Source organism: Orcinus orca, chromosome 5 (genome assembly GCF_937001465.1).
Source record: "Orcinus orca chromosome 5, mOrcOrc1.1, whole genome shotgun sequence".
Classification (NCBI taxonomy): Eukaryota; Metazoa; Chordata; class Mammalia; order Artiodactyla; family Delphinidae; genus Orcinus; species Orcinus orca.
This window is the reverse complement of record NC_064563.1, coordinates 50,943,564-51,078,455: the sequence shown is the minus strand read 5'-3', so window position 1 is coordinate 51,078,455 and position 134,892 is coordinate 50,943,564. Positions and strand designations below refer to the sequence as shown.

General features: G+C 37.4%; 2 protein-coding genes across 5 annotated transcripts; one reads left to right on the top strand and one right to left on the bottom strand.

Moving 5' to 3' along the window:
* Window positions 1-13,616: 13,616 nt before the first annotated feature.
* Window positions 13,617-82,312, bottom strand: SERPINI1 (serpin family I member 1). Of its 3 annotated transcripts, none has more exons than XM_049710628.1 (9): window positions 81,790-82,312; window positions 41,385-41,652; window positions 39,752-39,982; window positions 37,236-37,430; window positions 35,328-35,532; window positions 28,936-29,033; window positions 15,772-15,858; window positions 14,300-14,389; window positions 13,617-13,941 (listed from the first exon to the last, which is right to left on the bottom strand). In XM_049710628.1, exons 2-9 carry the CDS (start codon window positions 41,632-41,634, stop codon window positions 13,865-13,867), a joined length of 1,233 nt encoding a protein of 410 aa, XP_049566585.1. In that variant the 5' UTR covers window positions 41,635-41,652; window positions 81,790-82,312; the 3' UTR covers window positions 13,617-13,864. The 3 variants fall into 3 exon arrangements, with proteins under 3 accessions (XP_049566585.1, XP_049566584.1, XP_049566586.1); XM_049710627.1 differs by having other exon boundaries at window positions 81,779-82,310; XM_049710629.1 differs by lacking the exon at window positions 81,790-82,312 and adding an exon at window positions 42,644-42,738.
* An 89-nt stretch (window positions 82,313-82,401) lies between these two features.
* On the top strand, window positions 82,402-121,763 carry PDCD10 (programmed cell death 10). Of its 2 annotated transcripts, none has more exons than XM_004270581.3 (8): window positions 82,402-82,790; window positions 98,706-98,916; window positions 106,222-106,275; window positions 111,031-111,148; window positions 112,321-112,447; window positions 117,787-117,865; window positions 118,168-118,250; window positions 121,276-121,763. In XM_004270581.3, the coding sequence occupies exons 2-8, from the start codon at window positions 98,821-98,823 to the stop codon at window positions 121,355-121,357; spliced, it is 639 nt and encodes a 212-aa protein (XP_004270629.1). In that variant the 5' UTR covers window positions 82,402-82,790; window positions 98,706-98,820; the 3' UTR covers window positions 121,358-121,763. The 2 variants fall into 2 exon arrangements, with proteins under 2 accessions (XP_004270629.1, XP_033285477.1); XM_033429586.2 differs by lacking the exon at window positions 82,402-82,790 and adding an exon at window positions 83,176-83,332.
* The last annotated feature ends 13,129 nt before the right edge of the window (window positions 121,764-134,892 follow it).

The following is a 134,892-nucleotide window of genomic DNA, read 5'->3' as shown; positions in this document are numbered from 1 at the left end:
GGAAGTGTTCCTTGCAACAGAAGAGGGGGAAAGCTAATAACAAATGCTATTTTTAAAAAATGCTTTAATAGGCTCCTGTTTAGACAATATTTTTTAAATATATTATATTGCATATAATAAAATGCAGAAATCTAAAGTTTGCACGGCTTAATTAATTTTGACAGATACCCACCCTGAGCTTCCCTCTCTCACACACCTCACACAGGATTGTAACTGCCTTAGTACATGTCTGTCTCTCCCCCCACCTCTTTCTCTAAGAGTGTAAGCTCTCTGAGGATAGGGGCTGAACCAAGCTCTCTGGCTTCCCTGTGACCTCACAGAGCCTGCTGGTTCTCAGTCAGTAATGAATAAATTTAAAAATGAATAACTATTCATTAATAGGATCTCCTATTTTCCTGCCTGACTTCTTTTCCTGGTGGCTGAGACCTGGGAGGAAATGATGGGGGTAAGGATTGTTAATACCTGTAGCAGCCTCAGCCTGAGCATGTGGGAGGGCAATCTATCAATCAGGTCTCTTCTTAAGTGCAGTTTAAAGTTCCTGAGAGAGAGAATCAGGCAAAAGATGCAGTGTCCTGAGGATGACTGGTCCGAGAAGCAAAGACCTGTTTCAAGTATGTGGTTCTTGGAGTCAGAAGCAGAGAGGTGGTATAAATCCTATCAATATCTATTAGTTGACACAGTAGGCCTGTGCAAGGGAGCTGCATAAGGTGCCAGCACTTGAAAATCCTTCCTGAAAATAATGTCCTGCATTATTCAACAGTTTCTAATGAAAGCGACCTCACAAAGATCGAGCATTAATGTAAAATAAATGTGTCTTGATGATTGCAGACCACCTTGTATCTGGGATGAGTATATTACATAGTGTATTATTTTGATAAAACGTCAAGGACGAGAAAAACGGAAAAAAGGTGAAAAGGTATACAGCATGCATATGAGAATAAATCAGTTATATGTATGCTTAGAAAAGTCACAGTAGACTAACTGCTATAATAAACAAACAAACTCAAATGTAGTGGCTTAACTCTACAAGTTTTGGTTTTTGCTCGTGCACAGGTCAAATGAGTCTTCCTGGTCCCTTGGCTCTTCTGGACATCTCTTCTACAAGTGGCAGCTCAGGGAACCAGACTCCTTCCCTCTTGGAGTTCTTCCAGCTCTTAGGGCCTGAGCCCTCTGAGAGATATTCCACAGCCAGTCAGCAGATGAAGGGAGAGAAAGTGGTGAAATGACGTACATAATTGCTCACATACCTTTGGCCAGAATTTAGTTACTTAGCTGCACACCACTGCAAGGCAAGCTGGAATCTGCTGTTCCCAGGATAAAAAAGGAACGAGTGGTGAAAAGTTAGCCATTTTTTTGCCAAAGGACTAGTCCTGTCTTTTGCCTTCTATGAACTGTTAGGTTTGGGGTTTTGAGGTGCCTTTTGAGCACCTTCAGTCCACGCCCCTCTACCCCTGGCCTCTGGCAGCCACCAATCTGTTCTCTGTTTCTGTGAGTTCAATCTTCTCAGATTCCACGTGTAAGTGAGATCATGCAGAATCTTACTTAGCATAATGCCGTCAAGGTCCATCCATGTTATAGCAAACAGCAGGATTGCCTGCTTTTTTTATGGCTGAATAATATTTCATTGTATGTATACATCATCTTTTCTTTTTTTTTTTTTTTTTAACATCTTTATTGGGGTATAATTGCTTTACAATGGTGTGTTAGTTTCTGCTTTATAACAAAGTGAATCAGTCATACATAAACATATGTTCCCATATGTCTTCCCTGTTGCGTCTCCCTCCCTCCCACCCTCCCCATCCCACCCCTCCAGGCTGTCACAAAGCACCGAGCCAATATCCCTGTGCCATGCGGCTGCTTCCCACTAGCTATCTACCTTACTGCGTTTGTTAGTGTGTATATGCCCATGACTCTCTCTCGCCCTGTCACAGCTCACCCGTCCCCCTCCCCATAACCTCAAGTCCGTTCTCTAAGAGGTCTGCGTCTTTATTCCTGCTTTACCCCTAGGTTCTTCATGACATTTTTTTCTTAAATTCCATATATATGTGTTAGCATACGGTATTTGTCTTTTTCTTTCTGACTTACTTCACTCTGTATGACAGACTCTAGGTCTATCCACCTCATTACAAATAGCTCAATTTCATTTCTTTTTATGGCTGAGTAATATTCCATTGTATATATGTGCCACATCTTCTTTATCCATTCATCCGATGACGGGCACTTAGGTTGTTTCCATCTCCGGGCTATTGTAAATAGAGCTGCAATGAACATTTTGGTACATGACTCTTTTTGAATTTTGGTTTTCTCAGGGTATATGCCCAGTAGTGGGATTGCTGGGTCATATGGTAGTTCTATTTGTAGTTTTTTAAGGAACCTCCATACTGTTCTCCATAGTGGCTGAACCAATTCACATTCCCACCAGCAGTGCAAGAGTGTTCCCTTTTCTCCACACCCTCTCCAGCATTTATTGTTTCTAGATTTTTTGATGATGGCCATTCTGACTGGTGTGAGATGATATCTCATTGTAGTTTTGATTTGCATTTCTTTAATGATTAATGATGTTGAGCATTCTTTCATGTGTTTGTTGGCAGTCTGTATATCTTCTTTGGAGAAATGTCTATTTAGGTCTTCTGCCCATTTTTGGATTGGGTTGTTTGTTTTCTTGTTATTGAGCTGCATGAGCTGCTTGTAAATTTTGGAGATTAATCCTTTGTCGGTTGCTTCATTTGCAAATATTTTCTCCCATTCTGAGGGTTGTCTTTTGGTCTTGTTTATGGTTTCCTTTGCTGTGCAAAAGCTTTGAAGTTTCATTAGGTCCCATTTGTTTATTTTTCTTTTTATTTCCATTACTCTAGGAGGTGGGTCAGAAAGGATCTTGCTTTGATTTATGTCATAGAGTGTTCTGCCTATGTTTTCCTCTAAGAGTTTGATAGTTTCTGGCCTTACATTTAGGTCTTTAATCCATTTTGAGCTTATTTTTGTGTATGGTGTTAGGGAGTGATCTAATCTCATACTTTTACATGTACCTGTCCAGTTTTCCCAGCACCACTTATTGAAGAGGCTGTCCTTTCTCCATTGTACATTACTGCCACCTTTATCAAAGATAAGGTGTCCATATGTGCATGGGTTTATCTCTGGGCTTTCTATCCTGTTCCATCATCTTTTCTTTATCCACTCATCCATGGGTACTTTATCCATGGGTACTTAGGTTATTTCCATGTTTCAGCTATGGTAAATAATGCTGCAATGAATATGGGGGTGCAGATATCTCTTTGAGACAGTAATTTCATTTCTTTTGAAAGTATACCCAGAAGTGGAATTGCTATATCATACAGTAGTTCTAATTTTAAATTTTTGAGGAACCTCTATACTGTTTTCCATAGTGGCAGCACAGGTTTACATTCCTACCAACAATGCACACGTGTTCCCCTTTCTCTACATCCTTGCCAGTACTTGTTACTGCTTGTCTTTTTGATGACAGCCATTCTAAAAGGTTTTGATTTGCATTTCCTTGATGATTAGTAATGTTAAGCACTTTTTAATTTACCTGTTGGCTATCTGAATGTCTTCTCTGAAAAAATATCTATTCGTTTCCTCTGCTTATTTTATAATCATATTGTTTGGATTTTTTTTTTCTGTTATTGAGGATTTTTGTTTTGATAATTGTTGTAAAATTTTTAAAAATCTAATTCTCTGAGGAAAATATCTTCTGTTTGACAGTAACTGACATTCTTACTTTAAGAGGAAGCCACAGCAGGAACCTAGGTCAGACCAAAGAAGATGGTTAGGGTTGCAGGGTGGGTATGGGAATGTCTCGGACCTAGTTTAGGCGGCCAGTACTTGAGTTTATTCCCCAAAGAGCAAAGAAGCCGGTCAAAGATGCAAACACTACCAGATGTGAGTGGGTGGGCACAGTACTCCATTCCTACCTTAGAAAGGTTACCCAGGAATTGGTGGTCCTGGTGATGTTTTTGGAGAGAGATCTCCCCAAAGTTGGAAGACCATGAGGACTGTGAACTTGTTCTTGTCTACTTCCAGCCAGGTCATTGCCCAGGATCAGCTTATATGTCTGTCCATGGCTAGAAATCTACCACGTAGGAACTCTGTCACCTTGTAATGATGTAAAACCTCTGGCCACAGAAATTCTTTCTGTGCCAGCACTGGAGTAATCTCTGTTCCCTGAGTCTGAATGTCAAGGCCAAGGAGTTTGCCATGTATGCCTGGGCTGGGACTTCCCACAGGTAGGCTTAGCTGTGGCTATCACAGAGGAGAAGCTGTTTTCCTAACTCCGGAGACTAGGTTTGGGGATCAAAACATGCTTTACTAATGGGGACAGAACTTCTAGCTGACAAGATAAACTCATAGGATTTGCTGTATCTCTAGTCTCCATTAAAGTATTGTAATTTTTTTTCACCTTTTCCTTTTTCACAGACCAGGAGGTCAATAGACAAGCACTTCTTTGTTGCAGTAAGTTATGTGCTGAAGCAAATAAGTGTGGGATTCAATATGATTATGCAGCCACATGAGCATTACTTCAGAGAACATCTCTTTAGAAATGTTTTCTATCTCCAAGTAAACAATTTCTTATATTTCATTGACATTAACAATGAAATGGTTGGTTTGATGAGTTAAGTAAATTTTTCAAACCAAAAAGAAAACTGAAATCATGCATTTTGGCAGGTTTTCTTTCAGTTTAGAGGGAAATAAATCTGCATATCTAGTGAAAAAAACAGTCATCTGAAGGGCTTTGTTACCTCCTGTTTGAAATTTATATAGTCTGGACCTCTTTACCCCCGCTTCCTGGTGAACTCACCTTTCCATCTATGCCCAGCTGCACCCGGTATGAGCTTCTATCCTAACCTCATCTGCTTAAACAGTTGCTTCCTTCAACTGGGTTTCGAGCTTTAAGAGTCTGTTGGCTCTGTGTCTGATTCATCTTTGTAGCTCTTTGTAGCATGATTAACTAGTAATTAAGTGAATAAATATGGAAAAAATTTCAGTAAAAGCAAAAGTGATGACCAAAGTTGCAGGTGGCGAAGGCTTTCATATAACTAGCTACAGGGATTTGCTTTTTAAAGTTTTAAATAGAAGTATAGTTATGTATAAAATTATATTACCAGTAGTTTCAGGTGTACAACGGGATTTGCTTTTTAAAATGTTTTCAATGAGACATTCCTTTTTAAAAAGGGACAACTTTTTTTTAAAAAAAGCCTCTAAATCCATGTATGCAAAACAATCAGTCCCTTGTAACTACAGCCTAAAATTTCTGAATATAATATTATTTTACATGTTCAAAACATTAAAAGAACTTTCTTTAATAAATCACAGGTTGTCCTCTCTACCAGTAATGGTAAAAGTGATCTTGAAAGAACCAACTAAACTCACTTTTCCCCATGAGTTTTTCATTGTAGTTGAAACCGAGGTTCATACATTCCCTTTTAATCTGTGTGCTTTGACTATAGGATGTGAATCAGAAGGAGATTTTCAACTGGAAGTTAACAAGAATGAGTAGTTCACTTATAATTTTTGTTTTGAGTATATTACCAGGAAAGATTTTTTTTCCTTTTTTTTTTAATGGCCCACGCTGTGTTTGTTTGTTGTTTTTTTTGTTTTTGCGGTACGCGGGCCCCTCACCGTTGTGGCCTCTCCCGTTGCGGAGCACAGGCTCCGGATGCGCAGGCTCAGTGGCCATGGCTCACGGGCCCAGCCACTCCTCGGCATGTGGGATCTTCCCGGACCGGGGCACGAACCCGTGTCCCCTGCATTGGCAGGCGGACTCTCAACCACTGCGCCACCTGGGAAGCCCCACGCTGTGTTTTTCTCACAATTTTATGTCCATTCTGGCTGGCAGTGGAGTCTTCCATAAACATCAAAGGCATCATAGAACTGGTATAAAGAGCTTTTATTGCATCTTTAACCTGGAGTTTTTATTTCCAATGAGTCCAAAGTATTATCCTACTTGAAATCTGAATCAGAAATAGACTAGATAGGGCTTCCCTGGTGGCGCAGTGGTTGAGAGTCCGCCTGCCTATGCGGGGGACACGGGTTCGTGCCCCGGTCCAGGAAGATCCCATATGCCACGGAGCGGCTGGGCCCGTGAGCCATGGCCGCTGAGCCTGTGCGTCTGGAGCCTGTGTTCCGCAACGGGAGAGGCCACAACAGTGAGAGACCCGCGTACAACAACAACAACAACAAAAATAGGATAGATAGAATTGTGCCATAAAAATGAAGATGATTTTATTTAAGAAGAATGAAAGATTCTTACTCTATTCTATGTAAGTTGTCATTGAATGCCAGAGGCTCATTCCAGGGTGTACTTTTTATAGTTATGTTTAGATTCGAAAAGATAGACAGTAAAGCTACCAACTGCTTTGTGCCTATTGTGAGAGTTTTTTTCTCACCTAACTTCTTTAAATGTTGAAATAAAAGCAGTTACTACACTTATCAGTTTATGAGGATTACAGTGACATCTTGTGGCATGTTATTTTCCCTTTTAAAACTTGCCCAGGTAAAAGCTAACACTTTAGTTCTTGCTAAAGAATTTTAGCTTTATTAATGTAAGAGATATTAATTAAAAAACTCAGAAACTACTATTTGAAGTAGAAGCCAAATGAACAAAATGCATTCCACCTTATTTGGTTCAAGTAAATATTTCTGAATAATTTCAATTAGAAAAATATTTTCTTTCAGAAATACCAAGATCTAGCATTCATTTAAAATTTTCTTCCATTGACATCATTATGACATAGGAAACGCCCTAGAAATCAATCCATGTAAAGACAATGAAATTAAAAATTAAAAGTCTGTTGCTAAGGAAGTATTGTGTGATTATAGCTTCTATAGCTTATGAATTGTTAAGACCAGCTAATTATAAACAATCTTATTGGAGGAAAGATTTTTATTGGAAGAAAAAAAATTTTCAGGACAAAATTAAACCTCTGGCATTTAATCTGATAATTATCAGCCTCCTCATGGATTGCCTCTAATTAGCATGTACAGTATGTAAGGCGAGAATGTTAAGCTACATTAAGAGATGTAATTTTTTTAAAAAAAAGATAAACTAGATTTAATATCCCCACCCTCCCACTCTGCCCTCCTTACATGCATTCTGGTCATTAACAGTCACTTCTATGTGATGGATGTCAGAAAAATTCTTCTTTCAGATGTTTTTTAATGACCAAGTTCAGTCTGCTTCAGATACTGTGGAGTCATTTTGCTGAAAATAATTACCATTTGCAAGTAGCTTGTGAATATTTGCTGTTCTACTCCCTTTTTCCTTTCCTCTCTCACACACTCTCCCCTCCCCTCTTTTTGAATTTGAACCTCTAAATAACCCTTCTGAGAGCCAATGAAAGCAATCTCCCTGGGAATTTATACGTGACAACATTTCCACTCGCTATGTACTTTAAAAAATGTGATTCCTTCACAAGTCTTGCTGTGAATAATATGCTAGTTCATCCAATTCAAGACATCAGTTGTAGGACACTCCTTTGTTTTACGTACAGCTTAGAAAGAAAAAAATCACTTTCAGTAAAACTGTGACATGTTAAACAGAATGTTTATTTCAAACTCATTTGAAACATTAAGTATATCTTCCATTTAGACTTATTTAAATACATTTTATTGTAGATCATACCTATGTATATATTAAAAAGAAAATATAAGCAAAGTAAAATGTTTCTAAAATACAGAGTCCGGCTCCAAGTCACTCTCTGTGCAGTGATTGATGTCCACGTTTGCCCACACCATTATCCTCTACAGCACTAAGAGCACTGGTGACACAGTCATGCCCGTAGTGCAACTTCTGTCTCTAGGACTTTCTTCTAAGCTATTGATAAGTATTCCACGAGTTTTGAAACTGGCACTTTATCTGACAGAAAAATCAGTGAAAGGTTTTCAGATGATAACCAGGATTCACAATGCTTCTTCAAATAGCCATTACGATTCTTTCTCAAATGGTTTGTGGACTGAGAAGCCAAGAGATTACAGTCAGACAGCCGTCATGCAACAAGATTACCGTGTGCGCGGGCAAGGCCGTCTAAGTCTTGGTTGTTACCTTCACCAGCAACTGTAAGACACCATTGATCACTCCATTCTCTTAATGTTAAAATGTGAAAAATTATGTGCCTTAGAAGAGCTGAAATATGGTAATGTTAATGCTAATTGCTAGCCTTTCATGACTGACTGCTATGTGTCAAGTACTTATTATATTCCTCATACACATTATATCATTTAATCCTCAGATAATCCTATGAAGTAGGTGTTACTATTTGAATATACAGATGAAAATTAAACAACCTTGTTCCAAGGACAAACATCTAGTAAGTGGCAGATCTGGTGTTTAAACTTGGTTCTCTCTCATGCGCACAGCCCATGTTTTTCCATAGGTACCTGGTTATAAATATTTAAGCAGAAAATACTTGAAGGGAGGTGACTCAATCATATAGAAAAATATGATCTCTCCATCAGCAATTTTCCTTGAATAACAGATAAAGAGCAATTGCGTGAACAAGTGTCAGATTTATATATTTGTGAATTATCACAAAATTTTCAGAAAAGGGGAGAGATGAAACACTGTCTCCTATTTGAAAAAGAGAAAAAACTGCTGTATCAGCTAGTAGCTGGCATGACTGCTGAAAAAACGTTTTCTGGAACATGCCGTATGTCACAAATAACCATGTAATTTTCCCCCAAATAGACCAAAAAACTCTGCAATTTTCAAAGAGAGGAAAAGTGTGTCTATACTCAATACATAATAAAGGGTGAATTTGGACAAAGGACAGTACGTGTTTTATTTGCATTGGTTTTGTTTTATTTTATTAAACACCTTTTTCACAAATCCATGCATCTTTGTCTCATCAAAATCAGAAGCCAATATATATATAATGCACCTTTAGCTTTTAGCTTATTAATGTTAAACTATCTTCTATAAGTAAACGGATTATTTTGTGGAAATATCTCTTCCAGTTTTCATAACGCACAGTGTTTTTCATTAGCTATTTTTATGTGCATGTAGAGGCTTCAGACTCCCTCAAGAATAACTTAGTTGGCAGACATGAAACAAAGCAGCTAAGTTTCATATTCTCTAGGTTTGCTCTCTTAGAAGAAAACATAGGGGAAAATATCCTGATACTGGTCTTGGCAATAATTTTTTGGATATGACACCAATTTTTTGGATATGACACAAAAGCAAAAGCAACAAGTGGTATTACATCAAACTAAAAAGCTTCTGTAAAGCAAAGGTAACTATCAACAAAATGAAAAGGAAACCTACAAAATGAGAGAAAATATTTGCAAACCGTATATATGACAAGGAGTTGATATCTAAAATATATATCCAAAGGAAAAGAAATCAGTATCTTGAAAAGATATCTGTAACTCCCGCGTTTATTGCAGCATTATTCATAATAGGCATAAAACAACCTAAGTGTCCACTGATGTATGAATGGATAAAGAAATGTAATATATGCATTCCTGTGTAACATATGTATATATACAAATACACACAAATGTATACACACACACAAAGGAATATTATTCAGCCATAAAAAGATGGAAATCCTGCCATTTGCAACAACAGGGATGACTCTGAAGGATACCATGCTAAGTGAAATAAGGCAGACAAAGACAAATGCTGTATGAACTCACCCATAATGCAGAATCTAAAAATAAAGTAAAATAAAATAAAATAGTAGAATACATAGAAACAGAATAGAATGGTGGTTGCCAGGGCTGAGGGGGTTATTTATAATAACAGAGATAAACTCAGAAGGCCTTGTGCTATGTGAAATAAGCCAGACAAAGGATAACAAATACTGTATGGTATCAGTTGTATGCGAAACCAAAAAAAATAAAATAGACTCGTAGAAACAGAGAGGAGAATGGTGTTTCTAGATGCTGGTGGGTGGGAGAAATAGGGAGATATTGATCAAAGGGTACAAACTTTCAGTTATAAGATGAATAAGTTCTGGAGATCTAACGTACAGAATGGTGACTATAGTTAAGAATACTGTATCGCATGCTTGAAATTTGCTAAGACAGTACATCTTAAGCATTCTCACCACACACACACACACACACACACACACAAACACACACAGAGGTAACTGTGTGAGGTGATAGATGTGTTAATCAACTTGATTGTGGTAATCATTTCACAATGTATACATATATCAAATCATTGCATTGTAAATTTTAAATATATATAACTTTATTTGTCAGTTATACCTCAGTGAAGCTGAAAAATTATTTAAAATAAAAGCAGATGTATAACTGTTGTTGATTTCCCCCCCCAAAATATAAGAAAAATAGGAAAGTTTTCATAAGCTGGCTGTGCACATTGTGTGTGTGTGCGTGTGTGTGCATGTGTGTATCTGTGCTAACATACATTTTAAAGGAAATGGAACTGAACTATACTTTTTCATTTTTCTCCTCAAAAAATTAAAAATATAACTACCATATGATCCAGTAATTCTACTCTTAGGTATATATCTGAAGAAAATGAAAACACTAATTTGAAAAGATATATGCACTGCGGTATTCATAGCAGCATTATTTATAATAGCCAAGATATGAAAGCAATCTAAATGCCTATCGATAGATGAATGGATAAAGATGTAGTATATGTATATGTATGGAATATTACTCAGCCATAAAAAAGAATGAAATTTTGCCATTTGCAACAATGTGGATGGACCTAGAGGGTATTCTGCTAAGTGAAATAAGAGAAACAAATACTGTATGTTATCACTTGTATGCTGAATCTAAAAAATAAAACAAACAAATGAATATAACGAAAATGTAACAAACTTACAGATATAGAGAACAAACTAGTGGTTACCGATGGGGAGAGGAAAGAGGGCAGGGGCAAGGTAGCGTAAGGGAGCTAAGAGGTACAAACTACTATGTACAAAATAAATAAACCACAGGGGTATATTGTACAGCAGTGGGAATATAGCCAATATTTTATAATAACTTTAAATGGAGTATAATCTATAAAAATTTTGAATTCCTATGTTGTATACCTGAAACTAATATAATATTGTAAATCAACTATACCTCAATTTAAGAAAAAGAAACTAAAAAAAAAAGATTTACTTTTTCAATAGAAAGGAAATTATTGAAGAAATTATAAACAAAATCAAACAATAGGAAAAACTTGGTACTATCAAGTATTCTATTTTTAAGCACTCCACAAACATGCTAATAACAGGGCAGAATCCATTTTCATTTAAGGGACATCTAAATTGTATTGAAATATTTTATGGTAAACATTCTGAATGGTAGAGTTTAATCTTATGTCAGCTAACACAAATTGCATTTTGGGCTTTATAAAAGCCACACACTTGTCTAATAATGTTCACTCTTCCTTATAGGTAACTCATTTAGTTGACTGATGGCTATACAGGTATAGCAATATATGTAATGCTTAAGAAGTAGTGATGGGCTTCCCTGGTGGCGCAGTGGTTGAGAGTCCGCCTGCCGATGCAGGGGACACGGGTTCGTGCCCCGGTCCGGGAAGATCCCACATGCCGCGGAGCGGCTGGGCCCGTGAGCCATGGCCGCTGAGCCTGTGTGTCCGGAGCCTGTGCTCCGCAACAGGAGAGGACACAACAGTGAGAGGCCCGCATACCGCAAAAAAAAAAAAAAAAAAAAAAAAAAGAAGTAGTGATATGGTAATAAAGAACATCACAAACTCAGAATATCAATACAGAATCAACATTAGTTAGCCCAACCTGTGTACATTATAAATGAAAACAAGAACACTGGTCTCCAATAACCTCAGCTTTATGAATATGTCTTCTGAATATACAAGCAGTAAAAGATTCAGTGATAAGTATTGTGTCCTTGGATACTCATAAATTCTTTCATGGGCATTGCCTATAAATGTCTTTATATTTTTAAAAACTGTATTTCAAGTATTCTAATATGCAGAGGAAGTCTGCATTTTTCCATGTGTAACAGAAAAAAAAACTTTAGGGTGAAACCATTTTTTTCTTTTTGTATAAATTCATAGCACTCTTAATGTAAACTACAACCCCAACTCCTGAATCTCTCCAAGTTGCATGAAAATTATACAGTTTTTCTGTTTCCATAAGTAAAAATATCAAACATGTAAACCTATGTTAAGTGGAGCTTTGCTACCAACCTGAATCCGTGGGTCAGCAGCCATGGCATCAGCTGGGAACTTGTTAGAAATATAAAATCTCTGGTCCCACTGCAGATCTACTAAATGAGAATTTGCATTTTTAATAAGATCCCCAAGTGATTCCATTACACATAAATTTGAGAAGCACTAATTTAGGATACTTCATTGATTGACCTAATTTTCTATAAATTAATCATATTTAAACAACTAGTGTATAAGTGTTCCACCTGTATCCTTTATTTTAGCAATATTCAAGATTTAGTGTATAACAAAATCACCAAAGGAACTTGTTTAAAATGCAAATTTTCAAGTTTTTTCTCCAAGCTTAGAATTCAGTATGTCAAGGGTCAGGCCTGGTTGCTTCAAACCACAACTCTCCTGAACAGAATTAAAGTTAATAATAATATCAATTCTTCTTAACAGCTCCAAACCATAGCAAAATACCTAACACACAAGAGAGTCACATACAAACTGTTTCTGTTAAATTTTGAAACGTTTCAAACTTTTTAAGAAATCATTAATCATAGAATCAAAAATTTGGCAATAAATGGACCTGGTTCCATTCATGGAACATGACAAGACCATTCTTTTTTTTTCTTCCCCCCAAAGGAATGCCATTATTTCAACCACAGGATAACAAAATAATTTACTGGAGAACTTAAGAAATTGACACTGTCCCCATTGGAATCGACTACTCTTATACTAGAAAATAAGACCAAAATATTATGCAAAGGACTTATTACAACTCTCAAGAGGTCTCAAACACAAATGCATCCTGGAGCCATCAGGTAACCAATGGGGAAACAAGGAATGTGTTATTCCAGTTACAGACATTCAAGTTCAAAACATGAAAACCTCTTGCACAGAACAAACAAAAACATCCCTGTGGGCAGCACTCAGCCTATGATCTGCTACTTTCTAGTATCTGTACTCACAGAGTTTTTCTAGTTAACTCTCCGGTGACATACCAGAGGGCATATTTTTATCATTAATTTGCTCATTTGGCTTATTGGGGGACTTTTGGGAACTATGTTACAGTTCAGATTTTACTTGCCACAGCAAAACATGGTGATATATCAGGCTCATAGTCTACATCACCCTTATAAAGCCAATGATCTTTAAAGACAAAGTCAGTAAGCTATAGCTATAATCTATGGGTTGGCATAGCCCTATTTTTTTCTAACAAGTTTTGTGATGGAGCCACACAGAAGATGTTCAGTGTGCAGGTTTTTATATTACACTATACACTGTCTTCAGAGAAACAGCAGTTAGAATTTTTGCAGAGTGCCTGTCTTCACCTCACTTGTTGTTGCTTGTTATGTATAAGTGTATGATGCTAATTTACTTTGGTGCTTTGTTTCTGCATGATTATAAAAGACTTAAGATGTCCAGAAACATCATTGTTTCCAAATTTCACCTAGAGGTATCTTTATACTACAACTTCTAAAATGAAAAACAGAGCTGTTCACACGTTCACTATGTACTTTTATTTTAAATTCTAGCACAACAAACACAATGACATGAGAGGATCATTACCTCAATAATACGGATAACATTCCTTGACAAGTTGGCTTATAATTTACATACATTGCTTTTATCGGGAGCTATTTTAAGTATTATCTTAAGATATATTGTAAAACACAAGTCTCAAATATATACCAGTTGCAAACATAATGTGCTTAGTTACTATTTTCCTTATTATTTAAATAAAATGATTTAAAGTTCCTCAAAATCATGCCCACTGGTGTTCATGGTTTCAGGATGCATGACTCGTCCCATGAATAGGATTGTACCTGCATTGGGTTGGGAATGAACAAAAGAGGAGTTGAACAAAAGATATTTATTTTCCTTCTTGCTTACAATTAGCAATGTTCTAATTGTACGTTATAAATGAAAGCAAGAACACTGGTCTCCAATAACCTCAGATTTATGAATAAACTATAAGTTTTCTGAATATACAAGCAGTAAAAGATTCAGTGATAACTATTGTGTCCTTGGATACTCATAAATTCTAAAGATAAAAATGTAAGTAAATTATTTTCATTTAAAAAATCATTTGAACACATCTGATAAATAATGCGGAAAATGTTTTCAATTAAAAAAATGATTTCTTTTTGGCTTATTAAAGTTCTGTTCTCATAACAGACTTACCTGTTCTCCTGTTCCTAATAAGAAAGAAAAATGGATGGTCGACAATAACTTGAGGATACAGCACAGCCATCCTGCTAATTGCAATCATTCCTGTAACGCAGAGAGAAAGTAATTACATGTCTGTGGATGTGCGGGGACTAATGAGTAATTTCTCCAAACTATCTATGTTTAATGCAAAGGTAATGATTTACACGAAACAAGATTTTAAAGACTTAGAGAAAAATTGTAAATGTGTTAACATTTCTACTTGATCTTAAAAAAAATCAAATACACACACACACACAGTTCCCTCCCTATAGAACAATTTATTTTGCATGTTACAAATTTTTATTCTCAGATAAATACTTACAGCTTTACTAAAATGACCTTTGAGTCAAGGAAAGGGGAAAAAAAAACACCGCAAACAAGCAAAAATCAGTTTCTTTATATTCTCAAATCATTATTTCTTTTACATGAAATGGGGATTTTTACATAGCAAGTCACCAGGCTTCTAGCAAGTGGCCAGAACAGCAATGATTAAAGAGAAAATACAGCAGGGAGAGATGCAGTGGTGTTTCCTACAGCTGGGAAATTGAATTCCCTTGAGATCCTTATTGTGGGATAATCATTTTATACTTTCTGCAGGGTGATTTGTTGTCAGGAAAAGGCCAAGATTAAATTATGTAAGATTTTAAGCTTTCTCGGTGCCTGAGACTACTGTTTCTATTTCCTCCCGAAAACACCATTTTAACTGATGAGATCCTTTTAATGGACAAATGTATGCAGAAGTTAAAAAGAATTTGCGCAAATATGATATGTTGCATTTTACCGGAGAAGGGAAAAATCCTGCCAAAATTTCATGACGGCTGTTGAACATGATATTGAAACAAATCCAAAGAAACAAATGAAAAAAAAAAAGAAAAATCCTTCTTGCTTAACTAAGGAAGTCAGAACATTCAAAATAACCAAGGACATTTACCATTTTGCTTTGGACACGTAATTTAGGTAAATTTAAAAAGAATTTTATTTAAAATTATTATTTTATTATTAACTTAAAATTATGTATTGCATGCTATCATGCACTTTTGTTTGTACATGTGCTTTTTAAAAACTCAAAGCTCTTCACTGACAAAATTAAGAACTAACTTCCAAAAATAATTAAGTAGAAAGAAAAATGATTAACTGGGCAGCAGGGAAATATTTAAAATATTTAAACAGGCAGCACAGCAGGAAAATCTATTCTGCAGAGCTGACAATCTTCTCCTGCCTCTCATTAGAGATGGGAGTTACTCTGTATGGGGCACTGAAATGAGTGCATGCTTCATATCCTATTTGGAAAATTCTAGCAGGTTCATCATTAGCTTGACTTCTAAGTTAGAGCAGGGTCAGTTTTTTGGCTTAGTTCTAAATGATCCCCATTCCCCACCCAAGATTGCTTTAAAAATACAAATCTCAAAAAAGTGAGAAGATTTTGGAAAACAATAATTTGGCACCTGAAGCAGCAGCAGCTTCTGAGCCTTCTTCATTAACCTCTATGAAGGACTTGTGAATTGCTTTAGAAAGGAAAATCTCTTTGTTATCTGCAAAAAAAAAGAGATAACAGAAGCATTTTTTCGGTATCAGAGAAAGGGAAGCACTTTTTCTTTCTTTAGTTAAACAGATTTGAGAAATATAAGTGATATAAGATACTGATATAAAACATAAGAGATAATGTTGTAAGATTACATTCATGATTTGAAAGAACCATTGAAGATGTATTTTCTGTTTTGTCCTTATTTTATATTCTCTTGTTGATTTTCTCCTTCATTTTTATTGGTAATTTTCCCATCGTTTATTTCTTATATTGCCAGGAAAAGCAGAAACGTGGCTCTGTTTTTAATAGCAACCTCAAATTAGTTCATAACTCAGGATAAAACTTCTTACATGTTTCTCCCTAACTTGAAATTTCAAAACATAAAATGAAAACAGAAATCCACATATAACCAGAATAAAAAGTTTTTAAAAATCTAATCTCTAATTACTGTGATAATAGAAATATCCTTGGCAAAGGAAAACAAAATTGACTTCTAGGTTGTAGAAACAGGAATATATTAAAAAGCTATTTCCCATTCCAATTAATTGGTTTATCTGAGGATTCAAAAACATGCTTTATCCTAAAGTCAGAGGAAATAACACATTTTTAATATTAGGAGGACTGTCTTTCCCTTTGAATTGTTTTTCTAGTTATGCTTACTTTTAAATTAATGGCTGTTATAGGCTGAATTTGTTCTCTAAAATTCATATGTGGAAGCGCTCACCCCCAAGGTTTCAGAATGTGACTGCATTTGGAGATAGTCTTAAATTTAAATGAGTCATTCGGGTGGGCCCTAATCCAGTATGACTGGTTTCTTTACAAGAAGAGGAAACTTAGACACAGACAGGTACAGAGGGAAGACCATGCATGATGGTTAATTTTATGTGTCAGCTTGGCTTGGCCACAGTGCCCAGATAACTGGTCAAACATTATTCTGGATGTTTCTGCAAAGATGTTTTCTCGATGAGATTAACATTAAAGTTGGTGGACTTTGAGTAAAGCAGATTACTCTCATCATGTGGGTGGGCCTCATCCAATCAGATGAAGATTTTAATAGAACAAAGACTAGCTTCCTCTGAGCGAGAAGGAATTTTGCCAGCCTTCAGACTCCTCCCTGTGTCTCTGGCCTGCTGACCTACCCTGCAGATTTTATATTTCCGGTAGTCTACACAATTGTGCAAGCTAATTCCTTAAAATAAATCTCTTAATCTCTCTCTCTCTCTCTCTCTCCATATATATAGACACGCAAATGCATATATCCATCTCTCTCCATATATATATATGTACATCCATTCATCCTGTTGGTTCTGTTTATCTGTAAAACCCTGACTAATACAACATGGGAAGACATGGGGAGAAAATGGCAATCTGTAAACCAAGAAGAGAGGTCTCATAAGAAATCCACCCTGAAGACAGCTTAATCTTGGACTTCCAGCCTCCAGAACTGTGACAAAATAAATGTCTGTTATTTAAGCCACTCAGTCTGTGGTGCCTTGTTACAGCAGCCCTAGCAAAGCATACAGTACAATAGCCTTCAGTCTTGGGTTTCCTACTTTTCCCCAAGATTAAAACAAAACAAACAGAAGATACTTCAATATATATAAAAAGGAAAATAGCACAAGAAGCAAGATAAAGGATTACTCAAGTTTGTACCGTTTTTTTTTTTTTCTAATCCCAGGAGGTCTACTTCAAATTTAAGATAAATAACTTTGTTGCTCATGCCCAGCCCTATTTAGTAAAAGCACAATTGACTTCCCACTAAACTACTTAGTAATACTTTCAAAGACACATGATTATCTGATACCGATAGAAAACGATGTTCAACAACATTTTTGGTACACCTGTTGCAAAGCACCTGCTTATTTTGAATAAGCCCCAAGACAAACTGGTGGCATCTCTGAATATATTTTAATAGGGATACTCCTTCCTCAGCTCATATTCAGCATTAAGATAGAAGCACTGCATTATGAAATTGTCCATCTCACAGATTATGATATTTTCTTCTAGAATGCATTTGATAACCAGAAGAAAAATTAAAAGCAATAAAGTTTTACATCAAACAATTAAGTATAATTAGCTTTCTCAAATCCAGATGACTAGGTTTTTTTAGCAAATGAAAAGAAAAAATATCAATTGCATTAAGTAACTAGTCAAACTGATTTAGTAGGCAAAACAAACACTAAATTCCAAGACAGTAAAACGTAACTATTTAGTAGTTAACAGATGCTATATTATTTTCAGATTCTGCTGCCCATTTTCATCAGTCTGCCAGTTAAGGTAGAGTCATGCATCAATGGCCCTAAATGCGAAAGTGACAGCACCCAGTTCCTAAAGGATAAGGAGTGTCCACATTGCCAGGTAAGCCCTGTTCAGAAATTTGAGGGGAGGAACTTCCCTGGTGGTGCAGTGGTTAAGAATCCGCCTGCCAACGCAGGAGACACGGATTCAATCCCTGGTCCAGGAAGATCCTACATGCCGCAGAGCAACTAAGCCCGTGAACCACAACTCCTGAGCCCGCGTGCCACAACTACTGAAGCCCGCACAGCTAGAGCCCATGCTCCGCAACAAGAGAAGCCACCGCAATGAGAAGCCCGCGTGCAGCAACAAAGACCCAGTGCAGCCAAAAATAAATAAATTTATTAAAAAAAAAAGAAAAAGAAATTTGAGGGGAGTTTTCAATAACACCGAATGATATTTCAGACACATTAATTTGCACAAAGGAAACTGCCTCCAATATCCCCTGAGCCTGATTTGCTGACTGTACTAAGCACCTTCAAAGAAGGAATCTCCTCCCTTCAACCCTGGCGTCTGCCCCAAGTATACCCTCCTCTAGACCCCAAACCTCTCATGTGCTCTCATTTACCTCCACAGAACGGTTTTGAGGGGAGGGATGCTGCAAGACATCATGGCAGAAAGATCAAGAAAGCAAGAATGCCGAGGGTTCTTCCCAGAGAGCTAGTTATTTAAAAGATAATGAAATGGACAAACCTATAATGAGATTCACAAAGAAGAAAGAGAAATTACCCAAGTAAACAATATTAAGACAAAAAAGTAGAACATACCTAAAGATAACAGAAGAGAATTTTTAAAAATCACAAAAAATACTATATAATTTTCTGCAGATAATGTTAACTTTAAAGGGTATACTTTATTTACTACGCATTGTATCTATTTATAATACACAATTTGGTAAATTTTGATAGATGTATATATCTATGACCCCACCTCTACAAATAAGATAAAGAATATTTCCAACTCTCCCCACAAGTTTCTTATGCTTCTTTATGCAGATAACTTTGAAATAGAAGATTTGCCATCAACTACAACTTTATAAAAATATTTAAATTATAAAGTTGAATCAAGGAAAAAAATAGAATGAATAGTCCAGTAACCATTAAAGTAGTTGAATCAGTAGACAGAATCTTCCCCTATCCTCAAAATTAAAGACTCCACGCCTAGATGGTTTTCTAGGGAACTTTAACCAAACCTTCTAGCAACAGAATTTTCTGAGATAAAACTATTCCAGACTCTAGAAAGAGAGTAAAAGCAATCTAAGTCACCTCTGGGTCATCTTACTTGCTATTAAAATTTAAAAAGGACTGTCTAAGAAAAGAAAATCATAGACCAAACTCACCTATTAATATGGAGGTAAAAGTTCTTCGAAATCAGAAAATTAAACCCAGCAACACATACAAACAACTTTTTTAAATGAGTTTCTGGGGATGTCAGTGTATCATGACACATTAAAACTACTCTAACTGCCTCCTGTTCACATTAAAGCTTCCTCTGGGATGATCATCAAATACAAACCAATTCATGCTACTCCCCTACTTAAAACCCTTTATCACCTCTCCTGCTAGCTCTACCTCCCATCTCCCCCTCAGTATATAACACACCTGCTCAGTATGTAATATGAGGGCCTCCGTGAGGTTGCCTCTGCCTCTTCCAAATAGCATTCTTCACTCTACACACTGTGCTCCAGATTATTTGAATGGCAATGGCCTGATCATACCACACTTTATCACTTCTGTGTCTTTGCTTCCCCAGAAACTCACTGAACCCTTGTACAGTGAGACACCTAATCTACTTTTAAGGCTCAGCTTCAAACCCTACCAGGACTTTTCTGCTCTCTCCCGATTCCCACCCTACGACTAAAGTAGAACTGACCACTCTTTCCCACTGAACCCACGATCTAATTCTATTTAAGCCTTCATAATATATCATATTCACATTGCTATCTCTCTCTTCCTGGACTGTCCACTTCCTTCAGGCAAGGATTGTGTCCTTCCCCTAGTGCCCCTGGCTTCTGGCATTTAGGGAGCTTAATGAATGAACTAACCTAAGTAGAGGGAGTTTGCTGGTAACGTGTAATTTTCCAGTAGTTAACCCAACATTTAGTAACTGTTGAATGAAAGGTGTTAGTTATTTCATATTGTAAGACTTTGGGTGTTGTCACTCTGTGGGCACCACGACCACAATTCTGTTCACAATTATGGCTATAAAGTTTATTCTTGTAATAAATAAAATATGTGACACTAACTAAGTAGATGGTCTAGGAAAATTGATGGAAAACAGCCCCAGAGAGAGAAAGAATACAAAGACCACACACACACTAGAAAACTTAAAAATCTAATTGAGTAGAAGAGCAAAGGGAATGGGATCTAACAGACCACTGTCATCATATATATTTCAAAGACAGCAAAATAAAGATTGAATCCAATGTTCCAACTCCTGGGGGTGACTAACTGCTACACCAAGGACAGCAAATGTCTCCAGTTGTAAACAAGACTTCACAACACTTAACCTTCAGCAAAACACCACCCCTTTGGATGTACAAGTAGGAGAAAATGTAACAAGTAAGAAATCACATCATGAACACTGAGGGAACAAAAGAAAATGAAACTTTTTTCTCTAGGCACAAACTTCAAGCTGTCACATTAAAATAAAATATAAGCTGAAAGTAGTTTAAGCAAGAATGCGTCTGCTGCCACATCTTAGAAGGAGATCAGATCATACAGGAATACAGGCGAGTTCATAGCTTCTATGTTTGGCCTCCAGTATTGCTCATTCTTGTGTAATTATATGTCAATCAAGGCCATCTTTCCTGCCTTGCACTTATTCCCTGAGGGCCTGGACCCTCCTGTCCTATTTATCTCCTCTCCCTATCCCTAGTTCCTTGCACACTTCCAGCCACCAAGTACGCACTCAGGTATTCAAGGAATCATAATATGAGGGGAGTTAAAGAGATTTACACTGATGAGTTTGTCTTATTTGTTAGAGAAAAGTTAACTATTCTCTAAAAATGGAAATAAATAAATCAATGGCAAACAGAACTACCAAAAAAAACACCCACACACTGGTCCCAAGCAGTCTTCTTCTTCTGGCCACAGCAGACATTGCCGCCAAATAACTGGTCCTACTTTTCTCCAGGCAGCATGGAGCAAGGCTTTTCACGATGGATAAGATGGAAACAGTGCCAGCAAACCCTAGGTTCCCCAGAGAAGAGCTGGGCAGTAATTCAAGCTCTTCTGAAAAAAGCAAGGCCAAATACTTAGGCATTCATTCAGTCACTGAGCAAATATTTATCAAGTACCCTGCTCGTATGAGGTATCGTGCAGGGCACCAAAGGCTCTAAGTACCTGTGATTGACATAACGCTGGCCAGATGGCCATCATGCAAGAGTATGCCACTACTTCCTTTGTGGCACTGTTCCTAATCAGCCAGTTTTAATGGATTTCTGCATCACCAAGGACATGCTTAAAATAACAGAATGAACGGAGTTCCATAACAGAACCCTAGGATACCAAAAATGTCTCTGTCTCTGTACTTTAGTTGCTAAAATACTTTTAGCTTTGGCCCCACCCATGAACTTTCGAAAGGTTTTTAGAATTTGAGCTCCTTCAAGGTAGGAATAGTGTTTGCTTATTTGTTTCTCTGCATAGATTTTGTTATAGACCAGCAAATATTCATTCATTTATTCACTCATTCGTTTATTCATGTACTGAGCACCTCCTACGTGCCTGACATTGTTGATGCCCTGGGTATACTATGGTGAGCTAAATAGTTCCTTCCGAATGGGGGAGAGAAGACATTAAATAACAAGGACAATAAAAAAGCAAATCAGGGCTTCCCTGGTGGCGCAATGGTTGAGAGTCCGCCTGCCGATGCAGGGAACGCGGGTTCGTGCCCCGGTCCGGGAAGATCCCACATGCCGCGAAGCGGCTGGGCCCGTGAGCCGTGGCAGCTGAGCCTGCGCGTCCGGAGCCTGTGCTCCGCAACGGGAGAGGCCACAACAGTGAGAGGCCCGCGTACCGCAAAAAAAAAAAAACAAATCAATAAATGACCACAGTTTCAGGGTATGGTAAGTATAAGAAATAATATAAAATGATGGGTTGGCTGGTGACTAGGGAAGGGAAGAGGAGCTACTTGACATTGGATGTTAGGAAAGGCTTGTCTGAGAAGGTTAATCTGAGCTGAGACCTAAAGAATACAGAGGAGCCAGTCCCAGGCAAACTGGCGGGAAAGGCTGGTGCAGAGGCAGATACAAGCCAGGTGTGTTCAAGGACCCAGAAAAAGCCTGTGTGGCTGGAGCATGGGGATTGAGGAGGGCCAGAGGCTTGAGAGAAGCCCCCAACTTGGAGCAAGGCAGAGCCCAGCACCATCTTCTCAGGGCACACACCCACCCAGCATCTATCCTGCTCCCCACACCATGCTGGGCTCTGAGGACAGAAAGATGTCCATGACACAGTCCAGGCTTCTGAGGGGCTCCAAGCTCAGTGACAGGTATAAGAACAAACAATCCAAGGAAAAAGTAGAACTTGTGAGAGCACTTTGCACCATCAGAATCCAGATAAGGGAAAGTAAACCATCTAGGAAGGGCAGGACGTCAGGGGAAGCTTCTCAGGGATGCTGACATTTGGACTGGTTCTTGAAGAATAAGTGGAAGAGTGAAAGTCAGAGAAGGGGACAAGGGCATTCCAAACAGAGAATTATATCTGCAAAGTGAGAGAAGCAGCGGTGAGGACCTGAAGGTCCAACTGAAGCTGGGGCTAGAAGGAGGAGGGGAGTGGCGGGGGATGTGCTTGATTTTAAGAGTTTGGACCATGATGCTAGAGAGCCCGGGCTTTGGCCACAAGTAACAGGACATGACGGCTTTGATTTTAGAAGATATGGGTGGCAGCAGCTGAAAAGCGTGAATTGGATGAGCAATCAGCTGGGGGCAAGAAGATCAACTGTGTCAGCTGTTGCAACAGTCCAAGCAAGAAAGTGGGGTAGAACTGGAATTACGGTGCTGGAAGAGAAAGACAGCTCTCTGACTTACAGGTAGAAGGAGAAAGAGAACAAACAAGGGCAGGATGTAAGAGTCAGTCCAGCATAAATCTAAGCGCTCGAGTCTGACCTGAATATGGCTTTTGCTGTGTCTTCTTAATTCCTTTATTTCATTGGCTCCTTTATTAAAGCTCATACTTCGTGCTGAAGGATTTAGTACTCTCTCTTTCCCCGTACACCTTCCAAGAGGATTATCTATTAATCCAAATGCTGATGGTCCTTCATTTCCCTTACAAAAATAGCCCTACTCTATAACAGGATCTTCGCTGCAACTAGATGAGCATTTTAAATAGAGCCTGAGAAGAAAATGATTCTCAGCACTCTCTAGATTCCATGTTTATCGCATGAGTCTTTACTATGTTTTATGTTCATGGAATTTAGCGTCAAAAGCAATGGACATCAAAGTGAGGTGAAAAAATAAACACAATAAATACAGAGCATCTCATTTGTTCATTCAGGGAGTACGAAGCAGAAAGCACGGTGCTGGGTGCTTCTTAAACACACATAAGGATCAATTATGTGGAAGTTTAAATTCTGGTGGGAGATATCCAATGCATAAATAATGATAATATGAAATTAAATGTGGTATGTGGCATAAGAAAAATAATAGAATATTGTAGTATTTAAAAAGGAGTGATTACTTCTCGTTGGTGTAATCATGGTGGCTTAATAAAGTTGGAGATATTTGACCTGAGGCTCAGTTCAAAAGGTATTTCAGGTGGGAGAAATTTCATAAAGATGAGGGCTGGGGGGATGTGAGGTGCAGAGCGAATGTTCAGTTTGGCTGGAGCACACGCTGTGTGTAAGGAATCAGCCAGAGATGAGGCTGGACGGAGCTGAGGTCTGAACGCCCTGCCGAGCGGTGGACGGTGCACAGCAGACCGAAGGGAGGCTCTGAACAGGAGCTGGAATGATCAGAGAGTGAGTTTTAAGGTGATTAATCTTGGCAGTGGTAGATAAGACAGATTAGATGGTAGAGAGATTGGAAACCGTTTAGGAGGCTATTGAAATAGTCTAGGGCAGCAGTAATGAGAGTCTGAAATGAAAGTAGATGCCATGGAACAGAAAATGAAAGCATGGATTCAAGAGGTCTTAGCAAAAGACTCTCAAGTCATTCCGTTTTTCAGAAGCAAGAGAATGTCATGTAGGGTATTTTTGGTCCACTGCTGAATCACATTAACTATTTTTAAAGAAAGATAAAAATCTCATTACATGATTTTAGAATGTAGTAGTGTCCCAATAGTACTGAATTGGTTTCTGGGTACTTTCGAGTTTTCAAATTCTACTAATAATGTTATTTTTAAAAGATTTCCCCAGTTTTTACATAAGGCTTTTAATTAAAGAAGGAATACATACACAAGGTAAATTTCCAAACAGTACACAGTGGTCTATGAAACGAAACCCCTTGTCTCATCTAAGAGCCTCTGTCCAGTATTCTCGAGGCAACCACTTCTATCATTTTCTAAGATGTTGTTCAAAAATGTTCTACGCATTTAGAAGCTTAAATACATACTTATGAGGGGGGTGATCTAAGATGGTGGTGTACAAAGATCCTGAGCTCACTCCTCCCACAGACACACCAAATCTAAAGCTACATATGGAACGAGTGTTGAAAAAGAACTAATAATTAGCTGACCAACTGGAGGCACCACAAAGGATAAAAGGGCCTCATGGTAGGAGGTGCAGAGGGTCAGTCCCACCAAAAACTCCATGCCCCTGTGCAGAGACCTCCAACAGGGAGGGGTCTCATAGGTCCAGAGCTACACCCTGAGGAGCAAGGTATTTGTGCCCCACGTTGGGCACCCCAGCCCTAGGGACCTGCACTGGGGATACGAGGTCCCCAAAACATCTGGCTTTGGAAACCTAAGGGCTTATGTCCAGGGCACCCAGGGCGGTGTAGAGACCTGAGATACTCCTTTGAAAGGACTTGCACACTGTCTCACTCATCCCAGGACCCAGTACAAAGGCAGCAGTTAGAGAAGTGCCTGGACCATATGTGAAGGAGGTTCATTTGCTAATCTTAAAGCATCTGCTGGAGGGGCAGGGACAAGTTGGGACTTTCTTTGGGGACAGAGGCATGGGTGAGCGCCGTTTTTGCACTCTCCCTATACCTTGCTAGTGCAGGTGGGCACACACAAGCATAGCCTTGCTATAGCCTTGGGTTTGCCCCATTCCCAGCGCTCTTGCTCTCCCTCGCTAGAGGCAAGGGTGTGCCCTTCCCCCAATGCTCTTCACCTGCATCGCTAAAGCTGGGGGCGAGCACAGTCCACACAGGGGGCGCCCCTTGATTGTCTGGCCCTGGTGGCCAGAGGGGCTTGCATTTCTCGGCCCCAAAGGACTGTGACAATCAGAGAAACAGTTCTGTGCAGGCTCTCACCCCCCGAGGCACCACACAGACAGCAGACTAAAACCATCCCCAGTCTGTCTGTGAAAAAGGTCCATTTCCTTGTCTTGGAGCTGCAACCCGAGGGACAGGCTACAGGTTTGTTACACATCTAGGGGCTACAGAGGAGCTCGCAGGGAACGTAGGCAGGGAGATGCCATCCTTCAGCCTTCCCTTGGCCTCGCCACAACTTACTGGTACCTCCCCAGAGTTTATTCATTCATGTGAAACCCTGATTTTTGCAAACTGTCACGCAGGAACATGTTCAGGTCTGGTCTGGAAGTCAGCAGGGTTTATAATTGTGGACCCACAGGACTGCATGGATTTGCATACTTTAAAAGCTGCTGCCTGAAGATCTGGCTTCTAATCAGCCTAAAACCAGGTGCTGACTGAGATCCGTCTTATTGGAACACTGCTGGGTCGTCAGACACTGTCCACACCTGGGATTTATCAAGTATTAACCAGGCTACTTAGACAATCACAAGGGTTCAGGAGTCAACCAAGAGCTGGGGAAAGGTTGAACAATAAGGTTCATCTCCTACACGTGGTCATTTCATCAAGACTGGGAGAGGCACCTGTTTCGCTTAATTCATAGAAACAAACACAGAGAGTCAAGCAGAATGAGGAAGCAGAGGAGTGTATTCCAAATGAAAGAACAAGACAAAACCCCAGAAAAAGACCCATTAAAATGGAGATACAGAGAATAGATTGGTGGTTACCAGAGGAGAAGGTTACCAGAGGAAGGGGGTGGGCAAAATTGGTGAAGTAGGTCAATTGTACAGTGACAGACGGTAACTAGACTTAACAGTGGTGATCACTTTGTAGTGCATACAAATAGCAAATTGTGTTGTACACCTGAAACTTATGTAATGTTAGCTACCAATTTTACCTCAATATGAAAATAGAAAGAAGAAAAATACATATAGTCTCTTCCTCCATCTTTTGACCCAATGTGCTCCCTCCCATTCTCCCCTTTGATTTTTTTTCCTTTCTGCTTCCGTAATGCTTTCTCTAGTACAGAGTTTCTCAACTCATTGCTATAGAAATTTTGGGCTGGATAATTCTTTGTCATGGAAGCGGTCTTGTGCAGTGTAGATCACAGGGATGTAGAAGCATCCCTGGCCTCCACCCAGTAGATGGCAGTAGCTCTCCCTAATTGTGACAACCAAAAAGGTCTCCAGCTATTGTCAAATGTTCCCTGAAGGGCAATATTGTCCTGGTTAAGAACCACTACTGCAATAATACATTTCGCTCACTCTTCCTTTTATTAAATCCAGCTGTTTATGTCTTTCTCTCCAGGAGTCTATGTGCTTCTTCAGAACAGGTAGGATATCTTAATTATTTCTTCATTTTTATGACCTAGTACTTTTCTCACACTATCTGCCTCACAAAGAGTTGTTAAATGAAAGGAATAGACATGGCATTGAATAGAATTAATCTGTATATCCTAAACACCATGAAAATTCTCACTAAAGTAGAAAGTAATAACCAAATACATGCTAATAATTTTCCTGGGTACTTGTGGGGTTACTGAGTGTCATAAACACTTTAATCATCAAGGTTTACATGTAATTTGGAGAGGCAAAGAAGTATACATGTGAACAGGACACCAATCATGTAAGGCAGAGCATACGGTGCCCCAAAATAATGCAGGGAATAAAGGCTATTGAATTTAGAGGAAGCAGAGAGGAAAGTTTTACAGCTGTGTCACTAGAAAGTTCTTGAATGAATGATTCATAAAGTAATGTATGTATTTGTGTATATGTGTGTGTGTGTGAGTGAAAGAGAGAGAGAAAGAGAATGAAGGCCGTATCGGTTGAGGTAGCTGGCATGCCGGGACTTCTAAGACTGTGGCAAAACAAGAAATTTAAGAATCAAAGAATTCCCACTGAAAACTTGAGAAGCTGGTTTTAGATCAGTTATCCTGAAGACCTGAACTGGGTAGTGTTTGAGGATGACCAGGTACTGGGAATGCAGCTGTGAGCAAGATGCTGAGAAGGATTCATTTCTGATGAAGGTTTGATCAAAGAGCAAAGACTTTCCGCTATAGACTCTATGAACTCTGAAAGAGCCTAGTGTGATTTCAAATCTGCACTCATATGTACATTTATGCCCTATTGTCTCTGTACATAGTAAAGACAATTAAATATTACCTTATAAACCTTCCAGATATGTCAAAAAAGTTGACCTACACTGACCACAATAATTGATTTGCCACTGCAGTGATACTCCTTCAGGACTGAAAAGCAGTAAATATTCTATGTGTGTGAGATAACTGCCTAAATGTTTGGGTGACACACTGAGGAATCTCTAATCAAACTGAAAACAGAGCCATGGTAAGAAAGCAAAATATCATTATTTAGTTGGAATTTGGCCAATATAGCATTCGTTGAATTCCTAAGGAAAGGAGCATAAGAATTTTAAATTATCCTGTGCTTGAACCACAAATATATATATATTTCTGCCTCAAGTACAATGTACCCATTACCCTTTGAATGTCCATTTATTCTACCTTCATGGCTCACATCCAAGCTCCTAGGGCTCTGAACTCTTGTTTTATCTTGATATCAGTCTGTCTTTATCTCATCAGAAAACATACTGTTTTATTTCCCATGTTCTATAGAAATGATGAAAATTATCATTAGCTAAGCTAACTAAATCTTACACTCACAGGTACCTTAATTCAATACATGTCTTGGGATTAGCTGCTTTAAAAATATTTCCAAAAGGATTGTACATTTCTAAGTACTTTAATGTTCCTAATATGTTAAGATTTTTATCCTGACCAAATTAGGGCATCTGAATCAAATAATTTAACTGGTTGTTTTCCCTTGGGATATTTTAAATAAATTACTCAACACCCGATATGTCAAGTATATTTTGAAGCTAATTCTTCAAAACCACTGTTCTTTATTGAAGACTTAAGATAATATTTACATCATCTCACAGGTGTTCTTTTTAGAAGCATCTAGTTCTCACAGCAGGCACTCATTTATCCTCTCTTCCTTCTTTCTTTCCCATATGATTTATTATAGCTGGACATATTGAGATATTCAATCAATACATTTATTGATTATCTGCTCTACAAGGCATTCTGTCAGATGTGATGGGGAATTCAAAGATGCATAAGACAGGTCTTCTGGAGAATATACTCTGCTATCAAAGATAGACATGGAGCAGAATAATACAAACAATGTTGTGACTGTATTTATAGTTTCGCTTGTAGAAGTTAAATATATTTCTTATATTTATCTGGCAACTGATAACTATATTTTACCTCAGAACTCCTTAATAAATAGAGGTTTCACCACCATCATTTTAAAAAAACTTTATGGAATAACATTTTTTTTTAAATTGGTGTTTATTTCCTACCAGACAAGGCTGTCAAATTTGCATTTTTGATGAAAACTTCAGTTATTCCAAGAGCCTTCAGAACATGTTTTAAATCAATTTCCTGTTCCACTGTGAACCTGGAGAACACAGAGGGGAAAAAGTATTTAGTTACAGCCTTTAAAAAGTATTTAGTTACCCTGCTACCTGGGACAGGAATAAAATGTTAGATATGTTGATTTTTAAAAGTCTGTTTTATAGAGGGTAAATTATACTAAAACTGGATTTTGACTGTAAGTAGTATTTGATTGTTATTGTAAAAAAGGGGAGCATTGAAAAGAATAACATAACAGAATAGTATTAAATTATTAAGTAGGAAGCCAGATTGGTCTTAATATGGAATCTCTCCCAATGAGATTGTATCAAACCAATGAATTGTATCACCCATCTTTCCAGTGAAAGATATGGACCGAGCATGGCTGTATTAACAAGTGCAGTTTTTAAAAGCAAAGGCTTTTATTACTTTTTTATAAAAAGTGAAAAACTGGTTAGAACTAAATATTTCCTTTTTTAAAAGATGTTGCCTCCTAATCAATACAGATCATAAATATAAGTTTTTAGGCAATGGGCTGTGTCCTTAAAAAAGCTAAGTCTGTAATAGTCACTAAACATTACTTTAGCATCATTTCTGATGTCTGGTTTTAAGAAGAATGAAAAGAGAATGATTGCTATAAACAAGACTCAGACACCAAGAGGAATAATCAGGGGAAAACCAACAGATGAGTAGAAGTATAACAAACATATTAGACTAAGTACTAAATTTTATCTATTTTAAAATAGATACTATTTAAGTACTATTTAAAAATAAGTACTATTTTTATCTTACACTTTAACTTGCACCTAACATTGTTTATTTTGTTTTCCACAAAAAGCGGATATTAACTGTGAAAGCAGAAAAGGGGGATGAGTAGGGAAATACATTGGAGAATATATTCAGTGACTTGAATGAATTCTTAAAGTGTTTTCTCTGTGTGCTTTGTTATTTATTTGTTTGTTTATTGGTCACATATGTAGCTTACTATATAATAGGAACTGTTCCAACAATATAAAACAGATTAATTTAACAAAAACAGATTAATTTAAATATCACTACAGCTCTTTGAGGTAGGTATTATTGTCCTCAGTTAATATTTGAAGAAACTGAGCAGCAGAGAGATGGAATAACTTGACCGAGTTCATACAGCTAGTAAGTGGCGGAGTTGAGATGTGGATCCAGGTAGTAGTATATATATCCTGATCTACCTAAAATAAGAAAGTGAAGGAAGATTTCAGTAAGGGTTCTTTTTACTTCTTAAAAGCAGCTTGGTTTGTTTCACACTTTTTAGGCTGTTTAGGTGACAATGCTATTTTAGCTAGATTGAATTTGGGCAAGTTCTCTAATTTCTGAACCTTGGTTTTGGCATATGGAAAATGGCAATAATAATGCCTACTTCACAGTATTGTTGAGGGGATTAAATAAGTTTTCTAAACATCTTAGGATGATGCTGGCTTGTAGGAGGCATGCAGTAAAGGGCAGATATGTTAAGAGTACTTACCATATTGCAGTTATGTGTAACATTCACATTATTATCAATGTTAAGGTGTTGAATATTTGCATTTTAGTAGTGGTGGAGTAATTTGATTAAATAGGTATACTAATCTCTGCTACTTTAACTGTAAATTTGTCAGATCTAGTGTTTTTTTCATTTTAATATTTGTAGTATCTGGCATAAGACCACATACGTAGGGTGAAGTGAAATAAAATCTAGGTGTCCACGAGAGTGTTTGTTTAAAGTTGAAGACAAGATGTAAACAATTTCCACTTATCCATTCCTTGTCTTTGTTCCTTATCAAACTATTAAAAAATAGCTATTATCCATATACTCTCTCTTTCCTCTTTATATAGACTAATATTAATATAAATAATCATTATCATCTCCCATATACTGAGTGTTTACTATGTCCCAGGCACTATGCAAATCCTTTTATGTCTAGTATCTCATTTAATCATCCCTGTGATAATCTCACACAATCCTATGAGACAGGTATCGTTACCTCTATTCCACAGAAGAACAAACTGAAGTTCAGTAAAGCTAAACAACTTCCCTAATCACACAGCTAGTAGGTGGCAGAATAAAGATATGAACTGAGATCTTTCTGACTGCGAAGTCCTCCCACCCTTAATCACTATAATGCCAACAATGGCTTATTTAAAAACAAACAAACTACAGGAAGATTTTACATTTCACCCACTGATTTTAAAAATAAAAAGCCACAATGCTACTTTTTTAAAACCAAAAGTCATGGCTGTTTTTGTAAAGGCATTTGATGTAATCTTGTATTTGCAATTTTCTATCTGAATAAATTAAAGAGGTATGCGGAGGGCAGAAGCATCGGAGACTAAGCAGGGACAGTGTGGAGCAAGTGTTAGAAAAGAACAAATATATATTACACATAAGGAGATTTATAAAAATGTGTAAGAATTAATCAAATTCTTTGAAGAAAAACCTAATAAAAGCACTCATGATAAAAAATAAAATCAGATGGCTTATGCACTGGTTTTCTTTAACAGACATGAAACTGAAGTGCTTTATTAGTAGACAGTCACTTCAAAATAGCAGGATTGTTTCTGGTTACAAAATAGAGAACACTTATCCTTTGATTTCTAGTACTCTGATCACAAATGAAAAACCTAAGACTACAAAGGTAAGAGTGGAAAGATACTACAGCCAGGTACATCTGCATTCCAAGTATTAGAGATTTCATTTTTATTTTATCAATAGAAAGATCTTTTTATACCTAAGCTGTATCAGTAAGACTGAAAAGTAAGAATATACAATGAAGAGGGTAATTTCATTAGAACCAAGTTTAAAAAAATCCTACTTAGGGAAAAGTATATAAAAAGATTGATTAACAAAAGATAAATACTAGGACTTAAAAATAAACAAAAATAGTAATATTAGATAATAATTATATGATGCTTACTTTATGGCAGGCATCATTCTAAAGTGCTTTTTAGATATTTTACATATATTATATATATATATATATATATATATATATATAAAATATATACTTTTACATATTAGCCAAACTATTTTTTCTACCGTGGATAAATTGGAAGAATATTTGGCAATCTCATTTAAATCTTAGAGATGTATGACTATGCATAAATCTTGTGGTATTTCACTGGATTTGGTGATATCACATAGAAATAGCAATCTTACCCTCTTCTGAATAGATTCTTGTATTTTGGATAAAAATACAATTTCAATTCAGCATCTGATTCCTGTAGGATTTACTGTTCAGGGGAAAAAATATTAATACAAAAGTAATTGCCTTTCCCCCCTCCCCCTCCCCCCAAGTACCCTATGCCTCTTAAGGGAAAGTATTTTAAAGCAACTTGTATAAAATCTGGTATAATAGAAAGTAAAAGTACCTGTGAAGTAGGACAAGAATGTGGTCAAATTCAGAAATGCACAGTTGCATTTTTAGAGTAATGTCTCCATGTGAAAACACTATACAAACCCTTTAAGACAGACACTTGAGTAAAGCTGGAGCACAACTATTAGAAAACTTTTACCTTTGCTAAAATTGAGTCACATAAATCACTTCCTTCACTGAACATTTGGTGGGTCCTAATGCTGTAAAATGGAGGGGTGGATAGTTCCCATTGATTATTACCAACACATTGGTATTTGGAAACACTCAATCTCTTAAAAAGGGACACCAAATTTATCTTATCTAGCTACTTAGCCTCCCACTCTATGCATTAGCCATGCAGAAGGAGAATTCATGGAACTCCTGGAGAAATGGATACATGGTAATTAACCATGCCTAGTTTAGTAACAGGCATTAATATGAGCAAGCAAGCTAAACTCTTTCATAATTGAAGAGTATCTCTTAGAGAATGAAAATTTAATTTTCTTCTGCTGCCGCATTCAGTTTCTCAGTGGACAGGACCCGAAGGCCACATTTTCTAGTGAATGTGGTTGAATTACAATATGTGATACTTACTAAACATTCCTTTAGAATTCTTTTAAAATACTCTTAAATAATTTTGCATCCCTACAGAATTAAGGCATTTGGAGATGCTGCAGTCAATTCATAGAATTTAATAAAAGAAGCATTAACTCTCTACTGAATTTCTCATATTATCAAAAAGAATTCCTTATAAAAATGCAAGGGCAAAATACAAAATTAATGATAAAAGGTCACTGGATGAAGGTTTAAATCTGATTTAGTTATTTACATCTAATTATTAATATTTAAAAGTAAATTGTTCTTTTAGAGTTAAGATATATTGTTCATATATTAAATATGTAGATGTCAATTATCATATATTAAAAAAAAAAAACCTGGTTTTGTATGTTAGATATTCATTGGCTACCTCTCCTTGAGAATAGACTTACAGTGAAATCTTTCTACATAAATGTATTGTCATGGTAAGTTATGCAAGCTAAATATCTTAGCTAAAAAGAAAAAACATTTGGATTATGATTACCTTAATTTTTATATGTAGACTGAGAAGTATATGGCTATATACTATATATGGCTGTATATTATGAACTACATTAACATAATGCATCAATATATGCATATTTCTAGCCAAAAATGTCTACAGTTCCAAATAGCTCTCCTTCATTAACATAATGTAGCAGACATCAGCTAAGTTTTGGAAAAACAAGCATTCATATAAGATGTAATTTTAAATGATAATTCCTGAAATTAGAATAAATATGAATGAGTCAATGAGGTTTTAGTAATTCAATTTTTTTTTTTTTTTTTTTTGCGGTACGCGGGCCTCTCGCTGTTGTGGCCTCTCCAGTTGCGGAGCACAGGCTCCGGACGCGCAGGCTCAGTGGCCATGGCTCACGGGCTCAGCCGCTCCGCGGCATGTGGGATCTTCCCGGACCGGGCCATGAACCCATGTCCCCTGCATCGGCAGGCAGACTCTCAACCACTGCGCCACCAGGGAAGCCCAGTAATTAAATTTTAATACTAATATTTATCATCCTTCAATATTCATACTAATTAATCATATTTGTGTAATTTTCTTACATGCAATGAATATTGGAACTCTACTTCCACATACACACACACGCACATGTTTATTGGCTGTTTGCGTGTTTTGTTTTCTAGCCTAGAATTTATCCATTATGTTTATAAATTTGGTTTGCTGGTCTAGCTCCCCTATTACGTTTTAAAGTATTCAAGGGCAGAATAATATCTTTGGTTGGGTTTGATTTTGCAAACACACTGTATCTCTAGGATAGGAGAGAGAACTGACTTTACCCTAGAAGAATTTACAGAAGGAAAGCAAGACCTACAAAAAAGGTAATTTTGTTGTGGGGTGGTAATGTAAATGTACTGTCATAACAGGGAGGTGCATAAGTGAGGCAAAGTGAGGGTCACCTGCTCCATCACGCGGTTCATGGAAGGCTTCCTAGAAGAACTGGTGCCAGACCTGTACCCTGAAGGCTAAGTAAATAATATCTGGCAAAGATATGTGAGGAGGGCATTTTAGGCCAATGCAAAAACATACGTAAAGGGCTTCCCTGGGGGCGCAGTGGTTGAGAGTCCGCCTGCCGATGCAGGGGACACGGGTTCGTGCCCCGGTCCAGGAAGATCCCACATGCCGCGGAGCGGCTGGGCCCGTGAGCCATGGCGGCTGAGCCTGCGCGTCCGGAGCCTGTGCTCCGCAACGGGAGAGGCCACAACAGTGAGAGGCCCGCGTACCGCAAAAAAAAAACCCAAAAACAAAACAAAAATCCATACATAAAGACCCTGAGGCATAAAAGAGCCTATGGTGTCTGTGGCATAACTACAAGAACAGGGATAGTACCTACTACAAAAAATTGAACGTGGTGAGTGGCCCGAGATAGGATCGAGGAAGTGGATGGTAGTCAGAACATCAAGGCCCTGCACAGAGAATTTTAAGCTTCTTCCTACTTATTTATGGTTGCATCTTGGCACCTAGCCCATGACTTGCTTGCACTTCTTCCAACAAAGTAGAAGATTATTTTTTCTCCAGCTATTATCAATTTAAATATGAATGAAATACAGAAGACTGTAGATGCAAATGATATTCAGAGACAATCTGTTGAAAAATCTTCTAAAATGAAGCTAAGAATATTGATTCATATCTGAAACTAGGTCTTGATAAGTAGTATAGAATGATCAATGAGTCAGCCTGTGTCTCTGGGCAGGACTGAATGAGTATGAAAGAATACTTTTTAAAAGATGGAGGAGGTGGAGGAAGAGAAAGAAGAGGAGGAAGAAGAGAGCAACACAAGACAGAATTCAACAGCAGTGGCAAGAGTTTCTCTGCGTCAGAACCTTCATTGATACCCTCCCTCCATGCTATCAGAGAGAGTCACACAGGAACCTCTCACCTGGGGAGGTACACTTCCACTTTTTGCTTCTTCACAGAGTTTGCCCATTCTTCAATCAGCTGTGCTTTGACCAATGGCTCCAGAGTGGCCAGTGGAACTTCCTGTCTGGACAAGACCAGCATCATACTTATCTCATCCCCCTCATAGGGTATTTCCAAGACTTGGTAGATACCACCAGCTTCATTGGAGCCGTCACTAAATTCCCCTAAAAAGAACAGAAAGGTGATAAAAGGCCCCTATCAAGGCTTAACTAAAATGTTTACATTTGTTATAACTTTCTTCCAAAATAGTGTGTAGAATATAAAAAATTCAGGCATCTGAGAAGAAGAGGGTTTATTTTAAAGTAAGCCCTGAAATTCAAGTGAATCCTCAGCCCTACAGAATTTATTTTATTTTAGGATCCCCAGAATTGTTTCACATTTGTCATATCATGTTCTCTAGATTTACTTTTTATTTTTAAATGAGATATCTCAAATGAATATATTTTAAGGATATCATTAAAAAAGTGAAAAGTCATGATTAGAAAAATAAAGCCCTGGATCCAAGCTGGATGTAAATCACATTTACCAATACCCACCTGATTTCTGAGAAGGGAAAAACTGACTACATAATACCTGGTACTCTATTATTACCACAGCTAAAAGTTTTGAGGCCAAGGTAGCACAGCCAAAGTGAAATCTACTTCATTCGGCAGTAGTTATCCAGAGCATTTGTGGTGATTAAAATCTCCAAATTAGGTAATTAGGTAAATTAGGTAATTGGCTTTGTGTTCTATGAACTTAGCTAAGTTGACCAGGCTTTCACTAAAAAAAAAAAAAAAAAAAAAAAAAAAAAAAGTCTTTAAAACAAATGGTCCTGCCACTACTTTCAAATTTCCCCCATTTTCAAAACAAACATAATGCTTTTGTTCTGAATATTTTCATTTAACTGATCTAGGTCCTTTAGATGTCACATTAAACATTTTGGTTCTCAAATAAATAGGTATTTCCCTTTCTTATTTTGACTGTTCATTTGATTAACTGTGATTATAATATTTTAATTTTACTGTGTACCTTTGAATAGAATAAAATATTAGTTCTAACATATACTTAGCTTGCAATTACATTTCTGCTTATGACAATAAATAATTACAGTTCAGTATGGTATGGAGAAAGGATTAGCACCCTAAACTTCTGAAAAGGCCAATGAAATATCCCTGAAAACAATGCCAAGGATGCTGACCTGTATCACAAATTATAGACTCTCAGTAAGTGAAACTATGAATGAATAATTACGCCTGACCAAACATAAACAAGTCTGAAAGCAAAATTTTAAAGGAATGCTTATAATTCAAAAAGTGGGGCTTCCCTGGTGGCGCAGTGGTTGAGAGTCCGCCTGCCGATGCAGGGGACGCGGGTTCGTGCCCCGGTCCGGGAGGATCCCACATGCCGCGGAGCGGCTGGGCCCGTGAGCCATGGCCGCTGAGCCTGCGCGTCCGGAGCCTGTGCTCCGCAACGGGAGAGACCACAGCAGTGAGAGGCCCGCGTACCGCAAAAAAAAAAAAAAAAGTGATGAGGTGTCCAAATCAAGAGCTGGTGGAACATATGGCTCACTGAAAACCGCCCCAAAGCGAATGACTTTCTGGAGTGACTCAGAACATTCTGACACAGGTCAGATATTTTCACATGAATAAAGCCACTCTGTAGGTGTAATCAACTTCATAAATTAAGAAACATATTGGAAAACTATCAAAACGTATCATATTCACTCAGGATCTAATTAGAGGCCTGTGAAAATGGGGCCAAGAAAATTGAATTGTAGCCCAAACCAGATTGTTGAGAAATCTGAGTAACGAATATTTCATGTTTTTTTCTTAGAAATTTGTTGATACACTGCAAGAAGAGAGAAATAAAAGCCAAACTGTCTTACCATAATAAAATTCTCCTTGTTGATACATCATTGGAATTTGGACTTCACTTTCATCATCTTTAGTGAAGGAAAAAGTTCTGGTATTTTCAGGTCTAAATTGTGACTTCCAATTCCCTTTGAAATAAACAGCATTGATGAGGGCCAGATGAGTGACGGCGTCAAAATCCCTTGGGGATACCAAATCTTTCAATAGACCTATTCAGGAAAAAATGAATGGATGAAAATTCATATTAAATTTGAAGGTGAAAGGAAACCAAAAGATTATCAAACTACCATCCAAGAGAGTGCTTGAGATGAACTTTATATCATTATAAAATTTACAATAAAAATTAAAAGTATCTAACTATCGGGGCTTCCCTGGTGGCGCTAGTGGTTGAGAGTCCGCCTGCCGATGCAGGGGACATGGGTTCGTGCCCCGGTCCGGGAAGATCCCACATGCCGCGGAGCGGCTGGGCCCGTGAGCCATGGCCACTGAACCTGCGCGTCCAGAGCCTGTGCTCCGCAACGGGAGAGGCCACAACGGTGAGAGGCCCGCGTATCACATAAAACAAAACGAAACAAAAAAAAAAAAAAAAAAAGTATCTAACTTTCAAAGGAAAAAATGTTACACACACACACACACACACGCACACACACACAAATATACTTACAGACTAAGAGCATCTAAAATACCGTTATACACCACCTAAAATAACACTAACTAGTAGTATCTTGACATTTGCACAAACTACAGAACCACATACAACAGAATCTCAGGCTTTACTACTTTCTAGTTGCAATCTTAAGACTGATTAAGCATTCAACAGATATTTCTAAGTTTATTCTTGAACAATGTACATGATTAAAATGTCATCCAATTCAAACTTTTCCCCCATGTACATTGGATATCTATCAGATATAACAACTGCTTTTGATTAGGTGAAAACAGATGAGTAAAAGCCAACTTAACTAATGATACCTTAATTTTTATCACTTATAATGTTCCTTTCTAAATCCATTTTGAAAGACATTGGGACTTTATTAATGGCTGAAATTGTTTAAGAAGAGTTTGGAAATAAACAGCTTTCAATAATCCAATCTAATGCAGCTGAATTATTATTCTTATTCTTTGAATGTTAAAAAATAACCATGTTTCTTTTATCTTACATTTTAACTTCATAGTTAGAAAAGATAGGACCACATTCACTCCGTATTCTCTCATTTTATTAGTCATAGCATGTCTTTAGGTACTTAAGAAGGTGCCTCAGCATTTGGGGGAATATAGAACAAAGGGTATGGGATGATGGTCTTTTGTTGTTGTTGTTCCAGCATAAAATGTATTAGATTAACATTATTTTCAGAGTTTTGACAACATGAATTAATTAATTTAAGGAACAGCCATAGTAATCTACTTTCAATTTGGTCTCATTTTTTTATTCTAATTTCAATTATTTTGTTGGTAAAATCAGAAAATAAAATGGTAAAATATGAAACATTTGGAGAGCTTAAATAGTTTTTTTGTTTTTTTTTTTGTCGGTACGCGGGCCTCTCACTGTTGTGGCCTCTCCCGTTTCGGAGCACAGGCTCCGGACGCACAGGCTCAGTGGCCATGGCTCACGGGCCCAGCCGCTCCGAGGCATGTGGGATCTTCCCGGACCGGGGCACGAACCCGTGTCCCCTGCATCGGCAGGCGGACTCTCAACTACTGCGCCACCAGGGAAGCCCCCCTAAATACATTTTTAAAATATGATTTAGAATTAAAATTTGAAACAAATGCATCCTTTTCTAATTCCTCTCCATTTGTTTGGGCTTAAAATGGGCTGCTCTTTTATTTAAAGGAATCCTGTACAAACTTTTTGATTAGCAATCAAGTTCTGTGGTTTAAAAGCCAACAAATATCTTTAAACTCTCTTACTCTATTTTAATCATATTGTTAAGAGAGCCAGCAACTGTGATTCTAACTAGTATCTAACTTATTAAATGGTCAGCCCAAGCAAAATTCCATACAGTAGTTAAGATTACCATTCGAATGAAACTCACCAACTGGAGAGCACAGATTTCATATTAATTTATCAGTACCAATATTCTATACATGCCAAAAGAATTAACTTTTTCTCAAATATTTATTCATAAACAATGCTTCTAAAATAGGCTGTAATCAGGGCTTCCCTGGTGGCGCAGTGGTTGGGAGTCCGCCTGCGGGTGCAGGGGATGTGGGTTCGAGCCCCGGTCCGGGAGGATCCCGCATGCCGCGGAGCGGCTGGGCCCGTGGGCCATGGCCTCTGGGCCTGAGCGTCCGGAGCCTGTGCTCTGCGACGGGGGAGGCCGCAGCAGTGAGAGGCCCGCGTACCGCAAAAAATAATAATAATAATAAATAAAATAAAATAGGCTGTAATTTATACAAAATAATTAGTAGATACTCAACTAAATGCAATCTAACATTCAAAATGTAAAAGGAACAAGGGGACAAATAATTTCAGAAGTAAAAGGGAGTTAAAACTAAGCTATTAGAGAAAGAAAGGAACCAAATGACTTACTATTTGTATTATTCTCCACCCACTTATTGATATGGTTGGCCACAGCTACATTTTGACCGAAGTCCACATGATTGACTTCTGCGTTAAAGTACTTTTTTATTATTTGCAAAAACTCATCATTGATATGAAATCCATTTTGCACAAAGAGGGCATTGGCAATTTTCATCACATACTGACTCTCTTCAGCAGTCACCATGTGAGAAAGATGCTTCAAGAAAGAAAATTCTTCACCTGCAAAATGACAAAAGATAAGTTTATTAGTGGAACAAACACAGTGAAAGATCCTGGAGAGTGGAGGAGCACGAAAACACAGCAAGGGGGATTAATAGAACAGAGGCCCAAAGGAAAAGCACTGGCTTATTCGCCACACTGACATGGTAACTCCGGAGGTTCCAATATTTGTGCTGTTTCTAGATGTTCAAATTAACTTTTTGCAGTTTAGTATTATCAACTGATATTATTTTCATTTCAATTGACTTTCTTGGTAAAATCTATAAAGTAGAGATACTTGGATTGTTTTCTTTCAAAAGACTTAGGTTAATTAAATGAGTCTTATTTTAGATGATCAGAAATAATCTGTTTCTGTTATCAAGTTTAATTTTCTAGTTTAAAAATCAAAATATTCCTTTATAGACTTTTTTTTAACCTTACAACTAGAAAATCCAATTGAAATTGTTTTAGTTCTCAACTTTTTAATGAGTTAATTCACATGTATATTAGAAACATTAAAATAGAAATTATACATCATTGAAAAGTAATTACAAAATACGTTTTGGTTAGAAATTTTCTCCAGTACAAAAATTTTTCATGATAATACAACATTCAAAAAAACCTCTTGGGACTTCCCGGGTGATGCAGTGGTTAAGAATCCTCCTGCCAATGCAGGGGACACAGGTTCAAGCCCTGGTCCGGGAAGATCCCACATGCTACGGAGCAACTAAGCCCGTGCACCACAACTACTGGGCCTGCGCTCTAGAGCCCGCGAGCCACAACTACTGAGCCCATGTGCCACAGCTACTGAAGCCCACACACCTAGACCCCGTGCTCCGCAACAAAAGAAGCCACCACAATGAGAAGCCCGCGCACCACAACAAAGAGTAGCCCCCGCTCACTGCAACTAGAGAAAGACTGAGTGCAGCAACAAAGACCCAACGCAGCCAAAAGTAAATAAATAAATTTATAAAAAAAAATTCTTGGATGCCATTTAAATAATGAAGGTACTGTTGATTTTAAGTAAAAATTTCTGATATTCTTAGAGCATAATGGTTTTTTTATAGTACTCATCACAGTTATAATTTCTCATTTATTTATGTGATAATTGATTAATATATGCCTCTCCCTCTAAACTGGAAACTCCAACAGAGCAAGAACCATGTTTGCTTTTGTTTATCATAGTGAGGTTTGTTTAAACAATAATAATAAAAGATACAATTTCCTTGGATTAACTCAGCCAGGGATACAGCTAGGAACTAAGAACTTTCTTGGGTTTCCTAATGGTTCTCTTATCCATATCACCTCAGTGAGACCTCTTTCTTACTCTTTGTAAATACTGCTGCCTCAGGCATAAGGCAACATAACTGAGTTGAATGTTAATGTCAAACCATCTTGAGAAATTAAATCTAAGCACACTTACCATTTTTCAGGCTATCATATCCCATTGAATGACGGATTTCTTTCAGGGTAGACCCTTGGGCCCCAAGTTCCATCATTCCCATTGCAAGGGTGACACTCAGTGGAGAGAAGAGAATATTTTCATCTTCTCCAGTGGCTCGAAGATGGTTATACATATTCACTGACAACTCAGCAATGGTTTCATCAGTGAAAGTGGTCCCTAATGCCAAACTTTGCAGAACCAGCAAAGAGAAGAGTCCAAGGAAAGCCATGTTGGAATAGTTTCAAGCCTGGAGAACAATATTTTACATATTAATTATTAATTACCTCAGAGAAAGGGAGTGAAAGGTAAAAAAAATAATTTCATGGCAAAGTTGTAAGTAAACCAAAAGTTTTTAAACATATGGAATGTTAGTGTCTCTATAACAAAAAAGCCCATTAAAGGATTTGTTGGAAGATCCTATTAAGTCAATTAATAGTCAAATGAGCGAATAACACTGCTAAGTCCTGAGGATACTCCCAAGAACAAGATAGCCCTGGTCTCACCCTCATGGGGCTGAGTATATATAGATATATATTCAACAATGTTTGGTGAGGCTAATTTATCAATTTGCATAGCTTCATCATGCATATTTCAGTCATGACTTTGAAACAATTCACTCTAGTGTACACTAAACTACACAGGTACAGGACAATTAAGATGAAAACCAAAAGGTATTCACAGGGTTTAAGAAGAATTAGTGAAGTTAGGCATTTGAAAATGCCCCTTTACCCATTTACTACAATTTATGAAATTAATGTACCATGCAACTGGGTTACCAACTAGTGGGGAGAGATCAAACACACATTTGCCAGGAGCCCCAGTTTATTCAGCCCAGGCTGCAGAACCCACAGGAAGTGGTAACTCAGAGAAAAAGCAGATTCGGCACATCCTTGTGTGGTTTTCCTTATTTATTTATTCCCTAGCAGGCTGCTGCCCTCAGTGACCATCTCTGTGCAGGGAGACGCCTCCCTCTTACAACAATGTCCTTTCATTCTTAGACTTACATGACCATTTCAGCTTACACCAATACTCCAGTGATTTTATTTAAATGACTGTTCTAAATATCAAGCTCATCTGGTACTTGAACCGTGTTCTCTCGGGAAGAGAAAGCAGTGTCAGTGCCCAGATATCTCAGAATAATATTCCTGCCTTTTGGCACACCAGCATTCCACACGCTCTGTCTCCCCACAAACAGTCTGACTGGCACACATTGGCGACAGGATTCCCTCTTTCCTCACATTCTCACACTTTGTCACTCTAGGCATCTGAAAGGTAAACTGCCGATTCAAACAGTTAAGCAGCTTCCTTGTTCTTGATCTTTAAAAAAAAAAAAAATCATTAAAACAACAGGTAAATGGGCATCATCAGAAAATCTACAAACAACAAATGCTGGAGAGGGTGTGGAGAAAAGGGAACTCTCTTGCACTGTAGGTGGGAATGTAAATTGATACAGCCCCTATGGAGAACAGTACAGAGGTTCCGTAAAAAACTAAAAATAGAATTACCATATGACCCAGCAATCCCACTACTGGGCATATACCCAGAGAAAACCATAATTCAAGAAGATACATGCACCACAATGTTCATTGCAGCACTATTTACAATAGTCAGGTCATGGAAGCAACCTAAGTGTCCATCGATAGACGAATGGATAAAGAAGATGTGGTACACATATACAATGGAATATTACTCAGCCATAAAAAGGAACGAAATTGAGTCATTTGTTGAGACGTGGATGGATCTAAAGACTGTTATACAGAGTGAAGCAAGTCAGAAAGAGAAAAACAAATATCGTATATTAACACATATATGTGGAGCCTAGAAAATGGTACAGATGAACCGGTTTGCAAGGCAGAAATAGAGACACAGATGTAGAGAACAAACGTATGGACATCAAGGGGAGAAAGTGGCTGGGGTGGGGGGTGGTGGTGGTGGGATGAATTGGGAGATTGGGATTGACATGTATACACTAATATGTATAAAATGGATAACTAATAAGAACCTGCTGTATAAAAATAAAATAAAATTCAAAAACAACCCTGGTAAAGTGATATTGAGCAAACACATTTGGAAAATTGTATTTTGTTAGTATGAAGCATTAACAGTCCCCACTACTCAGTTAACAGAGTGCACACATGTTTAACCTAAGAGCGGTGTGTTTCCTACAGGTTTTTGAGTCAGAATGTCCCAATCAGCCCTGTAATATTTCTGATTCCAATTGCAGAGAACTTTGCCTGATCACTTTGCAAGTCCTTCACATTTTCGGGTTCAGTTTCAGGTATCAGTTTTTTGTCTGAGAAGTTCCAAGTCCCCCTGTATCCTGCCCCCCACTTTTGTATTAAGGTTTAAATAATTCTTGCTTGTTTAGGAAGGTAAAGCTCAGCCTATATGTAAATATGAACTCTCACAACCCACGCTGTGAGGAGGCTGAGAATAGCTACTGGCGGGAGATGAAGTATGTTGCTGCAGAACAGAGTCTGCAGTGCAGGCAGCATTGGGACAGAAGCCAGATGCCAGAGCACAGCTGTCCTGCTGGTCCGCTGGCTTAGGCCATTGATGGGAGGCTGCTGTGACATTCTCTCTTCCTCTGTCCTCTCCAGGGAAAGTGAAGTGGAAGAAATGAGTTTTCTCTCTCTCTCTAGTTTCAGATGGAAGAAATATAGCACGTGCTCTTCTAAGTTGAAAGAGAACTTAAAACATATCCGGTATTTAATACTTAAGATGTAATAGTGTTTAGAGGAACTCTGAAATCCAAGTCTGGTTCAAAAGCCCCTGCTCTTCATCATGACGCTGTACTGCTATCTGACATGCCATCTTCACTCTACCAAGCAAAGACCCATTGCTTTCATTTAATGTTATCTAGTACAAGACCAAGAAATTAAACTCACTGCATGAGAGTAGTATCTGTCATTCAATAACACAACTACTGCAAAACCACTGCATTTCACATGAGGATTACATTTTAAGCTAATAAAAAGATATCATTCATATAAAACAAAAACCTACTGCCAACCAATAAGCATCTCAGAAAGTAAGGCCAAGTCTATTGTGTTTGTAGGCATTTTTATTTATGTATGTACCATGAGATAATAATAATAGCTGGCATATGATGTATGACCTGTGACAAGTCATGTGCATTCTTTCAGTCTTGGCGCCACTCATGAAATGAAGATACCAATCCCTACTCTGCACAATTATTAAAGAAATAAAGGAGATAGTGTGTGTGTCTGAACACTCATTTTAAACTACAGGTTATACTAATAAAAGACATTATCATTAAAAAATATGTTTTCTAGGTTTGTATACTTGCTAATTCAAGCAAGAGGCTATAGGGTCAAAATGAGTATTTAATGATTCCTGTTGGCCCATGGAATGTAGCACCATTACCCATTCACTCAGCCAAAACTGATAGAGGTATCATGAAGATACCAAAATTTATAAGGACAGGCTCTTGTCTTTAGGGCACTTACATCATTGTGCAGCAGGGCATGATCCATTACAGTGGTTCTTATCTTTTTAAGAAAAGAGATGCTTTTAAGAATCAGGTGAAGGGTAAATCATCTCCTCAAGAAATGCACACATGTGGAACAGAACATTACATTCACTGGCCGGGATTTTGCTGGCCTCGGGTTAGGAACCCCTGGTCTACAGCAGATGGTCCAATGCAGAAAGAAGTGGTGTTTGATGGACCCACAGTTCTGCAACATTGCCTTACTGGGGGAAAGAGATGTTAAAACCACTCATGTCTCTTCAAGCTTCTAGAGGATTCCTGGAAGGAACACCCGTATGTTTGTGAGACAGGGCTCTTCCCAGGGTAGCAAGCAGCAGGACACTGAGTCATATTGGGAAACTCCTTAATAAAGATTTAAAGAACTCTGCTCTGGAAACACACATTTGATCTATGGTTAAGTGATCTTTCCTTCTTTCAAAGGAAGTCTGGTGCAGCCTTTTTGATCCCACCTACTCCACCCCTGGCCCTGGCCCCCTTCACCTCTGCCACCCCAGACTCCTCCTTATGAGTGTGTTTTTTTTTTTTTTTAATATTTATTTATTTATTTGATTTTGGCTGCGTTGGGTCTTCGTTGCTGCACGCAGGCTTTCTCTAGTTGCGGTGAGCGGGGGCTACTCTTCGTTGCGGTGCGCGGGCTTCTCATTGCAGTGGCTTTTCTCGTTGTGGAGCACGGGCTCTAGGCGTGCGGGCTTCAGTAGTTGTGGCATGCAGGCTCAGTATTTGTGGCTCACGGGATCTAGAGCACAGGCTCAGTAGTTGTGGTGCACGGGCTTAGCTGCTCCGTGGCAGGTGGGATCTTCCCGGACCAGGGCTCGAACCCTGCACTGGCAGGCGGATTCTTAACCATTGCGCCACCAGGGAAGTCCATGAGAGTTTTTTCGTTTTGTTTTTTTCAGAGGAGAGGGGAAGATTTCCTTTTCCCCTTCTAAGCACAGGCATCCTCCACGGACCTATGCCTGGCCCTCTCCTCTGTAATGCTCTTCTTACTGCTGCTCCTGTGAACTTCTCTCAAAACAAAAAGGTGCTTCAACTATTATCCCTATTCATACTATTCCCAAATAAGTAAAATTCTAGCTCCGGCTTTATTTTTATCTTCATTTCCGACGTGCATTGCAAACTGTTCTTGCGATATTTAGTCTTTTACTCTTGCCAGCACTTCAAATTCAAGGTGGCTCAAATAAGAATCTTTGTCTTATCAATCACACCCACTCTTTTTTATTTCCTTAAAACATCAAAGTCTTTGACTCTTCCCCATCTCTTTTCCCCTTATGTTCAATGAACGTCAACCCTTATTCCATACCGCATCCCTGACACTTCTCCTAGCCATCGTCCATGGCCATTGCCCTGGTCATGGTGGCAGTTCTTCCTCTTAATGCATTCCCAAGGACTCTATCAATGACTCTCAGCCATTCTCTGAAATCCAACATTTGCATATCCTCCAGATGAACTGTCTTGATGTGCTCTTATGAACAGATATTCTTATATTTACAAAACCTTAGGCTTGCCCTTATGCCTGGAGACTAAAGCCCCAAATCTTGAACATAACCCACTGCACTGTGTTCCAGCATTTCTTTCTACCCACTACTCTCCTTCCTGGATGCTGCAGTTCTAGCCAGAATCCCCTTTGCAATACATATCCCAGAATTTCTCTCTCCTGTTGCCGGCTTGTGGAGTTTTCTTGCTCGAACTGCTTCAACCTGGTTCCATATGTTGAAATCCTAACCACTCCTCAAGGTTCTGCTCCACTTCCTTTGCTTTTATGAATACCCTCCTAGGTCTTCAGTTAAAACAACTATTTTCCCCTTTTTTGAAATCTTGGCATATTTTATCTCTACCTCTCCAATAGTATGTACTACTGTTGCCTTCTATTACAGATAATTCCGTACATGTGTCATCTCGTCTCCTAAGCTTTTTGAAGGCACAAATGGAAGTGCATCCATCTTTTTTTAAAAAAATTAATTTATTTAATTTATTTATTTTTGGCTGCATTGGGTCTTTGTTGCTGTGCACGGGCTTTCTCTAGTTGTGGTGAGCGGGGGCTACTCTTCGTTGTGGTGCACAGGCTTCTCATTGCAGTGGCTTCTGTTGTTTCGGAGCACGGGCTCTAGGAGTGCGGGCTCAGTAGTTGTGGCACGTGGGCTCAGTAGTTGTGGCTCATGGGCTCTAGAGCACAGGCTCAGTAGTTGTGGTGCACAGGCTTAGTTGCTCCACTGCATGTGGGATCTTCCCGGACCAGGGCTCAAACCCGTGTCCCCTGCATTGGCAGGCAGATTCTTAACCACTGTGCCACCAGGGAAGCCCCTGCATTCATCTTTTATATCTTCGGTTACGTAATGCATTACACGTAGTAGGTGCCCAATAAATATTTGTTGAATGAATACAGCATGAGATATAAAGGCCCACACAGCTGCATTAGAAGGAACAGCAAGAGGGGCTGCTGCTTCTAAATTCTCCAGGCTAATTTAATTTGAGCCCACAGGTAGTAGCTCATTTCCATTTTTTATTCCCTTGATAAAGTGTTTCCTTATTGAGTATGAGACTGTCTTTCCAGCCTGACAAAGTGGCACTGTCACCAATGTTGGCATAATGCAATGGCTGGACATGGGATGCATTAACAAACAAGTATACCACCTTGAAAAACTGCAAAAGGTGATACCCAAATGTTACTGTATTAACATTCATCTGCAAAATGCCAGGGCCCCACCATTAATCATAATAATCAACGCGTTCTAAAATACGTTACTCTCACACGGAGCGTTACTTTGTAGATTCATTACTTTCAAGTTACTGAATAAAATGCCTTTACATAAAAGCAAGTGGCTGCAGTACCAGACTAGTAGGAGACTGTGCTGTTGTGCTAGAAAAGGCAAAGGCAGCTGAGCTGTGAATAAACCACATTCATTCTTGCAATTCTCCTCCCATTGCCAGTAGTAAGGTAGGTTATGGGCACGTGTATGTGAGTATCCTGCTTCAGAAAACACTTCACTGAAACAGGTCGGAGAACTAAATCTTCTGGTAATCGAGGTATGAGGAATCACAGAGCTAAAGCTAGAACAATAGAAAAAGATAGTTTTTTTTAACTTCCTTGGTAATTAGTCTTATTTATAGAGAGGCTGATTATTCATATATGAAACATTTCTTTTTAGATAACCCAATTCTTTGAAATTTTAAAAAAACGGTTTCATAATTTTGAGTTGAGAAAACAAGGGAGGCGCTCTTTAGAAGGTGAGACGAAAAGCTGAAGAAGGTCCTTTCTTCAGCAAGCAACAGGCATGGGAAGTAACTAAGGAGAAATGCCTAATGCAAAGAACACTGTCTTAAAGCCCTCTGGCCTATTAATTCTCAGATTTTTGCATGTAAAGGACTAGTAATGTTTTAACTGAGGGAACCGATATAGGGTTGCTAAATTTTTATTTTACCAAGTAAATATATTGGGATGGGGGCAAAAAAATTAACAAGAATAATGACTCTTACAATCACATGAAAGAAAGAACACATCAATCACATGAAAGAATGAACACAGCAATCACATAAAAGAGTGAACGTTTCAACATGAAAATAAGACAGTCATTTAAAGTGGATATATTTGAATTCATGAAGCTTTGGTTGTTTATTTGTTTGTTTTTTCCCTCATGGGTAGGCACTGAGTGTTTGGAAATCACTACTCTAATTTTGGTTAGCAGTAGCTCACTTGATGAAATTTGGAACAAGTTGAAGTTTCCAGGTCTGTGTTTCCTGATTTATTAAGAGAAAGTGTTAACCTAGATCAGCAGCAATGAAGCTGGAAAATTTTTCAAAGAACTTGTCACATACAAAAAAAAGAAATCATTACCTTGTGAAACAATATGTATTTAAGCAACCTATAATTTAGCAAATTTCCTCAACTGTAACATGCACGGTGTTCATCCCCACCCCCAATTTAACCTTTTCTGAAATTGGAGTAAGTCTTATAATCAATGTCCAGCTGGCCCTCAGACAGAGAGGCAAATTGTGTGACTGTTCCCATTGCCTGTATAAGTGTCATAGCCTGGAAAAGTGTGAACTTTAGGCTATTTGTCTATCCTTATTCTCTCAGCTGACTTATTTCCACTGATGCTGGCTCCCATAATTAAGTTTTTTGCTTCAACTTGGACCTAGAATTATCAGGACCATACTATGATGGCAGTACTTAAAAGAAAGAGGACCACATACAGGGACGAGAACAGAAAGGAGAATGTAACCTACTGTAAGTGATGCAAGCATGCATCACTAGAGAAATGAACCAACTGATTTTCTTGTAAAACAAAAACCAGATTTTTTTCTAAAGCACCCAAGAACAGAAGACACGTGTAAGAGTTAATTTGCACTAGTAGATAAATCTTTTGTCCTTGGGATATATACAAAGAACTGTCTGTTGGATCCCAAGCAGTACAATTAAAGGCAGAAGAATTTGCCAGATTTCTCAGGATAAATCATAGTGTTTTCAAAGCAAGAAAAGGTGAATTACCTATGCATGCTTTGTGAAGGACTATTGTTCAGGTACTAAGCTGGCAAAAGCTTGCTGTTAACTTTCAAAATTAGCTGTATACATACATGGGGATGGATAAATCAAAGAATCAAATGGAAGTGTAGAGAACACATCACTATTCTTTGAAATGCCTTAAGATTACATTTTCAATCACAACAGCACTAAAAAGTTTTGATCAGAAAATACATTATGGGGCTTCCCTGGTGGCGCAGTGGTTGAGAGTCCGCCTGCCGGTGCAGGGGACGCGGGATCGTGCCCCAGTCCGGGAGGATCCCACATGCCGCGGAGCGGCTGGGCCCATGAGCCATGGCCACTGAGCCTGCGCGTCCGGAGCCTGTGCTCCGCAACAGGAGAGGCCACAACAGTGAGAGGCCCGCGTACCGCAAAAAAACAAAAACAAAAACACATTATGAAAAGTATAATGTCATATGCATGATAAATGATGGCCCAATGTAATTCAGAAGAACGATAAGAAGACTTAGATTTAAACTCTGATTATTAAGGGAATAATATGCTATGGTATGAATAAATATATTCCATTGTGCTATTTTTAAAGAGAAGTGTACATTTTTTTCCTTTTAAAATGTTCTTTGTCCTAAAAAAGGTGTTATGAAATTGAGATGTGTCTTAAAGCCAAGAGGTCAGAAACAAGGAAATAAGAGAAACAAAGAGGTTTAATTCTGTAATTGCAACATCTATGGAATTCTGATGTAAATGAATTAATCTTCTCGTCTTTTTCTTTCTTTTGCTTCTCCCTTCAGCTATTCAGCCCACTGTGACCCTTTTCAATAGTCTCTTAACTTAGAGTTTTCAATAAGATACATCTTTAGGTTCTTTTTCCTGTTCTATTGAATCAAGCAAAAAAGAAAGCTCATCGAGTATCTCTCAAACAAGGAGAAAATGGCCAGGCAAATCAAAGAAGCAGAACTAGGGAGAAAGTAACCTATAAAGATTTCTACCCTAAAACAATTATAAAAGGCTCAGAAATGGACCAAGATGATTACTGGGCATCTTCAATGAAAAACTATACATTACCTAGAAATACCCTTCCAAGTTATCTGACTACGGGTTTGGGCCCTTCATAGTCTTTGAACAATTTTAAAATTCTCTAAATTGCAGAGAATTGATAGTGATGCAAATGTCTATAAAAATGCACAGTGTACATGGATGGTGGGATGCAACTGATTATTGTCCTGTGGATATTGACCAGTTTTGCACCTATTAAACAAACATATTTCAGTATTTCTGACGGACTTACGTATTCATCTGCTTTCTGGAGTCTCTCGTGAATCGTTTGTAACATCTTACTGGATCTCTCACTAATTAATGAGCTAAATAAAATCTCTGACATCTGTTCATTTTATATTTGTATTAAAATCAAGACTATAACCTTTTAAAAAATAATTTTCCTTTAATTTTTTAAATCAAAGTTAGAAAATTTTCTTTTAAAAAATGTTTAGGACTTCCCTGGTGGCGCAGTGGTTGAGAGTCCGCCTGCCGATCGATGCAGGGGACACGGGTTTGTGCCCCGGTCTGGGAAGATCCCACATGCCACGGAGCAGCTGGGCCTGTGAGCTATGGCCGCTGAGCCTGTGCGTCCGGAGCCTATGCTCCGCAATGGGAGAGGCCACAAGGGTGAGAGGCCCGCGTACCGCAAAAAAAAAAAAAATGTTTATTTTCATGGGATACCTCAATAATCAGAATAGGAAAGAACTGCAATATTAGCCTTTTCTGAATCACTGAATATTCCTTAATTATTGGTTGAATTAGTATTGTATCAGTGGTATCCCAAAGTGATTTGGTAGAATTCTGTGGCTTGGAATTACTGATCATATAGCAGCCAGTGCTGAGCTGGCTCTGCTATAGGTTTAAAGTTCTTGAGTATTTTGCATGCATCCAAGAGGTAGATTAGGGCTGGAAGAGTCTATGGCGGGCTGCTTATTTAGGGACTAACTAGTCCTAGAAATGTGGAGAAATAATCAAAGGAAGCTACGGTGCCAAAACTTCCCAGAATTTATAAAGTGCTTTGGTATATATTAATATAATTAATATATAGTCCTCAGGCTAATTGGAATGAAGAACAGTAACTGAGAAGCTTGCCTTTCTTTGGAAGTACCGAAGGCTTCCAAGGAGTTTTTGAGTTTTCCCAGTAACCTCCCTGGGCCACATCATCTATCTCGTAGGAGATAGGGGCTATAAACCTTCAAGAATATTTCACAACAAAAATAGCCTCTTGGGAAATTGTTTTGACTCAATAAATAAATGCTGGATAAATAAATCTCTGGCCAAAAGTTTTCCTACCTTAGGCCATAAGAAATTCTAAAATTAAAATCCAAAATACTTGATTACTCTGTATCCTTCGGAAAGTTAGAAAAATGTGGTCCAACAGAACTCTGCGATGATAAAAATATCACGTATGTGTTCTTGTCCATAAGGTAGTCATTTGACACTAGTAACTATTGGGTTTTGTAATGTGACTAATGCAACTGAGGAACAAGAATTTCACTTTTATTGAATTTTAATTAATTTAAACAGTGTGGCTAGTGGTTACCATATTTGAAAGTACAGAGCTAGAAGTAGTCTAAACAGATTTAGTCTTCAGTAACATTGATTCCTGACCATAGTACAAGTGTTTGAATCAAAAACAGAAAATTAGTAGCGTGAGCCTCACAAAACGCGTCTCTTTTTAAAAACATACTCTCTTTCTTTGAGAGCTCTCAACTGGTAAGGAGGCTCCTTTTGGAATTCCAAAGGCATTTGGTTACTGCTGGTGACTACTGAGGAAAACAAAGTCAATGCCAGCAAGAACCAGTGAGCTGGCAGGTCCTTAGCCCTCCTGGAACTATGATTTGGGCTCTCCATTAAATGGTAATGAATGATTCTGCTTGGCACAACTAGGGGAGACTTTGTACTGGCCAGTGAAAGACTTCCTTTGGAATGTGCTGTCGGGAAAGCTAAACAAGTGACACACAAGCCCTTAGGCAAAATTCAGTGAACAGTTTCAGAGAGACAGGTTAAAAAGTCATCATCTGTCAAGGTCATGCATGGCCCAAGGCCATTTTGGAACTAAGCCATACATTAATGGTCTTAGCTTACCCATTAATGTTTTAAGAAATCCCTCTGCTTGCTCTCTTCCCTGGCCTGAAGGTTTAGCTGTTTATAAGATTGTACGTTTCTGCTGGAAACACGTTGTCCAGCCCCTCATTTTATACATGAGGAAGGGAAGTCATTTATATGGAACATCTTCTTGTACACAAAGGATATTTAATGAGCTACTATGGATGTTTTAAAAAAAAGCCCCAAACTTCAAATGTGAATACAGAATTTCATTCACTCGTACGATAAATATTTATCCTTGACAACTAGTTACTAGGGATGTAGAGGAGAATAGGGTGACACAAGAGATGCCTTTGGGGTATTTTCCTTCATGTGTTAGGTCTACATTGTTCAAAGAGATATTCACCTTTTTATTCAGAGCTTCAAAAATATTCGATTTTCTAATTTTTCAATATTAAAATGTTGCTAGTGTAATAAAGTTTTTAAAAGTTGGATGTGTCCCTAAAAATCTAAAAATACCCAGATGTAAGGTTGCTTCTCAATTATTTTGCCAGTGGAGGGAGTAGTAGCCTGACTCATCTTTCAGTCATTCACTAACACTTGAGTACACCCTGAAAGGCTGAGAAATGAGGTGAAAAATCCCAAGAAGTTATTTGGTGCACCAACCTAAAGAAAAAATTCTCACAGAAAGACTTTCAGAGCACTCAAAGCCAGTTTTAAACTTGTCTTGATAATTACAGTCAGAAGTGTAAATACACTATTGTAATGTGATGATATCCTAATAGAGGACAGTAGTGGTTAGGGCTCCTGGCCAGACACACCAAAGTATCCCTGATACTAGGTATTTATATTTGTATTTTTATTAAATTATATTTGGGTTATAATTACAGTGTTTCTGTTTCTCCTTCTTCCCTCCCTCCCTCCCTCCCTCCCTTCCTTCCTCCCTTCCTCCCTGCCTCCCTCCCTCCCTCTCTCTCTTTCTTTTTCCTTCTTTCTTTCCTTTTCAGATTCTCTGTCTCTCCCCACTATAATGCAGCCCTCACGGCTGTTGTTATTTTGCTCCTTTAGCTTTACCCTCTTGCCTTGTTTTATAAGATTGTGTGTGTGGGTTTGGGGACATCTAAACTCTCCTGAGGCGAAATGCATAGGTTCACTTTGCCTCAGTGTCTGTTAAGGCCACACAAATATACTTCCTTATCTTGGCTAATAACTATAACATTACCAAGACCTGCTTGCTCTTTTAGTAAGACGGTTTAGGCTCATGGGATTCTGACACCAAGGTGAATAATGAAGGATATTAGTATTATATCGAATCCTGTGAAACTGCCATTTTTGGAAGTCAAAGTGGTCAGATATCAGCAACTTCATATGCTTCAACCTACTCCTTACTGAGCATCTATCGTGTGCCAGGCTGAAGATTAGAACATTCATAGGCTGCTTTGTGACTTAATATTTCATACAGTTGCTTCACTGTTTTGAGAGGTCACAATATCTCATATTTTTAAAATGCATCCTATTTAAGAAATCTGGAAAAAAATATTATGATTTTGTCTTAGAATTCTTTTCTCTTCACCTTGTGCTGGAAACGCTAGAAACTGACAGAAGGAACTCTCCAACTGATACAAAACACCAACCTAAATTAAGTGTCTCTTTCTTTAAAAGAAAAAATACAAAATCCTCATGGCTCATACTTTCTGTACCCTGTGGAAATTAAGTTACATACATTCCTTTTTAAATGGTCTCTTGCTGGACTACAGACTGTGGGAAAAGTGAAAGCAAGAAAGAACATGTCAAAAAATAATTTCACTACTTTGTTTTTTAAACTCTTATAAACTTAAAGTACAAAATTTTCCTGATATTGACTAACATTGTATTAATGCTGTTTGAAAATATCCACCTGTTAACTCTATTTATAAACCTGCCACACTGTAATAGGGGATTTCTAACAGTACTTTGGTTTCCTCTTCCTGTTCATCACTGTGAATGACTGAAAAAGCAACTTGTAATTTTTATTGCTGAGTGTGGGCAAACAAGTAGAACATAAATATGTAGATATAAAGGGCTCTATGAAAGCATTCTAGTACACTTCCCTGTGATTTTCAGAAAAATATTTACAATATAGTAACAGCTTTAGGAAGTGTGTAGAAAGATGAATCAAGGAAATCAGCCAATGTAAATGTTGTACAGACAAAAAATAAAATAAAAATAAAATAAAGGGAGCTAGTGTACTTCTTCTCCACAAGGCAGAGTTAAACTACTCCAAATGGTAATCAACCTCTCTTCTTTTCAGAGCTCTGTAGAGATATAGGTTAATTCGTTTCTTCTGAATGTCTTCCAAGTTTAATAGTCCTCACTGATAGGAAATGGTCCCCATCAAGCTCCTTGCATAGCACCTTAAGGCTTTTCCCATTACTGGACAGGTAAGATGGGAAGGATTTCTCATGGGTCTTATATCGTGAGCACCAGCGCTCACTGCCCTGACCTGTTAGGGTGCAGCTCTCTTCCTCTGAGTTAACTACTGAAGGATCCAGAAGAGTCTGGTGAAACGCAGGCAAGGATACTGGCTTTTCGCTTTGTTAACTTGTGGGTTGCCTCTTACATGTCTTAAGCATTGTCGAAAGTTAAAGCTAGTTGTGTCAGAGAAATTTCAGAGTATATTTTTAGGACTCCAAGATATGTGTCAGAGTCTATCTTGCAGATGAGACTTGTCTATAAGTAAATTGGAATAAAATGAAATCGCTCTCTCAACTTAGCTTTTTTTAAAAATTCACATCATTGGCCTTGCAAAGGATGACTGAATGATGGGCATCCTGAGCCTCGTAGGTTTTACACTGCAACAGAGATTTAGAACTATCATTTTAAATATACAGTTTTACAGTCCCAGTGAGAAAAACAATGAGAGGCAAAGCTCAACTGGAGACAAGTGCATGGGAGGCCACCCAAATAGAATGGGATATGTTGCCTGATTTCTCACTTCTAGGATTGCTTGAGAGTCTACATATTGGGGTTGGGAGCTTGAAGACTAGGTTCAAGCTAATAAAGTTCAAGAATATGATAGGAATATTTAAGTTTCAAAATGAAAAGGAAAATTATTCCCATAAAATATATCCTTGACCTCAATTTTCTCCCCAGGGACCAATTAATTCATGGAATTCTAGAGCTGAAATAATAACATAATGGATCAGCCATCTGGACGTAATACAAATTATTGCTAATCCGCATAACAAGCTGGAAGGTAGGTGAAGGTAACCCCGTTTTGTAGATTCAGAAACTGAAACCTAGTAAGTTTAAGATATTTTTACCATGTTCATAAGTTTACTAGGGAATAGAAAAGGGATCTGAACTTTTGCCTGAAGGCTTCAAATTCCTTGCTAATTTTACTGTGCCAGGCTGTCCGTGTTGGGCAGGAATTCCCTCTACAAGACTGACTCTGCTTGAATTCTGTGTGCCAAATAATGCTACAACAGGCTTTAAACATAACTTATGTTAATTGGGATCTTAACCTGTTATATAATACATTACAATACTTAAATTTTTAAGCTAAAAAAATTAAATAGGTAAAACATTCACAGAGTACAAACTCAAAAGGTATGAAGAGGCATAGAGTGAAGATTCTCTTTCCCACACTCTCTTGTCCCTTAGTCAGCCAATTTCTCCTGGTGGAACCAACCAGCGTTATCTTCCAGAAGTATCTTATGTATATTCAGTATATGTATTTCCCATTTTCTTACGGAACATTATATACACACACTGGTTTGCAACTTCATTTTTTCATTTAGCAACATATCTTGGAAAATATTTCCCATCATTACATAAAGAACTGCCTAATTTTTTCTTTCACCAGCTTCAAAGCATTTCACTGCATGGGCATGTTATAATTTACTTAATTAGTCTCCTACCAATGGGAATTTAGATTATTGCAGTCTTTTACTATTACAAATAATGAGGCAATGAGTAATTTCAGAAATACATCATTTCACAGGTGTGCAATTATCTCTGCAGGATAAATTCCTAGAAGTTAAGTTGCTAGGTCACAAGACACATGTACTCGTAATTTTGATCAATGTTGCCAAACTGCTCTTCTTAGCGGTTATATCATTAAAAATCCTAGAAATATGCTCATAAAGAAACAAGGAAGGTATACACTAAAGAAAAACTGAAATGTCTCTGAGAAATAGACGCAAAAAGAATAGAATACTTAATCTCCTACGGAGTATTCTTCCTAAAATAAGGACAGATGAACATGTTAAACAAACAACACCGTGGGGGTGTAATTGCCAAGATCATGATGACGGGAAACTCCATAGGACAACTGATTCAGTTTCAACAAATAAAATGTAGAAATAAAGGGCAGTGGGAGGCAGGGAGGCAGATGGCTTTAAAAAGATTTAGACAACTGTGGCTTCCCTGGTGGTGCAGTGGTTGAAAGTCCACCTGCCGCTGCAGGGAACACGGGTTCATGCCCCGGTCCGGGAAGATCCCACATGCCGCGGAGCAGCTGGGCCCGTGAGCCATGGCCGCTGAGCCTGCGCGTCCGGAGCCTGTGCTCCGCAATGGGAGAGGCCACAACAGTGAGAGGCCCGCGTACCGCAAAAAAAAGTATAAAGATTTAGACAACTAGGGAAAGCCCGCACGCAGCAACGAAGACCCAATGCAGCCAAAAATAAAATAAATAAAATAAATTCTTAAAAAATAAATAAAAAATAAAGTTTATGTAGAAAAAATCAGAAAGCAGGAACGGCAAGAAAAACTCTGAGGAAAAAAGAACAGTGATGAGATACTAAAATGTATTAAAAAGCTATAATAATTAGAATAGGGATGGTGAGAAATATAATTTGGTATACGATAGAACTTAGCATGTTAAATCAGTAGGGTAAGAGAGATTATTCTGTAAGTGATAACTCGTGTTAGGAGAACAGAATATCCAGGTATTAAAAAATAAAGAAATGAATATTCTAATTTATTATTTTGAATCAAGATAAGTTCCAGATGGACCAAACTTTAAAAGTGAAAACTGAAACTTGAAAATTCCAGTGAGAAATCATGGGAATTTTAAAACATACATTCATAAGTAAATATATATATATATGCATATATATGGTTCATGCATACAAACATATACGTGTGTGTATATATATATATACATATGTATACATTATATATGTATAGGTTGCATATATTTATATTGTACTATTATTTGTATACATATATATAAATATATATATTAGACACACATGTATTAGACACACAGTGTTGAAATGGAGAAGGCCTAAGTGTGACAAAGACCCAGGAGCCATTAAAGAAAAGATTAATAAATTTTACTAAATAAAGATAAAAATCTGCACAGCAAAAGCCATATGAGAAAAGTCAAAAGACAAGTGACAAACTGAAAAATCTTAAATTACAGACTAAGGCAGGGGTCCCCACCCCCCAGTCCACCGCCTGTTAGGAAACAGGCCACACAGCAGGAGGTGAGTGGCGGCCAGTGAGCGAAGCTTCATCTGCCCTCCCCATCACTCCCCATCGCTCACATTAATACCTGAACCATCCCCCACAATGTCCGTGGAAAAATTGTCTTCCACGAAACCGGTCCCTGGTGCCAAAAAGGTTGGGCACTGCTGGACTAAGGGATAAGTTCTCTGTTCTGTACAAGACCTCTATAAATTAATAAACCCAACAAAAATCCTATAGAAAAATAGGCAAAGGATATGAATAGACAGGTTACCAAAAGAATGTTAAACAGCTCTTAAACACATAAAAATATGGTCAAACTTATCAGATTGATAAAAGTAATATTAAGGCCTAAACTACGCAGATATAACAATAAGGCCTTGAAGTCTTAGGACCACTTAGGACCACTTACTACAGGCACATTTCTTATGAAGATCAGGGTATTAATGTAGTACCCAGTGTTAGAGATTCATGATGATGACCTTGAACCATCTCAAAAATATTAACTTATTCTGTTTGGTAGATTCTGGAGGGATACAAATAACATACAGTTAGGTAAACTACCATAAGGCATCTGAAACAAAATACTGGGATATTTACTAGGGTACATTTCAATTGTCTTTTTCTAGACACACAGGAAAACAAATTCTTCCTTGGACACAGCTAACTATGATATTACTGTAGGTTTAAAGACAAATAATAGGGAGTTCCTTGGTGGCCTAGTGGTTAGGATTCTGGGCATTCACTGCTGTGGCCCAGGTTCAATCCCTGGTGGGGGAACTGAGATCCTACAAGTCACGAGAAGAAGCCAAAAAAAAAAAAGACAAATAATAAATCATCATTGGTGTGCTTTTGTTTTTAACCCGCAAGTCAGATTTTCCAAGCTTCAATCAATCTGAATTGAGTAATATCTAACTTACCTTATGATTATTTACAAAGGAATACTTTTGTGGGTTTATGCCCTTATTGTAGAACATGGCCACATGTCATATATCAAAATTACTTGCCTTAGCATAATTATGTCAACGGAGTGAAATTATGTTCACGTTTGAATCTGCAAGGCTTAATCATGGCAGCAGTCAGCACCATCTGTTGATAGCTTTCCTTAGTGTCTGTGGCAGGAAGGCTCTCTGAGGTCAATATTCTTTTTGGTTGTGGCTCTCTTTGCTATTCTGTACTTTTTAGCCATGTAAATGGATGACATTTTAAAACTCTTTCTGTTTTTTGCAATAAACCTATTAGGCAAAAAAAGGTGCCCTCAGGTGGGTGAGTTATTTTAAGATTGAGACTCTAGTATGATTAGATAGTGTGTGTATAGCCTCTAGGGATAATTAATATCATTAACGTGAGGCAAAAGTCCTGGAATAAATGGCTTCTGGGAGAGCATAATTTATTCAAAATGATATGACTTTAAAATGTTTTTATTGTTACCTATTATTAAAAAGAAAGATGATAAAGCTATTTCTTTAAATCAGCACTTCTCAGTGTGTGGTCTGCATCAGAATTTCCTAGGATGAGGTGAAAATGCAGGTTGGAGGCCACATCACCAACCTCTTGAATCAGAAATTCTAGACACGGAGCTCCATTGCCTGTATTTTTAAGAGATATTTCAGGACACAATCAAGTGTGAAAACCAAGTTAGTAGGATATCAACTAGGATATACCTGTCAGTAAAACTGAGGTTAAAACTAGGCACTGGTGGCGTGAGAGGCACACTGTTTACATTTGTTTCTAGGACTATTGTTTAATATCTATCTCCTCCCTAGACTGCAAGCTCCATGAATTACATCTGTCTCACTCAGGACTGGCTGGACTTAGCCCATTGCTTGGTCTAAGACTGTCCTCAACATTTGCTGAGTGAATGGTTTAAGTATATTGTGCCCACTTACAGGTGAGCAAACTGCGACTTGAAGAGCGTAGACAGCCCAACACCACTCAGATGATAGAGATCTGAGTGACAACTCAGATCACTCAGTGATAGCCGCTCACTGGCTCCAAACCCAGACCCCTTCCTTGTCACGGGACATTCAATGTGGTCGTAGAGGGGACTTATATTAGCTTTGCCGGTTAAACACTCAAATCCTCAAAAACCCCTATAATGGAGTTTATTTAGAAAATAAAAAGTTTTATAGTGTTTTAGAATGTGTTAATATCCTGGAAAGAAAAAAAAAACTCAGCATAAGGGGATAAGAGAGTGAGGGGGTGTGAAGGACTATCACAATTTTAAATAAAATGATTAGAAAGTCTTTACTGAACAAGTGATTTTTTTTGAACAAAGTCTTCAAGGAAGAAGCAAACCACTGATACCTGGGGTTGGAGGCCAGGGATCAGCAAAAGCAAATGCCTGAGGAATGAGTGTGCCTGTTTAGTCCAAAGATCAGCAAGAAGCCAACACAGATAGAATGGAGAGGGTGAAGAGGAGAGGGGGTGAAACGTGATCATAGTGAGTTATAAAAGAACAGGAAGAGGGGACTCAGAAACTGAGCAAAGACAACTCTTTGGAAGAACAGAGAAATCGGGCAGCAGCTGGGTGGAGAAGGGGTGAGTCAAGAGGGAGTTTTCTTTGGGGTCCCCTGGTGGCACAGCAGTTAAGAATCCGCCTACCAATGCAGGGGACACGGGTTCGAGCCTCTGGTCGGGGAAGATCCCACATGCCGCGGAGCAAATAAGACCGTGCGTCACAACTACTGAGCCTGCGTTCTGGAGCCCACGAGCCACAACTACTGAGCCTACGTGCCACAACTACTGAAGCCCATGCGCCCTAGAGTCCCTGCTCCACAACAAGAGAAGCCACCGCAATGAGAAGCCCATGCACCACACAGTAGAGTAGCCCCTGCTCTCCGCAACTAGAGAAAGCCTGTGCAGCAACGAAGACCCAACACAGCCAAAAAAAAAAAAAAAAAAAAGAGGGAGTTTTCTTTGTTTGCTTGTTTGTTTAAGGTAGGAGAAGAAACAGGATGCTTGTTTTCTGGTAGTAATGCTCCAGGGGAGAAGGGGGAATTGATGATTCAGGAGAGAAGGGCGTTGCAGGAGCGGGATTGTGAGGTGAGAAGGCTGAGGACCTGTGCACAGGGAGGGGGTGGCCTTAGAAGCACAGACAATTCACCTACAGAAATAGGAGAAAAGTTAAAGTATATGGGTACAGAGCTATTAGGTGGTAGCTAGTAGGTGGTAGGTACAGAGCCACTGTGGTAGTGGGAGGTTGCGCAAGTCTTTTGATGGGTTCCCTTTTCTCCACGAAATAAGATGCAGGTTCATTAGCTGAGAACAAGGCTGGGAGCAGGTGTAGAAAACCCGCCTTAAGAACATCTTTCACTGCAAATCTACTCATACATAAGCACCGTACTTGATATTTCTGCTTAAGCATATGAAAATATCTTGTGCACATAATTTTGCCAATGCAGTGTTACTCATCTTTGGTTAGAATTAGGTTGGGAAGTAAACTGTACAAGTAATGACTTGAAATATAAATTAATACACACTGAAAACCTTCTCGTCTGCTCCCGTTTGTATTGCAAATATATTCTCTCAAAATTATTTCATGTTCTGAATGTCACTGAGAAATTTAGTAGATCACTGAGCTGTACCGCAGAGGTGGGTTTCCAACCATAATTTAATTGGAAGGGTCATAACTAAGTTTCACCATATAGGGCTGCCAGATGTAATCAATGCAGTATAAGTTTGAAGAAGACATTGAGTGTGTCGAAGCACATTTTATAAGCAAGGCAAGCTATCATTTATGCAACAGAAATCACTCTAATGTCATGAAATTAGGACATCAGTAGAATATACAAGTGTTGTAGAGTTAATGAAAAACAAGTAATTTTGGTTGAAAGATAGCATACCATTTAAAGACATACGTAAGTCAGATAATAAAGGTATTACTCATCGTTCCTCCACCCTACCATATCAATCAAATCCGTAAGGCTGACATGGCTTGACGTTTTTATGCCAATACAATTGATGATACAATTGGAAACTGATACAATGGGGAATTTAGTTTTATTAACAGAGAATCTGGGCAAATTCCTCAGCCATAAAGTAGAGGCCCATAAAATTTTCAACCTGGGGCCAATGAATGGTTTAACAAACTGAAATCGGCATTACTGAATTTTCAGCTTGTTATCTCGATTCTTAAAGTCTCAAAGCTCTTGCAACTCAGTGGCTAGCCTTGCAACGGATAAACCTAACAACACCTGTGATCCCAAAAGTTTATCATTCCGATGTTTGAAACAGGCTCAGAACAAAAGATCACAACTGAATAAACCATATAAAAGGCATTGTCTTCTCCCCCTCCAGGTCAGGTTGAAGAGGGTTCTTGTACAAGCAAAGAGTTCATCTGCCCTAATTGTGCATCAGTAGTAGCTACTATACTAGTATTACATCTTGCTCAAATACAGATGCATATATTACATATGCCACCAAAACAACGGCACTCCAAAGCTAAATATCCAAGATTATCCACCATGCAGGGAATAATCGTCGGGTTTTACTCTCCCTGAACTTGGCTACAGTTATTTGCAGAATTGTGATGAATGAATCTAAGAGTTTAATGCCTTAAGTTCCCACAATGTGGAATTCATCCCCCTCATGGACTAATCTGGACTAATCTGAGCACATGTGTGAAACCAGTGAAGGAAAGGCAAACTCAGATAATTTGAACTGCGTGATGTGTGGCCAGATTAGATAAACTGAAGAGAGATATTTCACTTAAAGGGTTCAGCAGGTTGGGACTTCCCTGGTGGTCCAGTGGTTAAGACTCCATGCTTCCACGGCAGGAGGCATGGATTTGATCCCTGGTTGGGGAACTAAGATCTCGCATGCTGTGCAGCCAAAACAACGACAACAAAAAGTAAATAAATAAAAAATTGAAAATTACTGTAATTAAAAAAGAAAGGGGGGGTTAGCAAGTTAAGGGTTGTAAAGTAGTCAAGAGCACGCACACACACATACACACACACACAATTTGGAGCCAAGCTACCAGAACTGAAGAATCTCCTGTTGCCAGCTGGAGAATTTAAGCTGAGACAGTATGTTCAACCCAGGAACAGAGAGTGAGAGGATTGGAGGCCACACTTGTTCTCTGGTCAGTTGCTTTCTGCTGCTCTGGTGCTAGGCAGGCGCATCTTCTCTTGACATCAGTTATCCAGCCACCCTTCTCCAGCACCATTATAACTTTGGTAAGGTCCGACTGGTAGCACCGCACAGAGGAACTGTTGAGGCCAGCCAGCTGGACCACAGAGATATACGGGCGACAAGACTAACTTAAGCTTTCCAGTGAAGCAGAATGCAAGTAAACTCTACAACAATTCCCAAAGCAAAGCTAATGTGAAGAAAATAAAGTTTACTTTTAAACCGCAGTCTGTAAGTGGCCTTTCACTGGTAGATAGGCACTAAATGCTTACAGAGGAGTGAATAAAAGGAACTGTGAGGATGCTGGGCCTCAAGGCCAGTTCTGTGGTACTCTTGCTGCCATCGTTAGAGGCCAAGTTACCACCCTCCCTGCTCAGAATGATGTCCTTGGCTTTTTTTACCTGGCTAACTTCTATTTCTCTTTCAAAACTCACCTCATCGAAGGCGGCCTCCAAAAAGTAATTTTCATTTTTGTATGCACAGTGCTCAGTGCAGTGCCTTGACTAGAAAATTCTAAATAGATATTTGTTGAATAAAAGAGAGAGATAACTATATGTATGGAATATGAATGAAAAGAAAATTGGATTAAGTATGAGAAGACTTGAACTTTAGCTCTCATTCCACCACTCCCTAGCAGTAAATCTTTTACTTTTGCTGGAACTCTGTTTCCAAGTCTATAAAATGGGAATTATAATGCCTTCTCCTTCTTCTTTGTAAAGTAGCTATGAGAATGAAGCTGCTGGGGTGAGGACCTAACAGGACACATGACTTTATCACGGGTAGCCTTGGGCAAATCACAGAAACGATGGGCATTTATTTCCTGTGTCAAGGGAGGGTCAAAAAAACTTCCCTATTTCTTAGCATTTTTTTTTAAATAAAGTGCCATTCAAATGTTAGAACTTTTTAATTTATTTATTTTTAAGTTTAAATTTTTAAATTTTAGTCTTGAAATAATTTTGGACTTAGAAAGAAGTTGACAAAAGTACAAAGTATTCCCATATACTCTTAGTTTCCCCAAATGTTAATATCTTACTTATAACTGATACATAATAATCAAAATCAGGAAATTAACATTGATATAATACTACCAACTGATCTATAGACCTTACTCAAATGTTTCCAGTTATCCCATTTATGTCCTTCTCCTGGTCCTGGATTCTATCCAGGTTCTCACCTTGCATTTTGTTGTCTTGTCCCCTTAGTATCCTCCAATGTTTAGAAAAGTACCTCATGGGTGGATACATTAAGACAATGCAAATATCCTATTTCTCATTATACTTTTGGCCACTAATTTTAACATCCATGTGTTATTCTTATCTGCAACAATGAACATGGTGTTTGCCAAATGGTGATTTTTTTACTTCTGTCATTCTTTCTACATTCATCAGTTGGACTTCTATTGTAAGGAAGAGCTATCCCTTCTCTCGTTTTTAGTAATGTATTCAAGTTACTTATTTGTATGAGTATGGACTCATGGGTATTTATTTTATATGCATTACAGTCCATTGCTATCATGATTTATTTTATTTCTCAAATTGTCCCAGATTTACTATGGCCTTTTTAGATGGTTCAACTCACATAGATCAATGCCTTGCTAAAAATCAATCCACCCCAAGAAATGCCTGTTTTTGAGATGTGGCATAGGAGAAAAAATTAAAATGTATAGCTAGAGAAGAAAAAAATGTCTGGGGTACAAAGGACGAAGGGTACTGAATCTACATCCTGGCAGCTCCAAGAATGAAAGACAAAAGACCTATAAGGAAACAGAAGCTCAAGGTACCGGATATCCCTGACATTTATACTCTGGCTGGAGATTTAACACCTGGCAATTGGTAAGAAGGGTGTTAAGAAATATTTCTATCTCTGGATCATCTGGATATACAGAGGCCAGCCAGAAGCCATAATTACAAGTTCAATAACTTTAACTCATGGGTGTGTGTGTCCCTGTGCGTGCAAATGCGAAAGGGCAGGGTGCGGGGAGAGATTAAGATATCAGCAGTTTAGGCTACTGTAATGAGAGAGAACTTTTTGAAAACAGATAAGATCAACCTTGAATATGATTTGTGTAACACAAATCCCTGTGCAACAGACAGATGATCATGTTTGTTCATAAAATCACTTATTAATTCATCCCACAGACTCATACTCTGAATGTTTAATATGTTCCTAGCACTGTGCAAACACCACGGATATAAGCAACAATTAAACACTGTCTTCAGTGACCTTGCAGTTCAGTGGAACTGAGGTCCTTTCAAAAAGCTGGAATGTTTCAGGTGGTCTTAGAGAAAGCTTTGGGCTTCATCAGTAAAATGGGAGAGTTGGTCTTTGATCTTTAAGAGTCTTTCCAGCACTGAAGTCATTTGATATTGTAATTCACTAACTTGATTATTTAAAAATTACCGCTCAATGTGCATTTTGTAGCAACACTAAACAATCATTGCATGGTTTCTTTTATTTTTTAAAAAATATTTTTGCCTAAAATTGACAGTCCTCTGATAATGAAGGCTTCATTTATCAGTTATTATTCCAGTGACATTGGTTCTAGGCAAGATTTAGACATGTGTTTCTCAACCTTTGCCTCAACACACCTGAGGAATATAATATACTTAAAAATAGCCACTCTGTAGCAAGCAGTGGAGGTGAGATGCAAGTGCAAGGAGTTTGAAAAACACTACAGAAATTATTCTAATGCACCTACCTCACTGTCTCCCCATTCTCAATATTCATGGGGGCCCAGCGCTTTTGAGAATCACTTGTGCAAAAAAAAATCAAAATTACCATTTGAAAAAGGCATTAGGGTTTCCAGCATTTATTGAGCACCTGCTGTGTACTAGGTACTTCCTATGATTTTTTTTATTAACCCTCTCAGAGTGTCACTAGAATCTGCAAAAGGAGAAACAGAAGTTTATCAACTCAACAAATATTTATTAAGCATCTGTTATATACCAGGGACTTTTCTTATCACTGTTGGGATACAGCAGTGAACAAAATAGACAAAGTATACGTTTTCAAAAGCTTACAATCTAGGGGCTCAGAAAAGTTGAGTTAACTCACCCCAAATGAAGATGAGATTTGAGACCAGTCCATGTTTCACATATTATACAACACACTTCCAGAGGCCCCTCATCACTGCCTCCTCTTCTGAACAATCTGGCTTTCTTCAAGCACCAACATCGAAGATAGATTGTTTTTCACTTTAAGCAGATAGCAGCTACTATGTACTGGGCCCTGGACATAGTACACAAGGTGCCTGCCTTACGGCGTTTATATTAACCAAATAAACATACATAAATGTCTAATTGCAAACTGCGCTAAGTGCAATGAAGAAAAATTACAATGTGCTATATGATAGAATCATGGCGGCCTACTTTAGAGAGGGGACCGGGAAAGGCCTTTCCGAGCAAGTGTCATTTAAGCTGAGCATTGCAGGATCGGTAAGAGTTAAAGAGGAAAGCAGTATTCTAGGTGGAGGGAACAGCACAAAGCCCTGAGGTCAGGAAAGAGCTTTGTGACCGTGAGGAACTGACAGAAATCATTGAACAAAAGGGAGAGAAGAGGCTGGCTTACGTAGGTAGGGGCCAAGACATACAGGGTCTTGTAGGCAGCAAGGATGTTGCATTCTCTCCTAAATGCAGAACAATTTAAGAAGCTGATATTTACAGAATGGATTTCAAGGGAGTCCAGAAGTAGAAGCCTAAGGACAAATTGGGTGGTTATTGCAACAATCTAGGTGAAGGGAGTTAGTGGCTGGATGAAGGTGGCTACAATGGAGATAGAAAAGAAGTAGACAGAGTCTCTATTCTTACATAAGAGAGACTGAATAGGACATAGGTAATGGAAAGGAAGGACAACTCCTTGGTTTCTCCTGGACCAAAAAGGTGGGTGGAGGTGCCCTTCACCAAGATGCAGAGGTTGAACTAAGAACAGAGAGGAGTGAGAGAGGGAGATCAGAAATTTTGTTTTGGATAGGCAAATCTGAGATGCCTATGAGATATTCACTTGAAGAGGCAAGGAAGTACAGTTAGAGAAATGAGGTTAGAGTTCAGAGTAGAGGTCTGGGATAGAGAGACATTTGGGAGTTGTCAGCACATTTAAGACTATCAGGAAGGATGAGATTTCCTGGAGAGTGTGGTGAATAGCCTGCCTATGGCCAAGCTCTGGAAAATTCCAATATTTGTAAGACTTAGGAGGATGGAGCAAGAAAATGACCATCCATGTGAGCACAGGGCCTAGCAGGAAGCAAGGACAACATGCGTGTTTATTATTAGCCTAGAAACAAAACCATCTTTTAGTTTCTGTTGAAAAAACACTTTCCCAGTTTGAAACAATTATATCTAGGTTGGAATAGCTGATGTACTATGTTAAACCATGTGAACTGTCTTTTTCTTCTTTGTAGGTCAAAAATAGTCAAATTTTGGCATTTTTATAAAGCTCAATCTTATACAAACATAATTTGGAAGAAAATCCATTTGTATCACAGGACAGTATACAGTTCTAAAATGTTGCCCTTTCACACATGAAGAGTAATCTTTTGCTAACATTAGAAGCTTCTTTATTACCTTAGATATTATAAAAGTTATTAAAACAAATCATACATGGTAATGTTGCATAGCACTTAACCAAATAATTTTACCCTGTCAATCAAGCTGACAGCCTGAAAATGCCATTGACAATTTATCATTGTATTCTGACTACTGACAACCCCAATACTACTACTCCCTGGGAAACCTACACGTCCATCAGGGTAAGCACTTGCAATTTGACACATCTCAAATTTTCTGTCTGATTTAAGAAAAATCTGACTTCCTGCTTCTTTCTACAGGGAAAAAAACATTAATAGGAAATTAATAGACATGGTTGACAGCTCTATAATCTAACCTTAGTCTGTAGGGACTATGCTTTGAAAAACTATTCTCATATAGCTTGAGTTACTCTGTATAATCACAGGTCTCTCTCATTTTACCAGATATATTCCAAAAAATTGTTAATAATTCAATATATTTTCAATTTACCAAGGACTCATGATTTAAAGCCAGGATTACAAACTTAGATGTCAGACATGTGAATTGGGCCAGTGTAATAGAGAGGAGTGGCATCTGTGGCAAATAAAGAAAAAGAAGTTTTTTCTAAAACATAAACTCTGCAAAAACAGTTCAGTAGGGATGAGGTGAGGTGGGAGGATTTCAGTCTGTCCAGCTGGAAGTTTGAGATATCTGATTTAAAGTAACCTCGCAGTGGATTTTTTGGTAGGATCACTGGACATCCTCCAGTTTTGTCTGAAGTTAGAATTTTAAAATATTGCTTTCGTTATTTTTAAAATGGTAAGACCTATAATTGTAAATGTTCTCATTTTTTTTTAAGAATGCTGGAGACTTTATAGTTGCAGAATGCAAGGTGCATGACACAAACGGTATGCAGTAACTATGGAGAAGTCTATAGAAATACACAGAAGATGTTGGTCACTTCTGAAGTAATGAATATAAGCCACGCTTAGGCTTAAAAAAGATGCAAACTTGGTCCTATGTGGTGATACCTGAGATAACCTACACAACTTTTGGTGCCTCATTTTCCTCATCTGTGAAATGGGGACTAAAACAGTACTTGTCTCATAGGATTATTATAGAAATTAAGGGGGATAGTGTATGTATATAAACATACTAGCACAGTGCACAGGTCGAGGTAAAAGTCTAGTCTCAAAAAACAGTAAAGTACTCTGGATCTCCCTCTGCACAACACCCACCGCCTCCTCAAAGCTTTCACCCTATCTTCACACACTAATAACAGTCTCTACACGAAATGCAAACAAGTATCAGGAACATATGATTGCAAACCCATTGCTCAATGTGGCCTTTTCTATTTCATTAATTTCTGTGTGCAGTCATCCTGTTCTTATTTTCCCACACCTAACTGTGCTGATGAAATTATACTTCTCGGAGAGCTTTCTAAACCCAACCAGGAAAAGAGAAAGCCGTCATATGCACATGTCTAAAGTAAATAGCCGTCATATGCACATGTCTAAAGTAAATATCCCAACATTAACAACCATTATTTTAGATATTCAGATAAATACATATATGTAACTACACATATAAAAAGCAAACCTTTGGTTTTCTTAATTTCTCTGAAAATAAGTTGTCCTGGCTGGGTGTTTTGCCAATGATGGGAATTTACTACTTATGCACCAAAATTTCTATTACCATTTTCATGAAACTTAAAGAAAACATGTAATCTACTTTTTTCTCAGAAAACTGGAAGCATAACAATGTATCCTCTTTGTCACTCTGAACTTACTGTTCTTCACTCATCCAACTAATACCCACTGAGCATCTCCCATTGTCCTAGGGCTCATGTGTCACAGGACTTCACTGAGGTTTCAAGACATGTACTTTTCAGATAACTAAGCTCTTTTAGTTCCATTGTTCTTTTTCCCCGTCCCATTTATATTGAGAGAGTTTATATTATTGAACCATTGCTAAACATACAAATTAAACAGTTTATTAAAAGTAAACAGGCTATGAATAAGGGCTGAAGGGGCTAATGAATGCATAAAGTGAGTTTTACAGTAAGAAATTTGGCTGGATTAGAAAGCTGGGCTCTAAGGTATGTTTTGGTTGGGATTCTGGATCCATTTGAAAAATGAGATCTTTCTGTTAAAGGTTTTCACTTACAACTTATTCTAAAAGGGAGAAAGAAGAAAACATTTCTTGAAATATCAGCTGGCACACTATTATATTTTAGGTGAAACTGGGTTTATGGTTTTAAGTTGTCAGCCACATAATCAGAAGACTGTCTTTACTTGTTTAAAGACAGCAATTACTATAGTTAATGATTCTTAGTGATGGATTATTCATGCTAGTTAGCTAGCTGAACATTATGTTTCTATTAACAGTAACAAGCATAATTAATATGTTTTGTGGCAGTTAAGAAGCAGGTGTCAAACCAAAAACTAAAATTTTCCAATTAGGGTGACAGAAAAAGGAAGGTGATATGAAAGTAAACTAGAGCAACTACAAAAATGTTAAGACTGAAAAGAGAGGAAATGAGACAGTATTTTAATTAAAGTTGACTTCCTTAATCTAAGAGCAAGGGGACAATTTTTACATAGTGGTGTATCAATGTCTCAATAAGCCATTACTTTTTATTACAAAATGAAGCAAACTGAATGCAGGTGAGTGAACACAATCCTCTTAAGACAAACAGATTTAAATGCTTCAGCTGATTTATAATTCTTACTACATTTTTTAGGTTTCTAAACTTATTTTTTATTGTGGTAAAAAAATCCATCTTAACATTTTTAAGTGTATACAACTGTTACTTTTTTTTTTTTTTTTTTTTGCGGTACGCGGACCTCTCACTGTTGTGGCCTCTCCCGTTGCGGAGCACAGGCTCTGGACGCGCAGGCTCAGCGGCCATGGCTAACGGGCCCAGCCGCTCCGCGGCATGTGGGATCTTCCCGGCCCAGGGCACGAACCCGTGTACCCTGCATCGACAGGCGGACTCTCAACCATTGCACCACCAGGGAAGCCCAACTGTTACTTTTTGAACTACTACGATTATTCATTCTCCTCTTATTACTCAGACGCACAATTTTCTTAGCCATTTTTCCTTAGCCATCTCCCTTACCTCATCCCAGGGTTCACACACTGAAATGCCTACAGAGGCTGGGGTGGGGGGCGGGCAGGGGAAAGGCAAATGGCCCCAACGAGCTCAATATAAGACAACAGAGAATGGCGGTGACTGTGGAGAACTGGCATTTAAACACACACACACACACACACACACACACACACACACGCACGCACGCGCGCGCGCACACACATACCTGTGGGCTGACTTCTGACTTGTTTTGTAATCCTTGGGCTAGAGCTAATAAAGGGACAAGAACTGTGGATTCCGTATCCCAAATCTTGAATCTACATCATTGTTGCTATCACCCCTGGGCCACTGTCATCACTTCTGCTTCTTCCCAAGTCCACTTTTGTCCTTTCCTTATTCTTAACATCACATGTTTATTTGCATGTTTCCCTTGAATCCAAATCTGACACCAAAGGCCATGTTTTCTTTTTCAGATTGTTTTATGTATTTTAATTCTATATGACCAGTACAAACAGATTCATGGCTATTAAAGCTTCAGTGTGGATTACATCTTTACCAATATAAATTATCCTTTTTGACCAGACTAAAGCTTTTTACTTTGAATTCTGTCATCTTACAAATATGCCACCTACACTTTAAAATTTATTTTTGTCTATTATTGCACTGCCATCCTTCTACTTTAACTGATATTATTTTGCTTAGCTTTGTCTCTAAAAAACTTAATAGTTTTTGTTTTCCACCCAGCATGGCAGATTCTACCTTTCAATAAGAGACCAAAACTATTGATAATTGCAATACGTTTGTTTCGCATTTTGTCATGCTTCTTATTCTTTTCTTTTTGCATTGATCGCATTTTTTCCTTTTTTCTTAAATATAGTTTTTCTATGAATGTGAAGAATAAAACAACATTTACTGACTCCACAATCTGTAAAATGAGGCATGTGATATTCTTTCTTATACATCTCTCTCTGTGTTTTTGAAGTGACCTGGGGTACTGGACCCATAATATTATTTTTTTTCCTACCATAAGGCACCTTGTAAGAATTATTTTTAACATCTGAATTGTTTAAAAACAAAATAGGAACAACTTATTTAAATGTCATTTGTTTCATCATTTTATAGTTCCTTGAATTCAAACTTGAATTCTTGATTTTGATTATTTGGGCAGCAAAGTATGCATTTTTTGTTGTTGTCGTTGGCAGCGGTGGTGGTATGTGTATGTCTGCCCTTGTATGGCTGAGAAGATCATTCTTTTGTTCTTATGCATATTGAATGCTAGCTCAGCTGGAAAAGCAAGTTTGAATCGTAAACTTATTCCACTGCAATTTCATAGACATTATTCCATTACTCCTTATGTCATTAAATGACACAGACGAGAAGTCTGATCACAAGCTGATATTTTCACTCCCTTTATTTTTTATCTGTTTGGAGTTCTTTAGGTTCTTTTTCCCCTTCATTTTAAAATTAAAAAACAAAACAAAACAACTTTACCAAAGTGTGGCTAGATTGCGGTCTCCATCAATTTTTCCTGGTGTTCTGAGGACAAAAGATATAAAATGAGAGTGTTTCCTTTTATCTGCTAGTTCTGGGTTTATCTGGGTTCCTTATAATTCAATCTTCTATAACTCTTCTTTATGTTTTTTAAAATCATTTTATATTATATTCACTTACACTTTTTACAGGTTCGCTTTTAAAGTGTACGATTTAGTGGTTTTTGAAAGCTGTGCACTCACCACCGCTATCTAGTTCTAGAACATTTCACCCCAGAAAGAAACCCCATAACCATTAGCAGTCACTCCCCATTCCCGCTGTCCCTTAACACTAATCTACTCTTTGTCTTTATGAATTTGGCTACTCTGGATATTTTATATAAAATGAAATGTGGCCTGTTGTGTCTGACTTTCTTGTTTAGCATAATATTTTCAAGAGTCATCCACGTTGTAGCATCTATCAGTACTTCATTCCTTTCTATGGTTAAATAATATTCTATTGCATGGCTATACAACATTTTGTTTATACATTCATTTATTGATGGACACTGGGCTGTTTCCATTTTGGGGCTATTATGAATAACACTGCTATGAACATTTGTGTACATGTTCTTGCGTAGACCTATTTTTCTCCAATTCTATTAGGCTTATGTCCTGATCTTAAGGAGAAATATTCAGTCTTTCACCATTAGGAAAGATGTTAGCTGTAGGTTTTTTGCAGATGTCCTTTATAAGTTGAGGAGGTTCCCTTCTATTTCTAGTTTGTTGAGTTTCATGTTTTCACCCTGAAAATCTGTTGGATTTTATCAAATGATTTTCTGTATCTATTGAGATGATCATGTGTCTTTTGTTCTATTGATATGGTATATCAATAGATTTTCTGACTGATTTTCATGTTTAACCAACCTTGCATTCCTGGAATAGATCCCACTTGATCATGGTATATAATTTTTATTTGCTGCCAGATTTGATATAAGGATTTTTGAGTCTATATTCAGAGTTTCTATTTCTTCTTGTTTTGATAGTTTGTGTTTTTGTACTGATTTGTCCATTTCACCTAGGTCAACTAATTTATTGCCATATAATTTTTCATACTATTCCCTAATACTATCTTTTATTTTTGTAAGGCTAGTAGTGATGTCTCCTCTTTATTATATTCACTTTTAAATATCATTTTGCTCTAAGTTTTAATAAAGTATCTTAATTTCTCTTTTAATTGACTATCATGGCTTCCTACAATATTTAATACGCTATTCAGTCTTTATTAATTGTATTTTAAAGTCTGGGCTTTACTATTCAGTACATTTGTGTTGTTTGGCTCTTACATCAATATCATTGTCCCTATACAATATTTTGTGCAACTCTTGAAAATTTCTTACAATAAGATGATACCCTTCCCAGTTTCTTGAACTTTTATTGTAGGGGTAGGGAGTACTTAAATTTAGAGATTCTAATCCCCATTTGAATTAAAAGTTATAGTTCACTTAAAATAATAAATCATAATAAAATAAAATCTAACATTTAATAAAATAACATTTAATAAGCATATAATACACACCAGGTATTACAATGCACTGTATGCGAAATCTCCGTGTATCAGTATAAACATCCCTGGAGTGAAGTTACAGATTACAAAGCCAAATTTGAACCCAGTTTTGCATGACAACAGAAACCACATTCTTAACCAGTGGTTGACAAACTTTTTTTTTAAAGGGCCAGATAGGAAATATTTTAAGTTTGTGGGCCACAGGGGCTTTGCCACAGTGACTCAACTCTGCTGTTGTAGCAAGAAAGCAGTCTTAACAATATGTAAATGAATGCACATAGCTGTGTTCCAAGAAATCTGATTTACAAAAAAAGGTAGTGTGCTATAGGCCATCGGTTGTGGTCCCCTGCTCTTACCAGCACACCACACTGGCCTACTTCTCAAAGCCTTCCCTGATTACCACATAGATCAATTTCTTCTGCTTCTTCTGCTTCTGGACATCTACCATAGTAACTGTTGTAATACCATCATCCTAAATCATATATCCTTGTTTATATATATATATATATATATATATATGTCTTGTGACGCCTTCTTTTGTTAACTATATTGACAAAAGCTTATGCCAAGGAGTTAAGTGATTGTACATATCGCAATATTTTGTTGTATCTCTCTATAACACCCAACCCCATGCTACAGATTATAGTAGTTTAGAAATTTACTTGAGTATATCTGGAGAGTTTTGCCTCTATAAAGCCATTCATCTAAGGTCACATAATAGAAATGTAAAAACTGGACAATAAAGATGTTGATATGGAAATGCAGACAACTGCTGTATAGCCAAGGGTCTATGGTCAACATCTTTGATTATGAGGGTTTTTTTTTGTTTGTTTGTTTTTTTTTGCAGTATGTGGGCCTCTCACTGTTGTGGCCTCTCCCGTTGCGGAGCACAGGCTCCGGACGCGCAGGCTCAGCGGCCATGGCTCACGGGACCAGCCGCTCCGCGGCATGTGGGATCTTCCCGGACCGGGGCACGAACCTGTGTCCCCTGCATCGGCAGGCGGACTCTCAACCACTGCGCCACCAGGGAAGCCCTATGAGTTTTTTTAAAGTAGAAAAAAATTTGTTTCCATTTTCTCAGTTTCAATTTTCTTCTCAGACTTTCCTATCTCAAGGAATCCTAATTTATCAAAACTACAAGTCCATGATGTATTATTCTAAGAATGAGTAATAATTTAGGTAATAATCAAGGTATAGATGTTGATAATATTTTTCACATTTTAGAAATGGGTAATAACACCATTTTCCAGGATTAAAATTTTTTGGAATGAGTTCCTTTCTATGAAACAATGGCTTTGTGGCTTTTTTGGGCAGATAGCATTTAAGATTTTTTTAATATTCAATTGTTCTTTCATTTACATTATACCCATATTTTTAATTCAGTCTATAAGAAGATACTTTGATACCTTGAGGCTCAAAGCAGATTTAAAACAGAATTGTCCTTTCAAGTGTTACTGAATACATCTGTAATGAAAAGTACAGGACAAGTATTATATGTGGTATGGGCTACAGGGTCTTTTAACTAGAGATGCCGTCAGTCTCTGAGAAATGCCTTTGCCTAGAGACTTGAAATTTGGTAGTCACAGAAGTGAAAACTTGGTGTAAGAAGGTTAGAGTTTTCTAACCCGGAGAAAACAAACAAACAAATGAACAAACAGGAAACATAAACATCAGTCGGAACGAGAAGGAATACAATTTAAAGTTAGCATGGTTAATTATCAGACTATGGCTGAAACTATGGACTGGTTACCCCAAAATCACACTCGAACCACTGTTCCCCTGCTTCATCCACCACCAAGGCCCAAAGTCCCTGATATCTCAACATCCCTTAAAAATAGGGACAGCTACATGCCATGAGCCAGTAAGTCCACAGTCGACATTTGCTAGAGGTCACTGGGAAAGCTTTTACTTCCTGATTAAAAGAGAAAGACTCAGTAGGCACAAGCCTTTCCTCATTCTTCCTGCCCTGAACTAGAATATGATGTCTCGATCTGCAGAAGCATCCATCTTGCATCAGGACAACACCCTGACAACATTAAGCCTCTAAACAAAAAGGACACAACCGCTTTCCTCTAGACTTCTTGTCCTGGAAAAAGTAAAGCCCTATTCTTTTATGTCATTGTACATAAAACTTGCAGCTGAAAGCATTTCTAATTGATATATACTTGAAAACTACTTTTTAAATTGTCAGTTACTTTGGGGCCACATAATGTGAGTAAAAATTGGCTTTTAAGATAACCTTGGACAACAGGATTTCTTTCTCTTTCAAAATGTTTAATTTCATATTAATAATTATTAACAAAATCTGTTATATTAAATAATGAATAGTTATTATTAGGTCTTCATAATTTTGTTATTGACATTTTATTTTTAAAAGAACAAATCAAAAACTCTGAAATACAGAAAAAGTTACTTTTCTGGCTTAACATACCTTGTGCTCAATACCTCACAATATAATTTTTAAAAGTTCCCCGACTTAGCAAGGACAAAAATTATACCATTGTTACATAGCTGTCAGAATACTGGAATTGTATAAATTTCATCCAGTATTATACGTCAAATGACGTATGGTATAAATCCAATTTAACCTGCCTTAGACATAGAACAAGAGATTTAGGATACTATGTGAAGGTTTCTTAACTGGAAGGCTGAATGTATCTAAAAAACATTAATTGCTTCAATGATTTTAAATTGCTTTGTGAAGTACACAACAATTAAATGCTCTGATAATTGATTTAATTCAAGTGAGTGGCAAAAATTATACATCATAATACAGTATTTATAGCATACTACTAAAAGATGAAAAAACAATAAAATTAACTCTTCAAGTTACATAGGATTAAAAGACCTCAAATAAAACTTAGGCTCAGAACAAAATTTAGGTTATCGAGAAAATGGCAGAAGCAATCCAATATTGGCAAAATATCAAAAGTATCTTGGTGAGCTCTTTCGGGTCCATTCAAAAGAAGCTAAGACACTAAGGGGAAAATAGACTACAGGTTGATAGGTACTCACTGAATTGCTAGATTGTGCAATAGAAATCACTTTCTGACACTTGAGTTACTGTTACTGGGAACTCTGGTATATCTGGGAAAAACAATACACTTAGGCAAATGAGGTTATTAAATCAAAGTAAATTCCATCTGCCTTTCTTCTCACACTAAAATTATGAGCTGTGTGCTCAGAAGGCTCCTTTCCTAGGCTGAACCAGAAGGGGGCCTTGAAGCACCGGCTAGAGCTGGAGGTCCCATGCACACTTCATCAGCTATGCTGTACGGAAGGTCAGCACTGAGTACTGTCAATGCCAAATCTCAGAACTCATCTCTTCCCCATGCTGGCTCAAAGATGACAAATACCTGAATAATTTAGATTTAATAAGCCTGAATAAGGTCTCCCATTGTAACCATTTCACTGAAAACAGAACATTCAAGAGCAGTTAAGTTTTAGTTAAGATAAAGCCTCATGTTACGTTTATATACTTTTCTCTAAGTCTCTATGTGTCAAGAAAAAAAGTCATAAAGTGTGTGTATATACACATAGTACGGAATGTTACTTAAAAGTACATCTTTAAGTCAGCAAAGTTCTAGAGACAAGGAGAGACCACACAAATTTCAAATGGCATTGAATTAATAAATTTACATTTAAAGTATACACACATGCAAGGTTGTAGTTAATAGCAATGTTTACTCCATTCAGAAATCCAACAAAATGCAGTGATATTTATATTTAGCTCAATATAAGCAACTGTTGTGGGCAGAGGGCTGAATTTAGTGCTAAAAGACATGTTTAAAAAAATTCAGTTTTCTAGGTGTACTTGTGAAAAATGTAAAATGATGCTTCTTTACAGGTTGTCAACTATAACTGTTACTGTTAAACTATTATGTGTAAGGCTCTCAAAGTAAATACCAAGATAAATGAAACTCAGTCTTAATTCTGAAGATACTAAGCATCTGGTGAAGAAGACAGGAACTCACCTAACTCTATACAAGGCACTATGCTAAGCATTTAGAGTAACACCAGCGAACCACGAAGAAGGAAGATTAATCAAACATCAGTTCTAAGCCAAAGTGTATCTATCGCATGCTAGTAAAGGCATATTAAAAAGCAAACAAATGATAGTTAAATATCTGCTATTATTAAATTTACTACTAAAGAACTATTTACAATTAACTAGAATTCTCCAGGTCTTATAATAATAAAAGAAAAATCACATTTGAATTCTTAATTCTAACATTAATCAGATTAATTTGTTTCTGGAATAAATGCCAAATTCCACATGTGCTTAAATACAATGAGTCTGGCTCTTTTTTTTTTTAGAAGAACAATTAGAAAAATGGAAGAGCGAATTCAATTTTTATAGAATAAAGTATGCTTTTCCTAGATAAGCTTCTACAAAGGTATCTTACTGGACGTAAACAGTGGTGAGCCACAGGCTTCCTTGGCTGTAGAATGCAGACCTTGAGTATCACTGGTGGGAGAACCCTTTTCCTTACCTATAACTGCCTATCTCTGGAAGAATTTAGAAATGTTGGCACATGAAGTTGTAGGTAAGTCTTTGCAGTCCACATAGTCTGAATCAAATTGGGCTCAAGTAACACTTTTGCAAAGGTTAACCAGCACAAGGTCATTCTCAGGAGGCCTAATGTATAGTACTTATTCTGTGAGGGCAACTGACTCTCGTTTGTCAAAGTGCAAGATGTATCAATGCGTACATTAAAGAAGTATTGGTCCCCACTTCTAATTCAGTAAGGTTATAGGGCAAGTTCTTTCTGCTGAGCATTATATAAGGTGCTGAGAACAAATAGGAGATAGGAAAGAAGCATAGTGTCTAGGAACTAATAATTGTTAACTTAAAACACACTGATCCAGACTTTAAGGACTAAATTCTGAAAACATTAGACATAAGATTGAAAATACAATCTTGCTCCCCAAAGCCTGTTTAACCTTAGGAGATGACTTTAAAAGGCAGCAGGGGCTGGGAGGGGAGGGTCCTGCTCATCTTTAGTGTCTGGTTCAAGTACCTTTGCTATTAAGGGGGAAAACCTCAGTTTTTACTTTTAATATTATATCCAAATAATATTAAGTTTCACTTAGAAGTGAATGTATACATGCAGGATCCTTTTCACTTTGCTTCAGTAACCCATAATTATTCAAAACCTAATGAATTAATGTCAGTCTGACTCCAGTTAAAATGACAATGTAGGAAAGTACTGTCTCCCACTATGGGTATAAGCCTCTAGAAATTAATAACTGGGAAAACAGGTCATGAAATCACTTACAGGCATTCAACAAAAAAAAAAGGTCAAATCTCTTTCTCTCTTGCTAAGGGTATGTGTCTCAAACAGGTTTCTTCATATCTATGCCCCCTTGTACGCCACCTCTCCCCCACTGCCGCCCCCCAAAAACCATTTGATCTTGAACCTTTACGTCTTGCTCTTTTGTACTGCATGCATCAGTGAATCCTCCTGTTAGAAAGAGAAACCCATGCCACTCAATTATTTTTACTCAATAGGCTTAGAGTTAGAATTATAAATTTAAAAAAAAATCCAAAGTATATTGTAATTGGAAATTAACCAAGTCTTTCAGCTAAAGAACACTAATTTCATGAGCATCTTCCACTTGAGAGACATTCTGCACTCCGTTGGTTTTCTTCTTTCTCATCACATGCATACTCTGAGAGCCATACACAAAGAGTAAACATCAAGCACAGAATAATATGCTTTTAACCTAGGTAGTACTTCACATAAAATTGTAAACTGTCGTATGATGAACATTTTCAACACCAGTAACGTACAAGAAGTCTTCAGATTATCTGCGATTTAATGTGAACACCAATTTAAAATGTGTCAGGAGTTCAAGGTAACAAATACTTAAGTGCCACACACTGCCAATGATTTTCTTCCTTATAAAAACATGGTTTTCTTACTCTCAAATGTTATAGGAAGCCAATCTCTTTCACTGACACAATAAAAAAGATCCATATCTTGGAAACAGGTGAAAAATCCAGTACTTTAATACCACAGACTCATTCATTCCTAATGAGATTCTATCCTTTTTGATACTTCAAAGCAGAAGACCTATAAATAGTTGGGATTCAAAGTACATCTGAATTTCGACTGTATTGGTATTTATTTTCTATCTCACTTACTTGATTATTAACTGATTCCCAATCAAACCCTTTCAAAAAGATCTTCTGATAAAGGCCCTGAAAGAACTTCATTGCTAGTATTATTATTAATTATTACATGGGGGAAACGACCCAGTGACAGCAAGTATTCAATTTCACGGAATGAATCAGTAGCAGAGCCTGAGAGAGAATCTGAGACTCTGATTCAGGATGATCTATTTAATCAGAAATAACAAGGGCAAACACAATCTTTTCCAAGCCTAACTAACTATACCCAAGTACCCATTTTTCCCCCTAAAATCATTTTCACAGGGTCATATCAGCTATGTGGATTAACAGACTCTCCTGTGATGTAGCAAAGATAAAATCCCATCCTTACCATGGCTGCTAAATTTAGTGGCTACTGTTGCTTTTTCTTTCTTCAAAGCTCTTTGCTGTTTCTAATACTTACCTGATCTACTTGAGGACAATCGAAAAGCAGCTGTTTTTCTAAGATCTGTCCCCGTATATATTCCTCTAGTGGGTGAGAGTATGGGAGGGAGTGTTGGAGTATATACATTGATAAGTCACTTAGGCTTATCAGTAGTAGCACTCAGTAGGATTGAACTTGAAGCTATGAAGAGAATTCTTTCCAGCCATTTCTTTTCAAAAAGGAATTTTGTATCACAGAAATAAAATCCCCAAATCATGAGTAAATCAGCAAACCATGAAAACAAAACAAAACAAACAAGAATAGAAGGTAATTACTCCATTTTATTGACCCTAGTTCAAAAAAAAAAAAAACCCAGATTAAAGTATTCAGGCAGACTCTGAAATATACAACTGTCACAAGGAAAGCATTTCAGAGCAAAATGTGCTGCAATATGCTACTATGATTAAAAGCCATGTAATCTGGAGAACCTCTGTGACAAAAAGAAAAAGAAAATGAACTAGGCAAATAGCTTTTTACAGTTTTTTTCTAAAAAAAAAAGGCTGTAATTTTGTCATAGTTACACAAAGGTAGATGTGACTTTCATCTTAGTATTAAAACATATTTTCACCTATTGGTGTTTAATTACACTCAAAGAAATCACACGTGGTTTAATACTAAGAATAAACTATTATTTTATGACACTATTACGTGTGTTAAGCCTGAGGCCATCATAACACATACTAAGGGAAATCATTTAGCATACACTGTCTAAACAGAAAAGATCCTTGCACAGCTTTTCTTGTACTTTTGTTTTTTAAAATGTACCAATATTACTAGACACAAATGAGAGAATAAGGAGCAGCTGTGAAGTACACCATACGTTCCCACTGTAGGCTGAGTCCTAGTCTTTGTTCCGATAGTTTAAAGCCACTGGAAGGAAAGCGAAGTGTCTCCATTAAAAAACATTTTTACATTATTGCTGGCAAAAGTTATACTTCTGATAGGTTCAGTCATCGTGATTATTCCTGACTGTATTTCCTTCTTTAATAGACATCTCTTTCAATTCTAGGAACCTGCAGTATAACCACCCTGGAAACCGGGTCGGTAGCAGGGCAAGCTGATAAAACAACGTGAAGGATAGATAGTAAAGAAGAATGCTAAGTTATTTTCCTAGTGAAACAGTTCTGAAGTAATTCTCTATCAGTGACAAAATTTTTGTTTTTTACCAGCTACGCACCTATCCAAATATCATCCACCTTGTCCTCAATTAGCAGTTTCCTCAATATTAAAATTTCCCAGAATAGTTTTAATGGTACAACTCAAACCAGAAACACTAACCACGCCCTTTACACCCTGAGTCAAGCCACCTTTTGCTTTTTATCCCCCCGCAAACTCCAAAAACGTACATCTTTCACCTAAAAGGGTTTGCACCAGTTCCCTAACCCGAGTCAGAGACTCTTTTTGGCTGTGCCTTGATAAAATTCCTATTGGAAGACGCTTTCTCCCGGGCAGAGGAGACGCCCATAGAGGCACCCACGCTTACCTCCCACACACCTGCAGCCCCTGGCGGGATGCTGGAGCAGAGGCTCCGAGGACTGCGCTCCTCTCCTGTTCCTGCTCTCCTCTCTCCCGGGAAACTACAGTCCAGGCTGCGCCTTCTGCTGCTACAGGGACCTAAGCTCCGCCTCCCCCTCCTCTAGTTGGCGAATTCGGCAGCTGTTGCTCCTCCCCCTGCTGTTCCGGCTGTTGCCCTGGCTGAAGGCGGCGGGAATCTGCTTCCTTGGTACCTTCGCGCTCCCCGCACTTCTGCAGCTGCTCTGCCGCTTCCCTTCCCCGGGGACCCCTCTCCCTTCACGCAGTGGCCTGACGCCTACAGCAGCCTCCCGCCCCGTCCGGGCACCTCCGCGAGGAGCCCAGGCTCAACCTATCCCTGCCTGAGCCGCAGGTCTCGCCGCTCGGTGTGCCTGGTGCTTGGCCGCTTTCGGGGAAACTGCTCCTCCAGCCAGGGTGAATCCTCACACCGCGCCCTCCCTCCATCCTGCCTATTATTCCCGCGGCTTCCTCTCCGCCCGCGCAGCTCGACCGCCCCACGTTCCCCACTTGGAGTTCTCCCCCCGCCCCGCTTCCTTCCTCGGCTCCGCTAGCCCGCCCCCACAATGGGTGAGTCGCCTGCCGGGCCGACCCTGCATCCTGATTGGCGCAGGTGAGAGCTGACCCCTCCCTTCCTCTTCTTTCCGTGCACCCTCTCTCTTTTTCTCACCTCCTCCCGCACAGACAGGGAACTCTCCTACTATTGGCTAAAAGTGTCCCCACCCATCGCCTAAGGCTCCACCGCATGGCTTGACGGGAATTGTAGTCTTGCATGTGCAGGAATTGCCGACAACACCGGCGAGTGGGACTACGAGTCCCCATAGGCCCCTGCGCGACTCCGGCAGGGCAGGATTCCGGACAACGCCTGGTTCCTCTCGGGTCCTTCCGGCGTCGCCGGAGTGAATTGATCTGGGAGTTGAAGAGGGCTCCAAAGGTGGCAAGTGAAGTCACTGCCTCAGTTGCCGGTAAGGTGTGGCTGTTCTGTCCCAGTCACCGTAGTCCCGCGCGGAGCAGAAGAGCTCTGGGGTCACACGGGGGTCGTGGCTGAGGCACTCGGGCTTGGTTCTGGCAGGCGGAGCGGACGGGGCTGGGAACGGGGCCCTATGGGCGTAAGCGAGGTTACCCTACGCGAGTGGCGTAAAGCGGGTTTGTAAATGCCGCCTGCCCTGCTCGGGCCTGAACGCCTCCAGGAAGTCTCCTCTAGGTGGGGGCGGGAGGGGAAGAGCGAGGTTGGCCTCTGGTGCCCCCGGAGGAGGGAGAGGGCGGATGTGCCTGGGGTGGGGTCCTCTGAAGGTGTGGCTTGGGGCGGGGAGATGAGGCTGCTGTTTTCCCCCTGCTTTAGAAATAGGAGAGGGAAGGAGTGGAGGAAGGAAGGGGCGCTTGGAGTCTGCTTTTGAGGTGACTCGGGTTATGCCCTTTGAGGGAAGAGGAGAACTGTAGAAGAGTCAAATGTTGACAGAGACCTACGGATTCAGTACCAGTTTCATGACGTGGTCCCTCTAAGGAGGTAATTTTACCCTAAGTAGAAAAGCTTAACGCTATAAAGATGTAATTCCTAAGATGTATTTACTGTTTACTGTTTTCAAAGAGCATTCACAGTTGGATGCTAATGAGGAAACTGAGGGGATAAATGACGTGCCCAAGGTCACACACGTAGGGACAGATCGTCTGAATCTAATCTAGTTGTAATCCAGCTTCTGCATCGGAGCTGCCGCACCAGAAAGGAGTAGGGAGTTTGTTTTTTTTTTTTTTTGAAGAGGGTGGAGGAAGTTGCAAAGTAATGAATTTTAGGTATTTCTAAGAAGCCATCTGTGAGGTGAAGAGTTTTTTTGAGCTGGAGAGAAATTTCTCAGCAAAAGAAAGCACGCACTCTAACCTGTTGGAAAAATAAGAAGAATCAGTTTCAACTTACCTATTTTTTCCTTTTATTAGAGGTATGTTAAATGATGGACTGTGCTACCATTTTAAAGGGTAGTTGATGGGACAGGAGAAAGTCAGGTAACAATACAGCTCATCCTTACTGGTGAAAGATATTCCTTTCCCTTTCTACCTTAGTCTTTACTCTGTTTTTTTACTTTCAGCTGAGAACAATGGGATTAGGATTCTTTCACGAAACTTATTTTACACTTTTTCAAATAATGCAGCAGCAAGAAAGAGTTTATTTCTAGTTGTGCTCATTACTAGAAAAGAAGATACGTTGCATTTCTTGGAGGTAGCATCACATTTTTGTTGATTTTTATTTACTTCCCCTCATTTTCTTGGCTCGTGTGTGTGTTGTATGTGTGTGTAATTAATAACATCAGGCTCTTGTATATTCTGTTTTTCTTAGCATCATCTATGAGTTTTAACTCATCCTTATTTTATATTAAAGAATGGAAAAATGGACATTTGTGTTTTATATTGAGCAGAAAGCAGTGTGCTTGTTCCAGTCTTACCCATTGTTGTGACCAATTATAATTGCAGTTCACATATATTATTAGACAGTTCTTTAATAGAATTTTAGGAGTATGTTCATTGACATTAAGATCTCTTCCTGGTAAGTTTATAGCTAAAAATCGGGTATCTACTGATAGCAGGTAATCAGTCATGGTTTACTATTGTATAAGTTGACCATTTAAATATGCAGTATTTTGAATGTACTCTGAAATTATTAAAATTATCCACAATGTGTTTAACTTTTGAATGCAAAAACACTTTACAGGATCAGAAATACTCTTACATTCCTCTTTGATTGAAACTCAGATGGTCTGGAAATTAATATGACTTTTAAAATGAAAGAGAGGTATGATGCTATAGAATGAAGTAAAATAAAAAATAATTAGTACCATAAGTAAGTAATGCAGTAGACAAGGAAGGAAGACTGACTGAACAAATGGAAAATTATGTGGAGGTAACTGGCTCAGTGCTGTGTTACAAGGGTGCGGTAGTTTAAATAGACCATAAACTGAATATGAGTCAGTTATGGTAAAGCAAGAATGTGAAAGTATTTTCTATATGGCCATGTAGGCATTTGCTTTTTGTTGGAGGAAGTGAGAAATGAGTTCTTATTTTTGACATGCAGTTAGGAGGTTGTGGAATGACTTTTGAACCAAAAGCCAGGAAAATTTGGAAATTAGTAAAATTAATATAATGCACTTGTCTAGTGAGTGTTAATTTTTGTCCTTGGTTCGATTCTACACCAACTGCTCTTCATCTCTGAGCTTCATTATAGTATTGATATTTCACCAATGGTGAATGGTGAGTAACGGAATGGCGGGATAATGTTTCTATTGTATTTATCATCTTTCAGTCACATGCTGGAGTACTGTGGTCATTTTGGAGCTCTGCACACTGAATAACTTAGGGCTCACAGAATGATGTGTACGCTTGTATTTTTATAGTAGTTTGCAATTCACCAGTGTCCACATTTATTGTCATTTTGGGTTTTGCAGGAGCCTTGTGTGAACTTTTGGACCTCATCTCTTATAGGGCTTAGGTTGTGTCCCATATACATGATCTTTTTTTCTTTAAAGATGTAAGATCTGTAAGAACAGGACTGTTGTGTTATCATTGTGTTTCCCAGTAGGTAAAATAATTGAGTACCTGTTTACAAAGAGAATAAAGAAGTTCAGGTTGGTTAAGTGTAAGATCACGGAGCTAGTAACTGGTGGGACCAAGGCATAATCCAGGTCTTCTGACTATAGATATTTAATATTGTGGAATAAAGACTCAGTTCCCTTAGATTATTTATTTTACATGAGAAAAAGACTTAAAATGATTTAAATTATTCAAATACTGTTACCCTCTTACTCAGTTTAATGCTCACAGTTTCTCTTGTCTCCTATCTAGCTCTCCATCCTTAACCCCAGCCTTTCTCATTTACCGTGCTTTTCAATTACTACCTACAAAAGCTCTTTCCTGACCTTTGTACGTGTTACATCCTCCTGCCTGGGCTGCTTCCCCTCCCCTTCCCAAGTCTGGCCCACTCCTAGTTAATTTTCAAGTCTCAGTTTAAATGTTATTTCTCAGGGGAGCCTTCTCTGACCATTGACCCCTCCTTCCCCAAACTACAGTAAGTTCCCACTATATCTTCACCATACTCTGTAATTCTTTGTAGCATCATCACAAGAGGAACTTAATTATTTCTGTGTTTATTTGGTAAATGTCTGTCTCGCTCACTAGATTGTAAGCTACCTGAGCAGGGCCCTCATTTGTCATGTGCCTTACCTCACTACTTCTACAGTAGTGTCTGACACAAAGTTAACTACTCAGTAATTATTTGCTGAGTTTATGAACAAATGTAAGTGCATTCATGCACAGTGCCTCCAGCACTCTACTAGGGGCAGAAATACAGAAATTAATAAAGGAGACATGTTCCCTACCTTTGAATAAAAAGGAGTTATTTTCAGAAGTTTAATATAAATTGTAGAAAGATGTTTGTTCTTCCTTAGAGGTCTGTAAAATCAGGGTAGTTTTCTATGTGGACATGGCAAAGGAATCATTTTCTATTACAGCAAAATTTCTGTATAACAGCATTTTGGACACCTTGTCACTATCCTGCTTTTGCAAGCAACATTCATTATAACAGAATACAGATGTGGAAGAAACTAACTTTCGGTGGATTCTGTTCTTCCATAATGGTATCTCATTCTGTCCTCAACAAAATTCATGCATTTTCCTTTTTTCTTTGTTGTTTTGTTTCATTTTTTAACCACAGTATCTTCCTTTGAGTTTTTACCTTTAGTGTCACCTGCCTTAGGCAAGGTGACTGTAAAACTGAGTAGTACTTATTTCAGAGGAGCTTATAGTTTATGCTTCTTGAAAGTTTTCATATTTCAGTGAGTCTTATGGTAATATCTTATTTGCTTTAACCTAGATACTTATGAGAGTAAAAATATTATTTTCAAAACATGCAGACTAAATTCAGGAAAAAATTGTGTCAGGTTTTGGTCCTGAAAACAAATTCTCTGATCTTTCACAGTACTGTAATAATGGCATAGAATAAATTCAACAGCTCTGTGTTGCTGTAGCTTTGCCTGCCTTCATGAATTTACCCATTTACTCTTCCACAAGATATTGTCGAAAAGTGATTGCTGATATTTGGCTTTAAAACTTGGTAATGCTCCCAGTTTTTATTTTTAAATGTAAGTCTTTGATAAGTCCTAAATTTAATTTTTAAAAAGTAAGTCGCTATGTTGTTTGAATCTTGGATAAAAAATTGATATTGACCTAGCATACTAATATGTGAAAGATAAAACTGAAGTACTGCTTCTTATATCTTGTTGGGTTATTAAGGTTGATATGATTGGTAATGTATGCCAAGAATTTTAAAGGTAATTCCATGATAAACAATTTTTTTCCATAATATAAACTGCAGAAGTGATTTAGATGTTAAATAGTGTCATCGATGGTGTGTATTATTGCATTTGAAATGTTATAGAAAGTTGCAGTCTTAGAGATTTATGTTTTAGCAATCTGCACGTGCACACACACACACACACACACACACACAATATAAAAAGTGAAAGCATCTTTATTGTAGCAGTTAGAAATAATTTATTGGCAGAAAGGTAAACAGTATAGTTTGGTGGTCCATTTTCGTCTGTATGAAAATGAAGAATTCAGTTTTCTCATTTTAGCTATACAATTAATTGCATCTTGGATGTAATATAATATTAGTTTTATTTTTCAAGGTCACCCTTACATTTTTGGTATGTATAATCTTTTTTTTTTTTAACCACCCAAAAAGTGAAATAAATATTCAGTCTCACTATGCAGTTGCCTAGAATCAGGTGTTGCTATTAAAAAAAAAGAAAGAAAGAAAAGAGGATTTTTTATCAGCAAGCTTATGAATTATTGGGTAACAGCAGTAGAGCTTATTAAGTGGTAGTCACTACTGTTTACTTAGGCCAGTCCTTTGGAAATAAGTTTACCAGAAGTAAGTTAGATTGCATAATAATGATACTTTGGTTCATTCATTTATCAAATATTTATTGAATATATATTATGTATAAAATTGCCTTAAATCTTCTTTGTACCAACCCTATGATGTAGAGGCACTATTATCCCCAAGGTAAATGAGAAAACTAAAGTACAGGGAGGCTAAGTAACCTCCCTGAGGTCACACAACCACTTATTGCTTGGAATTAGGATTTGAATCCATGCTGGCCGAGTTAAGACACCATATTTTTAATCATGGCAGTAAAATGATGTTAGTGATTGAGCGCCATTGGAGGGCAGTTAGAGTTGCAGTTACAGAAAAGTTGTATCTTAGATGCTAAGGTCGGTGTGGCAGGCAAAAATTACTTATCTTCAAGCTTACTCTAAAAAAAAACACTTAGGAAGTTACCACATTGGAAACTAACAGAGCGTCAACACATTTTTCCTCTAGCATTGGAATAGAATTACTTTTCCTTTGAGTGCTGGATCAGGTATTTAACTTGTTATTCAGAGATCATGTTGGAAAAGAAATATGTACATTATAATACATAATCACAGTGTGATTATGTGGAATCACAGTGTGGTGAGCTGCTCATCATGAGGGACAACTATGGCTCTCAGTCTGATTGGGGGGGCAGCAAATCCATGTCTTTATCTCTTTCATTCTGGGGCTTATATGCGTGGAATGGAATTATGATCACCTACCTATTTCAATAGTTCTCTTTTTTGTTGTTTTCTTCAAAAAAATTGTTCAGCATGTTCATTGAATTTGCATAGAAAAGTGTATATATAGTATGACACAGGTATGCTCCCTGGAGTTATGTGAAGTGGCAGCTTAACTTGTATTTATTTACTGTCTCTTCCCTGCAAGACTGCACACCCTCAAGGGCATGGACTATATCTGGCTTTTCATCATCACATCTCTAACACTGTTGCTGATGTAGACTGACTATATAGAGTACTGAGCTAGGTACTAGAAAATAGAGAACAGAATAAAATTTCTCTACAGTGTTTATAATTTGGTGGATAATAGGGGATGGAAAGACCGTCATATGGACATTTAGCCATTCTGATATATTAAGTACTTGAACATGCATCAATTCATTTGATAATTTTGGGTCAGAGCTGATAGGAGGGGGGAAAATGATAGTTTCTCTAAGTTACCTTCTGGTCCCTGGCACTGAAACATGCCTTCCTGCTTTATTCAACCATCCTGTCTTCAGGATGAACTGGAACTCCAGTGAAGTTTGGAGTTCAGGAAGGACAAAATCCTAAGATGTTACACATCTGCTGCCTTCTTAGACTTCATTAGGTTGCTGCAACCAAAGGCATTTGGGAATGGTAAATGAATCAGACATGGCCTCCAGATTTCATTTGCTCCCTATACCAGTTCACATTGTGGCAAGGCTTTCTAATTTAATTACAAAGCATTTTGAATATGGTCTTTTATTCAGAAGTAGATACTTGTGGATGCCTTCGTCGGTAATCAAATTGGCATTTTGGCAGTATTTTCAAAACTTGAGAGATTTCTGAGGTCCTACCTTAATTTTGGTGTGCTTCCTTGAAAAATGAATTACAGTTTTGCAAGTGAAGGTCAGGTGGAATTGTACGTATGGTTTAAGCAGAGACCATTCTATCTCCCTTATTTCTTCTTGTGACTAATAGAATTTTTATTTGAGATCAGTTGGGAGCTAAAGGTGAGGTTAAAGTTCATCATCATGATAGAATCTTGTCCTTATTAGCATCTGCTGGTAAACAAATGAGAGTCCATTTATCATCTGAGGCTAATAATTTTATCAACGTTTAAGTGCTTTGTGGCAGTGTTGTGGTGCAAAGAAATTTGATAAGGTAAGATAAGAAAATATACATTGCATACTGTAGAGAACCTTAAGAAGTAAGGAGTCATTAAGTAAGATAGTAGGTATATAAGATTGTAAGTGTTACAGAGCAGGTAAGCCTGACCCATGTGGTACAGTCTCCTTACATTGTACTTCCAAGCATAGAGAACATAGGGACAGTATGAGAGCTTGAGTTTAATTGAATTTCTAAGGGGTTTTAAAGGAAAGCTTTAGCATTATATTTGAGAAATTAAAACATCACAAATACTAATAAAAGGGAAAATGAAAAGATGTACCTCAATTAAATGCTAAATGACTGTTCAGTTAGGCATTATTTAATTCATGAACCACTAGATTAAGAACTTTATGGGCATAAGTGAACACATTCAAGGGAACAGATTTGTTTCCTGCCTTCCAACAAATGTTTTCATTTAAATTTTGTCCAGACCAGAATTTAACAAAAATTTAGGCATTCGAATAGGAAAAAAAATTGAGGATTGTCACAACCAAAGAGACGTGTATCCTTTTCCCTGAACCTGTTGTGCAGAAATATCTTAGAAGCCAGTTGTTGCTCTTTTTGTTGTTCCCATTTCCCATCAGCTAATTCAGAGGTAGCAAGCCTTTTGATTCTATTATCGTTTGGTTTTCCTATATAGATTATCCCCCTTTATGGCTTATCTTGAGAAAATCTTTGATCACATCTTGATTTCACTCTGCTACTGAGCCTACTTCTGGGCCACGGCTTTCTTTATTAAATTGCTCTATGTACATTAAGAGAATAAAAGGTAATTTTAACACAGGCTTGCATTTGATGATCACATTCTTTTAAGGATTCCTAAACTATGTAATTTGATTTGGATGATATATGTAACTTTTTTGGGTGGCCCAAGTAATTTATATATGCCTCCATTTTGGCAAGTGGGGGAGAAAAGGTTTTAAAAATATGCTATGTGGGGCTTCCCTGGTGGTGCAGTGGTTGAGAGTCCGCCTGCCGATGCAGGGGACACGGGTTCGTGCCCCTGCCCGGGAAGATCCCACATGCCGCGGAGCAGCTGGGCCCGTGAGCCATGGCCGCTGAGCCTGCGCGTCCGGAGCCTGTGCTCCGCAACGGGAGAGGCCACAACAGTGAGAGGCCCGCGTACCGCAAAAAAAAAAAAATGCTATGTAAGTGGCCTTTATGACATTGTTATATCAGTATTAGGCTATCCTTGTGTGTGCTATGCAGGGACAGGACTAGGGTAGGCAGGGAGGGTCTAGGGTACAAAATTTAAGAAGGCGCTCACTCTCTGTCAGGCAGGTGAGACCTTAATTTTGTGCTCTAGGCATCCGGTTTGCCTCACCCTAGTTCCAGTCCTGATGCCATGTCAGCTTCATAGAATCTTGGATAAAACATTAATAACTAATAATATGAATTGAATGTTTATTGTGTGTCAGACGGTGTAATGAGTACATGCATTTTGTACTCTTAATTCTGTGAGGTGAGTACCTCAATCGTTATTTCCAATAATTTCTCATTGAGTTTAGAAAGAGATTAACAAATGATATCACCCACCTGAGCAAAATTCAAACTTAGACCTTTGTTTCAAATCTAAGCACTTACCTACTGCTCTGTACTGTCCATCTGTAGAAAAACCTAATTACTTGTCCATTTTATGATTTCTGTATTAAGAAGCTACTCCCCCAAATTTGGAAGTTCTTACACTGACATGATGCAGGTAACTTTTAAAGTGAGTGAGTCAGAGGTCTCAGCAGCAGCAAATGGAAGATCCACAAACTTGTGCTGCTGAGTACCCTAGGGCGACCTTGAATCAGAGCCACATTCCCACTGGCTTCCATCTCCAAACACTCTGCGTGGAGTCTGGGGGTCTTGGCTCTCAGCTGCAGGACCAGTGGAGGACACAAAGAGCAGAGCAGGTGAGCCTAGAAGTAGATCAGTTTGGCAGACTAAGATGTCCTGTACAATAGGTTATAGTAGCTCAATTGCATATTTGTTTAAAATATCTGTGACTAGTTTCTTAATGTGAATTTCTGGGGACTTTTATTTCTAAATTGTGAAATTTGGAGATTGGACTAGATAATATATAGTAATGTATACTAATGGTTGTTATCGCTTTAAAATTTTAGGGTCTTTTTTTTTTTTTGCCGTACGCAGGCCTTTCACTGTTGTGGCCTCTCCCATTGCAGAGCACTGGCTCTGGACGTGCAGGCCCAGCGGCCATGGCTCACGGGCCCAGCCGCTCTGCGGCATGTGGGATCTTCCCGGATCGGGGCACGAACCCGTGTCCCCTGCATTGGCAGGTGGACTCTCAACCACTGCACCACCAAGGAAGCCCCAATTTTAGGGTCTTAACATTTAGGTTTCTTAAATGCATGAGCATGTGACAACAGTACAGATAAATTTACTGGTGAGAAATTGAGATCTGGAACTATCTGAATTATGGAAAAAATCTGGGTCCGGATATCTTTTGCCAGTCCTTATCCTTACTATTCGGACCACTCACCTTTGTTCTTACGATGCTTTGTTCATAATGCTTGTGTAGTGATTGTCCCTAGAGCAGTGATTCTCAAATTGTGGAGAGAGGTGTTTAAGGGCTCCTGTGAGAGGAAGGGCTGGTAAACCATAGTTATTACTTAATACATGTATTGAATAAATGCACAGTTGAGTGTGTTTTATCTCACATTTAGGATTTGATAAAAATTTATTTGAAAAACAAAACAGTTCTGCTGTTCTAAGGTTTACAATCACTTATCTTCCCCCATTTATCTGGTTTTCAAGAGTCCTTGACTCCCCTGGCTAGATGGTTGATTGTACAGAGGACCTGACCTCTAGAAAGAGATCTTGTCATACTAGATTAAAATGTACTTAATCATAATAGCCAATATTAAATAATTACTGTGTTCCATGTACTGTTCTAAACACTTTATCTGTAATAACTTGTTTAATCTTTACAACCTTAAGAGACAGATACTATTGTTATTCTCATTTCATAGATGAGAAAACTGTAGCACAGAGAAGTTAGATAACTTGCCCCAGGTCACAGAACTAGTAAGTAGTAGATCCAGGATTGATTCCAATCGAGTCTGGTTCTACAGTCACTATGCTTGTCACTTACCTCACTAATGACAGTGCTGTTAATGTTGACTAAGTATAGTAGGCCCTCCCTTTTTCTGGCTATAGGTTCCAAGACCCCTAGTGGATGCCAGAAACCTCAGATAGTACCATCCCCTCTATATACTGTTTTTTCCTATACATATGTGTGGTAAAGTGTAATTTATAAATTAGCAAGAGACTTTTTTTTAAGATTTTTTTGATGTGGACCATTTTTAAAGTCTTTATTGAATTTGTTACAATATTGCTTCTGTTTTATGTTTTTGGTTTTTTGACTATGAGGCATGTGGGATCTTAACTCCTCGACCAGGGATCGAACCTGCACCCCCTGCATTGGAAAGTGAAGTCTTAACCACTGGGCCACCAGGGAAGTCCCAGCAAGAGATTAACAATAACTAGTAATAAAATAGAGCAATTATAACAACGCACTGTAATAAAGTTATGTGAATATGGTCTCTCTCAAAATATCTTATTGTACTGTACTTACCCTTGTGATGATGCAAGGTGATAAAATGCCTGAGTGATAAGATGAAGCAAAGTGAATGATGTAGGCATTGTGATGTAGTGTTAGGCTACTATTGACCTTCTGATGATACGTCAGAAGGAGGAGGATCAAGCATGATGATGTCAATGGTTGCATGTTGGGAGCAGACGATATCTATGGTTGGGGGTCTCAGGCTGGAGGGTGTGAGATTATATCATGCTGCTCAGAATGGCGAGCAATTTAAAACTTATGAATTGTTTATTTCTGGAAATTTCCATTTAATATTTTTGGACCGCAGTTGACCTCAAGTAAGTGAATCTGGATTGGTGGGGGTGGACACTGTATAATTCAAACAGCCCTATTACTGTTTTCCTTTAGGTAACATTGTGAACTTTGAAGTCTTTCTTAGAACCTTAACCCTCACTTAACCCTCTATAGAAAAATAAACAGTAAGTTTTAAATGACTGATTTTTAAGTATATGTTTAGAACCAGATCTGCTTAATAGTTAAGGAACACTTGTCTGTGAAAGCTGTATGGAGTTTAACAAAGAATGATAAAGTAAATGGAGTTAAATTGCTAAATTTTACATTTAGGCATTTTTCCTTCATGGGTCATTGTGTGCTAATTTGCCAGTGTTACCTATTTTCAAAAACATCTTAATTTTCAGATGTTGTTTCAGTTAGAACCTCTATTATTTCTTAATAACTCAGGAAATGCTTGTTTGGTCAGTCATGTGTACAGAGATATTAGAGATTATATCTTTTTTATCTAGTTTTTTTTTTTTAAAAAAAAAAAAACAGTTGGTGGTATCCGATTCCTGGAAATTGTGGTATAACAGAGGAGGTGCCTTTACAAATCTGACTGAGATCAGATCTTCCAGTGAAGTGATAATTCTTTGCAGAATGTATACTTTCTTTAAATAGTTACTTAAAAGTGCAAAAATACAGTGCTTAGTAACTTAGTAAATTAAAGTGATTTAATATAGAGGCTTTATGGTTTGATTTAGAAATTACTTCATCTTTCAGTCTAATTATATCACTTTCAAGTATACAGCTCAGTTTTGGTCCATCTTAAAAAACTAAAGCATAGATAGGTCAAGTGACAAGATGGTTTATAATGACAGAATTTGAGCCCATGTTTTCAGATCGTTCTTACACTCCTTTCACATATCTCTGCACAAATTGTGCATTTATTATTTTGGAGAAGCCTAGAAAAAATTGATACATGTAAACAGATAGAGTGGCAAAATGTAATATATTACACCTACCATTAAGAAGAGATTGTTCCTAGAGGTCCCTAAATGCAAAATTCTATCAATACTAAGCTGACAGCAGTGCATGTTCAGGGAGGTTGAGTTACACGTTACCTTATTCAAGAAGAAAACTGTTAGAATGGAGGACCTTGAATTATAGAAAATATAATTTGCAGAGGAAGGAGAGAGATGTAGGTGTATCCTGAAGGTTCAAGCTCATTTTGGTCTAAGTACGATCTCTTACTTACCCTGTTCCTCTGCCTGCCTTTTTCCTAGCTTCCTCCTCTAAACCTTTTGTCTCTTGTTTGGAAGTGGCTACAATATTTTGGCATGAGAAGGCCCTAAAAGGTAGGTTGTGATATCAGATGCCCACCTTTCCAGCTATGTGAATTGGCCAGATTGATCTATACCCACTTTGGAATAAATTCAGTTTCTGGGTGTGATTCGTGATGCCGGATGCTTAAGAGAAAGCAAGGGGTTGTCAGTTATTTGAAACCCTGAATCAACCAACTATTGAAGAGGATCTCCTTATTGGAATTAGTGAATTTTTTTAAGATCTGATGAGATCTTTTTCTTTTTTAAAAATTTCCCACGAGATTACTTTGGAACCTTTAGGAGATACCTGTAATAAAATTTTATTATCACTGAATTTTAGAGTACCATGGCCTTTAAGATGATATAATTTTTACCCCTTTCTGTTTCTGATGAGGAAACAAGGTCAGTGATTAAGTGAAACTTCTACAAAGTCAGGACCAAAAAACCCTGTCTCAGGTACTGAGTCAAACTTAATTTTACCTATGTCTCAAGACTGGCCTTAGCAACTCTTTTTTCTGACTCTAGCCACTGTTCTTTCCATACCAGTGATTTCCAGCCGGTTCTGTTCACAAGAATCATCTAGGCTGGCTGTTAAAATACAGCTTCCTTGACCCTTTCTTGGAGATTCTGATTGAGTAGTCTTGGGGATTTGTGTTGTTAATAGGCCCTGAAGTGATTGTGATGCCTTAGGTCATCCAACATTTGGAAACTGCACCACTCTTCCACTCTTTCTCATAGGAAAAGTTTTGCTTTCTGCTAAAAGTTGGGTGATTTTTTGGATATTTCTTATGTGTAAAGCAAGGTTAACCAATGTCGGAGATGCTTGCACTTTGAAAATTTTGTGAACTATTAAATTATACATCAGTTATGTCCCTAGGATCGCGTCCTGGTAGCCTTAATAAAATTGAGACATTAGAATTTATAATCTCTGTTTTATTTTCTTTGGTTTTATTTGGTTTTCATGTAAATTTCTGTTGGAATTCTGGTTTTATTTGCAGTTATCTGATGCTTATATTCTCTTAGCTTACTATAGTAGGAAGAGCTTGTGATAGCCAAAAGAAGTAAAAACTGGTAAATGTAACTGGGTCCAGACTTTGTTAATAAAATTATTTAGATTTCTGGGTCTGTTTTTGTTTTGCTAGCCTTGATATTTGAAAAGTATTAGCAAGACTGATTCAACTTATAAATTGCCCATCTCTTAACTCACTGATTTATTCGTTCAACAAACGTTTATAAAGTGTCTACTATGTACCTGCTATGCTGACTGTAATGGCTATTGGAAAAAAGAACTACACTTGTAAACTGTAACATGAACTCATGGGTTCTGTTTACTGCTAGAATAAACAAACTTCTTTTAGCTAAATATTATGGACAGTTTGGAGAGCCAACAAAAATAAATAAAACTTCCCCTCTTTAGGGAGAAAAATTAAAGGGATTATAAGAATATAGGACCATGTAAGGGGGCTAAGTACTAAATTTCACTATAGAGAAAAACAAGACAAATAGACCTGCCTACAAATATTTTTTAAGTGTAGAATTTACTTTACTTAGGAAGCTTCTGTTTCTCCCCAAGAACTGCATACATCAATACCAAGAACTTCCCTTTGTTCACTCATTTTATTTGTGAGTAAATAGCTTTGGCTCTGTTGTGCCCAGATGGAGTAAAGTGAGGCTGTTTCAGGAAATGCTGATTCTGAGCCTTAAGATACACCCAAGTATAGTTCTTTAAATGAACAGACTCCTGTGGGTTGGTTGGGTAGTGCAGGGCAGAAACTCCTAAGACTGTGTTTGGCATTGGAGTGGCTTGGAGTAATTGGCAGGTTGTCCATTAAACCATTTCAAATGAAGAAGCATGTAGAAGGAATGACAGCATATTTTAACTTGAAGTTGAATTAAAATTGGCAGAACAATTTAATATTTAAAAAGCCTTATTGGAATTGTTGATTTTTAATCTCATGTAAACACTAATGAAACTGTTTGGCCCCAGCTTGTGAACGTGTGTTCTGAAAAGGCCAGATGTAAATTGGTTCTTTGGAACATTTTCCCATAGGACCAATATTTAAAAAGGTGGTTAAGTGTGGAGTGGGCCAGCCACCTATGTAGCCCATAATGTTGCTATAATATTATCTTCTTGATGACAAATAGTAGCTGATAGTCCTGTAAAGTTAGTTTAAGAAGCAAGAAATAAATATATATATATTTATATGTATAAAAATAAATGTATATATACAGAGGGAGAGACAGTTGACTTAAATCATAAATATTTTAAGTGAAAATTTTCTGATGTGGTACAATACTGTGGTATTGTACTGATGTGGTAAAAAAAAAAAAAAATGAAATAGCTCTTCAAGTTCTGTTGTTGGCCCTGTACTGCTATTTTTCACTTTCTTTTTTCATAGATACTGATGCTTTTTATTTACTACTTATACTGTACATCCAGTATCCATCGTTTTCATTTTGACAGCACTTCAGCCCCTCTTCTTTATTCCAAGTTTATTATGAAAAGGTATTCACAGTTAATTTTTAAGTGGAAAAGCAGATTACCAAATGGCTTATTAAGAAATCAAATAGGAACAGCAGGGCCAGAATTGATATTTATCTGCTTGCTCTTGCTTATTATTCAGGTCCTGTTGATCTAGATGCACCAGATTTCTTAAGTTTTCCTTGCCTTCAACTTCTGTTCCTCCATTCTTTCCTTAATGCTGTGACCAAAGCAGTCTACTTAAGTACCAATTGTCTCATTAGGTAATGATTTTCTCTTGTCCTATAGAATAAAATGTAGGAATTGGCCTTTTCTTCCTTTTATTTATTATTTATTTGGTTCTGTGAAGTCAGGGAGCAGATTTAAGCTCAGAAACAGGAAAGACTTTCCATGTTTAGAACTACCAGAAATAAGGCTAAACTGTTTTTGTAAGTGTTGAGTTCCCCTTCACTGGTAGGGATAAATGGAAGAATAGTAAGCAGTTCTCAAACGGGACAGGTTATTGGAAGTTTTTAAAGCTATGAGTACTGGCCTTTGTAGCTTTCAAACTGCTTAGGTCTTCCACAGTCTGGCTCAGATAATGTTTTAATGATTAAGACCACACCTTTTTCATCCCCCATTGTATCTTGCATGTAGTAAGTGCTAAACATCTATTTATTCAGTGAATGAATAACTTCTGGGCATTTTCCTGGGTAGATGAGGTTCTGGGTTTTCACTTCATACTTTATTTTCTGATTTGGGAGTGTCAGATCTGTATTCAGAGCACAGGGATCAAGTCACAGGCCTCTGCATGTGTGATCTTTGGCAAGTTATTTATCATCTCAGAGTCTACATTTTCATCTGTAAAATTAGAATGACAGTTACTCTAAAGTAAGTTATTAGGACTAAATGCATGTGAAATATGTTTTATAATCTGAAAATGCTTTATAAATGGTAGAAATTATTCAAAATTAATGGCTTTTTGTTTAACATGTATATCATTTAATATACAGGTATGTTACTACTGTTACTCTTTCACTTTATAATTAGGCTCATATTTCAGCCTAGCAAAGGACTTAAATACAGTTGCTTTCTCTTAAAAAGCAACACATTTCTTCAACTCCTCAAAGCAAAATTTCTCTCTTATATTGTTGAATTCTCAATATTTTATTTCCAAACTACCAGTGTCTGGGTTTTTCTTCTTAGTCTCTGTGTCAGATTTGGACAAAGATTCAAAAAATGCCACTGGCAAAACTAAATAATATTAAGTGAATTATTTAATTAATAAATTAGGTCAATTTTTTTCCCAAATAGATGACATTTGGTAGAATTTAAAATTTTGCCTTAAATCTTTGATGCTTGCTATGTTTTGGTTATTTTTTAGGTGACAAAAATCAATGAACAATTAGCAAAAGAATTTTAATGAAAATGTTAAACACCTTAATTTTTTATTATTAATTCTAGCGTAGTAAATCTCTGTTCTTTCGTCCCCTTTAACCAGGTCAGCATATGTTTTGTGCCCTGTTCTTTTATCACAAAAAAGAGAAGAAAGGCTGCAGTGAATGAAGATTCCTCTGCATTTTAGCACTGCTTTTTCTACTGTAGTTGGCTTTTGAATGAGGATGACAATGGAAGAGATGAAGAATGAAGCTGAGACCACTTCCATGGTTTCTATGCCCCTCTATGCAGTCATGTATCCTGTGTTTAATGAGGTAAGTGAGTAAACATTGCTTCATATGATCTCTGCAGTTCCTTAATGCTTGCTTCATTTATTCATTCGTTTGTTCCTTCGTATAATAAGTACTTACATAAATGGACTCCATCTGTGTGTTAGGCATTGTGCCAGGCATGGACATAAAATATCGAGGGAAAAACCCTGACTTTTTGTTCCTCCTCTGGAGGTTTCACTATAGTGGGGGAGAGAGAGACATTGAACAAAATAATACAAGTAATTATATAAATGAAAAATTGTGGTAAGTGCTAGGAAGTTTTTTTTTTTTTTAAGTGTGTTAAATAAAATAGCAGGTGGGACCTACTTTAGGGGCCAGGCCTCACTGGTAAAAGAGACGTATATGCTAACATCTGAAAGAGATAAATAAGGGTTAGAGTGTTGAAGAGTTGGGGATTAGCACATTTTAGGCAGCCAGAAGAGCAGGCACAAAAATATCCTAATGAGTTATAGTCAGTAGCAACAAACATAATTTTACTGATAAATGGAAGATACCATTCTTCATATCTAGAGAATATATAGTTGCTTTTTTATTTGAGGAATTTTCCAGGACTTAATAATACCAATACATTTTAGGTTTTTCTTTTAAGTTTATATGCTAAGGTATGTAGAGAATTTTAGAACTGGAAGTTCCTTAGAGATAATTACTCCCCTCCTTTTAATGGTGAACTGATATCCTGATATGTGAAATTATTTTGCTTTAAAGTTTATTTCTTTACATAAAAAATTCTGGAAGTAAGTGGTCCAGGAGTAGTAGTATTATGAGTCAGTATCATCAGAAACTCAGGTTCCTATCTTCTGTTTCATCATCCTAGTGCTTGCCTTCCATTATCAAGGTCACTTCAGTATGTAGGATGGCCGCTGCTATTTTGTCTTAAGTTGTTGTCTGGAAGGGGTAAAAAGTGGAGCAGGGGGTGGGGAGTTATTTCCAGCTGATTCAGCTTCCTTAAAGTAACCTTTTTGAAAGTCCTACATAAGACTTCCATTTACATCTCATTGGCAAGAGTTTAGATTTGTGACCACACCTAGCTGGGTGGTTAGGAAATTGAGAAGTTTACTAAAGAGGAAGCAAGGAGGAGGCATCTTTTGAAAACCTGTCCCTATTATCCTGCTACCGTGGTAGCATTGGAGGCACTCTTTTAGGGCTGGTTATATCCATCTCTGGCGGCTGTAGCCAACGCTCCAGTAATTCTGCCATTTTGTTCTAACACTTTACCCAGTCATTGCAAGACTACAGTTATTGTTGGAAGCAAGTGCTTCAGTGCTGTTCAGTGAATGTACTGCCAACTGTTAATTTGTCAAGTACTCAGCAAGGGTCTGGAGATATGGAGAAGAAAAAGTCGGCATACTTCTTCCCAAGAGTTGTAGGGAACACAGATGTTTAAGCAAATACATTATTAACTATTTAACTATTCTTGTACCAGGTATGAGGTAAGGAGAGGGTCACTGAACGGTAGGTGAGTAACCTATCTTGACATTTAGTGTTTGAACTTCTCATGTTCTTCAAGAGCCATCATGACAGTTCCACCCAGAGGTGCTCCCTCTTTTCATGTCTATATAGCTAACTCTGTAGGCTATTGGATCAAGTTGTTTGGGGGCATTTTCTGTATTTATCTGGTATTTTGAGTCTTTATTTGAAGGGAGGGCAATTTACATTGCAGAACTTCAATTTGATCCTCTGGTTAATGAGGGAGGAATGAGAAAAGCTTTTTTCCTAACAATTTGAGTGACCTTTTCCTACATATGGTAAAATGATTTTATTTGAATCTTGACTTTGGAAAACTGTTATAAAAGATGTGGGATTCTGGTAAAATGAACTGTTGGGATTAGTACTAGTATACCTCTTATAATTGATTCATGTGTACAAAAAATTAATTTGAAAGAAAAAGAAATGGCTATGAAGGGACTAGTAAATCTCTTCCAGAAATCTGAGATCTGAAAACATACATGGGTTAATGGGCCCAGAATTAGAACATGTTGCCAAATGATTTATAGTTGCTTCAAGAACTAATTGTTAGAAGTGAAATTTGAAAATGAAATGTCTGGATGAGGCCGACTGAGAGATACTATGTTAAATTGTCAGGATCTAATTCTCACATTGAATTTACTGATCTAACGTCATGGTATCAAGCTTTTTTCTTTTTTAAATACTAGCATTGTTCTCTGACATTCTAGTGTATTAATGTACCATCTAAATAAGATACCTAATCAGTTAAACAATATTTAACTATAGTTCAAACATGGATTTTTCTATAAATAGTCATGGGGAAATAAGAGTTTAGTTTGGCTCTGTTTTTCTCTGCTTTGCAGATTTAAAGATAAAATGGATGTCAAATTAATTTTACAGAAAATAGCACCACAGTAGGGGTAAAGTTTTACTCTGAAGCTAAATTGATTCACTCAGTTTTATCCACAGTGTACTGTGAGAGTTAAAAAGCTTGCATTCTCACCTTAACATTACATTCATAATAGTAACAATGGTAGCCCAGAAGTCATTTTGCAGAACAGATTTTTAGGTAGTAGGACATCCTTACACCTGGGGAAATTTTAGTACTGTTACTGCAGCTCATAGGGGAAAGTTATTTATGGCGTTCTGGGACCTAGATGCTTGCTAAACTTAATGAAGCTATGCCAGCACAGCTGAGGAGTAAGCTTCTCGTTTAATCAGCTGCTGCAGAGTTCAGAGTCCAAGTATATTGCATGTGTTGTAAATGTACTGTGAAATAGGTGTCCTGGTTGCATGATGGAATAATGAGTTTATAGAAACCTCATGCCAAGTCTTAGATCAGGTTTTTATGTACTGTATTATCTTTTGTTGATTCTTTGTATATGGAGGAGGAAAGATATATGGTTCAGTTCTTCATTCCAGGAAAAGACATATCATGTATCTTCTTTTCCTATGACTTTAAAGGAACGTTCTAAGGTGAAATATAATTATAAATATAATTTTTCCTATTGAAAAAATCAAACCTCAAATTTTGAGCATAGTAAATATACACTTCTCCACAATGAAGGCATGGGTTTCACCTGCAATCCCACCATCGAGAAGCCATCATAGTTAATATTTTGCATTGCATTTGATTTACTCCTCTGCCACTTACTATGCTGTATAATCTTGTCTTAGTTTCCTAATCTGCAAAATGAGGATAAACAGTTTTACTTAATACTCACAACTCTGGGAAATAAAATGAGTTGATGTTTTGTAATGCCTAGAATAATACCAGGCATGTACTATTAGTAGTAAGTATTAGCTATTGAGTCTTCCAAATAATTTTCTGACAAAATTGCGATCATACCCTAGAGTTTGGCATATTTGTAGGCAGTGTTTTAGTGGAATATTTTTATACTAGTTAGATGGCTCTGGTTACCTTTTTGCCAGACAACTTGGCAACGCCAGGAACTTTTAGCACCAGTTACTGGACTTAATATCAATCTGTACAAAACCGATGATTGCATTTTGCCTTCTCTGTGGACTCGTAAAATTTAACGGGTGGCCTCTTGATTCCATCTACTTCTGTTTTTCTTCTGGCTTTTCTTTTTTTTCCTTTTTTTGACCTAACTCACCTCATTATCATTTGAATCACAAGAGGTGTTATGTGGAGTTTTTATTCTTTTTATTCTTGGCTCAGTTTAACTCTTTTTAAAGAATATGATCAATAATCTTCGTGGGGGTGGGGGGGAGGGTGGGAAGAAGGGTAAGGGATATCAGCATGTGGAAAATATACCTAATTTTGAGGAAGCAAGATTTATAGACAATTTGGAACCAACTAATTAATTATTTTGACCTAAAAAACAAAACAAAACAAAAAAACTTCTGAAAGATTTTATGCAAGACTGTTTAAAACTTGAGCAACCAAAGGGTTAAGTGGATATATTTTTTATAATTACGGGTTTAAGAAACAGCTTGATACTAGAAAATAAAGTATAGGAATGAACTGATATTTCTGGAGGGAGCAAGATAATAAATGAGCTCTTTGTGGAATCAGAATTAGTTACAAGCTTTTAAAATATTTTTATAAATGACCCAGAAAGTTAAATTTGACAAGTTTGCAATTAGTTAATAGTTAAGTGCTCTCAAAATCTATGAAGAGTCAGTTGCAGGAGAGTTCACACAACTGAGAGTAGGCAGAACGTGAGGTTGGGGTGAGACCTTAATGTTGGGCTCACCCAGCCTGTCATTTCCCTCCAGTTGCACTTCCCTCTCTTTAGGTGAGGGGAAATGTTATGCGCCCTTTTCTCTCACCCTGATTCTCTCTCTTTTTTTTTTTTTTTAACTCTTTTTACTTGTGATGTAGAAGTTCTACATGGCAGAGACCCAGGAGTGCCTCTCCATGTCCCAGTATCCATTATCATATGCCCCCTCCTTCTTTGGACTTAAAACATGGTGTATGCACTATCAGGTACCACTGAAAAATGATTGCATTGGCTCTTTAAACATACCCTAGTCAAAGACCATTATCCCAAAAGTTGGAAAAATACTGGACCCATTAGTAAAAGTATTGGAAACAAAGTGGGTATTATTTGTCTGTTCCAAACTGACATAATATCATTACGCCCCCTTGTGTTACCCGAAGAAACACTAAGGAAGATGATTTTAAGGGACCACGTTCTTCAAGGACCAGTTCAGATCTCACCTTCGTACTTTCCTTTGTACTTTAGCTGACAGTGATCCCATCAGTTTCCATGTAGCTACCTACTTAAATTAATCTTCTGGGGTTCCAGGACTATAGTCTATTTCTTTGTATCTCTCACACTGACTTATCTCACGTGGTAGAAACTCAGGTCTTTGTTTGTTCTTAAGTAGCTGAAGAGATTCAGTAATAGGTTAGACTCCAGTCCAGAAAGGGTGCGTACGGGGAGGCAGGATAGCATGAGTGGCTTGTGTATGGGTTTTGGAACCAGACAGATGTGGTGTGAATCCTGTCTCTGTACTTATTAGCTGTTTTATGTTGGGTAAATTTATGCAAACTGAGTTTCCTCCTGTGTAAAATGGAGATGCTGATAGCTAGTTACAGATTTATTATGAGGATTGGAGATACTCTCTATAAAAATACTCTATATAATAGTCCATAATATGTGCTTAGTAAATGGTAGCTTTTATTAGTATATTACCAGAACCTGATACTGTCATGAAAGGTACAAGTAAGATGAACATGATTTTATTATGAAATCATCTATCACATGTAAGAGGCCTAAAATAGAAGCACTTTTTAATAGGGCATGTATAAACATATCTTGCTACCTGAGTATTACAGGCTGAAATTATAAATAGATTCAAGAACAATTTAGATAAATTTATGGATGAAAGATTAAGTTTCATTCAGAATATTTTTTTAATGTATGTATGTGCCTCTGTGCCTGGTACTTCCTGGGCAGTGTTGATATCATATGAGTAAAAAAGCCCAGTGGGTTTATTGCAAGATGTTGTGGGTAAATAACGTATCCCCAAATGACTCCTAGCAGAGTTCTGGTCAGGTGCTTCACAGCTCACAGATTTGATTCAGTACGTTAAGTCTGACCTTTCTGTCTTTCCTAAGGTGTGTGTGTGTGTGTATATATAGTTCTTCACCGACTTTTGGGGCCTCTTTTACTTCCCTTGACCGTTTCACATACCAGTCAGGGCAGTACAGAATGAGTTAATAATGCCAGTACTTGAAGGCACACATCTGACTCAGACCTTTGACTTGTCAGAAGAGGTCAGAGGGTGGTATAACCCGAACAAGGAAATGGGTTCCTATCTGGGAGGAAACACTCATCCTGCTGTCGGCCCCTGCCTCCCTTGCACAACATGAACTTGAGATCAGAAGAGCTGTATTGTTATTTTACTGTTCATTGGGATTTATTGTGATTAAATGAATTTGGTTCGAAGAAGAAAATTTTAATTTTGGGAAATATACCTTCATTAATTAATATACCTATCTTATGTAGTTGCTTATTTGCTGTTTTTGCCTACCTGGGTCCCCTTGTATCTTTCCTTTGACCCACAAGGGCAATGTTAGATTTTACAAGATTTGTAGAAGCCAAGTTAAATATTAAATTAAATGGCCCATTGTTTATTTTTGGAGATAAATTATTTGGCAGATTTTGTTGTTTTTGCCTTTTGCTTAAGGTGATAACTCGTAAGGAGATAAGGTTCTTGGCATTTCTGTCTTGTTTAGAAAATAAATTGATTTAAACTGTTGGAGATTCATTAGGGGTGTGTGTGTGTATGTCATTTATAAAGGGAAACATTTTCATTGCCTTAAGGAATTGAAAGGAATATTTATTGTATGATGTGATATATAATCATAAGATTTTTGCAGAAATATTCTACTTGCATAAAAATCTACGAAGGTTACATTGTTTTTGAACATTTAATATTGTCCCAAATAAAAAATATTTATGTTGAGTTTGATTGAGTTAACTGGCCTAATTCTTAGGGACTAAGGAAATCTGATTTTAACTGAAGCTAGTTATTTTAAGCCTGGCAGTTAACTCTTCAAAAAATGGAGTTTTTTAATGAAATTGCATGCCTTCAGCTCACTGAAAAGCAACTTATATAGTGTCTAATAAGGACATTTATCTTTCAGAATTGTAAACCTTACACATTCGACATAAGAATTAAAAGCATTTGAACTTTTGACTCATGATTTTAGGTAACCATTTTTTAATCCTGGTTAAAAAAAAAAATAGAGGACAGATAAAAGCATCTCTGAAATCCAGATGATCCACAGTCTTCAATTTAACTGTCAAACCTTTTATCAGTGCTATTTGCTAATTAATAAAAAGATTAATCTCAGTTTAATGCCTGACTGAGGGAATTGAAAAGCAATTTTAAAAGAGTACGGTAGTAAATACAAAGAATCTTAAGTAATAGATATTTTCTTTGTTTTGGTCATTTTATAGTCAGTACACACATAATTTGCCATGTATTTGCAACAGAGCACTGAGAGTTAATCTTGAACCCTCCCTGTTTTCAGAAATTTAAGTGAATATGTTTATTCTTTCTATAGGGACTTAATGTTATTTTGTATTCTGTGCTTATCTTAAAATAAATCTATCTTTAAGGTACAGTATTTTTTTAAAAGGAATAAATTAAGAGACTGATGTACATGCCTTAATTTTTCATGATTTTAATGAAAATTTTAGATTGCCTGTCTGTTTGAAGAATTATGGTGATTTAGAATCATTAGCAAGTATTTTTGTTAATCGATGAACATATCAATGTGATTACTACAGAATGAAATATCAGAAATGTGCTTTTTCCAAGAAAATCGATGTTAATAATGATTTAAAATTTTCATTGCAGCTAGAACGAGTAAATCTGTCTGCAGCTCAGACACTGAGAGCGGCTTTCATTAAGGTGAGATGCAGATAATTTATTATGATTAAAAAGTATGTTATATATAAATCTAAATACCATGTGATAATTGCCAGTTTATTTCTTTATTTTTTTAGTGAAAACCTGTTTTGTTTGGTTTTTTAGTGAAAATCTTTTCAGTCATCTTGTGCTTGTTTTAGTGTACTCTTTAAAGCTTAAAACACTTGTAAAGAGTGAGCTGGAACAGGCGCTGTTTCCTTAGCATTCAGCTTTTGTCACTTCGTGCTTTTGAAACTGACTTCTTCAGAGTGTTCTCTGTTTAGCTTTAGAGTATATTTTTAAATTCTGTTTTATTTGACTTATTAAAACTTTTATAAAGTTATAACTCAAAGATTTTCTTCATATTGTTTACCTATAGAACGTAAGTATAAAACGGTATTTTTGAGTGGGGAAATAAGAGCTCTGTGTATGTCAGATTAAGGATATTTTGAGAATATACAGCTGAGTCACTCGAATGAATTTTTTCATTGTCTCTAGACCTGAGATGTTCAATTGATAATCACTAGCTATGTGTTGCTGTTGAGCACTTAAAATACAGCGAGTTCAAATTGAGTTGTACTCCAGGTATAAAATACACACCAGATTTTGAAGGTGAATACCAAAAAAAAGAATGTATACAACTCAGTAATAAGTGTATTATGTTGATTACATGTTGAAATGGTAATATTTTGGATGTACTCTTAAAATAACTTCACATGTTTTTTCTTTTTACTTTTTAATGTGGCTACTAGAAAATTTAAAATTACATAGGCTCCTCATTGTTTCTTGCATTATATTTATTGGACGACCCTACTCTACATATTGGGTACAGTCTTTCATATAAAAATTAATCCATCCCATCCTAAATACATATCAAGACACCCAAAGTCTTAATTTTTATTTACTTTTTGTGTGCTTGCTCCCATCAATAGCTAAAACAAGTTATATTTCAAGGAAGGTATTTTAATGTTTAAATCTAGAAGAAGTTTACAGTTGAGTCTCATTGGAGTTGAAACTATAAATCCATCCAGCTTGATTTCTTTTTATGGCAAAGATTAGTTTATTGATACCACTCTTAACTGATAGCACAAATAATGTCATTAGACATCTGCGTATTTCACTAGAAGAAATTACATTGTGTGTGTTGGATTAGAGCTATTTTGATTTGTTTAATACTCTAAAATGCAGTGCCTGTGTACACATACATACTAATTTCATTAGAATATATCCTGCCAAATCATTGGGTTAATGAAGAGAATCAGTGAAGCAGCACCATCCTTAGTGGTTTTTTCTCTTCTTTCCATTAAGTATCAGTGTGGTTTGGAAGGGTATATTTGGTCATTAGGGAGGCAGGATGGGGACTATTTTAAGCATCTTTGTGGCCAAAGAAAAGAAGGAAAAGTGATCTGTTGCACACTGTAGTATCGATAAGGCAAAAGTCAGTTTTTTAGCTTTTCTGATATCAGGAACAGAGAGAAATTTCTCCTGTGTGTCCTCATAAAGAAGACCCTCTCTGAAGTAGTATATGGTATATACTCAATGACATTCATAAAAGAGATAAAATAATGAATTTCATTAAGCTCTTTCTTATAATATCTTTATATATAAGCTGATGTTTTAACTCTAAAGTACAGTTAAAAAGCAAACTGTGTTTAAAGTTTGTGATTATTATAGATCTGGCTTAATACATGGGTAATTTTATCCACGGCACTGATTCTTAATTGGGGATAGTGGAAGTTATTTGGAGGAAAATATATTAGTTTTGCATTGATTTATTCTTAATTACTATATTTAATTTGTTAGAATTTCAAATGACTTTAAAGGAGGACATGCATTAAAAAGTTTAAGATTTTTGTAATTTTTATACTATAACTTATTTGAAAAAGATTTAAAAAACCTTGTTTCATGTTTCTTGCCCAGCCATATATCCATATTTATATCCATATATATATATTCATGTTTCCAGTTCTTGGTCCACAACAACAGTAATATTTATCAAGCTTTAATATCTAGTTTTGTTATCTGGAGAAAAAGGATTAAAATAATTTTTCCAAAGATAAAACAATACTAGTTAATATTGTCTTTTATGATATCTATCCTGCTGTTGATTCCTCTTCCCTCTGGGAAGTTCTGATAGTGTTGAGAATCATTGCTCCACAAGAGTGGATGTTAACTGCCTTTGGGATAGTTTCCTCTCACTCTTGGATTTTTCAGAAAAGTTGGACAGCAGAGTTTAAGGTTGTATTCTGAGGGATATCTTGAAGGTATAGATAGAGTCTCTGATTTAAGGGTAGATATATTTGTTTTGTCAACTAGAGTCACTGATTAAATTTAAGGCTTTTAAGATTTAAAAAAAATAGCTAAGATGCTAGACTACTGTTCCCAAAGTATGTGCCGAGGCACTCCAGGACCATGCAGCAAACTCAGAGTGGCATCGTGGGATATTTTAAAAATTTGAAGGAACACAGTGATACTCAACATTAGGTTGACACTGTGTGAATGACTCTCTTGAAATAGTTTGCAGCTTCAGCACATTTGATTGGGCTACGTTCCTTTCAATGATGTCATATCTTTGTGAAACTGGACTTTGGGCCACTGCTATTGATAGAATGCAAGTATCACAAGAAAATCAATGTACAACAGGAAATGAGGGTGGAAGGGTCTAATTCCAACATTTGAGAAATTGTGCAGTGCCCAACAGGTGCACATGTCTCGTTAGGGATTGTGGTTATTTAAGAATAAAATAAAATATTTTTCTTTCAATTCGTGTAATTTTAAAGGTTACTAAGTTGTTAGGATGTAAGTATTCATTAAGTTGTTTGTACTTTACTTAATACGCAGCACTGTTAGGTATTTCTTTTGGTACTAAGAGCACTGTGAACAAGAAAGTTAGGGACGTCTGTAAGAACTCTGTAATGCTCCAGCTTTGGCATTTGGGGACTGCAAACGAACTTGGTATTGAAAACTTTGTTCTCAGGCTTTCAGCATTTAATTCTTTCAGTAGCTTATTATAACTTAATCAGAGAGGCATTATTTTTCTTTTGGCATTCTCTGGAAGCACATAGAGAATGCTCCCCTGCTTTCCAAGATAATTCATTATGTAGGTAGATTTAATGCTACTTAGAGAAGATAAACCACTGTTATCAAATAGTGGCTTATTTAATTAGTATACTATATGTTATTTTGTGGCAGTTTACCAGATTAATGATGTTGATACCGTCTTAAGCCACATTTGTACAGCTTTGCTTTTAATGGCAAATCTTATTTATTAAAGTAGATTCTTCTTAAATATATTCATGAGAGGAAAAATCAAAACAGGTTATAAAAGAAACGGAATTCAGTAGGACGTATTTTATTATTATTAATCAACTATCAAAATGATTTTCCTGTATAGCATTTGACAGCAGTTAAAATGGTCCCGGGATTGAGATAAATGTGTATATTTTTTCTCCTTTCATTCCATAACCTTTCGGTTTTTGGTACTTGAAATTAATGAGAAGCAAAAGTTGTCATAATGTGAAGAGCAATAGGAACCAAATAAAGCTGAATCTGCAGTGATACCAGATTGAGGAGGCAGAGGTTAAACATAATTGGCACATCAGGAAGCAAATAGATTGCTGTCTGATAGATCATAAGTTGTGTTTCTGTTTGCTATTTAATATCAGGGCAAAAAAGATAGGAAATCAGCAGCATAATGATTAAAATTGGCAGGCATCCTAAAAGAAACAGAATGTGATTATAAAATTTTTTAAAATAAAATGGGACAGAATTACAAGGGAAAACCAAAATCTCGAAAATTAACTTTGGTAAACTCAGAACTCTTTACGCTCAATCTTGAAATGACTAGAAGATTTTAGTACCGTAGAGAGTGTAAGTAACATCGAATCAATGCAAACTCATTAGTGAAACAAGCTCAGGAGGTAGTAAAAGGATTAATGATGTTCTGAAAGCTAGTGAAGGAAATACTCTTGCTGCAAAAATAGGAAGTGAAAATCGTTGTGTGGGAATGTAGTTAAGGGATCACATAGCTTCAATAAAACCTCCAAAAGGGGCTTCCCTGGTGGCACAGTGGTTGAGAGTCCGCCTGCCGATGCAGGGAACACGGGTTCGTGCCCCGGTCCAAGAAGATCCCACATGCCATGGAGCGGCTGGGCCCGTGAGCCATGGCCGCTGAGCCTGCGCGTCCGGAGCCTGTACTTCGCAACGGGAGAGGCCACAACAGTGAGAGGCCCGCGTACTGCAAACAAAACAAAACCTCCAAAAGACGGGTTATTTTTTTGTTTTGGTTTGTTTTTCCTGACATTCTGTTAATTTAAATGTAAAGAATCTGCAAAAAAATATCGTGAGATGAGTTACTGCTTGATCCTCAAGTCGAAATAGCTAAAAAAGCTAAAAATCTTCAGTGTCTTTAATCTATTGAAAAAAGTAATTGAAGAACTACCAGTATATATATAATCTTTATTTCTACGTTTGTTATTAGTTTAATTGCAAGAGAGTGTAAGTGAGAAGTAGGAAATGTTAAATAATTTATGTTGAAATGGAAAATGGGACCGTGTCTGTAATAAGAAGTTGCGGGTGCACAAGCTGTACCCAAACATAAGTCAGTGCCATCACGACACCTGCTTTGCAAAGATTTCTGCTCTTATTTATAAGTTGATCAGTTTAAGGAGGTCCCAACAGGTTCTAAACAATTAGGTTTTGGCTTTGAAATGCTGATTTAGTTTCTATATTTCAAAACTAGCTTCCTCTTTCTTATAGGCTGAAAAAGAAAATCCAGGACTCACACAAGACATCATTATGAAAATTTTAGAGAAAAAAAGTGTAGAAGTCAACTTCACAGAGTCTCTTCTTCGAATGGCAGCTGATGATGTAGAAGGTAATCAGAAAGAGTCTTGTTTAGTTCCTTACAGTTGTTGAAAAGCTTTTCCTCCAGATCTTTCTTATTTGATAAAAGGGACTTCCTCCCCTTCTCCCTTCCCTCTTATTGTTATTGCTATTGTTTTGAAAGTGGGAAAAAATAAACCCATATAAAATAGAAATGTAGTTCTTATTTTTATTTTATATTTGTCAGATTTAATTACTTGAAGTAAAGCATTTGTTTATGCTGCATGCTTTAATTTTTTCCCCTACTGATTAATATGTTTGATGAGTTCTAGTTTCACCAAGAGACAAGCTGTTTGGAATGGTTATTTTATTTTGTGTTGACTTTATGCAAATACCAGTTTGAAAATAATGAGTTTCTTCTTTTTAAACTTTAGTATTGCGTATTTTTTTTTCAAACACAGATTCGAGAGAACAATGTAATAATCATCCTTTTGGCCTCTTTTCACATTTTTGCTTTTTTAAATAATTAGAAATGGGTTTCAGTTAAATTTAGTTTAACTGAATTAAATTCAGTTCCCACTAATTTAGAAAAACATAGAGGTATAATTTCCCATGTTTATTAAGGGAGAACAAAAGTAGATGTAGATGTTTTTAACTGATTCCATAAATTATGAGAAAGTCCTCATCATTATTCTAGATTTGAGCATCTGTAGCCTGTTAGGCTGAGTTATATTGAAGAGTTGGTAGAGTTGTAATGTTTCGAAGTCTATAATGAATCTGGTAGTACATTCAGTATAGAGGTTTTTATTAAACTCATATTCCCCATTGCCATTGTATTTGTTACAAATGTTACTTACTTTAAGGTTTCCTTGTGAAATTTAGCTTGAGAGGCCTGAAAAACTTGATTAGGCCTCCCTTTTAATTTTTATTTATTTATTTATTTATTTATCTTTTTAATTTTTAAGGTTTCATGGGTTTCCATTTACCCCAAATTGAAAATGTTCAGTCTTTCATTTTCTGATATTTTATTTGGAGGGAGCCCTAATATAATTACAGAACTAAGTTGAACGGTAATGACTTCTGGTTTGCAACCTTGTCTTCCCTAATTATCTGGCCTTTATCTCCCCCCTCCCGCCCCCACCTCCTTGACCAACACATTGGAAATTCTTAGACTTGAATTTGGCAGCAAGTTGCATGATTTTTTTTTATTATGTATTTTATCAGAGTATATGATTGAACGACCGGAGCCAGAATTCCAGGACCTAAACGAAAAGGCACGAGCACTTAAACAAATTCTCAGTAAGATCCCAGATGAGATCAATGACAGAGTGAGGTTTCTGCAGACAATCAAGTAAGCAACTTTTTGTTTGGTTCTTATTTTTTTTAAGTACTTCAAAGGAACCACTCATTCTTTATGTTTTACTTTGGTATGATATTAAATTGAAATTAAAGAATTGAAAATTTTAATTGCTGCATTTTTATTATTAACTTCTAAACTGTGCCTTTGGCTTCTGAGTACAGTAACATTTTTTTAGAATGTTTAAAAACAGTGAAATATGCATAAAACTGGAATGCAGTTTGAACTTCGTGAGAAATGGAAAAATGTAAATGTCAGATTAAAGTGAAGAGAGGAGTTGGATAAATTATAGAGATTGATAACAAAGAATACCAATATTGGTTTTTATTTCAGAAATGGTACAGGTCATTAGCATAATAATGTATGCACCCTTAGTGATAAATAGCACTTTCTAATGTTGACCAAATGGTGAACCTCCAAAAATCCTTGCCTTTGGGATGTAGGTTAAAAAAGGCTGAGAACTGTGTGAGGCCAGGAGGCTGGTTGATGGGCAGCAGCAAAAAGGGTCATTCTCAAGCAGGGGCATGAGTGCCTCAACCCAGGGGCACTCTTCTCGGGGGTGAGAGGGCGGAGGAATGAGGGGGAAGCTCCAAGCATAATTTCTAGGTAAGTATTTTCAAACTAAAGAGTCAGATAATTTTCTTCAGCCTCAATGGGTAGAATACAGAGAAAGCCGGGAATAACTGTAGTGGCACTATCAATGCAACCTTTTGGTGAAACCACAGGTAGAAATTGCTAGAAAGGAAGAACTTAGCACAGATCTTTTTCTGGAAGAAGCTGCATCATACATTGTATCTTTAAAAAGCTGAAAGAGGCTGCCTTGGAATAAATATTAGCATACTTCTCAGGGGAAGAGTATTCCGTGTAATTCACATTGCAAAATTCTATTTTAGCTATTTGGCCACCTATTTTGAGTGGGTTAGAGGGAGGAGTATGACCCATTTTAGAAAATAACGGTGATAGGTGCCAACCCAGCTATCAAGGAGTGACCCTCTTCTTTTTGGTCCTCTAATTGAAGATCAGAAAGTACAAAAGACTTCATTGACTAGCCATGTCACAGGGGATAAACCCTAAGGTAAATATTTTACCTTTATTGGAAAGCCCCAACTTTCTTTAACAGTTTTTAATACAGCTTTTTATTTTCAGTTTGGTATAAAGTGAACACGTTTGGCCCATAAAAGGATAAATTATCAGTGATCTCAAACACAGCTGTTTAAACACTTAGTTCTAAAATTTTCAAATAATTTAAGGTTTAATTTATTTTGGTGATCACATGCTACATTTCTATAACTTGGTTTGAACCTAAGCAGACTGACTCCAGGGACTTCTCTGCTGCTTCCCAATTATAGATTCATAACGTTGATCTAATCTGGTGATTGAAGAAAAGAATGTTTCTGCTGTTTGGAAGAGGTGTGGTAAAGGACATCCTATCTAGGGTGTCAATAGGAAAGAGGCAGAATGGTGTTGTTGTAGTTGAAGCTCGGATAGAGATGGTAGGTCCGGAGCCCTCATCTTGCTACTTTGATACTCTCTTTCCATCTTAGGAAGTCCTGGAGGCATCTCTGCTAAACCCAGTGTGGCTCTAAAGAGATACCGTTTGAAAACCAATTTATTAATAGCCACCTTTTGATCAAAAGGGAGTTGAGGTCAAGAGCCTAAGAGTCTTGTCCTTAGTCATTGACAAGGGCTGAATTGGGGTCTTGTCTCTCATTTATGGGGCAATAGTAATATTTCATTTCTGTTTCCTGGAGTGTACTCAGCCAACTGAATTAAGATTATTGGCAATTAAAATTTATTTCATATCCATTTTAGGAGGGATAATTTGCCATGGAAAGTTTGTTGATAATGTGTATTGTTTCTGAGACTGAAATTCAACCATGTGTGTATTAGCATGGATGGCTAAGGTATAATTATTTGTATCACTGATATATATTGATAACTTTTGATATATATTGTTACCAGTGTTAATTGTTTGACAAATTAGTGGATAAAATTGCACAAAAATATAAAATGGTTTATCCTTCAAGCACAACATATTGTACAGTTATTATTTTTCTTTAAAATATTTTACTTTCTCATATTTAAGGTGGATATCCTCTTCTTTCAAAATATTTTAACAATATTTTTCAATAAGCATGGATCAAATACCTACTATACCAAGCACTGTACAATATGTTATAGGAGAAAAGATTCCTGTCAGCTAACAAATATCCATATATTTTTGTATATATCAGCAGACTTAGGTTTGACTCCCCATTCCAGCGTTTTGCTGTGTGACCTTGGATAATTTGCTTAGCTTCTGTGATTCTAGTTTCTGCCTGTGAAGATGAGGGTAATAGTTGTGAGAATTGAAATGATATACATGGTACCTAGCACAGAACCTAGCATACACTCACAGCACCTAAAGCATTGTGAAATAAGATTTTTTTTCCCTCTCTCTATGAAGTTGATTAGGAAAAATGATCCAGCAAACAAATTATTTTAAAAGTACTTTTGATTAATGAATGTGTTTGACTACATTTGAGCTTATGCAAATATTTTATAAAATTCATTCTTAGGATACATTCCAATTAATGGATGACTAGTGGAAACTGGTGATTTAATAGTCCAGAAAGCTATGCATTTATCTGTTTACTCTTTTTTTTTTTTTTTTGCGGTATGCGGGCCTCTCACTGTTGTGGCCTCTCCCGTTGTGGAGCACAGGCTCCGGACGCGCAGGCTCAGCAGCCATGGCTCACGGGTCTAGCCGCTCCATGGCATGTGGGATCTTCCCGGACCGGGTCACAAACCCGTGTCCACTGCATCGGCAGGCGGACTCTCAACCACTGTGCCACCAGGGAAGCCCCTGTTTACTCTTTGTAATCTACATTTGCATATTCAGAGGTGAAAATTTACCAGCGTTTGGTTTTGATGCTGGCCTCAAAATAGCTTTTCCGGAGGTGTCCAGTCTAGACCAAACTAAACATACAGTGTAGGAATTTCCTTCCTTTAGAGTGTTTGTATAAACATAATTATACAAATTTGGTGGATACAGTTAGAAGCTTTACTATTCCATGCAGTTTTTTTAATAAGATGTATTATGTTTCTTCTGATGCCTGTGGTCCTCTCTTTCAGCGTATATGTTCCCCAGAGTTGCCCCCTTAACCCCTTTAGCAACCTGCAAGTTGCTAAAATTCCTTTCTATTTACACATACTATATGTCCTGTATCACAGAATCTGTTAACTCCAAACTGCATATAATTGCATTATAATTATTTTACCCTCAGGTTTTCCCCAGTTCTTTATTTTGTTTGTCTGAAGTATTTTGTGTGTGTGTGCCGGTATTTTCTCTTATAGGAGACAAACCCTCTGGTAGTTACTAAAATAATTTAGCTTCCCTGGTGCAAACCTTAGTGCCATAAATGAAAATGCTGTTCCATGTACATACAGATGACATAATATTTGACATAAATTGCTGCAGATTGTTTTAGAAAAGGCCAGGCCTAGGGATAAACAGCCTTGGTCTTTATAAAGCTCCGTGGCAAATAGTGGATCAAGGATTAACTCTAGGTTCTGGGTTTCCAAGCAGTGGTTTCCAAACCTGGTTCATCAGCAGAATCACCTGGGGAGATTTTTTTCCCTTTTCTTTTCAAGTACATACAGACTCCCAATATTCATTAAAGTACACAAGAAGGTATGGTTGTGTATAAGCAGCTGTCTGATCACTATAATTTTCTTTGTTGTATCCCTTTTGAATAAGCTGATTGTGGGTTTGAAGAATCTTCCATATTCAGAGATTTGACATTTTTTATTTGTTGAAACTAATTTTTCTCACATAATGGGATGGTCATATGACACCATTTTATTAAGCAGTAGGGGGCTTACGCCCATCACAGCAATACAAAAGGATTCAACTTTCTCAAAAACATAAATGAAAGGAATAGTTAATGTAACTTAAAATTGTTATTACTAGAGGCCAAAAAACAAAAAAGAGTGGACAGATGTAATTATGTAAATTCATTATCCTGTTTGAATATCTAATGTTTTAATGTTTCAGCCTGATGCCAATATTTGAAATACAAGAGGTAATAAGGAAATAGTTATTGAAATATTTAATAAAAATATCATTACTACTTCAGAATAGGCTAAAATACTTTTTTATACCAAAATTCTGTATATTTGTAATTTTTAGAATTTCCATATGCTTATTTGCTAGAAATAAGCTGTGAAACACACACGTACACACAAAAACCTGGACACGGAGCCTTTTGGTTTTCTTTAAATAGTATAGCTGAAATGTTTTAGGTGTGAAATAACTGAAATCTGAGATTTGTGACTAAAAAGTAGGTAATAAAAGGTTATGTTTGGGGTGGTCTAGGTTGATGTTTTACTAATTCATATCTTCACACTTGCATTGCATTTGAACAGTAGAAGTTTTTGTAGCAATTAACAGCTAAGAATGGATGTGAAAAAGAGAAGGTTTGCCTTAGAGACGGAGAGCCTATTTGAGAATGCAGAATTATAGTAAGTTCAGTTTGCCAAAATATTACTATGAAGTTAGAACATGGAAATTGAAAAGGGCATAGATACAAAAGATAAGAAGACTTTTTAGAAAATGGTACATGGATAGGAAGAATAGTCAAGTCAGATGAGAATTATTGATTTCTTCTCTCTTTCTTTAGAAAGGGGAGAAAAGTGCTGATACATATATACTCAAAGGATGATTGCTGAAAAGGTTAAGGTAGAAGAGTATTCTGATATTGTCTCCCAGAAATTTAAATATATTTTCTGAAGCAAATAATGTCAGCAAAAGTTTGGAAGAGAATAGATGTGTCTTAAGAGAGAAGAGCTACATCTGAGGAGGAAATATTTTAAACATCAGAACTATGTTTGAAACTATGTTTCAAAACTACATCAGGTCTGTAATTTGGTGTTTTAAGTACAGAAATGAGTTACATGTAATAGCAAAATTTCATATAATTGTTCATGAAATAGCAAAAGTGGATGATATGGTTGCTTGAATTCACCTACATGAGCCAGAAAAAGGAAGAATTGTAACCGGAAAAGGTGAGAGGCAGAGGTATTTTCTTATAAATTTGAGTGCGTAATGCTGAATGAAATGTTACTGATTTGGGAAAGGTGATGTTAGTTGTGCAGTGTTTTGTCAGCAGTGCAAGAGTAGCTGGGATCACAGGAGGGTACAGGCCAAAACCCCCATTCAACTAGCCAGTCAAGTATTTGTGCTTGATGCAGTGTTCATATGGTAGTTAACAGTGCAATGATTCTTTAAAAAAATGTAAACTTCATTCAAATGAAACTGATTTTAAGAAGATTCTTTTTTCCTCACCCAACAGGGATATAGCTAGCGCAATAAAAGAACTTCTTGATACAGTGAACAGTGTCTTCAAGAAATATCAATACCAGAACCGCAGGGTAAGTTTAGTAGAAGCCTTGCAAGCTGCCACCCTAGATATTGGTTTACACTTAGTCATTTTACTGAACTAAATAATAAGACTGTTGAATTATTGGAAATGGTTTTGTATCATTAATGACTGGGTTTGTCCTTGCGTTTAAATATGCTGTTACATATATTTAAGTAAATACTCCTAAAAATGCTTATCTGTAATATAAGGTACGTTCGTATTCTGTGTAATCTCCTGTCTTTGACTTTGGCTTTTGTGTTAACTTCTCTGTTCTTATTTAGTATTTTTTAAAATTATTTTTGATGTCTGCAGGCACTTGAACACCAAAAGAAAGAATTTGTAAAGTACTCCAAAAGTTTCAGTGATACTCTGAAAACCTATTTTAAAGATGGCAAGTAAGTATTGTCATTTATCATCCTTTTCTTTTAAGAATTAGAAAATTATGTGGTTTTATATGATACTAAAATCATATAAATTAAACCCTTTTACTATATTATTAATACTTACCAACTTACTAAGATAGACTGTTAAAAATAGAAAGGGAATGGTTGATAATCCAGCCATGACTCTAGTCTGGAGCAGGAGTTGCAGACTTTTTCTGAAAAGGGCCAGATGGCAGATATTTTGACTTGGTGGGCTTGTTGCAGCTGCAGCACTTCACCTCTGCTTTTGTAGTGCAGAAGCAGCTGTAGACAGTGTGGAAACAAGTGGTATTTTTGTGGCTGTTTTCTAACAAAACCTTACTTATAGACACTGAATTATATAATTCAGCTGTCACATCATAATATTTTGATTTTTAAAAAAATTTTTACTCTTTCAAATGTAAAGTATTCCTGGCTCGCAGACCATACAGTGAGTGAGATTTGACTTACTGGCCTACTTTACCAACCCCTGAAGCAGTGATTCTCAAACTTTAATAGCCTCAGAATCACCTGGAGGAGGGCTTGTTAAAGACAGATTGCTTTTGGGTTCCACCCAGTTTCTGATTCTGTAGGTCTAGGGTGGGCCCAAGAATTTACATTTCTGAGAAATTTCCAGATGTCATGGATCCTGCAGGTCTGTGAAGAACTGCTGCACTATTGTTAAAACAGTGGTTCTCAATCCTGTTTGCACATTACAGTCACTTGGGTTCAGTGTTTTAAAATCCCAGTGCCTTGGCCCTACCTTCAGAGATTCTGACTCCATTGGCTTGGAATGGGGTCAGGGTTCAGGTGTGTTTTTGTAAAAGTGCTTCACGTGTTTTTAAAATGCTGTAAACGGTTGTGATCCACTGTCCTGGAATAGGGAGGGCTTTCTATAAGACAGGAAGTATACTAAAAAGGTAAATATGACATTATTTTAAAATTTACGTACACTTGGCTGTAGAACATTCTAGAAAGCCAAGTAATCTTATGTGATTTATGTATAATACACATGTACATATAATGTATAAACTGATGCAGAGGCTATGTCTTCTGCAGCTTCATACCTTACAGAGAATTCTTTGTACCTCAAGTAGAGTTTTGTGGACAAGACCAATTTCCTACAGTGCTTGAAGCAGAAGAATAAGTGGTGATTATTTCAGCTCTAATTGGCAGGGACCTCTAACATCCTATCCCACCATTGACATTTTAAGATCCCAATATCCATGTCAAACTATTACAATATTACTGTAGTAATATTAAAAAAATAATAAAAATACATTAGAATGGTATATTGATTTTCATAATTATTTTAAATAGTTCAAACAGGTTGAAATATTTACATTTTATTCTAACTTAAAGATATTGAGCTAAATATTATTAATGGTTTTGTGTTGTTTCATACTACTATTCAGGTTGTCTAGGGGAAATGTACCTTGTTGACTTAGTTTAATAAGCTAGCAGGTGTGTTCTGAAAATAAACTTACATCTATTTTTCCTTGGTCTCCCTGCTAAGCCCAAATAACCAAAAAACACATTAAAAGAATAATTTGCATTAAGAAAATTATTTATGATACTGATTAATTGAGAACTATCCTGGAATAAGCACACTGAAAGGTATAAATTCATTTGGAACATAATTTTCATTAATCTGAAATTACTCTCATTCCTGTTTGTATGTTAGAATCACTTGGGTTCAGTTTTTAAAACTCCTGGTGCCTTGGTGCCATAGTTATTTTTAACAGTTTAAACAGGCATATGGATTATTCAAGCTCTCTACTACTTTTTCTCCAGCAGCTTGTTTAAATTACCATTATTTGCGTATGAATAATGTGCCACAAGTTTTGTCCCTGTTTCCTCAAAATTGAAAATTATTAATAGAGCCTGATCTTTGAGCCATTTTTCAGTAGGAGGATGAATTTGCATTGATTCATCTAATTCTTCGTAGTCTCCCTTTTTTGAGGAATGTTTAGGATGAAGATACAGTCAGCCCTTAGTATCTGCAGGTTCCACATCCCTGGATTCAACCAATTATGTATTGAAAATATTTGGGGAAAAAAATTCCAGAAAGTTCCATAGCATTTATATTGTATTTACAGCTATTTACATTACATTTACATTGTATTAGGTATTACAGGTTAGAATCTAGAGATGATTTAAAGTGTACCGGAGGATGTGCATAGGTTATGTGCAAATACTACACCATTTTATGTAAGGGTATTGAGCATCCACAGTTGTTGGTACCTGAGGGGGGTCCTGGAACCAGTCCCCCTTGGATACCAAGGGACAACTGTACAAGCTTAGCTTTGCTACTGAGAAACTGATAAGGCCACTCAAGGGGACTAGGGCGTCACCTCTGTGCTCCAGGTCATATGAAAATGGACTGATAGGAAATACGGTGCAGCATTAAGTAATTTTTTAAGAACATATTTTTATATATTGTGGACTCATAAATATTGAAACCATATGATTATTTTCTTTTAAAAGTATATTCTAAAAGTAAAATTCTCAGTTTTTTTTTTTTTTTTTGAAAGAAGGTAAGAGATTGGGATGAATCAGATTCAAAGTAATGAGCTTTTTCTTAAGTATTTATCATGCCCATTGATATACAGATTTTGAGACTGAGTATAATGTTTTAGCAGATGTTATTTTGGTAACTTCTGTGAAACTGCAGCTGGAGACTATGTTTGAATCCTCTTCTTTGGCCAGTTATTTTTTTGACCTATAAGTGAACTCTGGTTGTTGAGGTGCCACCCATTATTAGCAGCCCACCAACACCTTATTGCCAGCCAGAACCACTAGGGGGCAGTAATTCCTAGATAGTTTCAAATGATGCAGGACCCTTCAGTTCCAAGCTGGGATAAAATTTGTGATACTCAGTACTATCTTGCCTTTTTTTTTTTTTTTCCCTAAATTGATTTTATTGCTACTGCTAGTAGAGCATTTTAAGTATAAAATATTTTTAAAGGATGATTTTTGGGGGGATAAAATTAATTGTTTTTTTTTTTTTTTGAAACAGGGCAATAAATGTGTTCATAAGTGCCAACCGACTAATTCATCAAACCAACTTGATACTTCAGACCTTCAAAACTGTGGCCTGAAAGTTGTATATGTTAAGAGATGTACTTCCTCAGTGGCAGTATTGGACTGCCTTTATCTGTAAATTTAAAAGTTTGACTGTATAAATTATCAGTCCCTCCTGAAGGGATCTAATAATCCAGGATGTTGAATGGGATTATTGCCATCTTACACCATATTTTTGTAAAATGTAGCTTAATCATAATCTCACACTGAAGATTTTGCATCACTTTTGCTATTATCATTCTTTTAAGAATTATAAGCCAAAAGAATTTACGCCTTAATGTGTCATTATATAACATTCCTTAAAAGAATTGTAAATATTGGTGTTTGTTTCTGACATTTTAACTTGAAAGCGATATGCTGCAAGATAATGTATTTAACAATATTTGGTGGCAAATATTCAATAAATAGTTTACATCTGTTAAACATTTCTTTACTTGAAAAAATGCATATATATATGTGAATATATATATGATCAGAAGACCAAGACGACTTGGTGTAATGTGTAAAGAACTTCTAACGGGAGCTTATTAGCAGTTTATCAGATAATAAAGCAACAAGAATTCCTATTTTTTTTGTCCTTAATCACTCTGGGCAAAAAGTAGTTAATGGAGATATTTTTGTTAGTTATTATATTTGAGGTTCTGAGTATTTTTCCGGCCTTTGTTTTAAGAGACTTATGAGAAGGAGATAGCAGTTTATAGTGTCTTCACACTGTACTGCCACTTTTGAACTCTACAATGTAAGATTGAGTATTTCTGGTTTGCTGGGCCCTAATAAGCTTTGCGCCTTTTTTCCATAAATAGCCACAACTAAGTTGACACTATACCAATGCTAGTTGGTTTGAAATTGTCATGAGTGTTAATAATATTATATACACTCTTGAAATATGGACAGTTTTGTTTTACCATAGAGAAGTTTTAAGGAAATCATGTATCAAGTATTCAGGTTAAGTGATCTCATTTTTCAGTTATAAAATAAAGGAAAAAATCAGAATTTATCTTTTATAAAGATTTTAAATGTTAAACTAAATTTCTCTTGGCAATATAAATTTTTTTGCTATGATGCAATTTAGTTATTTTTAAAATTCTTTCTCCCATTTTAAAAAACAGACTTTTAAAGAATTACTCTCATTAGCAACATAAAACGAAATCATCCTGTTAGATGTAAATAGGAAATATGTGGAGGGAAGCAAAAAAAAAAATAGACAATTGGATGAAATCTCATAATTTATGGACATTTTACTGAATTGATTTTTTTTTTTTCTTCAGAGATACATAGCTAGTAAAACATAAAGAATTAGCGATTTTAATACTGTTTGGTTTTGGCATAAGCTATTTTTCACTCTTGGAAGTAGAAGGATGGGTATTTGCAAAATAGACCTGTGAATATATGAAGAAAAAAATATACTGTTTTTCTTTTTTTTGAGCAGCAGACCTTTCTAAGATAAACAAGTACTGTCTTTCTTCCTCTTGTCTTTACCTCCTTAAGAGACCTCATCAGTTACCAGCCATGCCCCAACTCATCTGTTATTATAAGTCTTGTGTCTTTTTATTCTACTATGCAATATATCTGGCTTCTATTTTCATGAAATTTACCTCCAAAAAGGAGGTTTATTCTCAGGATAATTCAGTTTCTTACATGATCCTAGTGGGTTTGTGTTTTGGGGTCAAGGAGGAAAGGACCAGTGTGGCCCCAGTCATATACAACTCCAGAGAATAGAAAGGTGGCTACCAAGCAAAGGAAGAGAGGAGACATTTGTTGAGCACCTCTGTGTCAAGCATTATTCTAGATACATTAATTTAATTCTCTTAACACTCTGTGATTTAGCCATCTGCCTTACAGTTGAGGAAACTGGCTAAGAGAGCTTAGGTTACAAAGCTGGTAATTGCTGGAGCCAGGATTTGAATTCAACATTTGTCTCCAGACTCCATGCTCTTTCCACTGAACTGTACTTCATCCATTGTCGAAAATGCACCACTTAGAATACTAATTCCCTAACACCAAGCTGACATAGCTGTCCCTGGTCCACGGGGAAATGAGAAAAATAAGGATAATGTGATGTCTTTTTCATAAATCTAAATTTATTCATTTTAAAGGACCATTCTTTTATTTAACATCATTGCTATGCTTGGGATGTTTAATATGCCCTCTCCTCACACTTTTTTAAAACAAAGTGATATAATTGTAGGTGGTGGTAGTATGGGGTTTTTTCATGATTGCATTGTAATAACCTTGTTTGGCAAAACATGAGGTTAGTAACCCAATGTCAGGCCTTCCTAATTGTTTTTCTAACTTTTTATATGGAAATAATTTCAAGGGATTTCACATTTACCAGATATTGGCAAGAGTAAGAATAGTGCAAAGAACATCAACACATCTTTTATTCAGATTGACCTGTTGTTAAGATTTTACCATTTTTATTTTATCATTTGTTGATTTGCTTACCTTCCCTTAATCTCCTTTACCCTGGGTCATTTCCATGGCTGCCTTTGTCTTTTATGGTGTTGAGCTGTTTTTGAAAAATACAGTCTTCTGTCTCCTCCCCTATCCTCCGTTTAATAATAGAATGTTCCTCATTTTGGGTTTCCTCACAATTAGATTCAGGCTGTGCATTCTTGGTCAGAATAACTACACGGTGTCCCATCTTCTCCTCACCGTTAATTTTGGTCAGCTGGTCAAGGTGTCGTTCAGTTTCTCCAATGTATAGTGACTTTTTTTTTTTTGCCATACGCGGGCCTCTCACTGTTGTGGCCTCTCCCGTTGCGGAGCACAGGCTCCGGACGCGCAGGCTCAGCAGCCATGGCTCACGGGCCCAGCCGCTCCGTGGCATGTGGGATCTTCCCGGACCAGGGCACGAACCTGTGTCCCTTGCATCGGCAGGCGGACTCTCAACCACTGCGCCACCAGGGAAGCCCTAGTGACTGTTTTTTACCTTACACCTGATAAGCAATCTGTGGAAGGCTCTTTTTAAGTCCATGCTTAACATCAACATTTTCCCCCCAATATTTAGCATCCATTGATGATTCTTGCTTATTCTGTCTTTACTTTGACAGTTACAAAATGGTGATTTTCCAACTCCAGCATTTCTTCTTACGTACCAGTTGACACAGCGTTCTCTGTAAGCCTGAACCCTCCTTTCTCTCCCATCCTTCCATTCATTAGTCCATATCTGTCCACATGAATTTTTATAGTTACTGTTGTTTTGGACTCCTGTTTTTCTATTTTTTTCAATGGCTTATAATTCATTACTTACTTTGGTACTTAAAATGGTCTGAGATTTGACTAGTTAGGAGTACCTTCTATTTCAATCTTGTTTCTATGTCCTTATGGCTTCCACTACCTTTTTTTTTTTAAAGGACATTATCTTAAATATGTCCCAGGATCTGGAATCAGCAGTTTCTCCAAGGAACTCTGGGGAATGATAACAGATACATAGATCTGCTGGCTGCTGTGTAGGCTCATTGCTACTACGTGTCATTGCTACTGGGTGTCGTCTTGCTTCTAGGCCTATTCAGACAGAACTAGAAAATGTGCATATACAGACATATACACACGGATATGCATGTACACATACATTTTACATGTCATAGGCACATGATGTTTGATTTCAGAAATCATGAGTTCACACTAGTACCTCCAATTGCAGTCCATCCTCATAGGGTTCTTTCTTGCTTTCCCCATTCCGTGTTTCTGTGTCCCTTCTTCCTCAGAATCCTGGCTCCCTGAAAAATCAATTCATTCACTTGTTCAGTCCTACAATACATCTGAAACAGTCTTAGAATTTCTTTTGCCCTATCTCTATTAAAAGCACACTTAAAAGACTACAGGACTGTTTGCAGTTCTTTCCCTGTCTGTACCCTGCCCAAGACTAAGAATGTGTAATTACATTTTGTGTTCATGAATTACTTGGATTAATTCTTTTTTGTCCTTCACTGTGATTGTTATTTATTTGAAATAAATTGGGTTCATTTGTTTCAGTTTTCTTCCAGGTTTAAGGTTCCTTCCCCCCGCCCATCCCCACACACTTCCCATCCTTGTAAATTTAATTTTATTCATTTAAAAATACATAGAACGTTAACATGCTTCTAAACAACAGAACTATACCAAAAAGTATACTAGAGAAGTGACACTCTTACCGCTTCTGCCCCATTCCCCACCCTGCCAATTAAGTATCCAACTCCACTGTTTTTTGGTGTTTATCTTCTGTGTTTCTTTTGGTGAAGAAAAGTAATGACAAATGTGTTTTCTCATTCCCCCCCCTTCATTCTTACACAAAAGGTAGCATTCATGTAGGGAAACCAACCCTCTCAGTTTGCCTAGGACTGTGAAGTTTCTTGGGACACAGAATTTTTAGTGCTAAAACTGGGAGAGTTGGACAAACTGGGAGGGTTGGTCCCTCTATATACATGCCTTTTTTTTTTTTTAAACTTTCTATTTTAAATTGGAGTATAGGTGATTAATGGTGTTGTGTTAGTTTCAGGTGTACAGCAAAGTGATTCAGTTACACATATACATGTGTCTATTCTTTTTCAAGTTCTTTTCCCAATTATGTTGTTACATAACATTGAACAGAGTTCCCTGTGCTATACAGTAGGTCCTTGTTGGTTATCCATTTTATTTTATTTTTTTAACATCTTTATTGGAGTGTAATTGCTTTACAGTGGTGTGTTAGTTTCTGCTTTATAACAAAGTGAATCAGCTATACATATACATATATCCCCATATCCCCTCCCTCTTGCATCTCCCTCTCACCCTCCCTATCGGAGCGGCTGGGCCCGTGAGACATGGCCGCTGAGCCTGCGCGTCCGCAATGGGAGAGGCCACAACAGTGAGAGGCCGCGTAAAAAAAAAAAAAAAAAAACCCATAAAAGATTATTTTACTCACTTCTATAGAAATACACATCTGAAAACCTAGAGGAAATGGATACTTTCTTAGAAAAACGTAATTTAACAAACTGACTCCTGTAGAAAGCTTAAAAAATTTTGCACACTTGCAAAATTCAAAGTGATTTTGAATCACTTTGCCCAGCCGCTCCGCGGCATGTGGGATCCCCCCGGATGCAGGGGACGAACCCGTGTCCCCTGCAAAGACAGGCGGACTCTCAACCACTGCGCCACCAGGGAAGCCCTCTTTTGTTTTTTCAACATTTTTCTCTGTCTCAATAGCTATTTCTTTGTTATTATTACTTATTCTGTATATTTGTACTCTCTCCCCCTCCCTTTTTTTATTAAACTGGATAATCCTTTGTCTATGTTGTTCCTGTTTTTCCAGGATTTTATTCATTAATTTTGTGTACAGTTTTTCCTTCTCTGCTTCTTTAATTTTAATTTCTGCTCTTATATTTATTATTTTCTTCCTTGGGCTTTTGTTTTACTTTGTTGTTCTTCTTCTAGTTCTTTCAGTTGGGAATGTAATTAATCTTTGTTTTTTTATAGATACACGTTATTTAGTGCCATGAAATTTTCTCTGATCACTGCTTAGAATGTATCCCATAGTTGTATTTATTATCATTATTTTTTAGAAATTCTGTAATTTTTGTTTATACATCCCGTTTTGCCCAAGTTAAGTTTATTAGAATATCTTTAATTTCCAAGTAGAGGATCATTTTTGGTTGCGTTTTTAACTTCTAGTATTATTGCATTGTGATCAGCAAGTACTGTTTGCAATAACTTTATAGTATCTGCTGATACTATAAGCAGATAGTATATCTGCTTTGTATTTACTTTGTATATCCCTGCGAATGTTTCATGTATACTTGAGAAGATTGTATTTTCTCTATTATTAGTATGTAGTATTCAATATATATCCCCGCCAAATTACTTCCTGTTGTTTAGTTCTTACATATTTTTTATTTGGCTTACCTGACCTGTCTCGTAGTGTGTGTTAAAGTATCTATTAGCTGTGTGTTTCTCTGCTTCTCCCTGCATCTCTTGTAGTATTTGTTTTACATAGGTGGTTGCTGTGTTATTTGTTGTGTAGATATTCATACCTGTTACATCCTAAATGTGAATGTGGATTTTAACATTATAAAGTGTCCTTTTTCTCCCTCTTGCTTAGTGCTTTTTGAAATTTGTCTTTTGATCTTGAGTTAAACCCATTCAATTTATTGATATGACTATTATGTTTGGGCAAATTCTGTTATATTATAATTTCTGCATGTATTATGTTATAATTACTGTGTATTCTTTTCTACTTGGTTGTACCATCTTTGCTTTTTAAAAAAATTCCTTTTGTATTTAGGAAGGTTTATATTTTTATCCTAGTGGTGGCTTTGTATTAATATATTACAGAATTTTTAACCCCTTGTTTTTTGGGTTTTTTTTCTTTTTCTTTTTTTGTTTTTTGCGGTACACGGGCCTCTCACCGCTGTAGCCTCTCCCGTCGCAGAGCACAGGCTCTGGATGCGCAGGCTCAGCGGCCATGGCTCACAGGCCCAGCCGCTCCGCAGCATGCGGGACCTTCCTGGACCAGGGCACGAACCCGTGTCCCCTGCATCGGCAGGCGGACTCTCAACCACTGCGCCACCAGGGAAGCCCTAACCCCTTGTTTTCTTACTTAAATTTTCATTATCTGGTATGTCAGTTTTAAATCATATCCTTTAACGCTCACCTATTACCTAAATGAGAGTCAGTGTTCTTTTTCTGCATTTCCCTTGTTCTCTCCCTTCTCTTATTTCTAATTACATTTTTCTACTTTATCAGAACACAGAATACCTACATGGTTTTCTTCTACCTTTGTTTCCACCATCATTTCAGTCTTAATGAACTCTACAATTAAATATATGAATGCTCACAAGTTGTCCCTTTGCCTAAGTTTTCTCAGTTGTCTGCTGGTTGGATGAAGCTCATCCTCTAGTAGCTTTTATGCTATATATTTATATAGTATCCTCTGAGTTCTTGCAAGTTCAACATTATTTTCCTATAGTCTTGATACTTAAAGAATATCTTGGTTGCATATAATATCCTTAGTTCACATATTCTTTCCTTAAATTTCTTGAAAATTGTAGCTTCGCTATTACCTTGCTTTGTATGTTGTTTCTGAGATGTCTGGTGTTGATCTCTCTTGCCTTTACATTATTTTGTCTTTTTTGCCTGGAAACCCTAGGATTTTTTCCTTATTTTCAGAGTCTAGTAGTTTTATTAAGATATGTGTCAGAGTTGGTCATTCCAGGTCAATTTTCTTGATAACTAATATGCCCTTTCTGTGTGTAGATTGAGGTCTTCCTTTATTTCTGTAAAGTGTTCCTGGATTACAGTTTTAAATATGAATTCTATTCCATTGTTTTGTCTTTCTGGGACATCATTTAACATGTTGAACTCTCCTTACCTGTCATCCACTGTCTTTTTTTTTTTTTATATACTCCAACATCTTTACTGGAGTATAATTGCTTTACAGTGTTGTGTTAGTTTCTACTGTATAACAAAGTGAATCAGCTATATGTATACATATATCCCAATATCCCCTCCCTCTTGCATCTCCCTCCCACCCTCCCTATCCCACCCCTCACCCAGAAATCCCACTACTGGGCATATACCCTGAGAAAATAATAATTCAAAAAATTCATGTACCACAATGTTCATTGCAGCACTATTTAAAATAGCCAGGGCATGGAAGCAACCTAGGTGTCCATTGACAGATGAATGGATAAAGAAGATGTGGCACATATATACAATGGAATATTACTCAGCCATAAAAAGAAATGAAATTTCTTGTAGTGAGGTGGATGGACCTAGAGTCTGTCATACAGAGTGAAGTAAGTTAGAAAGAGAAAAACAAATACCATATGCTAACACATATATATGGAATCTAAAAAAAAAGAAAGAAAAAGAAAAAATGGTTCTGATGAACCTAGGGGCAGGACAGGAATAAAGACACAAACGTGGAGAATGGACTTGAGGGCACGGGGAGGGGGAAGGGTAAGCTGGGACAAAGTGAGAGAATGGCATGGACATATATACACTACCAAATGTAAAATAGATAGCTAGTGGGAAGCAGCCGCATAGCACAGGGAGGTCAGCTCAGTGCTTTGTCTTCCACTTTCTTTGTGACCTTTTTTTACTTCTTTATTTATTTTCCTGCTTTTCTTCAAGATCCTGTTGAATTTTTATCCAAATCTACTCTCTCAGGCACTTTGTAATTTAACCTTTATTTCTTTTTTTTTTAAATTGGAGTACAATTGCTTTACAATGGTGTGTTAGTTTCTGCTTTATAACAAGGTGAATCAGTTATACATGTTCCCATATCTCCGCCCTCTTGCGTGTCCCTCCCCCACTCCCTATCCCACCCCTCTAGGTGGTCACAAAGCACCGAGCTGATCTCCCTGTGCTGTGCGGCTGATTCCCACTAGCTATTTTACATTTGGTAGTATTTATAAGTCCATGCCACTCTCTCACTTCGTCCCAGCTTACCCTTTGCCCTCCCTGTGTCCTCAAGTCCATTCTCTACGTCTGCATCTTTATTCCTGTCCTGCCCCTAGGTTCTTCAGAACCATTTTTTCTTAGATCCCATATATATGTGTTAGTCTATGGTATTTGTTTTTCTCTTTTTGACTTACTTCACTCTGTATGACAGACTCTAGGTCCATCCACCTCACTAAAAATAACTCAGTTTCATTTCTTTTTATGGCTGAGTAATATTCCATTGTATATATGTGCCACATCTTCTTTATCCATTCATCTGTCGATGGACACCTAGATTGCTTCCATGTCCTGGCTATTGTAAATAGAGCTGCAATGAACCTTGTGATAGATGACTCTTTTTGAATTATGTTAACCTTTATTTCTGGTGTAATTTTTTTCTATTTCTTTCCCACATTCAGCCAACTCTCATATCTCCCTATTTGCATGCATTTGAGTCCTTAGTACTTGTATTTCTGATTTAGTCTACTTTTTCATATATCACATGCTTATTTGAGGATATTTTATTTAGTTGGGGTACACTGAATCAGTTTTCTTTTAGCAGCTTCTTTTTTTTTCATTATTTTTTCAAGGTAGGGGGATTTTCAGCAGCGAAAATGAATTGTGTTGCTGTTGGGGAAAGAGGAAGCCCAGTGTGCCTTGTTTCTTTTCTATTACCACCAGATACTTAATTTCCCCTTCTTATTTTCTTCTTTCCTTCTCTGCCTCATTCTTCTCTGGATGCGGTGCTTCATCAAAGCTGTCACATCCAGGGCTTCCCTGGTGGCGCAGTGATTGAGAGTCCGCCTGCCGGTGCAGGGGACGTGGGTTTGTGCCCCGGTCCGGGAAGATCCCACATGCCGCGGAGCGGCTGGGCCCGTGAGCCATGGCCGCTGAGCCTGCGCGTCCGGAGCCTGTGCTCAGCAACAGGAGAGGCCACAGCAGTGAGAGGCCCGCGTACCGCAAAAAAAAAAAAAAAAAAAAAAAAAAAGTCACATCCAGTCCTGCCTCTTCCCTGCAACTCGTGCTGCAAAGTTTCTATCAAGTACCCACCTCTTTTCAGAATACTGTCCTTTAATGTTGCACTTTCTCTTTCTAGAGATGATTTTACCTTTGCTTTTTCTAAGTCCTCTTTTCCTTTCTGCTCCTTTGCAGAGGCTCTCTTAAACTTCCCCTTACTTGCTCTCCCTGCTCACAGGCTTGCCAGCAGCAGGAGAGAAGTAAGAACTCTTGGATTTTTCTTCTCGACTCACAGGTGATTTGAAGGTCGCAGTGTTTGCTGTCTCCTAGTAATACTGAAGGCATAAGTCAGCTAAGGTTTCATTTAGTCTTACTGAATTTCTCGTTTCAAATAGGAGAATGTGTGGGATATTAAGAATCAGACAGCCACCATTGTTCTCCAAACCTGGAACTTCCTTTTCCAATATTTCAAATAATTTTGCTGGTTTGTGAAATTCAAAATTCCTGAAACCTATGAATTAAAAGACTGAGCTTTAGGGCTTCCCTGGTGGCGCAGTGGTTGAGAGTCCACCTGCCGATGCAGGGGACACGGGCTCGTGCCCCGGTCCGGGAAGATCCCACATGCCGCGGAGCGGCTGGGCCCGTGAGCCATGGCCGCTGAGCCTGCGCGTCCGCAGCCTGTGCTCCGCAACTGGAGAGGCCACAGCAGTGAGAGGCCCACGTACTGAAAAGACTGAGCTTTAGAGGTAAATGAAGACCCTGTGTTTTGGGAGGACAGATTCAGGGGAAAGCTGTGGACTCCCTCAATCCTTCCGGTCCCCTTCTTCCACAGGGAGCACTGGTAGGAAGTAAGCTCATTTCTCTTTTCCCCGGTCTTGGTGCTCTTGCTGTTAACTGTCAGGTTAACCTGGGAGACAATTTTCTATTCTGAGAAGGTTCTAAATTGGCATACTCATCTCATGTTGGCTAAAATAGGATACTCCTGGGCTTCAAATTAAGAAATAATATGTCTAGAAAGTCCAAAGACTGTTTCCAGCCATCCAGTGAACTATGCAAATCAACTGTGGTAAATGTAAATGCAGGCATTTTGAGTAAAGCCTAGTGTTATTAATGAGGATAAGCCCACTTGTATTAGTCTAATCTGGCTGTCATGAAATACCATAAACTGCATGGCTTAAACAACAAAATTTCATTTTCTCACAGATTTGGAGACTGGAATTCTGAGATTAGCAACAGAAAATAAAATCAGGGAAGAGAATGCTAAGTAAAACTATTGAACTGCAGCTATGTTAAGGAAGACCTAAGATAGATGGTCTCACTTGCTAAAATTAATACTAAAGAAAGGAGGGAGGGACCCCGTGAAAAAAACACACAAGAATGTGAAAATGAATTTGCATACCGTGGCTTTCAGCTACAAGATATTAGAGGAAGAAGGAAAATGGCCTGGAAGATGATTCTAAGTAACATTGCCTTATAAATGTGCTGAAATGTTTCACTCAGTATGAAATAATAAAGATATATGTTATTGTTTTGTAAAGATGCTAAATAAGAGAGCAAAGAGTGCTTCAGAAAAGATCTCATCACCTGGGCACACTGCATGAAAAGCTACAAATTATCAACAGGATATTATTCTAAATAGAATTTGAAAAAGAAGAAATTACATAGATTGAATTCCAAATGAAATTAAGAGTTGGGGGGGCGTCAATTATAGCTGAATACTGATCTATTTCACCTATTTTCTTGGTTGGCATTTATATTTGACCTCTTTTATAATGTTTATGCATTTCTCTTTTCTATTAAGCTTTTTCCAGAAATTGTTTGAGAGATTTTTATGATTTTGACAGTTTGACATTTACATTCCAAGCAAAAGGGCTAAGCTTTTTCAAGCATGTGTTACTAAGGACTTTGAGAAAATAAACCCAGTCATTTGATACCACTGCCAAGAAATAGCACTCATCCTTCTAAATCAAATCAGCTATTCATAACAGCATATTTAATATCTCATTTCATCTATAATTATCCTACAGAGTCTGGCTTTGCAAGTATAGTTATAAAGTTATTCTCTGAATACCATTATACTCACTAACATATTTCGTTTTTTTTATCATCTTTATTGGAGTATAATTGCTTTACAATGGTGTGTTAGTTTCTGCTTTATAACAAAGTGAATCAGCTATGCATATACATATATCCCCATATCTCCTCCCTCTTGCGTCTCCCTCCCACCCTCCCTATCCCACCCCTCTAGGTGGTCACAAAGCACAGAGCTGATCTCCCTGTGCTATGCGGCTGCTTCCCACACGCTATCTATTTTACGTTTGGTAGTGTATATATGTTCATGGCATCTCTCACTTCGTGCCAGCTTACCCTTCCCCCTCCCCGTGTCCTCAAGTCCATTCTCTACATCTGCATCTTTATTCCTGTTCTGCCCCTAGGCTCTTCAGAACTTTTTTTTTTTTTTGATTCCATATATATGTGTGAGCATACGGTATTTGTCTTTCTCCTCCTGACTTACTTCACTCTGTATGACAGTCTCTAGGTCCATCCACCTCACTAAAAATAACTCAATTTCGTTTCTTTTTATGGCTGAGTAATATTCCATTGTATATATGTGCCACATCTTCTTTATCCATTCATCTGTCGATGGACACTTAAGTTGCTTCCATATCCTGGCTATTGTAAATAGAGCTGCAATGAACATTGTGGTACATGAAACTTTTTGAATTATGGTTTTCTCAGGGTATATGCCCAGTAGTGGGATTGCTGGGTCATATGGTAGTTCTATTTTTAGTTTTTTAAGGAACCTCCAAACTGTTCTCCATAGTGGCTGTATCAATTTACATTCCCACCAACAGTGCAAAAGTGTTCCCTTTTCTCCACATCCTCTCCAGCATTTCTCGTTTGTAGATTTTTTGATGATGACCATTCTGACCGGTGTGAGGTGATACCTCATTGTAGTTTCGATTTGCATTTCTCTAATGATTCGTGACATTGAGCATCCTTTCATGTGTTTGTTGGCAATCTGTATATCTTCTTTGGAGAAATGTTTATTTAGGTCTTCTGCCCATTTTTGGATTGGGTTGTTTCTTTTTTTGATATTGAGCTGCATTGGCTGTAAATTTTGGAGATTAATCCTTTGTCAGTTGCTTCATTTGCAAATATTTTCTTCCATTCTGAGGGTTGTCTTTTCATTTTGTTTATGGTTTCCTTTGCTGTGTAAAAGCTTTTAAGTTTCATTAGGTCCCATTTGTTTATTTTTGTTTTTCCATTTCTCTAGGACTTGGGTCAAAAAGGAACTTGCTGTGATTTATGTCATAGCGTATTCTGCCTATGTTTTCCTCTAAGAGTTTTATAGTGTCTGGTCTTACAGCTAGGTCTTTAATCCGTTTTGAGTTTATTTTTGTGTATGGTGTTAGGGAGTGTTCTAATTTCATTCTTTTACATGTAGCTGTCCAGATTTCCCAGAACCACTTATTGAAGAGGCTGTCTTTTCTCCATTATATATTCTTGCCTCCTTTATCAAACATAAGGTGACCATATGTGTGTGGGTTTATCTCTGGGCTTTCTATCCTGTTCCATTGATCTATATTTCTGTTTTTGTGCCAGTACCATACTGTCTTGATTACTGTAGTTTTGTAGTACAGTCTGAGGTCAGGGAGCCTGGTTGCTCCAGCTCCATTTTTCTTTCTCAACATTGCTTTGGCTATTCGGGGTCTTTTTTGTTTCCAAACAAATTGTGCAATTTTTTTTTTTTTTTTGCGGTACGTGGGCCTCTCACTGTTGTGGCCTCTCCCGTTGCGGAGCACAGGCTCCGGATGCGCAGGCTCAGCGGCTATGGCCCACGGGCCCAGCCACTCTGTGGCATGTGGGATCTTCCCAGACCGGGGCACGAACCCTTGTCCCCTGCATCGGCAGGCAGACTCTCAACCACTGCGCTACCAGGGAAGCCCAAATTGTGCAATTTTTTATTCTAGTTCTGTGAAAAATGCCATTTGTAATTTGATAGGGATTGCTTTGAATCTGTAGATTGTTTTGGGTAGCATAGTCTTTTTCACAATGTTCATTCTTCCAATCCAAGAACATGGTATATCTCTCCAACTGTTTGTATCCTCCTTAATTTCTTTCATCAGTGTCTTATAGTTTTCTGCATACAGGTCTTTTGTCTCCTTAGGTAGGTTTGTTCCTAGATATTTTA

Excerpts from the sequence above, each read along its gene's own strand:
- SERPINI1 (XM_049710628.1), bottom strand. The coding sequence starts at position 41,634 with ATGGCTTTCCTTGGACTCTTCTCTTTGCTGGTTCTGCAAAGTTTGGCA. Across the intron at positions 29,034-35,327 it reads GTGGAAGTGTACCTCCCCAG|GTTCACAGTGGAACAGGAAA; the intron begins GTGAGAGGTTCC and ends TGTGTTCTCCAG. Across the intron at positions 15,859-28,935 it reads AAATTTGACAGCCTTGTCTG|ATAACAAAGAGATTTTCCTT; the intron begins GTAGGAAATAAA and ends TTTTTTTTGCAG.
- PDCD10 (XM_004270581.3), top strand. The coding sequence starts at position 98,821 with ATGAGGATGACAATGGAAGAGATGAAGAATGAAGCTGAGACCACTTCC. Across the intron at positions 106,276-111,030 it reads TGAGAGCGGCTTTCATTAAG|GCTGAAAAAGAAAATCCAGG; the intron begins GTGAGATGCAGA and ends TCTTTCTTATAG. Across the intron at positions 118,251-121,275 it reads ACCTATTTTAAAGATGGCAA|GGCAATAAATGTGTTCATAA; the intron begins GTAAGTATTGTC and ends TTTTTGAAACAG.